The sequence below is a fragment of the Phoenix dactylifera genome, chromosome 9 (assembly GCF_009389715.1).
Source record: "Phoenix dactylifera cultivar Barhee BC4 chromosome 9, palm_55x_up_171113_PBpolish2nd_filt_p, whole genome shotgun sequence".
NCBI classification, from domain to species: Eukaryota; Viridiplantae; Streptophyta; class Magnoliopsida; order Arecales; family Arecaceae; genus Phoenix; species Phoenix dactylifera.
The window spans coordinates 7,795,266-7,939,444 of record NC_052400.1 but is presented as its reverse complement, the minus strand read 5'-3'; the positions used below and the strand labels follow the sequence as shown (position 1 = coordinate 7,939,444).

At 40.6% G+C, this 144,179-nt stretch overlaps 3 protein-coding genes, 2 long non-coding RNA genes and 1 other non-coding gene across 11 annotated transcripts; 4 read left to right on the top strand and 2 right to left on the bottom strand.

Moving 5' to 3' along the window:
• Positions 1–15,730: 15,730 nt before the first annotated feature.
• LOC113461068 lies at positions 15,731–24,664 on the bottom strand. Of its 2 annotated transcripts, XR_005513268.1 has the most exons (4): positions 24,449–24,664; positions 19,471–19,671; positions 18,672–18,888; positions 15,731–18,186 (listed from the first exon to the last, which is right to left on the bottom strand). It is a non-coding gene; the product is annotated as an uncharacterized LOC113461068 (long non-coding RNA). The 2 variants fall into 2 exon arrangements; XR_005513267.1 differs by having other exon boundaries at positions 18,672–19,671.
• On the top strand, positions 18,193–20,708 carry LOC120111860. The gene is made up of 2 exons (XR_005513269.1): positions 18,193–18,343; positions 19,988–20,708. It is a non-coding gene; the product is annotated as an uncharacterized LOC120111860 (long non-coding RNA).
• TRNAK-UUU lies at positions 24,612–24,684 on the top strand. The gene has a single exon. It is a non-coding gene; the product is annotated as a tRNA-Lys (tRNA).
• Positions 24,685–45,548: 20,864 nt separating this feature from the next.
• On the top strand, positions 45,549–54,174 carry LOC103724070 (E3 ubiquitin-protein ligase ORTHRUS 2-like). The gene is made up of 9 exons (XM_008815221.3): positions 45,549–46,122; positions 47,595–48,127; positions 48,391–48,516; positions 48,923–49,022; positions 49,166–49,227; positions 52,091–52,193; positions 52,718–52,856; positions 52,982–53,196; positions 53,340–54,174. Exons 1-9 carry the CDS (start codon positions 45,658–45,660, stop codon positions 53,865–53,867), a joined length of 2,271 nt encoding a protein of 756 aa, XP_008813443.2. The 5' UTR covers positions 45,549–45,657; the 3' UTR covers positions 53,868–54,174.
• Positions 54,175–80,835: 26,661 nt separating this feature from the next.
• On the top strand, positions 80,836–94,417 carry LOC103724069 (OVARIAN TUMOR DOMAIN-containing deubiquitinating enzyme 1-like). 3 transcript variants are annotated; one of them, XM_008815220.4, is made up of 9 exons: positions 80,836–81,264; positions 84,925–84,990; positions 85,112–85,195; positions 85,304–85,426; positions 92,214–92,266; positions 92,464–92,513; positions 92,595–92,695; positions 93,534–93,833; positions 93,965–94,417. In XM_008815220.4, exons 1-8 carry the CDS (start codon positions 81,067–81,069, stop codon positions 93,813–93,815), a joined length of 957 nt encoding a protein of 318 aa, XP_008813442.1. In that variant the 5' UTR covers positions 80,836–81,066; the 3' UTR covers positions 93,816–93,833; positions 93,965–94,417. The 3 variants fall into 3 exon arrangements, with proteins under 3 accessions (XP_008813442.1, XP_008813441.1, XP_017702359.1); XM_008815219.4 differs by having other exon boundaries at positions 80,837–81,264; positions 93,959–94,288; XM_017846870.3 differs by having other exon boundaries at positions 80,847–81,264; positions 85,127–85,195; positions 93,959–94,288.
• A 20,186-nt stretch (positions 94,418–114,603) lies between these two features.
• On the bottom strand, positions 114,604–130,393 carry LOC103723085 (protein MEI2-like 4). Of its 3 annotated transcripts, none has more exons than XM_008813894.3 (15): positions 129,865–130,393; positions 129,005–129,220; positions 128,517–128,562; positions 125,880–126,230; positions 125,198–125,631; positions 124,903–125,061; positions 120,834–120,950; positions 120,594–120,745; positions 118,384–118,478; positions 117,751–118,260; positions 116,502–117,159; positions 116,287–116,371; positions 116,117–116,185; positions 115,669–115,848; positions 114,604–115,348 (listed from the first exon to the last, which is right to left on the bottom strand). In XM_008813894.3, the coding sequence occupies exons 2-15, from the start codon at positions 129,101–129,103 to the stop codon at positions 115,187–115,189; spliced, it is 3,117 nt and encodes a 1,038-aa protein (XP_008812116.2). In that variant the 5' UTR covers positions 129,104–129,220; positions 129,865–130,393; the 3' UTR covers positions 114,604–115,186. The 3 variants fall into 3 exon arrangements, with proteins under 3 accessions (XP_008812116.2, XP_008812117.2, XP_026655762.2); XM_008813895.3 differs by having other exon boundaries at positions 120,597–120,745; XM_026799961.2 differs by having other exon boundaries at positions 120,834–120,863.
• Between the last annotated feature and the right edge of the window lie 13,786 nt (positions 130,394–144,179).

Genomic DNA, 144,179 nt, shown 5'->3' with positions numbered 1-144,179 from the left:
GAACCTTTTATATTGTGCATTAGATAGGAATGAGTTTAATTGCATATCTTCTTGCATGACTGCTAAAGGAATATGGAATATGCTTGAAGACAAATATGAATGCACTAACAAATCTGAAACATCATGTGTAGAAGGAGAGCAGTATCATATTGAAAATCCATGCTTGGTGGCACATGAGGTACATGCTGGAACTGAAAGCAATTTTACATTTGATGAACTCCACGATGCCTTTTCTGATTTGTATTTAGAATATAAGAAACTTGTTTGTAAGAACAAGAACTTGAAGAATGAAAATCAAATTCTAATAGATGAAAAACTGAAACTAACTAGTAAAACTGAAATCTTAATTAAAGAAAATCAAGAACTAAATCAGAAAAACCAACTTCTCACTGAAAGCCATGATAAACTTAAGAAAAATAATGAATTGCTTTCAGAAGATAACAAAAGATTAACTAAAGAAGTTGACAAATTAAAACCTGTTGTTGAAAGATTTACTTTGAGCTCTGAAAAGTTGAATCTAATGATAAATAATCAAAGAGCTGAATTTGATAATATTGGATTGGGATGTCAACCTTGGTACACCCAAAAATCTTTCAAGAATATGTTTGTTAAAACAGTTTCTAATCATTTTAAAATAGATTCTTATAATGCTGATAAACAGGAACAAAGGTTATGCAAAATCTCTTCTGTTCCTAAATCTGTACATTACAAATTTGATAAACCTAAAAGGCAAAAACAGAAAACTGAAGGATTATCTACCACTCATGTTAAATCCATGTTTGTTAAATTTAATAAGAAGATGCAGAAATACACTTCTTGTAGTCCAAAAATCTGCAAGCCTATGGACAAAATAGCTATTAAGAAAATATGGGTTCCAAAAGGAACAATAATAGCTAACCTGCAAGGACCCAAAAGAGCTTGGGTTCCTAAGTTGAAAATCTAAATATTTTCTGCAGGTGTGTCTAGCACTCAAGGCTCCAACAAAAGATGTTAAATTGGACATTGGGTGCTCTAGACATATATTAAAGAATAAAACTTAAATGTAATCAAGAAAAATAATTAAAATAGAAGAAATAACTTCAAATTTCTCCATCTTTCTATATTATACTTTACTTATTGTTGGATAAGTTGCTAGATGATTAATCAATTTAAGATTAACTCTATGAATTCTCTATATGCTTGATTGAGAGCTTTTATCCATGGCATTATTGTTTATTGATCATAGATATGAAAATGTGTACTTGGTATGCCTTTGAATATTGCACTATAAATACCAAGATTAAAGAAACCATCTTTGGCATATAATATCAACTCATGCGAGTATGGATTTAATTTCAAAAGACTTTGGCATTGGCTTACTTAGAGTATCTTCTGAAAGGTCAAAGTTTGCTATGCATGTTAACTAAGGAAACAAACAAGAATCAATTTCTAAATCTAAAGATGTTGTTTCTATCACTGAGTTTTCAAAAGCTTACATTGGATTTGTTCTTGGCAAATAAAACTGAAGTATTTTCTGTATTTGCTAAATCCTGTAAAAGTGTTTCAAATGAAAAAGGTTTCCAAACTGTGAAGAATCATGACACAGTGTTGAAAACCAAAATCCTGATAAAAGTTATACAGAAAATAATATTAAATCCAATGATTTCAGCACCAAGGACACCATAAGTAAAATAGAATTAATAGAATTCTTGAAGAAATGAAAAAGACAATTATGTATGATAGTCATCTATTTAAAAGACTATCATCACTGCTTGTCATACATATGACTTCTATTAAATCTATTTTTGATGAAAATTTTGATCTTCTGAAAAATGGAAAATGAACCATTGCATATCCTTTTCAGTCGTACATGTTATGCTTGATATGCTCTTATGAAAATAATGCCAAATCTGATAAAGATTCTAGTTGTAGAAGTATCAATTCATTTTGATTCTTTATGAGACTAGTGATTTATTATCAAGATACTAAAATTATATGGTTAATCTTTTACATATAACAATCTGAAAAACTTGTTAATAATTAGAACCAAATTGGATTTTTCAGATATGCTCTTAATAAAAAAAATTTTTGACTATTAAAAGACTAAATTAAGAAAAGATAAAATAGATCTTGATAAGATTCTTGCATAATTAGAAGTAAAAATCACCTTTATCATTTATTTGCTTTACGAGCGTTATTTTCTATCAAATGAATGTGTAGAACACACTCTTGTGTGGTTATTTCATTAAAAAGGAGATCTATGCAAAATAACCACCATACTTAAAAATACACATTACATATATGATAAAGCAATATGAGATTTGATACAAGCATCAAAAACTTAATACATAAAAGCTTAAGTAAATTTTTTGATAGAAAGCAATAGTGATAAATCTATGGATCAAAAAGAAGAATTTGTAATATTTTATTTGCTCAAAGAATGCATTGATGACATCAGTTTTGGTTCTACTAATGAAGAGTTATATGAAGATTTTACTTAGCTCATGTAAGGTGAGTTTGAAATATGTGTGATGAATGAATTAACATCTTCTCTCAAACTCCAAATTAAGACAAACAAGAAAGGGGATCTTCATTGACCAATGTTAGTCCACAAGAACACTCTTATAGAAGATTGGCATGAAGAAGGTACATCTAAGACCCCATCTTGTAGAATTTGAATAGGATGAGCAAAGTAGATCTATTGTTTAAAGTTGTATTGAAGATTGATAGAATAATTATTTCATCATACAGCTAATAGACCAGAATGTATGCTCATTATGTGCACTTGGGCAAGACTTCAATCTAACTTTAATGAATCTTATTTTATTGATAACAAATAAATCATAATCTGAATTTCTGATAGAAACAACTGTTTAAGATAAAATTTATTAAAACTTAGCTAAAATATCTTATTGATAATTATCTTAAACAAATAGAATCTAAACTAAATTATTTTTGAAAATAAGAAATTGAATTGACCTTGATAAATCTTCTATTGCCTCACATGCTTGTCCTTGAACTATCTTGGTTAATGAAACTATCTCTTTAGTTCAAGTGAAATGTGCTTGCTTATATTTAGGCAATCTCTTGAGTAAAGTGATTCAACATTTGATTATTGTCATATCTTATGATTGAGTCATCTAGTTTAAATAAAAATATGTTGGTTGAATGTTTTGTATCTTGAAGAAACTAATGACCTCCTTTCAAGAAAGAAAAGGAGTTTGTTAATAATGCAGGATCCTTGAGCAAGAAAATGAGAGATCTCAACTTGAAGGATATCTCCATGTAAGATACAATAAACATTCACATGCAAACAAGAGAGAGGACCTTCTTCAGCCAAAAGTTCATACATAAGAAATCTAGTAGGTATTTGACTGAAGAATGCAGAATGAAATGGTAATTCTAGATACTTCTCTCATAAATTAATTGAGCAAAGTCAATAACTTAAGTCTTATTACGACATGATTAAAGTCTTTAATTATTAATTTTTGATATCATGTCTATAATTGATTGAATTGTACTTTTAGAGAGTGTTTCATGGTTTGCCAAAACTAGAATATATCTTTGCATATGTCATAACCATGAAATACACAAGTATATGCTTAAAATTTTGATGTAAAATAACTTATGAGAAGTTATGAATCCATGAGCATAATGAAAATGTTGTTTGCATGATACACATATAAATGATACACAAGATAAATTCTTTATTCTGCTCTTTCGTGTAAATTACTTGAGAATAACAAAAAGAGAGAGAGATAAATAAAAGAAAATGGATATTATTCAAGAGAAGTAAAATCCAAGTAGAGGCAAATACCCCAATCTTAAGGAAAAGCAAAACAAGCATAATATATTCGGCACATTTGGAAGGGATAAAATTCGTAATTAATTACACTTAAACAGGAATAGTTTGAAGTGAACTTTATAAATTTTCTATATTGCTCATCATAGGGATGGTGCCAATGGGGAGGCTAGTGGTAGTACCCGGCACTATTTGACCCAACTATTCGGTGTAGGGCATATTAGGGACGGCACAAGAGGGAGGCTAGTGGTAGTACCTCGTGCCCCTTCCAACTCCACCGGATAGGGAGCAAATAGAGTATAGAGCATAAGAAAGTTATAAATGAAAGACAAAGTTAATGAAAGTAGAATTAAGTCAATTTTTTTTAATCACTTGAAAACACACTTTAAGGATAAAATCATTGCAAGATTATATTTAAATAGGGGGAGTTTATTTGAAAAATATTGATTTGGATCCTTGACATGCTTGTTCTTAATATTTTAATGCATGATTTAACACATGATTTATTTTGCATATGGTATGATGTCTTGATTTATTGGTTCTCAATGTTTTGTAATGCTTCATCCTTGGACAATTTGTTTGAATGTTTGAATTGCTACATAACATCTTTTGTTTGGTTCTATTGAAAAGAAATTTCAGATTTGTCGTTCACAATCATCTTTAAAATCTGAAAGTTAAATAAATTTGTAAAAAGGAGAAGAGAAAGATATCTCTATTTAGGCAGAATGAATTAATCTTGATCTATCCTTCAACTTGCCTAAATTTGGTATATAATGTTCAAATTCGTACCAAAACTCAACATTTAATACAAAGATTCTGAATATGCTCTTATATGTTTGAAATATGTATTTTCAATCGTAATGATTTAAGATGAGCTATAATGTGGAAGATACATATCTCAAATTATGATTTTAAAAGCCTCAATTGAAAATCCTATGTAATTCAGAATCTGATTTTGTATACAAGCTTAAACTCAATATGATTTCTAAATAAAATCTTAATGTAAGAAAAACAGAATTAATTCTGATGCCTTTGGTTGATTGCTCCGATACGCATCCGAAACATATCATTTCTTATCTTCAAAGTGTACTAATATTGGTCCAAATGATGTGTTTTTCGATGATCTTGATTGCAAACAAAAATTTCTAAATATATGATTTTATTTTGATATTAAAAAGATTTATTGTGTTTCATGAATACATTGGTGAAAAACTATGATTAAGAAATTGAGTTCTAAAAATATATATATTTCAATAATCATCTATATGTTTTTTCTCCCCTACATTATTAAACACTTCTATCAATAGAGTGAATGATCTTAAAGCTAGAAATATTTCAGCTCACTCAAATGATTCTAAAAGAAAGAAAATGTAAATGCGGTTGAAAGAAACTAAGCTTCAAATGAATCATTTTCTGATTAATATTTCTACACATTTTCTCTAAGATTATGAGAAAGCATAACTTGTTCGTAAAGGATTAGAAAGAGTAATTACTACAAATTTTGAAATAATACTAGATTACTCTACATTCTTGATATTACAGAATTTTAGTGTTATTCACGTTTATCACTAAAGTCTGAAATTCAACAATTAAGAATGATTAAAGAAGTACGCATCTTTTGAGGGGGAGCTTTAGATATTCAGTATCTTATCCTAAAGTTACTTCAATTTGATGTATACCTTAAATCTTATGGATTGATTTTTATGAACTTCCTTATATTGCAAGACATGCTTTAAATTACCTTGAGATGAGTTCTATAAAGGTTGTCTTATCTCAAACCTTGAGTCTTATGAAAATAAGCTGAAACTTATAGAAAATATATTTTTGAGATTGACAATTTTATTGAACATTATCTTAGGATTCTAAACTCTTAAATGGAATGATCAATTGAGGGGGAGAAAGAAAATTTCAGAAGGAGAGGTCTTATGGAACTTAATCACATAAATCTATAACTAAAGGAGAGAGAAAGAATACTAAATGAAAAGTGATTCTAATACTCTCCAATATGTATCATCTGAAATTTAAATCTGAAAATCTTTATGATACACCTTGAGGCGTGTTATTTGGTTAGTATATCTCATGCATCACTCTTGAACCAAATTGCAAATCTTAAGAGCCTCTAATTTAATGAAAAAGGAGGAGAACAATGTATTAAATTTTCTTGAGTATCTCTTAGAAAATCTATTTTGAACCTCACTAATGAGTTTTAATTGGCTTACTCTTTAGAACTTCTATTTTGTGCCAATTCATTATTTTATGTATCAAATTGTGCTTATTTTCTAAAGGAATAAAAGAAAGTCTTTAAAAGAGCTCTAAGATGTATCACAAATTGCATGATTTCATAATTTGGTATTTGTGCTCAAATGCACTTATTATTATAAAGAACCTTTGAAGTTATTAAGACTTAATGATCCAACATGATGATGTGTCTTTTACATATATAGGTTTTGACCTGTTACTCTGAAAATTAATTAAATTGCTCTCCTGTTGATAAAACACTTAATAGATTGGGCAAAAGATCTTAAATGAACAAGCTTTCATACTTATTATTGAAGAGATGTTAGACTTCCATTCGTGCTTTTCATTGAATATCATTTGTGGTACTTCTTGAATTAACCTAAGAGAGATTCCACCCACACTTGATTAGAAAACTATCTGTGGTATCAAATTAGAAAACTTCTTGAAATCACATTCAATGTGTTCTGCTCTGAAATTATCTTAATTGGCTCTGATCTGTGCTCACTAATCTGATTCCAATATTATTGCCTTGAGTTATATGATTCATATTCTTGCAATAATTCAACATTCAAATCAGAGTACAATAAGGAAAAGAAATATTTGTGCTTAATGTTTCCCTATTTTTTTTTGATGTTGTCAAAAAGGGGGAGAAATATTTAAGTATATGCTTATAATGCTTTTTGTATTGAGTACAAATCAGCTTAAATTGATTGTGTTAAGCTGATTGAATCTAAAGCAGTATCATGAAGTATGTTTCAAATATATATGTTTTCTACTTCATGCAACTTAGCTATGTATTACTTCTAGAAAACAATATCTTTTATATTGCATATACTCCAAGTTTTGTCATCATCAAAAAGGGGGAGATTGATGACCCAAAGATTGATTCATAGATTGATTTTGATGATCACAAAACCTTGAAGTATAGATACTAATGTTTATGTTGCAAGGAGAAAGATATTTATGTTGCAAGGAACATAGCAAGTTGGAAGAACACAAGAAGGCCTCTAAAAGCACTCAAGAAAAGTTGGAAGAAAGCTACAAGTTATTGGCCCAAGTCTCAAGTTCAAAAGATTCAAATTGGAGGAGCAAATTCAAGGAAAATTTAAAAGAATAGTCTTCGAGTCGACTCCTGAGGAATTCGAGTCGACTCCAATGCTTGGCGAGTCAACTCGAGAGTAGAACGAGTCGACTCCAGGGTGTAAAAGGCAGAAAAGTCAGAGAGGGATTTTCGACCCTGAGATTCGAGTCGACTCCTGAGGAATGCGAGTCGACTCCAATGGTTGTCGGGTCGACTCCAAAGAAAGCGAGAGTCGACTCTCAGTGGTACACAAGGGAAAACTCAGAGAAGCAGTTTTTGGACACTGAGATTCGAGTCGACTCCCACAAAGTCCGAGTCGACTCCAAAGACAGCGCAACCCCAAGACAGAAGATGGTATTTTCGTCTCTGAGAGGCGAGTCGACTCCAAGACAAGTCGAGTCGACTCCAAGGCAGCGCGGCTCCAAAATACAGAGGATCAGTTTTCCGACTCTGAGATTCGAGTCGACTCCCAGACAGCTCGAGTCGACTCCAAGGCAGCACTACACTAAGATGGCAGAAGACCAACTTTCGAAAACTGAGAGCCGAGTCGACTCCAAGGAAGTTCGAGTCGACTCCAAGACTGGACGAGCCAAAAGACAGAGGATCGGGAGTTCGGACTCTGGGATTCGAGTCGACTCCCAGGACAGTCGAGTCGACTCGAGTGGACAAAATTCAAATTTGGAACAGTTGCCGAGTCGACTCCGGAAAAGCTTGAGTCGACTCCCGCTACAGCCGAGTCGACTCCTGATCGCGCGAGTCGACTCCGATCCCAACGGTAATATTGTCAGGAGGTGCAGACTGGTTCCAACGGCTATATTTTTGTCTCTAACGGCTATATTCTTGTTTCCACTCCATCTAAAGCTATAAAAACAAGAAGAGAGCTAGGGGAGAACTCATGGAAGTGGGAGAGATCATCTAGGAAAGAGATCTCAAAGAGATTACAAAGGAAATCTCCCATAAGCACAAAAGGGCCATCCAAAACGAAATAGAGAGAAGAAGAGCATCCAAGTGAATCCGAAAGCTTCCTCTCCATCCGTGTGCTGCCTCGGGGATCCTCTACTTCATGCCAAATCAGAGGAGGATCAAGTAAAGAAGAAGCCGAGCTCCTCCATCTTCAAAACTCGTTTGAGGGCTTCTCTTTACTCTATTTGTTTATATTGTCATATCTGCTTGTTTAAGAAGCTTTGATTTGTTTTTATTCTTTGTTTTAATATCTTGTAACTTGATTCAATCAAGGGATTGAATCAAGGGGTTAAAGGTTTGTTGGTGAGCCAAAGGGAAAACCAACGGTGTAAGGTTTGTTGGTGAGCCAAAGGGAAAACCAACGGGATTAAGGTTTGTTGGTGAGCCAAAGGGAAAACCAACGGGGTTTAGGTTTGTTGGTGAGCCGAGGGTAAAACCAACGTGTAAGGATTTGATTGTGAGCCCGGGAAAACAATCGGAGTGGTTCTAGTCGGTGAGCCTGGGAAAACCGACCGAGTTCGTTGTGCGCTCGTAAAACAACAAGTTGGGTTGTGAGCTTGTAAAACAACCGGCTGTAATCGGTAGGATTATAGTGAAATTCCCAAGAGGTCTTGGGGAGTGGATGTAGGTGCTGGGGTGCACCGAACCACTATATGTCCTTTGTGTTTGTAATGCCTCTAGTTATTGTCTAACTAACACACTTACTTACTTAGATAAATTGCTTGCTTAATTCTTATCCGCACATCCTTTAGTTGCAAGCATATTTAATCAAGTCGAAGTCTATACATCAAACCCTTGCTAAGTTTAACTTTCACTGTGCATCTAGACAACTTAGCATAGTTAATCAAAAAGTTTTAGAAGTAGTTTAAAAGTTTTAAAAGACCCAATTCACCCCCCCTCTTGGGTTGTCACCTTGGGCAACACAGTCGAATCCAGGTGAAGAACACTGGACAGCTGTGAAGAATATTCTTAAGTACTTGAGAAGAACTAAAGATTTATTCTTGTTTTTTGGAGGATCATCAGAGTTAAAGGTAGAAGGGTACACAGATTCAGACTTCATGACTGATGTCGATGACAGAAAGTCAACATCTGGATACGTGTTCTTGTGCAATGGTGATACGGTAAATTGGAAGAGTTCTAAACAACCGATCATTGCTGATTCTACTATGGAAGCTGAATACATCGCCGCCTCTGAAGCTGCTAAGGAAGGCTTTTGGTTCAAGAAATTTATTGCAGAGTTGGACGTGATGACATCAGATGCCATAACACTCTACTGCGATAATAATGGCGCCATAGCTCTTGCTAAGGAGCCAAGGTCTCATCAGAAGTCTAAGCATATAGAGCGGCGCTTTCACCTCATACGCGACTATGTGGAGAAGAAATATGTAGAGGTGCAGAGAGTAGACTCCGCGGATAACGTGGCGGACCCGTTCACTAAGCAGCTGAGTCAGCAAAAGACTGAAGCCCACCTTGAGAAGATGGGCCTAAGATATATGACCAATTGGCTTTAGTGCAAGTGGGAGATTGTTAGATGTATGCCCTAGAAGCCAATCTGGCTGACACATTATTAATTCTAGGGACATAATTTTGTACTTGACTATTTATTATTGAATAAATAAAAGGCATCTTTTCATTCATATTGTTTATGTGTCTATGAATCGTCCAAGGAATTAATAAGATGATGATACATATTCTCAAGAGTTGAGAATTTGAGCCATGTATCATTGGTGATTAATTTCTAAATGCTCCTGATCAATGGATCATCACGAGGACGGTGATCGATCCGATCAGTGCACAGATCACTTTCCTTCTGGATGGACGAGACTTGAGTCCACAGTGTAGGGACACTGAAGTGATAGTGCAGGTGCTTGTTAGAGAACAAGGGTACTGAGCGTGACCAAGACAAGAAGTCACTTGGATGTCTATCCACTCGTCAGTGACTTGCTTGATGTTGCAGTAGTGTGACTGGTCCTTTGACCTGCGGTGCTTCGGCTACTCACAGTGAGGTTATTGTAGTTTGACTGCACACATACATGGTCTCTAGCCATATGGGTCCATGCAGTGTAGATTGGCTGCAGTAGGTTCACTGTAGGAGTAGGGTATGCACCTATAAGGAATCTATCGACCTTGATAGAAGAGGAGTGATCCTATGTGATTTGTTAGACTGAGTTCTAAGACCTTGGCCAGGGCAGTAATATAAAGTGGAAAAAGAGTTTTCCACTATCGAACTCAAGTCGAATAAATCTTGACATATGACAGACGATGGGGTTTGACGAGTTGTCCATGACCTCCGTCCTGTAGGGATCCACGATAGTAGGACTGTATCACATGTTAACTGCACCTAGAGGTTCATCATTTCATTCTGCTGGGTAGCCACTACATGCTGCTAGGTGTCACTGGTGGATGGTGGGACTCACAGGGATTATCTCGATGATCGATAAATCCTAATGAGTTGAGTTGGAATCGTTCCAACCCATTGAAAGGAGTTTTCAATGATATTGAGATAGAGATCACAATATATCTCACTACCAGTCAGAATAGAACCTATGGGGTCACACACACTAGAAGTATTGACCGATCCGATGGTTGAAATCGTGATTAAGAATCACAAGTAATCAATTTGATTGATAAAGAAGTTGAAGAAGGAACCAAGGGAATTAATTAATTGGACTTGAAACAAGAGTCCTACTTCGGGTAGGATTCCTAGAATCCTAATTGGATTAGGACTGGGAATCCTAGTTGAAGTAGGACTGGGATTCCTACTTGGAATAGGATTCCTACAATCCTAATGAGATTAGGAATTTTGAATTAAAATAGAATTCCTACTTGGAGTAGGATTCCTAGAAATCCTAATTAGATTAGGACTTCGGATTCAAATAGAGTCCTAATTGGATTAGGACTAAAATTAAACAAATCCTAATTGGATTAGGATTCCTTAAGTCTAAATTAATTAATAATCTAATGAATCAACATGACTCCTAATTGGATTAGGATTGAAGAGTTCAATTGAGTCATGGTTCATTCAAGTCCTAGTTGGATTAGGACTAGCATAGATTGAACCCAATTGGCTAATCCTAAATGGATTGGGATTAAACCATAAGAGAGGCACCCAATCCTCTTTGGAAGAGGATTAGGGCATCACAAGAAGGAGGGATTACGCCCCTCCTCCTCTCCTTGTGTGCGGCATGAAGAGAGGGGCCGGCGCCCCCCTTCTCTCTTTGGAAAGTTATATAGGGCTCCAACTTTGGAGGAGCCCTTGATGGCTATAAGAGGGACTATGAGGCCGGCACCCTAGGGCATTGAAACCTCTCTTCCTCCAAGCCGTGGCCCTCTCCTTTCCTTGGTGTTCTCAGCCGCAAGCAAGGGAAAAGCTCTCCAAGTGTTGGCGGCCTCCTTCCCTTCCCTTCCTTCATCCAACACAAGGAACAAGAGAAGGCTGCGTAGGGGATCATCTTCTTCTTTTTCTTCGTCCTTCTTCTTCCTCCTTCTAAGCACAATCAAGAGTTGATTGAGAGGGAGGACATCAGCCATCAAAGCTATCTCTGCAAGGGAGCTAGCACCCCGGTGAGATAGAAAGCTTGGATCGGATCCTGCTTCGTGTGGATACCCGTAGAGGCCAGACGTTTGAACGGCTTCAAGCGAACCCTCTTCCAAAACCACGAATTCAGATTTGCGGTGATCATCTACCCGCGCAAGGTGAAGATTTGATCTTCCTAATAGTTTTAAAAGTTTTAATTCTTACCTAATTACGAAAGGTCTCGAAACAACGTTCATGCGATGAACGTCGAACCCGTGCATGCCGATTCCGCTGCCATCTGAAAAATTTTTGAAATATCAGCGGCATGGGCGGGTTCCCAACACCAAGCATAACCTAAATTATACTCCACTCTTACTGACTAATCTAAACTACAGGGATTTGAACCTAATCTCAATACCACTTTATCCATCACACCTCGACCTGATAGCCCGAGCCGAGCACGATACAAACAGCCACACACTATGGTTAACCCTATAGGACAGACAAGACCTATCTTTTGATTGATACACATATCATTCCAAACTCAAGTAGTGGTAGAAATAAATATTCTACTATATTCATTCAAAAAAAAATAGCCCGCAATCACTAACAATAAGAACACATCAAATTATTCCAAGAGACGCTAATCAACTATTTTCGAAACTCTAAGCTTCTCACTACTTGGTCTCAAGCCATGTCTACTCTACTGCATCTTAAAAAAAATGGAAAAAATAGAATGAGATTTATGGCTCGATAAGTTATCAAAATATTTAATTAGATCAAGTATATTGTACAAGAAATATAAATTTTTAATTTGCATGATTTTTCATAATAAAAATATGCCAAGGAACATATCAAGTCTATCAACATAAATTTGAAGATATACAGTGCATTTGGATAAAATAAATTTTCAAATCAACTATTAATGGATCATGCTCTCTCAGTCCCTTAGTCTCTATAATCATGGCCATGATCGGCCCATAGCAAGCCCTGAAAAAGACAAGATCCTAACTACGATATGCCGTCCACCGGTCATGCACTATATATATCATACTTGATTCATGCCCAAATAAATTATATCATACTTGATCTAGTATTTTACAAGTCAATTTCATGTAGCATGCATGCAAAACTTAATTTAAACATAATAGAAATAGATTAATTTCGAAATAATATAAATCAGATCGTTTGTATGATTAAATATGCTAGGGGTAGAGGTAATTTATTATTTCCGCCCTAAAATCTCTTGAAATTCACCAATCAAGAAAATCATCCAAAAACCTAATGTAATCAAGTGTTTTATTAGACTTCTATAAAAGGCATAATATAAATTGAAACATCCTTTGGTAGGATCCAGTCTATGTCAAGACTATAGAATCCAGCCTAATGTTTAGGAGTCTCGACCACCCCTTGGATTTAACAATTAATTATAACTTAACACTAACACATGAATTTCATCAGGAGGTGGGGTTCGTGATTACCTGAATGCATTGGAACCAGTCTCGATCACGCCTCCTTGCTATCCGGATCTAGATTTCCACCTTATCAAATTAAAGTTTTTAGGTTAGATCTAATTTATCCAATAAGGAAAATTAGACTAACTAAAAGCAATTAGGCTCGGTCCGGGTCAACCAGCAGATATAGAAAGGAGAGAGTGACTTAGTCTGAGTTCAGTTAAGGGCCTGATCTATTTGGAATGGGTCAACCAACATACGAAAAAGAGAGATACCCGATATAAGGCCAGTTGGTCTTTTTAGCCTAATCCAGTTAGTTTAGGTCCAGTTAGGAGCATGGCCTATTCGGCCTGAATCGACCAACATAAGAAAAGAGACTTGACCTGAGTTTACTCGGAGCTTTTGGTTTGATCTGAAAAGGAGAGATAATAGCAAGGGACTATTTTTTTCTTCCTCTTTTTTTTTGAATTTTCAAATGACAGTCGGTTGGGCCTGCCAACTTTGATCCAAGATAGGCCCATTTTGGCCTAGTTCTCACATATACTGTAAGAAGAAATAAGTGTGACTCAACAATATAAGTCTATTCTATTCCACCATACGGTGGAAGAAGAGAAAGATATCTCTTCTAATTGATATATTTTACCCCTATCCACTCTCTAAATACATAAAAAAGTGAAAGGACAATTTCATTTTTGAAATAAAAATCAAATTATCATGAAATTCAATACATGTTAAACACACTTTATTCCTCGGACATCTTCCAATTAAACCCTAAAAGTTCTTACCCTATAGATTAAGTCATATCCATCCAACAGTAAATACAAATTTTTTATACCCTCAAAGAGATCAATCCCGCAACCGCCTCTGCCCCTCCCCTCTCTTCCTCTTCTTCTCACCCCTTGCCAACAGGCCACCCCCTCTCCATCATGGTGCTCTCATCTTACCTCTAATAGTTATCTTCACCTTCGTCCTTGGTCACTCCCTGACTACAACAGATTACATTTGGGTTGCTCTCAAAGGGATTGAGGATGAATGGAGAAAAAGAGAAATATAGCATTAGTGGATATTGAAGGTGAGGCTAAGACAAACAAGGAAAGGCCGCCAATTTTGGGTTTTTCGACAGAATCACTGCATCTTCCTGAAGGTGAACCTCTTCTCGGTTTGTTCCTTTGAAGCGCATGGTGCAAGGTCTAGTTTCCCATTGGCTATAGCAAAGCAAATCAAAGCTGTGTCAGTGCTGAATCAGTTTATTTTTTTTGACAGGACCCTAGCCTGAAGGCAATTTAACAGCACAACCTCTACCATCAAAGCAAAATCTGCAATGATTGATTCTGAATAAGGAGTGTGACAGAAGGGTTCCATCAAATATCCTGAAGGGATATCCTTTTCATCAACTAGTCTGTATGTTCAATTTCTAATAATGACTTGGGAAGAAAAGGTATATAATCTAAATCAAAGAATTAATTTCTCAAATTCACTTTAAACAATCATAATTGATGAAATAGAGATGCACCTTCCTTTCAGATAAACCACATATGCTAGTTGCAATTATTATCAGTCCTCCATATCAAGACCAATACAAATCCAGATTTGAAAAAATGGCAAAGCATAACAATGCTCCCTCCACGGGAGCTCAAGCTAAAAGAAAGAATAAGATAGAGATGGATAAACCAATTAACTATAAACAGGGACAAAAGTGAAGCCCTATGTATCCACACAATTATCTGATAAATTTAATGTATCCCAACAAAAACCAATTTGACAACCATAACATTGAGCTCTCTAATATATGTACCATGGCCTCCTAGCATAATGGAAACCGATGAGGCTTGTCAATCTACAATTTGCTTCTCAGGTATGAGGAGACTATTGATGACCAAAATGTATGGTTCCCTTCTGAACACAGCATGAAGTTAATAGAACATTGTACTGATAAATTTACTGCTTGAAAACCTAGAGCTGCAGTACACAAATGTCACACCATAATGACGACTCAAAACCATAAACCCACCAAGATGAACAGGTCCTATTCACGATCCAATGCCAGAAAAACTGGTCATTGGAATATCCAACTGAGAAAAGTGATACATATATTAGATTTGCGAACCATACCATCTCCACTTAAAACAGAGAATTCAGCTAATCAGCAACTTGTTCTCATCCAAGAAAATATACTGAGGCACCTCCAGGGAAAATGGAGCTGGGCTTTTGCAAATCCTACCAGAGACACCATAATATGACTAATTATACCGGCAAAACCAACCACCAAATCTCCATTGGGTAGAGGAATTCATCCCAGGGGGGTGCAGACCCCAACCACCACAAGCCAGTCAGGGTTCCTCTCTAGCTGAATCTTCCTGAGGATCACGAAGCAATGTCACATCCACACTGCCAACTTGACATCATCCTCAGTCCAGTGCCTTATGAACACTGGCCTTCCACACCACTTCACCGTAACTGCGTTCCCAGGCTCAGTGCTGGAGAGATCAACCTCCAGCGAAGCTAGAGCGAGGACGTCCTTACCAGCGGACATGTTCAACACAAACTCAAGGATTAGGAGACGAAGGTATGCTTCCTAGGCTTGAACATTGACCAATACTATTCCTCGACATAGAATTTAATATTAAACAAAAGAGTTATTTACCCATGGAAAGCATAAGGAGCATTTTAGAACATGAAGATAAGAAACTAACATAGGTAAACAAATGAACCCATTTGACTTAAAACGCCCTCCTGATGTTGCATTGTATTATCTGGATCTAGGGAAACAAACATTCGCAACATAGACATAGAAAGTTAATGATTTAAATGGCGTCGTGATTTGCAAATATTACCTGGATCTAGGAAAATATATCAAAAACTCTTATACAACACAACATTTGCAGAAAGCTTGTCCATCACGAGAATAGTGACCGATGCTGTAATACCAACATCTACAAGAGCTTCTTGAACCTCCATCTCTTTTCTGGAGTGTTCACATGCATGGTTGCATCCGCGGGCTAACTCAGAAGCCAGAATTTGCCACTATGGGTGCTGCACCTGCTTCAAAATCTCCCTGGAAACTTGTTCTCACACCAGCTTCCTTATTAAGAAGTTTTAAGAAACCTATGTTCCCACACCCTCACCTGAATCTGCTCCTGCACTTGCATTTGCTTCTAGTAACTAAGTTGCTATACACAAATAGCATGCCTGGCCCAGGATTATGCAAAATTTTGGAATACCTAATGCCACGATCTTTCTACCAATGCTGCAAGTGTCCTGGACAAGGGGGTAAACAAGATATGGAATACCTAGAAGAGGTTAATGTTATCTCTCATATATATATATAGAAAAGCAAGCAACAAAAGAGATTATTTATTAAGGTCGTCTGATATGAATGTTTCGCATCCAAACTTTCAAATTAGTTTAAGTGTTTTAAAAGACACTTGTGATAAGCAGGCGGTCAACGGACCATATTGTGCACGCAGTATGCTCGCTGCATATACAGGCATGCATGCAATTAATATCCTTTAACTATATAAAAACAAATGAAATATATTAACAATGATAAAAGTGACAGCACAGAAGTAATATTCTTTTTGAGTAAATAATATCAATATTAATAACAACAACGTATTAACAAATAGTGCTTATTGCCTAGCATTTAGTACTAACAGCAATAGTTATAACATAACTGAAACACACGTTGAACCTAACTATCAGCCTATACATGCTTCAGTGGCACAGGCCTGCATAAAAGTGGGCCACGTAGTAGGCCCTTAATGCTAAATGAGCCACAAGCAGTCGCACAGTATAAAGTGGGCCACATATACGGCTGCATAGAGCTAAGCAGACTGCTTTTTCAGCCCATATGCAGCACAATGCATAATATAATTGCATATAGGCAATGCAGTGTGGTCAAGGGAACACATCCACATGTGCAGCTTTATGCACCGCTTTTTAGAACACTATCAAGGGTTTTTGGAAGATCACATCCTGCAGAATTATTTTCATACCCATATTCTTAACCATTCTTTAAAAAGAAGAAAATTTCACTTCTAACATTGTTATAGTTGGTCAAACTCATTATAAGAGGAGTCCAACTCTAATGATTCTTAAAAGTTGCAATTAGAAAAAAAAAAGGAAAGAAAGTTGACAAGTATCCAAGAGTCACATATGTATTCGACAAAGATTCTAGGAGCTGGACATGATTGTCCAAGTAACACAGTACAAGGTTGTCCTAGAATCCCATATTTAGTAGTAGCAGACAGGATCCGTGGCTTCTTGGTTTGTAGCAGATCATCCATAACCTCCACAATTATCCAAACTACTGAATGCACAAGGATATAAAATATGATGCACCCCTATCGATGTGTTGTTGCACAGGATGCTCGGACCCATAGAGCTAATTCTATTGGCTACAACAAAATGTACTGGACAAGCTATGCCACATTCTACACTATAGAGGCACGAGTACTGAAAGCACAGACTAACCATAGATGGTAGGCACCATAAATTTGTCCCATCGCGCATTGAAAGCATTATTATTTCCCTACATACACATACAACAAGGGGGCATATCTATGTACTTGTGTTCCAAACATGCCAAATAAATAAAGGAACTTAATTTTATCCATAATCAAGCAAACGAAGTTCGATATCATTTAGATTATGATATGAAAAATATATAGTTCCTTTATTATTTGCTAATTTCATAGGTATAATATCAAGTATGCCTTTTTAACTACTTTATCTAAAAGACTGCGTGGCTTACCTAAGAATTATCCCTCCTTAAACATGAACCTACATTTTGTAAGAATATTGAGCTGGGAAATACATGTAACAATGCATAAACCGGTAGTATTGCTAAGTGCACATGTCAAGAGTGTGATACAAAGAGATGACTTGGACACAAGTGTCCCCTCCTTTCAATGAACAGATGGAAGACTTAATTGTTCAACCAATATCTAAAGTCTAAGCCACTTTGTTTAGTAAAAGAAAGTATATGGACTAAACGATGGAGGCAAGCAAAGAGAAAGAGCATCTGAATGCATCCTCCTCATTTTAGTCATTTTTCAGCATGATTTGGAGAACCATCCATTGAAGATTCCTCTCCCTTCTATTTCTAAAATCTACCTCACTCTTCAAATTATATTATAAGCCCATCAACAACCTGGATAAAAGAAATAGGATATGTAAATGTGATCAAAATAAGAAAAAGAAATGAATTGCCTTGCATGAAATGACCGTATCAGAAAGGAAACTTTGGGATTGCTTAATCACAGATAAAATAAATATGTAAAGCAACATAAGTTATGAAACCATCATAGGTAGGGCTGGAAGTGGGCCGGGCTGGGCCGGGCCAAACCCCTACCCAAACCCGGCCCGAAATTTTTTTCCGGGCTTCGGGCCGGGCCCGGGCCCGAAAAATCTTAAAGGAACCAGGCCCGAGCCCGGCCCGAGCCCGGCCCGAGCCCGTTTGGGCTAGCCCAAACGGGCCAGCCCGGCCCGTTTCTCATCACACCACCTCTGTATGCATTCCCTGTGAGCAAACTGGAACAGGGGAACACCAAATCAGCAATATTAGCAAATAAAGATCATTTTTTGATGAATAGATCTCAAATGAATTCATAGCAAACCAAAACCAGAGATTATTACCTTCAAAGTCCCAGAACAAGCACAGGGAGATTCCATGCTTGTGGAGCTCTCTTCCTCCTCTTCATGACAGATTCTACACAGACGTATGGATGAAAAAGAAGAAAGAATAATAGAAGGAGGAGAGCAAGAGGAAGCCATCCTCCCATCATCTATAAGCAATCTAATTTCTTCTCTTTCTCTGAGTTCCATCCTCTTCCACATGCTATACCTAAGACCTCTGAGAATGTTAGAATAAAAACAGACCTTTAATTCATTCCCTCAGAAAGGAAAAAAGGGGAATTTTTCTGTGCACTTGCTTCTAATGATCATAATTCTGGCTGCCATCATTTGTTAAGAATCAAATTCCGCAGAATGCCTTAAATATTGATGATGGACTTGTTTAACTTACATTTCTTCTGGTCAAGTATAACTGAACTCAAAAAACATTAGAATATTTAAAAATCCTCTTTCTCCAGGCATTCCTATCAACAATTGCCTCTAATGTTTTTTCAAGCTTTTCTATATCATCACTACTGCCGTACTTCAAGGATTTTTAGATCAAAACCATTCATTAGGCCTTTCAACTTGCAATAATCCTTGAAGTACGGTCGACGACGAGCTTGGACGGTCGAGTACGGTCGACGACGAGCTTGGACGGTCGACGACGCGTCCACGACGGCTGCCTCAGAACTAGGGTTTCACCGCTTCGCCGAGTTTGGATGGAGAAACCCTAGCTCCATGCCTCCGCCGCTCGTCCGCTCTAATCCTCTGCAAATCCCAACCAAAATGAAGAACGGAAGAAGATACTAAGTAATCGTACCTCAAAACCTAGCTTGGCCGATGATAGGGTGGTCGGAACTCCTCTTCACCACTCCGCCGAGCTCGGACGGACGGACGGTCGACGACGACGACGACCGGTCGACGACGACGACGATCGGAGAAACCCGAGCTCCACGCGGACCACGCCTCGTCACCTCCACCGCTCGTCCGCTCCGGCCTCCGCGGCTCCGCGCCTCCGCCTCTGCAAATGGTATGGGGTGAATCGGGTGAGGCTGATAGCCGATAGGGGCAACGGGGGTCGGGACTCGGTCACTTGGGGGCTTGGGGCAAATCACTTCATTCGGGCCTGCGAGTCGGGCTGGCAGCGCACTCGGGCTTGGACGGGCCCGGGCCGGGCCAATGAAATACCCGAGCCCGGCCCGAAATAGATATGGGCTTACTCATTTAGCCCGAGCCCGGCCCGAAATGCTTACTCATTCAGCCCGAGCCCGGCCCGCGGACGGCCCGGCCCGATGGGCTTCGGGCCGGCCCGAGCCCACTTCCAGCCCTAATCATAGGTGGTTTTTTACCTCTGTCATTCCTATAAAAGAAAGGGAAGCATGCAACCACAGATGAAGGATTCCTAGAAAAGTTAAGGATTAGAATCCTTTTTACATATCAAGTGGATTCAGTCTTATATATACATGAGAAAGGTAATTGAAAAGTCTCAGCAGTTTTCTGCTCCACATAAGCCGCCCTTTGTTTACCGAGGGCCTGGTAACTGGTGCACCAAAGGTGCATCCTTCCTTTTTTGATCAGTAAAACCTGTTTTTCATGTATAACTATAGATCGAAAAACCACTTGTACTTCACAAGGAGGGGGAACCATAACCCGAAGAATGGGACTGACATAGTTCTTGAACGGCAATACGCCAAAGAGAGAAAAGAAGAAAGGCACCAATGTAAAAGCAATCTAAAAAATATAAATATGGAGAACCTTGCAAAAAATTAACAGCAACAATATTAACAAACTCAGGCACCATAAGATTGAACCCCGGCAACTGCCAATAAGACTTAATCAACCTTTCACCATGTTCATCCAGTCATTCTACCAGCATCCTAGATAGAACAATAAAAGCTCTGAAAAGTGGGTCATAATAATCTTACTTGGCTCCTATGACCTTTGGTGTATCAAAAGCAGCAAAAACTCCAAAACCTGACAATTTGTATGCTCTTTTACATGAGTTCTGGTATTGGTTTTAGAAGCAAGTGTGCATCTAGAAATTGTATCCAATATACTCCCCCTCCCCCAAAAAAATAAAATAAATAAATAAATAAATAAATAATCTGAACAATAATCTGGATATCAAGAACCAGTAAATTAGGTGTGGATATGGGATACGTCCAGCATCATCTAAGTTTGCCTACAGACATAAGCCGCCCACTCAAACAATTTAAATTGACAGGATCATAACCACCCATCAGATGCTACCACTTCAAATCGAGAATTTAGGAGAAGTACTTCAGCAATGCTAAACTAAAACAACATAAAAGAACAACCTGGAGAAAAATCAGGGTTAGCATCCAAAACTTTTTCTTCAACCCTTAAGAAGGAGCCAACCTTAACATCTCAGTTTTATTCATCTGTTTTCATGTTAGTACCCAAAAACTTTTGCTTCCAAGGAGCCAGACACACAAACATGAGGCCTTCAACTCAAACAATTTAAATTGACGGGATCATAGCCATCCATCAGATGCTACCACCTCAAGTCGAGAATTTAGGAGAAATACTTCAACAATGCTAAACTAAAACAACTCAAAAGAACAACCTGAAGAAAAATCAGGGTTAGCATCCAAAACTTTTTCTTCACTCTTAAAGAGGAGCCAACCTTAACATCTCAGTTTATTCATCTGTTTTCATGTGGACCAAAAACGTTTGCTTACAAGGAGACAACCACACAAACATGAGGCCTTCACCCCCTAAATAGGCGCTGATCCTGAATTTTTAAGGTTTCTTGTCTATTTACCATATTCTACCAAATCTCCACTCCCCATACAATGTGGCATACACCACTCAAATCCAGTATCAATTATCCACTAGATGCTGCACTAGCATGGCAAGAGCAAGGTAGGAAATTAGGCCCTAAAAGAGAGACCTAACATTCACGATTCACTCCAATCTTCTCACTTTCAATGCCTCCACCTTTGCTCCTACGTTCAACACCAACTTCCTCTGGAGTAGCCTCATAGGCAATTGAATTACATGAAGAAAAAAATAACTACTAATTTTTCCCAACCTGAATTTTTAATCACAGATATTTACCCATTTAGATGTTGTAAAACAAATTCAAATTGAAGCACCAAGAGCAAAGAGATCTGCAGTGGTATTATTTGGATCTGATGTTCAGAATGAAGCACATTTCATTATAGGAATAAAAAGAAATAGAGTGAATTGAATAAGAAAAAGAAAAGATTAAAAATATGTTAAGCAAAAAGAAATAGAAGGATGAAGAATAAGAGGAAGGATGAAGAATTAGAGTAAGAAGGGAAGGAGGCTTGCAGGCCTTTCTTTGTTTCAAAAATAGTTTCTGCATCCCATTTTGAGTCCTAGAACAGCCAGACAAAAAAGCCTTCAATTTAACCAGCCATTCATGCTATCCCAACTAGGAGAAACTAATCAGAGTGTAAGCAACCTGCCAAATTCCTGATTAAAAGCCTTAGCCCAATGCTTTTCTTATTACAAGAATTCACTCTAAAAAGTAATAAAGCTGGCTATTCCTAATAAAAGGTCTAGCCAGTCACTTAATAGATCCCTAACTTGAATTCAAATTGGGCAATTAATAAGGAAACCAATACCAGAGCTAGTGGGCACCTAATAATGACTTGTACAGGAATCACTACATCTGATCTGTTAACTAACATGTTAAATAAAAGCCCCTACTTGTGGGGATCAATAGACCCCTAAAAGAATCCCAAATATCTGACCAAAAGCTAGAAGTTTTATTAATTAATGAATTAATATCCAGATAACCTGAAGCGAATAAAAGGCCAACCAAATCTCATTTAGCTGCACCATTCCTGTCACTTCATTGCACAATCCTGCATCCACAGCAAGCCTTGTTCTCCTCCCAGGAAAGTGCCTGCCCACCTCCTACATCCAATCGTCTCTTTGCCTCCATCACTTGCATTAGGGGTGTTGTATCCTGACTTCAATGGCATATAGGACTCATATCTCGTACTCGTAAATACTTCAGAGTATAGAGTTTAGGGTTGGTCCAGTTGTCAAAGCCTCTACAATTACTGGTAGACAACATCACAATCAAATTCATGGTGGACAATGACTAAGATGACAAGGAAAATGATAGTTTCATTGAAAAGACTCTTTATGTTTTAAAATTGTTCTTTACATAAGATTATGCTTGTGAAATATGAGTATCCATATAAACTTGGTCTTAAACTATCTATTAGAAAATCCAAAAGTTTTGTCAAAGTGATGCTTGAATGGACATCCAGTAATGAAAGTACTAAAATCTGGATGAAAGACAAAATTTATATTTCAATCGATCATTAAAGTGGAAACATAAAATACGATGGACATGATTGATTACATATTTCATAGAATTGTTGAAGAAGAAAAGACACTAATATCACTCATTACCATAACTACTTTTTCTTCATAAGTTGCACTGGAAAGAAACGAAGGCAATGCAAGATGACATGACAAAAATAATAAAAAATATGACAAAATTTTAAGAGAGAGTTGTAGATGCAAAATCCTTGCAGAAAGATTGCCATCCTCACTACTTAACATCCTTGATAAAACAACCAAATTATCGACTGCTCCCAAAGTAGTGTAGACAAAGGAGATAATACAAGACATTAACTTTATAAAAGCACTTTGCCCTTTCCAGACTGTTGTAGTAACCAATTTCAAGAGCTATAACATCTGTCAAAAATGCAACATGTTCTGCTAATCTATGTTACCCAAATTCTCCAGTTTAGCCTCAGTTTATCAGCTCCCAACGTATGATACATAAAGATGGGCACTAATGTGAAATTGGAAAAATCTGCCGCTCAGAGGCACAAATGCTCACACCACATGTACCCAGCTCCATGTAATATAGCTTTCAATGAAAGCCTTCTCAAATCCTTTATTGCCACATACATGCTATTGCATAGTTATACCATCCCATGCCATCCATTTATCCAATATAAGCAAAATATATTGGCAGCCAGATGACCTCTAATAACCCAGAGTCGGAGAAAACTCATTAACTTGATACATCTTATACGGACAATGTGTATCATGAAGAATAAGTATTATCGAGGCAGGAAATATGCTAACTAGGTATAAATCTAAACAGTCTGTTAGAATTATAAATAAGGAACATTAAAAGTCTGATATTAATGTATGGGTTCATTAACAGTCCAAAAACACCATCCATCACCAAAAATAAGGATTTATACCATAAAATTCAGCAAGAGTACCATAAGTCAAAGTCTTATTAACTAACAGTTATATTTTTTCCAGCTTGAAAAAGATGTCAAGCGTAGAGCATTACCTATGCTCCAGAGGAAAAGACCATCTCAAACACAATACTGTAAGGTGCTTAAAACGTATAAGGCAAAGATCTTTTCTCCACATAACTACTACTATTAACCACACAAACAACTCCCCGTATATGAAGATATTCTAAACAACATAAAATAACATTCCTAAACTAAGAAAAAAAAATCGCGTTGAACAAGCTAATTTGCATTAAATTGACAAGATTCTCCTTGTCTTCAGAAATTCCAGAATGGAAAAAAGGTTCGCATACCTTAAAAACAGCAAGAGTGACTCATTCAACGCTAGGATGAGATTAAATTGATGATTGAAATGCAAAATATTCAATAAACCACCTATCCTTAGACAAGAAGAGATGGAAGACAAAAGGCCATCTCCGAATATTTAAATAATACGAGAGAGATCACGAGTAGATTGGGCAAGCATATAAACTAAATCGATAGCAGATAAACATAAGCAAAAGCAATCCTAACCTCTGGTCATGCCGAAATAGCCCGATTCAAGGGTGAATCGAGCGGGAGAGATCGATTTGGAGTCGTCGGTGGAAGAGTCGCCAGCTCCATGGATGGGGTTCCTCCGGTTTTCCGGAACTGATATGTATCGAATTAGAAAATACGTTATCCACGGGGTACCGTTGCCGTCTTAGCTCAGCTGGTAGAGCGCATGGCTTTTAACCATGTGGTCGTGGGTTCGATTCCCACAGACGGCGCTATAGTGTTATTATAATTTATTTATTTATTTGCTTTTCACCCCCTTTTCTTTTTTCTTTTTTTTTTCATCTACGGTCTTAAAAGGATAACTTGCAAGAAAAACTTAAGGCGCGTTTGGTAACCCCAACAGGATCACCACGGTGATTTAAGATTTCTGATGATCTGAATACTGAAGTGATTTGATTCTTAGTAATCTAAGATCAATGTATTTGGTAGGCCATAGTTCAGTGATTAAAAATTCCTAGATATCCATGAGTAACTTGTTTGGTATGATACGGGGATCCAAAATTACTGACCACATAATACCACAAATACCCCTGATATATCTTAGATGGATTTTTTATATGTTTTTAATTCTCATGAATTAAAAATATAACTCAATATGCTAATTTCTATAATAGCTTTATAATTTTGTCACATATTCTACTTGTAGTAACCCTTATCATATATTTATTAATCATATAAAATATATTATAATAAAATATTAATATATTTATCAATATATTAATTATTAATATATTTTATAAAAATATATGTATTACTCCTATAAATTATTAATCTTATAAAAATATGTTATTTGTCACTATAGAATTAATATTTTTATTTATACTTATAATAGATTTTTTTAATACTAATAATTATTTTGATTAGAAAAATAAGGTAAATAGGAGTAATATGGTAATATATTAAATATTTTCATTATATAAATATAAAATATAACAATATATTTACACTATAATTTAAAATTATCCTTCAATAATAATAGCATAATAATATGATTAGTAATATATTATAATATAATGTATATCATTAATATAATATATAATATCAACATAATATTATATATATAATATTGATATAATATATTGATGGTATATTGATATATCAATTTTTTTACTAACTTGAGAGGTATTTTTGTCTTTAATTTTCAACCCAGGATCACTGCCCTAGGGTGATCTTGGATTTCCGACCTCAAGGACGGATATCCTATCCCCAAGTTGGGGGATGATTTGAGGAGTGGAGGTGATTTGAGATCACCGCCACATAGGATCATCGTGGTGCAACCAAATGCGGTGATCTCATTACCTTCACCCACATCATCCTTGATCCTGGGGCGATCGCTCCATACCAAACGCCCCCTTAGATTTCAAGAGTTTAGGATAAATGGATGAGATCGATGTAGTAGTGTTGGAGGAATCATACGAGATTCTCCATAACAAAGCATGATACCATTTTAAAGCATGTTTGATTGCCTGAAAGCGGGTGCTAAAGTCGCTTCAATTTTTTTTTAATTTTGATAATTTAAAAATTCTAGTCAATATAAATGAATATTTCATTTCAAAAAATTTACTATTTATTTTATATTAATAGTATGTGAGACAACATATTATTGATATTACTCTAGATAATCTATGATATATATGGACTTACAACTATATAATATAAACTCTTGAGGTGTTGCTCCAACCATAGAAGTGATTTCATCATCTTTTTTCTTTCATTTATTTTCTTATTTTTCTCTTTTGACAAGTTCATATGGGATCATAGAAAAATAAGGATGGGCCAAGTGAAATTACCCTTTCTTTTCTTCTCCATAATTTTATCAAAAAAGGTTAAAAAATTATATATGATTGAATAAAAATTATAATAACATATCTTAAATTCTCTCTACTCAAATTCAATTTCTGAATTCAAATTATTGTTATAATCTTCTTCTTATTTTTCTCCTACTTTCTCTCTATTCAAATTTTCAAATTTAAAATTTGAATTGTTGTTGTAATCTTCTACTTATTTTTCTCCTATAATCACTTTTATACATGCTATATATATTCAATACATACTTAAAGAAATCCCAACCAATCAATTGGGATTTTAGCTATCATATTGTGTCACTTTTAGCTATATATTTTAGCTATCCTAGAGCCCATTGTCTTCCTTGTGCAAACGCAACCTTTCTTCTTATTTCAGGGATTCACATCCTAATAATATTAGCAATATCACATTCTTCACCCGAACTCCGATCCTCTCCTACTACATCCCTTGTCATCTCCAATAACTCAAATCTAATCTCAATCAAGCTTGATGGCAGCAACTATCTCCTTTGCAAGCCTCTCTTTGAATCAATTTTATGGAGACACAAGCTTATATCTTTCATTAACGGCTTCTTTTCACTACCTTCTCTAATGCATCCAACCTATACTTCATGGTATGAATATGATCAGATGCTTTGTTCTTGGATCAATGGTACACTATCAGAATCAACCCTTCCTTATATAGTTAGAGTCACCTCAATTAAGCAAGCTTGGGATGCGTTCTCTCATTTTTTTGCCTCTCTTGCTACTCTTCATATCATGATTATGAAACAGCAGCTACATCACATTAAAAAGGGATTATCCTCTATGCAACATTATCTCTAGCAATTCAAAGTTCTTACCGACAAGCTAACTACATGTGGATCACCAATAAGTGATGATGATTTGATCATCTGCATTGTGGATGGACTTCCTCCATCTTATCGCTCATTCTCTTCTTCAATTCAGGTTTGTGCTCATACATGTCCTCTTTCTCTTAAAAAATTCTATATTTTATTAATCTATGAGAAAATTAGTCTGGCAGAAGATGCCTCCATGCAATCTACTACCACATTTATTGCCTCAAAACCTGCCAAAATATTCAATCCAAGCTGTGGTTCTACTCATCATGGAAATAATCAGCATCATAACAATGGCCAACGTCCCAATCATCCTTCAAGTGATGGCATCCTTCCGTTTCTTACCAAGCCTTTTTATTTCTTTCCCCCACATGGTCGCTCTTCACATTCTACTTGTCCAACGTATCAAATCAGTTATAAGGTTGGACATATTGCTATCGATTGCTATCATCGCATGGACTATGCATATCAAGGCCATCATGCTTTAGAAAAACTTGCAACTTTGGTAATCGCTTTCTCACTCACTAATAATAATACTTAGTATTCTGACACTGGTGCTACTTACCATATCACTGCCGACCTTAACAAGTTATCTATCTCATCAAAATATAGTGGTTCTGACAGTGTCCAAGTTGGCAACGAATAAGATTTTTCTATCTCTCATGTTGGTTCATCTTTCATCACTAGCTATTAAACTCAATCTCTCAATATTTTTCATTATCCTAAAGCCTCCGTAAATCTCTTATTTGTAAACTATTTCTATCATGATAATAACTATTATTTTTTATTTGATGAATCTGGCTTTGTTGTCAAGGAAAAAGATCCGGCAACAATGTTTGTTCCGTGGGATAATTGAGAATGGACTTTATCCTTTCTGTTACGGGGGAACTAAGCCGCCATGCTCCACGTGACCGGCACGCGCGCCCATGAAGACTACGGCTGTCCTTTGATCCAGCAATCCGACCCCGAGTCGGACATCTTCGGCTCCACAGCCCGACCTCGAGTCGGCTGCCCTTCGATCCAGCAGTCCGGCCCCGAGTCGGACATCTTCGGCTTCGCAGCCCGACCCTGAGTCGGCTGCCCCTTAATCTAGCAATCCGACCCCAAGTCGGATATCCTCAGCAACGCAGCCCGACCCCGAGTCGGCTGCCCCTTAATCTAGCAATCCGACCCCAAGTCGGATATCCTCAGCAACGCAGCCCGACCCCGAGTCAGCTGCCCCCTGATCCAGCACTCCGACCCCGAGTCGGAGATCTCTTGATAACGACAGGCTGCTTCCCAGAGGCACGCCGAGGCCTCCTGCTCCACTACTCCCTGCAACGGCTGTATCCGATGCTGTTCCACGATCTCCTGTATCAGCCGTACAAAGCGGAACTCCACTACGCCCTGTCATGGCCGTACCCAGCGCTGCTCCACGACGCCCTGTAACGGCCATGTCAGTGGCCACTCCATCGCGCCCCACGATGACAAACCCCCCTGAGAGACCCCCCAGCCAGGTATATATGCGGCTGGGGGGAGAAGGGGGGGTAAGCAATATCTTCCAGAGCACTCTCTTGCTTGCTATTATCATCTCTCTTCCTCCTCCAATCTCCTCTGACTTGATCGTCGGAGGGCCCCCACTACCCCAGTGGTGGTGCGAGGCTTGCTTGCAGGTTTCCCGGTGGAAGGTGGAGCACAATCAACATCGACCAAGGCAGCTCAGACGGAATCCCGTTCACACCGCTGTGCCAATCGTTCTCGGTTTAGACCACCAGCAACAGTTGGCGCTAGAGGAAGGGCCCGAATCTTAGAGCGATCGTAATGGCACGGCGAGGTGGTCGTGGAGCTTCCAATGCCTCCGGTCGCGGGGCCTCTCGCGCCTCCGGCCGGGAGGCCGCTGCGTCTCCAACACATTCTCAGCAACACTCTACCGTTCCACCCCCGATTCAGATGGTCGAAGCCGCTCAGTTCGACCAGTTAGCCCAGCAGGTCCGCACCCTCGCGGAGGCGGTGCAGAACCTGCAGGGTGTGATGTCTCGGGCGCCGCAGCGGGCCCAGGAGCCGCTGCTCCCTGAGCGCTCACCTGTCCTCCTTAACCCGCGCTCCTTCCTCTCCCATGGGGAGGAGCGCCGGCGCGAGGAAGATTCTCGAGCACGGTCCATTCTGCCGGGACCGTCCCATCGAAGCTGCGCGGGGTACAAGAGGCGGGCCCGGGCGCATTCCCAGACCCCCCAGTCCTCAAGGAACCCGCGCTCCAGTCGGTCCCCCTCTCGGTGCTCCTTGTCTCCCATCCATTGGTCGCGCTCCCTGGACCGGCGGGTGGACGATCTCCACCGACAACTCCAGGTCCTGAAGGGCCACTCTAAAGATCCCTTCGCCGACTTGGAGATCTCCTCCCAACCGGCGCTCGCCTCGAGGATCCTGCGGACCCCGAATCCGTCGGGGTTTAAAATGCCGGCGATCGAGCCCTATGACGGGGCGGCGGACCCGCGGGATCACGTCGAGAGTTTCAGGACCCTTATGCTCCTCCACGGAGCATCAGGTCCTCTCCTCTGCAAGGCTTTCCCGGCGACCCTCCGTGGCCCGGCAAGGGCGTGGTTCGCCGGCCTGGAGGCTAACTCGATCCAATCCTTTGATCAGTTTACCCGCCTCTTCATCACCCATTTCGCCGTCAGTAGCCGGCGGCGACTGGTCTCCGACTCCCTCTTTGATGTCCGGCAAAACGAGGGAGAAAGCTTGCGGGATTATCTTATCCGCTTCAACAAGGCTACGTTGGAAGTCCGGAACCTGAGCCAGGAGGTGGCTCTTTCAGCCCTGAAGCGTGGCTTCCGAAAGGGCAGACTCACCTTCTCCCTGGACAAACGCCTGCCGCGGAGCTTCCCGGAGCTGTTGTCCCAGGCGAACCAGTATGCGGACGCCGAGGAGGCGGCCACCCACCGGAGCAAGGAGGCCGCCGAGATCCCTCCAAAGCTCGGGAAGAAAAGGCGAAAAGAGGCACGCCAGGGGAGGAGCCCGACGCCTCAACGTCGGCGCAGAAGCCCGTCGCCGGCGAGGAACCACGGCGCCCTACGCCCTCGTTCTCCGCCCCGACGTTTCAACCGGTACACTCCTCTCCTGACTCCCCGGGCCCAGATCCTCATGGAAATCAAGGGGCGAGAGGACCTCCCGGTCCCGAGACAGATGAAGAAGATCCCTGGGAGGAGGCCCTCTCGGGCGTACTGTGAGTACCACCGGGACCACGGCCACGACACCGAAGATTGCTTCCAGCTTCGGGACGAGATCGAGGCTCTCATCCGCCGAGGGCGTCTCGGTCGATACGTGAACGACCGACGTCCCCCCGCAGACTCGCGTCCGGCCGACCCGGCCCCTCCGGAGCCTCGGGAGCAGAATCGACCCGTCGCGGGCGTGATCCATACTATCACTGGGGGCTGCCCCCGGCCCGAGAGGAACGCGGGGGGCTCGACTGAAGCATCAAGGGCAGCCGTCGCAAAGAGGCAGAGGGTCGGTAATGTAATCACTTTTTGTGATGAAGATGTAAAGGGGGTTCAGACCCCCCATGATGATGCCATGGTGATCTCCCTCACTATGGCGAACTATGATGTAAGGCGTGTTCTTGTGGATAGTGGAAGCTCAGCTGATATTTTGTTTTACGAGGCCTTCCAAAAGATGAGCTTGTCCCGACAAGTGTTGCACAAAACATCCACCCCCCTCATAGGATTTACTGGAGACGCTATCTCGGCCGAAGGTGTCATTGAGCTGCCTGTGACTGCGGGCGTTGCACCCACAGAAGCCACGGTGCGGCTCGGGTTCTTGGTCGTCCGTGTTCCCTCGGCCTACAACGCTATCCTCGGACGACCCGGACTGAACGCCCTTCGCGCGGTAGTCTCTACATACCATTTGCTAATGCGGTTCCCCACGGCGGCCGGGATTGGAGAGGTCCGAGGTGACCAACCGACCGCACGGCAATGTTTCCTAGCAACTCTCAAAGGGAAGAAGCCCGTGGAGGCCCTAAGCGTCGAGTCTCTTGACGCCAGAGACGAGGTGGCTTTGCGGCACGGGGAGCCGGCCGAGGGTGTGATCGAAGTTCCCCTTGAAGAGGGTCGCCCGGACCGTACGGTCCGGGTCGGTGCCAACCTCGACTCGGAAGCTCGGCTCAGGTTAGTGGAATTCCTCCGAGCCAATGCTGATGTATTTGCCTGGTCGGCGGCCGATGTACCTGGGATCGACCCGGAGGTCATTTCTCACGCCCTCAACGTCGACCCGACCCACCGACCAGTAAAGCAGAAGAAGAGACACTGTGCCCCGGATCGGATCCGAGTGGTCGACCAGGAGGTAGACAAGCTCTTGGAGGCAGGATTCATAAGGGAGGTCAGCTACCCCGAATGGCTGGCAAATGTCGTACTTGTCCGGAAGGCGAGCGGAAAGTGGAGGATGTGCGTCGACTACACCGACCTGAACAAGGCATGCCCCAAGGATAGCTTTCCGCTTCCGCGGATAGACCAACTGGTCGACGCGACTTCCGGATATCAGCTGCTGTCTTTCATGGACGCCTTCTCCGGCTACAACCAGGTAATGATGGCTCCACAGGACGAGGAGAAAACTGCCTTTATAACAGACCGGGGGCTGTACTGTTACAAGGTAATGCCCTTTGGTCTGAAGAATGCTGGCGCCACTTACCAGCGCCTCGTCAATAAAATCTTCAAGGAGCAGATTGGCCGGAACATGGAGGTGTACGTGGACGATATGCTGGTGAAGAGTCGCCATGCAGACCAGCACATTGCGGATCTGGAGGAGACTTTCGCCACCTTGCGGAAGTTTCGCGTGAAGCTGAACCCAGCGAAGTGCGCCTTTGGTGCTTCGGCCGGGAGGTTCCTCGGTTTCATTGTCAACCAGCGGGGGATCGAGGCCAACCCGGACAAAATCAAGGCCATCCAAGATATGTCCCCTCCGACCAAAGTGAAGGAGGTTCAGGAGCTCGCTGGAAGGGTCGCCGCGCTCGGACGATTTGTGGCAAAATCGGCCGAACGCTGCCAACCGTTCTTCAAGGTGTTGAAGCGCCCGAAAGACTTCCTTTGGACGGCCGAATGTCAAGTGGCATTCGACCAACTCAAGGAGTACTTGGCGTCTCCTCCCCTGCTGTCCAAGCCGCAAGAGGGGGAGATGCTCTACCTCTATCTGGCGGTCTCCCCAACCGCAGTCAGCGCAGTACTGGTTCGGGAAGAGGCAAAGCTCCAGAAGCCTGTGTACTACATCAGCCGGGTCCTACGGAATGCCGAGACGCGGTATACGAAGGCGGAAAAGATCGCCTTCGCGCTGCTCACCGCGGCCAGGAGGCTTCGCCCCTATTTCCAGGCTCATCTTGTCACCCTCTTGACCGATCAACCACTGCGGCAGATCCTCAGCAATCCTGAGAATGCGGGACGGCTGGTGAAGTGGGCAGTAGAACTTGGTGAGTTCGACATCCGCTACCAGCCCCGACCCGCCATCAAGGCCCAGGTGCTCGCGGACTTCCTCGCTGAGTGCACTGTGCAGGAGGCGGAACCTAGGCCGCCGGAAACACCCAGCCTCGACCTCCCAATCTGGACGCTTCACATTGATGGGTCGTCGAACCCCGAAGGTGGAGGGGCCGGGCTGGTCCTTACCAGTTCCGATGGAGTGATAGCCGAGTATGTCTTGAGGTTCGGATTTCCAGTGACCAACAACGAGGCGGAATACGAGGCCCTAGTCACAGGACTCAAACTCACCAAGGAGCTCGGCATCCGGCGTTTGAAGGTCTTCACCGACTCCCAGCTGGTGGTCGGGCAGGTCCAAGGGGAGTTCGAGGCTCGGAGCCCGACCATGCAGAGCTATGTCTGGAAGGTGCAAGCACTCATTCCCGACCTCGGCAGTGTTGACATTCAGCAGGTCCCAAGAAGCGAAAATGCCAGGGCCGACAGGCTGTCCCGCTTGGTGGGCGCAGACGCGCACAACTTATCGAGGGCGATCTACCTGGAGACCCTGGATGCCCCGAGCATCGGCGAGGCCGGAGCGGTGATGGCGATTGATCCGGAGCCATCTTGGATGGACCCGCTCGTCGCCTACCTCGCCGAAGGGATCCTCCCAGAGGACGAAGATCAAGCTCGGCGACTCGTCATGAAGTCCGCCCACTACGTACTCTATGAAGGGAGGCTGTATCGGACCTCGTTCACCGCCCCCCTCTTAAGGTGCCTCCGCCCCTCGGAAGCGGCCTACGCCCTCAGCGAAGTCCACGAAGGCATCTGCGGATCGCACCAGGGGGCTAGGTCCTTGGCGCATAAGATCATGAGGCAAGGCTATTATTGGCCTACCTTGTTGGAGGACTCAAAGGATCATGTACGGAAATGCGACGCCTGCCAGCGCCACGCCAACGTCCAGAGAGTCCCTTCTGTCCCCTTGGCACCAATCACTGCACCCTGGCCCTTCGCCCAGTGGGGAATGGATATCCTCGGACCATTCTCCGTCGCTTCAGCTCAGCGGAAATTTTTGATTGTTGCAATCGACTACTTCACCAAGTGGGTGGAGGCAGAGCCGCTGGCCACTATCACGGAGGTGCAAGTCCGGAAGTTCGTGAAGAAGAACATCATTGTCCGATTTGGGGTACCTCGGGTCCTCATCTCGGATAATGGGCGACAGTTCGACAACAAGCATTTCCGTGACTTCTGCGAGGAGTTCGGGATCGAGCATCGGTTCACATCTGTGTCGCATCCCCAAACCAACGGCGAGGCCGAGGTCACAAATCGGACAATCCTCCAAGGAATCAAAGCGCGAATCGGTCGGACGGGGCAAGCTTGGGTCGAAGAACTCGAGAATGTCCTTTGGGCGTATCGGACCACGCATCGGACCCCTACCGGGGAGACGCCTTTCAGCCTAACCTATGGCACGGAAGCCGTTGTCCCCGTGGAGCTCGGACTCCCCTCACCTCGGGTGGCCGCGCACCGACCCGAGGCCAATTCGGAACAACTCCGAGGGAACCTGGATCTCTTGGAAGAAGCGAGGGAAATGGCGCAGGTTCGGATGGCGATGTATCAGCGGAGGGTGGCCCGATATTACAACTCCAAGGTCCGACCGAAGCTTTTCAGAATCGGAGATCTGGTGCTAAGGCGAGCTAAAGCATCTCGACCTGCGGAAGGTGGGAAACTAGCGCCAAATTGGGAAGGCCCATATAAGATTCGCTGGGTAAACCGACCTGGCTCCTACCAGTTGGAGGCCCTAGATGGTCGAGAAATTCTAAGGAGCTGGAATTTCACTAACCTGCGGATGTATTACCAGTAGAACGACAATGCCAGAAAGACAGTTCAAAAATGTATAACACTTTGCATTTCAATAATTTCTGGTTACAACGGCGTGCTCGTGTGATTACAAGGAATTTCCAGAGGAGAATTAGGGTGTAAAGAAAGTAAAGAAGAGGTGGAGACTCCGAGGAGCTGAAGATCTGGGATCTCGAAACCTCCATCTGAAGCGGTTGCAATCCCGTCGGAAGTGGGTGCTTCCAACCGGAGGCGCCATCGGCGTCTCACGAAAGAGACGAAGAGCCGGCGCGGATGAAGAAGAAGTGGACGAAGGAGAAGTCCACACTGCCTCCAACCGAAGGCGCCATCCACGCCCCACGAAGAGGATGAGGAGCCGCCGCCGACGAAGCTCCCGCTGCCTCCAGAGGAACGCCACCTCCAAGGGATATTCCGGTCCTCCCCAGTGTTAGGGGAGAGAAGGAGTACAAGGGGGAAGAGCATATGGAGGCGCGGTCCCGGATCAGGCGTCTGGTGCAGAGCTCAATCGGGAGGCTGAACTTCAAGGAGGGGAGATGTGATCCCGGATGAAACGCCTAGAGCGGAGTTCCGCCGGGGAGACCCTCCTTGCTGATCCCAGATGAAACGGCTAGTTGGCTGAAGTCGCGAGGGGCGCGCCTCCCGTTCCTTCGGCAGGAGTCTCTCAGCCATGCGCCAGAGAGAAGGTCCACGATCCATGGCAACTTGAACAGCTCCGGCTTGGCAAACTCCATCGCACCTGCACCTGTATTTATAGCCAAACTGCAGCCCCCCGGTCGTTCCGATGCGGGTGGCTCCCATAAATGCGGACGCATTGAATCCGGAGCCGTTCTGGCTCTCGAGGCGCATCTTCCCGCGATTTCCTAAGCGTCATTCTCCTTAATCGCATTCTTTGTGCAGGACACTCCGGGTGGCACGTACCCCTGGGTCCACATATCTCCGCTCGCGCCCAGGCCGCATCCACCTCGAAGAACGCGCGCATCGCGGCCGCTTAACTGACACTCCTCGCAAGCAGCAACTGGCGATCCGATTTCCCAGGTAACGCATCAATTAGCGTTTAATGCCCTTCTGGTGTTCTCCAAGCAACGCTTGGAGAAGAGGAGAAACACGATCGCAGCTGGCCACGGAGAAACCCCGTCGGGCTGCAAGCGACAGGCGCATGGCCAACGAGCGGAATTTCCCGAGGCACGGCCCTCGGATGCCAGGCTAACCCGATGATCATCCCGGGAGCAGACTAGCCTGAAGCCCCGACCGGTCGCCTTGGCTTGCGCCAGCCTTGGCCGACCAACGAGCGGAATCTCCCGAGGCTCGGCCCTCGGATGCCAGGCTAACCCGATGATCATCCCGGGAGCAGACTAGCCTGAAGCCCCGACCGGTCGCCTTGGCTTGCGCCAGCCTTGGCCGACCAACGAGCGGAATCTCCCGAGGCCCGGCCCTCGGATGCCAGGCTAACCCGATGATCATCCCGGGAGCAGACTAGCCTGAAGCCCCGACCGGTCGCCTTGGCTTGCGCCAGCCTTGGCCGACCAACGAGCGGAATCTCCCGAGGCCCGGCCCTCGGATGCCAGGCTAACCCGATGATCATCCCGGGAGCAGACTAGCCTGAAGCCCCGACCGGTCGCCTTGGCTTGCGCCAGCCTTGGCCGATCAACGAGCGGAATCTCCCGAGGCCCGGCCCTCGGATGCCAGGCTAACCCGATGATCATCCCGGGAGCAGACTAGCCTGAAGCCCCGACCGGTCGCCTTGGCTTGCGCCAGCCTTGGCCGACCAACGAGCGGAATCTCCCGAGGCCCGGCCCTCGGATGCCAGGCTAACCCGATGATCATCCCGGGAGCAGACTAGCCTGAAGCCCCGACCGGTCGCCTTGGCTTGCGCCAGCCTTGGCCGACCAACGAGCGGAATCTCCCGAGGCCCGGCCCTCGGATGCCAGGCTAACCCGATGACCATCTCGGGACCAGACTAGCCTGAAGCCCCGACCGGTCGCCTCGGCTTGCGCCAGCCTTGACCGACCAACGAGCGGAATTTCCTGAGGCCTAACCCTCGGATGCCTGGCTTAGCGCCGGAAGAATTTCCTGAGGCCTAACCCTCGGATGCCTGGCTTAGTGCCGGAAGAATTTCCTGAGGCCTAACCCTCGAATGCCTGGCTTAGCGCCGGAAGAATTTCCTGAGGCCTAACCCTCGGATTCCTGGCCTAGTGCCGGAAGAATTTCCTGAGGCCTAACCCTCGGACGCCTGGCTTAGTGCCGGAAGAATTTCCTGAGGCCTAACCCTCGGATGCCTGGCTTAGTGCCGGAAGAATTTTCTGAGGCCTAACCCTCGGATGCCTGGCTTAGCGCCGGAAGAATTTCCTGAGGCCTAACCCTCGGATGCCTGGCCTAGTGCCGGAAGAATTTCCTGAGGCCTAACCCTCGGATGCCTGGCTTAGTGCCGGAAGAATTTCCTGAGGCCTAACCCTCGGATGCCTGGCTTAGCGTCGGAAGAATTTCCTGAGGCCTAACCCTCGGATGCCTGGCCTAGTGCCGGAAGAATTTCTTGAGGCCTAACCCTCGGACGCCTGGCTTAGTGCCGGAAGAATTTCCTGAGGCCTAACCCTCGGATGCCTGGCTTAGTGCCGGAAGAATTTCCTGAGGCCTAACCCTCGGATGCCTGGCCTAGTGCCGGAAGAATTTCCTGAGGCCTAACCCTCGGATGCCTGGCCTAGTGCCGGAAGAATTTTCTGAGGCCTAACCCTCGGATGCCTGGCTTAGCGCCGGAAGAATTTCCTGAGGCCTAACCCTCGGACGCCTGGCTTAGTGCCGGAAGAATTTTCTGAGGCCTAACCCTCGGATGCCTGGCTTAGGGCCGGAAGAACTTCGAGAGTCAGGAGTCGGCAAGACGCTGCCAAGAGTTAAAAAGAAAGAAAAAAAGAGGAGGACGAAAGCGAGATGAAGAAACATTCGACTTGTATTAATTTTCATTGTTTCAGGGCCAAGGCCCATACAATTTGGCAAAACGCCGACATACAAAAAAAAGAGGACAACGAAAGGTACAAGAGGTCAGCTTGGAGGAACCCCCGGGTCGGGAGCGTCAGGCTCGTCCGCAGGGGGTAGGGAGGCGGTAGGAGAGTCAGCAGGCGATGGCGCCGGAGAGGAGTCGAGAAGGGAAATCCCACTCAGGTCAACTTCGGGGTACTTAGCCGACACCCTTGCCAGGCCCTCCTCGAAGCCTAAGATGAAGGATTCGGACCCCGCGTCCGACGCGTCACGGACGAACTCGTCAGATTGACGATAGGCCCGTACCGCCTCCGACATATCACGGGTGAACTCGGCGGACTGACGATAAGCCTGTACCGCCTGGCGCCCGATCTCCGCTCTCTTCTCGGCCAGCGCCGCCTCTGCTCGCTCCGTAATCTGAGCCTTAGCCTCCAAGACCTTCGCCACAATCCGGTCTTCAGCCTCGGAGGAGACCCTCAGCAGATTAGCCTGAGCCTCCTTATGCTTCGCCTCGGCAGCAGTGCGAGCGGCCTCAGCTTCCTCCAGGCGCGAACGGAGCTCTTGGTCGTTCGCGCGAGACCTCTCCAAGGCTGACTCCAATTCGCCCAGTTTGGCTTCAAGAGACCGGGTTCGGTTGCGGGCGCTGTCGGCAGACCGCTGAGCCTTCTCCCACCTCTCTCGATAGTCCGCGACCTTCCGGGACTGCTTTTCAGCTCGTTCCTCCGCCTTCTTAACCCTACTTTCGAGGCCCGAGGCGACTTTGAGTTCCTCCCGAGCTTCCAACAGTTGCTTCTCGAGGGCGGCGAAGCCGAGTGCCCGCTCTTCGGCCTCCCGGAGCCTCGCCTCGAGGTCCCCGGTCGTCCTGCCCGCCACAGCCTGGCCTCCCTCTTCCACTGCTTTCAGTCGGTCCTCGGCCTTCGCCAGAAGCCCCGCCTGTTCCTTGTAGCACTCCTCTAGACGGATCATGTACTGGGCGAGCTAAGAGATAGGAAAAGTGAGGGCGTCAGGCGGAGAACAACAGAGCTAATAAATGGTGAAAAGCGGCCAGAAGAACACTCACCGACATGAGACAGACACAGCTGGCAGCCCTGACGTCAGAGACCCCCAACTCCCGGACCCGCCGACGGTCCTTCTCCAGCAGCACTGTTTCGATGAGGTTTCGGGCGCCATCGGTAGTGAAGGCCGACCCCGATTTCTCCCCGGAACCGGATGGTGGTTCTGCAGCCTTACCCTTATCCATCGCCTGGGGAAGAGTCCTGCTGACTGTGCTCGGGGCGGGGGTCACTCCAGGAATTGATAGGGCCTCGCTCGGCCGAGGCCTCGGCGCGTCCCTCCTCGAATCATCAGGAGCCGGCTGAGTCGAAGGCCGGGCCGGGGACCGATCACGTCCGACCCGTCCGTCTCGAGCGGGCTCGGATGATACCTCCGGAATAGCGGCAGTCTCACCACCGGAGGGCTGATACAGCGTCAGCTGCCGGTCCGTGCCCACGGCGTCTCCCTGATCGGTGGGCCCGGACTCGTCGGTCGGCGTCGGAGGCACCTCCTTGCGGGACTTCTTCGCCAGCGGGGCCCCGCTCGGAGGAGCTCGTTTCCTCCTCCGGACCGCTTCCAGTAGGGACGACCTACCAACAGCCGGTCCCTTGTCCGACCGCATGACGTCGTCAATCTCTGCAACAAGAACGAGATGGTCGAGGGCTGAGAAACCGAAGGAAAGAACGAGACGAAAGAGGAGAAAAGAGTCAAAAAAGAAATGGTGGCGGGCTCACGGTCGGTGGGGACCGAGCTCAGACCGACATTCACCAAGGTATCCTCGGAAATAAGGCGGGCCACCGGGGGGAGCTGGCCCTCGGCAACCAACCCCTTCAAGGCGGCCAAGCCATCGGATTCCTCCCTCGACAGTCTCGATAGGCCGATCGGGGACTTCATCGGCGTCTCCCAGGTCGCCCTGATTTCCCAAGAGGGATCTACATCGATGAAGAAGAAACGCTCCTTCCAGCCGTGAATGGAGGAAGGAGCCTCTTTGACGAGGCCGCACCCTCGCCGCGCCGCAAAGCACCACCACCCTTTATCCTGGGGGTGGCCACTCAGGCTGTAGAACTCCCAAAAAACATTCAGAGTGGCGGGAATCTCGTGCATGCGGCAGAGAACCTGGAAGACCGTCAGGGCACGCCACGAGTTCGGCACCAGCTGCGTCGGCGCAACTCTTAAACCCCGGAGTACCTGCACGACTAAGTCCGAAGGGGGAAAGCGGAACCCGGCCTGGAGAATGCCCTCATTGATGGCGATCTTCCCTGGAGGAGGATGGGACATCCTCTCCTCAGGCCCCGGGAGCGTAACGTTGCAGGCCTCAGGAAGGTGGTACCGAGCCACGAGTTTGTCTAAGTCTTCGGCGACCAGCTCCGACTTAATGTGGTCTGCCCTCACTTCGCCCATTCCTAATGGCCAATAAACCTACGGTCAGGACGGGGACAAGAAGGGGGGAAAGACCGGGACAACTGGGGTACACTAGTACAAAAGGAGAAAGTATGGAGAGCCCTAAGTAGAAAAATGGGGTAACTCACCGGAAGAGAAGGAAGAACGGCCCCGAGAGCGTCAAAGGAGAAGCAAGCGAACAGTCCGACGGCAACAACGGCAGCGCAAAGGGGAAACTCGAAAATGTCTGTAAAGAGGAAGACGGACGGGGGAGGGCCCCCGGTTAAATAGGCGGAAAGGCGGGTGATGCCTCGATGACGCCAGAGGACGCCTGGCCGCCGAAGGGTCGCTCGCGCCCCAAAGGCGAATCGACACCATTAAGGAAGGATATCCGCCGAAATCCTCAGACTGCCAGATCAGCAACAACCGCCATACGCCATAAAGAAGGCGGGGAGCTCGAAGCGCGCGCGCCTCTCCGAGGGATGGCGGCAATCTCGAAGCATCACTCCCTTCACCCGTTCCCCTTCTGGTTCCAGGCTCGGAAGTGGGGGGCTACTGTTACGGGGGAACTAAGCCGCCATGCTCCACGTGACCGGCACGCGCGCCCATGAAGACTACGGCTGTCCTTTGATCCAGCAATCCAACCCCGAGTCGGACATCTTCGGCTCCACAGCCCGACCTCGAGTCGGCTGCCCTTCGATCCAGCAGTCCGGCCCCGAGTCGGACATCTTCGGCTTCGCAGCCCGACCCTGAGTCGGCTGCCCCTTAATCTAGCAATCCGACCCCAAGTCGGATATCCTCAGCAACGCAGCCCGACCCCGAGTCGGCTGCCCCTTAATCTAGCAATCCGACCCCAAGTCGGATATCCTCAGCAACGCAGCCCGACCCCGAGTCAGCTGCCCCCTGATCCAGCACTCCGACCCCGAGTCGGAGATCTCTTGATAACGACAGGCTGCTTCCCAGAGGCACGCCGAGGCCTCCTGCTCCACTACTCCCTGCAACGGCTGTATCCGATGCTGTTCCACGATCTCCTGTATCAGCCGTACAAAGCGGAACTCCACTACGCCCTGTCATGGCCGTACCCAGCGCTGCTCCACGACGCCCTGTAACGGCCATGTCAGTGGCCACTCCATCGCGCCCCACGATGACAAACCCCCCTGAGAGACCTCCCAGCCAGGTATATATGCGGCTGGGGGGAGAAGGGGGGGTAAGCAATATCTTCCAGAGCACTCTCTTGCTTGCTATTATCATCTCTCCTCCTCCTCCAATCTCCTCTGACTTGATCGTCGGAGGGCCCCCACTACCCCAGTGGTGGTGCGAGGCTTGCTTGCAGGTTTCCCGGTGGAAGGTGGAGCACAATCAACATCGACCAAGGCAGCTCAGACGGAATCCCGTTCACACCGCTGTGCCAATCGTTCTCGGTTTGGACCACCAGCAACACTTTCTATTTCCTAACAAAAGATCCACATATTACTAACCAGCAACCCATGTGAGCTGTCGCATCTCCATGGGTCTCTGGCATCATCATCTCAGCCATCCATCTCATGATAACTAATCCTCTATTTTGTCCTCTCTTTCAGTTTCAAATAAACCAAGGCAAATTGTATGTTCATCTTGCTAATTAGGAAAAAGTAGAAAATTACTAGATTCTCAGTGTCCTCTAAAAATAAAAAATTATGATGACTGGGGACCTTCCCCTACTCTTTCATGCTCAAACTTTTTTTATTATGTGTTATTTGTTGACAATTTTTCACATTATTCATGGTTGTCTCCTATTTGTTACAAATCTAATTTCTTTGATATTTTTGTCTCTTTTAAAGCACAAGTTGGAAATTTATTTGATAACAAAGTCAAAATTTTACGATCCGATGGAGGTGGTGAATTCAAAATCAACACTCTTAAGCATTTTTTGTCTTCACATGGCATAATGCACCAATTTTTTGCCCCCATACTCCGGAACATAATGGTGTCGTCGAAAAAAAAATCATAGCATTGTTGAAACCAAACTCACACTTCTTGATCGTGCATCTCTTCCTCCAAAATTCTGGTTAGAAGCATATTCTATTGCAGTATATTTAATAAATCAAATGGTTATTTCTCATCTCACAATTTCATCATATGAGAAAATTTTTCAAAAATCTCCTATCTATTTTCATTTACAAGCTTTTGGTTGTTTATGTTTTTCTTGGCTTCGACCATACAAGTCTAATAAACTAGAATTTCAATCCACTAAATATTGTTTCTTAGGATATAGCATTGTTCACAAAGGGTATAGTTGCCTTGATTTAGTGAAAGAAAAAATTATACATATCACATCATGTCACCTTTAATGAATATGTCTTCCCTTTTTCAACTATATCACCACCTCAATCGGCTTCTCACAACTCCACTTATACTCTTGACTCCTTTCTATGTGGTTACCTCAAGTCTCCACTCCTATCGATACTATTTGGACTACTAATAATTATACATTCTCAGATCACTCTACAAATACAGCATGTCAATCTCAGGAACCTTTCATGATAACAACATCCAATTACAATTACAGTATTTCAATTAAATCTACCCACCATCTCAATACAAGACCACCTCCTACCTTCCCTCCCCCATATCTTCTCTACCATCACCACCACCACCCCATCACCAACCTCTCCGTCCATACCAACCAACCCACCACAATACATCCATCACATGACCATCCGATTTTAATCAAGTATCTCCAAGTGCAAAATACTATACCATACTCGTCAACCTCTCCCAAGAGTTTTTGGACCTAGGATAGGTAGAGGAGATCCTCTCTATCGTGTGTGGAGGATAAGTAGAGAAAGAAGATTTGTGGTAATTTGATGACAAGTAGAAAGAATGCAATAGGTTCGAGCTCAATCAAACTGGGACAGGAAATAGCATATCATCATACGATTTCTACATACTAGAGGCAATGGGAAATGAGAGAGAGGGGAGCTTGGGAGAGGAGTGTATTTTGGTAAGAAACGAAGAAAGAAGGGACAGAGGGAAAAATAATGTCCTTTTAAGGTTTGTTTGGTTGGGGGTCATTTAGTATGAAAAAATAAATTTCATGTCAGATTACTATGTTTGGTACAAAAGAAAATGAAAAATAGTAAAATAAATAGTACATCCCATGCTTATTTTATTTTGAGAGAAAGTAAAATAAATACTACCGAAAGAATGGCATTTTTACTTATGTGAGATTACTGAGTGGAGATAATCTAAAATTATTATTTCTTGATGCAAATACTTTCATTTTTTTTTGTTGAAACCCACCAATGCCTCCTCTTAATTCCACAACAATCATAACTCAAAATATTATTATTTGAACTATTTATTCAAGAGTATTGTTGAAAATTTGATAATATTCTTATAAAGATTACCTCCAACAAAATATGGTTATCTTTTTTGGTGCTATTTTTCAGAGTAATTTTTTTGCCAAGCAAACATGGTAAAATTTATTTTTCCCCAATTATTTTTTTAGATAAATAATTTTAATGTATTGTCATATTATCTCATAATTCCATATATTCCAGCCAATTGAACCCTTAAGTAACTTCACAGACCAGATTGAATCCTTTTAAGGTCAAGGGGTTCAATGAAACCGATCTAAAGTTGAGAGGATGTTTTAGTAATTTTCTAAAAAAATCTAGCCCAACTGCTAATATAAATTCAATCTAAGCTCATGTTACAATTATCATATAAGAAAAATTATATTTATTTCACTTTCTCCTATATTAATTGATACTAATCCATACATTGAACCATATTAAATCATTTATTTGTATTGAGACTAGAAAACCGGCACAATAAATTCCTATCGTAACTCGAGAATGGGCAGGAGTTGTATCTTTCACGTAAAAGAAGGATTCACCTTCCTTCGCATAAATCCACCGTTGCATTACACAATGGTCGCTTCAAGATCTATTCAGATGGATAAATAAATGCATTTAGAGTGATTTGAGATATGTGCAAGGTGCGATCCAATAATAGCAATAGTATATTAACCCCAACTTGTTCAGTACCTTTTGGATCTTTAAAGATCGGGGAAGGAAAAAAAATCACAATCGAAGGGCACTTTGGTAATCTAAGTTTCCATTTTCCATATAGCCCTATCCATTAGAAAATATGACACCAGACCACTTTATAAGGAACCGAACCTTTAGCATTCCTCTTTTATAGGGGTGCATATTGGTCAGGTCGGACTAGATCATGAGTGATCCAATCCAACCCGATTTTCTCTTCAGATTCTTTTAGATCCAGACCAACCTAATAGAAGATCGGGTCGGATTGAATCTATAGCTACAATTTTTAATCTAATAGGTTATTCAAATCAGGCCGAGTTTATATATAATCCGTACCCAATCCAAAAAAATTGGATCTAATTTGGATCTAGATCGGATTATATTATAATTTATAATAAACAAATATAATTCACTACTTTAAAATACATTTTTTTATCTAAAATTTGTTTATCAAAATAAATAAATTTAAATATATTTTAAAACATATATCAATTAGTTACAAACATCCAAGTAGGCGTCCCAAGTGGCATAAGTCATTATCCTTGGTGAATTCTGTGACGCCCCTCTCCCCCACAAACGACACACTCTACCCTATGTGCTCCTCTGGCCCTAAACGCCCCTCTCGCAGACCCGGACTCCTCACTCCCTATCTGTACTTTTTATATCTCTAGCTGTTCATCGTGCGATCAGATTTGTCCCAAAGCCAACATCCCAACGCAAGACAAGACAAAACCTTTCCTCGATCTCCTTAATGATCCTTTTTCACAGGTTTGGAAATCTGTAGATTTCAAGGCGACCAGTATCTCGTGTACCTTATGCGTGCGCGCGAGGGGGTAAATGCGGAGATCGGCGTCCTGTCTGATTTGCTCGACGGGGTTGCCATCTAATCCAGGCATACTGAGGTGGTACTGAAATGACGTACTCACATGTAGAAAGAATTGCTACGCTGATGGAGCTCCCCCACGAGTTGGAGAGGATATGAGTGTATTGTCTACCGTATCAGACATTATCTGGTGAAAGAGGGGCTCAGTGGGGGTTGCTACGTTTGTGGGGTTAATTCTCCTCTTCTCTCCTATTGTCTAGCAAAAAAAAAAGAAAAAAGAAAAAAAAAGAAAAAAAAGGATGTTGCACCTCTCCATAGTTGGGAGGATCAACTGCCTTGAAATATTTAAATAATGATGTGCAGTAAAGTGGCTATTTAGATTAAGTATATATTTAGAGGGCCAACGAAGCTACAGATTGATAGCTACTTTTGTAGCTTGCCACTTCAAAAACATTATGTAGGTCGAAGAGGAGGAGTTGTTTAAAATACTCCATGATTTATTATTTTTTAATTTTATTGAGTGCATCAATGCTCGTAATGTATAAAACATCTAAAAGAAAAACTTAAAGAGTCTCAAAATGAATAATTCTCGGTGGATTGGGGCCTGCGAGCCAAAAATGAATAATCCGAGATTCGATAGGATTGGGTCGTTGGATAAATAATTCAAAATTAATTTAAAAAATAATAAGTTGAGTTTGATCGGATCGAGTCGAGATTCAATAAAATTATATCCGAATCGAAAAATGAAACAAATGTAATTTTTTGAGATCTCAACCCAGCGCACCATCCTTTTAAAAAAATCGGATCGCGTTTAAACGGGTCGGGTTGGGTCACGGGTCAACCCGACCCAGCCTTACCCATAGGGGAAAATTCAAAACCTCGTCCTATTTTTCCGAAAACCCGCCTCTTTCTTCCTTCGTCCCCTCTTCTAAATCCCGCCCTCCTCTCCTCCCCCAAACCCCCCGTCAAAACCCTAACCCCCGAGATCTCATCACCTCTCCCTCTCTCGCTTCCTCGCTTCCTCTCCGTCGCCTTCTCCGATGGCCCCGTCCTGCGATCTCCCCTGCGACGGCGACGGCGTCTGCATGGTCTGCAAGGCGGCTCCGCCGGAGGCGGAGGTGGTGGTCTGCCGGACCTGCGCCACCCCGTGGCACGCCTCCTGCCTTTCCCGCCCGCCGGAGACCCTCGCTGCCGTGGCCGATTGGGAGTGCCCCGACTGCTCGCCATCGGCCGCCGCCTCGACATGCCCCCCCGTCTCTGCAGCCCTGTCCGGCGCCTCTGGCGACCTGATCGCCTCCATCCGAGCGATCGAGGCCGATACGTCGCTGACCGAGAAGGAGAAGGCGCGGCGGCGGCAAGCGCTGGTGAGCGGCGGCGTGGCTCTGGCCGTCGACGAGGAGAAGGGGAGGAAGAGGAAAGGTGAAAGCGAGGACCACGTGCTCGATCTCTTCGATGAGAAGTTCAAATGCGCCTTCTGCATGCAGTTGCCGGAGCGGCCAGTCACCGTGAGTACTGATTTTCTCCCCCCATCCTCTTTTTACTTAAATCTGTTGACTGATATTGTTCAAAAAGCTGTGATCGGAGACTGATGGATACCCTTGTCTCGATTTGCAAAGATCTTTAGATATCATTAAAAAAAAACTTTTTTTGTTTTATTTATTTTCTTGACGTGACACTTGCTCTTTTGCTCCTTGGGCTGCTCACTTGACGGGAAAATAGCTTCAATCATATTTTATTGTTTAATCTGTAATGTATATCTGGAATATTTAGATGTAAAATATTTAGATTCTCATTCTCTTTGAGGTCTTATGTTTGCATCACGTTCTTCATATCTATGTCTTTTATATGTAAATATGCAGATAAGTATGATTATCTGAGCTATAATCAAGTCCAAAATGAATTTCCTTGGTCTGATCTGTCGGTACTTTTTCTACAAGAAACTCCCAATAGAAAAGTTAAATCAAGCTGCCTTGATATCTGAGGGTTCCTAGTATTCTGTTCTTAGGCAACGCGACGCATACTTTTTCCTTGTCATTAGGAAAGATTGTTGTTACTATTCGTTTCTTAGGGGAAGTTTCAGGGAGATGCACACATTTTCCTTATCATTAGGAAAGATTGAACTCTTATCAAGGAGAGTTAGTGGAAAAAGTTGGGCAAAATTAGGAGGCAAAAGGGGCACGACTCGATGTCTTGCGATCACATCGTTACCATCATTTCCAAGTAGTTTTTCCCTAATACTGAGCTTGTCAATGCTCAAAGTTACTTGTTATATCAAAGTAGTGGTCACACCTGAGCTATGGTTGAACCATGCTAAACCACACACGTTCAAGCTTTTTCTGGGCTTGTTATCAAGCTGAGCATGGAGTACTCATAGTTACAACTGCAATGCCCAGGCCTTGGCTTGTTTATGAACCTCGAATGGTGCCTTAGTTTGTTTTTCCTCCTAACTAAATGAACTAAAATGAGCCCATAATCAAGTCAAGGCCGAGCTCTTCATGGTCAGGTTGATTCATTTCCAAAACCTACATTTTCCTGTCAAAGTGACATTGGCTAAAATCTAAATTGGCAAGGCATGGTTCATATTAACATGTATTCAGGAACTGCCAAGGCGATGCCAATTCTCAAAAGTCTATGTTGAGTTCCTTGCTAAGTCAACTCTTGGCATGAGTGGGGCCCATGAAAGCTAGAATATTAGTTGGCTAGTTAAGAAACATGGGCATGGACATGAGATATACGCATGCTGGTACAAGAAATACAAAAGATAGGATATGGATCTGATGTGAGTAGGAAAATAATTAAATATCTTATAATTGGTAGGCGTTATAATAGTTTAGTTTCTAACAATTTTGCAGTTCCGGATTTCTCCATATTCTTTTTGTATAATTTTAGATATTTTTCAGTTTGTTTTTAATTTTTCCTATATTTTTTGTACATTTGAATTTTGATGCATTATTAGCATCCTATTTTGCTGCTGCAGACACCCTGTGGTCACAACTTCTGCCTAAAATGTTTCCAGAAATGGGTTGGGCAAGGTAAACGTAAATGTGCAAAGTGTCGTGATCATATCCCAGCCAGTATGGCATCCCAGCCAAGAATTAATTCAGCTCTTGTTGTTGCTATTCGTATGGCAAAGACAACAAAATCAGCATCAATGGGTAATGCAGCACATGTATATCATTTTGTGCGCAATGAGCACAGACCTGAGAAAGCATTCACTACTGAACGGGCCAAAAGGGCTGGAAAGGCCAACGCTTGCAGTGGTCAAATCTTTGTTACAGTCCCTCCTGATCATTTTGGTCCAATCCTTGTTGAGCACGATCCTAAAAGGAGCAAGGGTGTGCTGGTAGGTGAGTTATGGGAGGACCGCATGGAATGCAGACAATGGGGTGCCCACTTACCTCATGTTGCAGGAATTGCTGGGCAGTCTGAACATGGTGCACAGTCAGTTGCACTGTCAGGAGGGTATGAAGATGACGAAGATCATGGAGATTGGTTCCTGTACACTGGAAGGTATCTTAATTTGAGTTTGCTGCTATGATTGAACTTGATTGCTTTCTTTGCTAACAATATAAGAAGAGTCTTGTAGTTGAGTTGTTCTGAGCTGCATTTCTCACCTTTATCTTCAGGAAAGGAAAAAAAAAGAGAAGATCCTCATTTATTTTGTTTATTGTTTCACTAACTGCTGTTTTTATATAATCAGTTTTGTTTTATTCTTTGGTGCTTTTTTGATTCTCCATTGAGAAATATGAATGTGATTGATCTTGTCATGGCAGTGGAGGAAGGGACTTGAGTGGAAATAAGAGAACAAATAAGGACCAGTCTTTTGACCAGAAATTTGAGAAGCTGAACAAAGCATTACGAGTTAGTTGCCTAAATGGTTATCCTGTTCGAGTGGTGAGGTAGGTAGCTTGATTCTTTTAAAAGCAAAATCCTGTTACAGCAGTTCCAGATTATTTTCTGCCTCAAGTGGCAACAGGTGTACCACATTAGTGCCTACATCGTGGTATCATTCTCTCGTTTTTATGTTCATGATATGTTCTTTCATGGTTAAGACAAAGTTTGATGGTTAAAATTATGATATGTTCTTTGATGCAATATATTTTATGTCACGCTTTGAAAGGTGTTCCTACTACCAGCAAGGATGAGCACTTTAGATCTATCATCACCTAATGGCTTTGTTAAGAAGCTTTAGTGTTCCCTGCAATTTAATTTTGGAGTATAAAGTTATTAACAAAATAAGTTCCAACGTCTCTGTTTTACCAAACATCTCTTACTAGAAGTCTGACATTTTTATATAATAAGCAGATCCCATAAGGAGAAACGTTCTTCGTATGCACCTGAAAATGGTGTAAGATATGACGGAATTTACAGAGTTGAGAAATGTTGGCGTAAAGTTGGTGTTCAGGTATTTTTGTTTGTCTAATGACTGACATTATCTCATGATTCCCCACTTCCTGCTGCCTGCCCTTCCCTTTCTCTTTTTTTGCTTGTCTGTAACTACTTGGAAAGAGATGATATACTTATTATAATGATTTGGTACCTTTTCAGGGTTTTAAGGTTTGCAGATACCTTTTTGTGCGATGCGATAATGAACCAGCACCATGGACAAGGTTTACTTCAACTCCTTTGTCTTGCGCAGTGATTATTTTTTTGCATTCCCTTCGCACTTTTTTTGTTGCACTTACTGCTATAGATAACAAGGAGCAATTATGCATTTTTGTTACAAATATTAAGGAGCTGGTTGTTGAGTCTAAGTGATGATTGCTACTTGAGAATAAAAAGAGTTAGAAGTTTGTGGTCCAAATGTAGAGTACGTTATCTTCAAATTATTCTCTTTATAGGTGTTTTTACATAGGCAGGTTATATGGTGGCAGCTTGCCCGAATCTACATTTTTGTTAAGCTTAAAAAGAGTACATAGATTACATCTTTCTCCGAGAATAGCTGGGATTAGATGACCCAAATGCCTTCCAGTGATAATCATTGATAGCTCTTTGGAAATAAAAATTGTGAGGACTTATGCAAGCATATATTTAGCCCTATATCGGCCATGTACTGGGTAGATTTTGGATACAAGGCTAAGAAATCTAAATAATACCTCCGACTAATCTTTTTGGGTGAGGTTCTAGGTTGACAAATGGTATTAGAGCGAATCCAGTTCATGGCCTGTGTAGACTAAGGGACACTATAGCACAAGCCCATTGGGGTTGATCGTGGACCGATTATGCTTCTTGTGATTAGATTTGAACCATAGTATGGCGTACCATCCGGTACGATACCGCTACTGGTATTGGGCGTACTGTACCGATTTGGTATTCGTATGGATACTGGTACCGATGGCATACCGACACTCGGTATGCCAGGCGTACTGCATACTGCGTACTGCGCACCGTACCGTACTGACACTATGATAGTGTGGCACCGATACAGGGTCCGGTACCGTTATGACGAACCTTGATTTGAACGGATTCGGACTTTTAGCTTAGTGAGAATACTAGGGCTTAAAGGGGGGAGTATGTGACGACTTAAGTGGGCGTGTGTTAAGTCCCAGATCAGCTATGCATTGAGTTGATCTTGTGTACTTATACAAGACTAAGAAACCTAAATAATACTTTTAGGCTAGACTTTTTGGGTGAGGTCCCGAGTTATGAAAAATCAAAATTGTTGATAAGATCTGCAATGACAAACTAGGCGAGAAACGTAAAATCATGTATTTTTAATGTATTTTTCTCAAGCATTAGATGGACACAAAATGGACAATTTTAATAGTACCAGTACTAGTATCGAGCGTACTGTACCGGTCTGGTACGGGTACTGGTGGCATACCGACATTCGGTACGTTAGGCGTACCGCGTACCATACCGACACTATGATAGTGTGGCACCGGTATAATTTCCGGTAGCAGTATGATGAACCTTGATTTAAACAGATTTGGATTTGGACTTTTAGCCTAGTGAGAACACTAAGGCTTAAAGGGGGGAGTATGTGACGACTTGAGCGGGCGTGTGTTAAGTTCTACATCGGCTATGCATTGAGTCGATCTTGTGTACTTATACAGAACTAAGGAACCTAAAAAATACTTTCAGGCCAGATTTTTTGGGTGAGGTCCTGAGTTATAAAAAAAAATCAACATCGTTGATATGATCTGCAATGGCAAACTAGGCGAGAAACGTAAAATCATGTATTTTTGATTTTTTTTCTCAAGCATCAGATGGACACAAAATGGACAATTTTAATCGTATTATACCATGTTTTCATATAAGTTATAATCTAGAAGCATCCAAATCAGCTGAATTTTGTTCATTATGTTTTAGTCAAGACCAATGGTCTGGATTTTTGAATCATATAATCTCCAATAAGCTTTTGCTCACTGTCTATAATGCTATTATCTTTTTTGTGCAAATGATTTGTAGGTATGGGACCTCCAAAAGAAACGATCTTTACTTTCTAAGCATTTTAGACATTGCAGATCATGATCAACGGTCTTTATTTCTATTTGAGAGGTCTATCATTAATGTTCAATGGGAAGGAGGATAAATGCTCTCAAAAGCATTCGAGTTTTACTGCCTCTGGACACAAAAGACACATGTAAATTTATGTGTACACACACACATATAGATATTGTGTATTTCTATATTAGGGGTTTCTCATTTATTTTCATTGGCAAGCATTTGTGGACAAGTGCTGTCAAAAGCATTCTAGCTTTATTCCCTCTTTAGACGCAAAAACATGCATGTACATAAACGCATCACAAATTTATATGTAATAGGTATTCGTAGATATATCCTATGCACGCGTCCGCACGTGCATGCATCTATAAGAAAATTGCCATCTATTACAAAGTTGCACCTGGAGTGTCACAGAATTACATCATATGACTAAAAATCTGGGGATTCTTTTCTTGTCTGGTTTATTGTTTAAGTCTGAGCGTGCATGTGCACATTCATCTATTAAAAATTGCACCTTGGATTGTCATAGAATTACAACATAATACTAAAATCAGCAGATACTTTTATTATCTGGTTTATTGCTTAATTGGAGTACTAAAGAATACGAGGAACCACTGACGTAAGAAAACCTAATAATATGCTGACATTGAGGTTGACGTTGGTGGAACTAGGAGAGCTGAATCAAAAAATTAGTATGCTTAAGGAAATTTAGGACACTAATAGATAATAGAGTGAGGAGTATCCTTTTAGGCAGTATTAACATCTAAAGTCTTCGTTAGAGATTGCTCTATTTGGTAGCATGTCTTGGGCACAAGTGAACCAAGGGTTGGACAAGAGAAGGGAGATTCCAAATAACATTAGGGAGGAGAGAGCAATATAGATTATATTAAGGCAAGATGTGTTCTAAAAAGACTTTGCGTTATAAACAAATAATGTTTATGGTACGAATCATGTTGGCTTTATTATGTTTATTGGCTATGCGGAGCTAGTTTCTAACTCGTTTTTTCGGTATGGCATTGGATGCAGTGACGAACATGGTGATCGCCCTAGACCTTTGCCTGTAATTCAAGAACTGAAGCATGCAACTGATATTACAGCGAGGAAGCAAAGCCCAGCATGGGATTATGATGTGGGAATGTGCTCCTTTCCTCTCCCTCTCCCTCTCTCTCTCTCTCTCCTCCCCTCCCCCCCCCCCCCCCCCCCCCCCCCAAAAAAAAACCCCACCACCCACCTTTTGCTGCAAGATTTATGAATTTTTTCAAGCAAATGCAAGAATCTCCACCGACTCTGGCAAACCTAGAAATTTATTTTAACAGTTTTTTTAGTTAATGTAAAAAGAGAAGTCCAGCTATATTCTTTTATGCCTTCTTGGACCTTCTTGGATTGCTATTCATTGCAGGATCTTTCTCCATATTGAGTTTTCTACCTGTAGCGATGATATGTGACTCAGCAACATCAATATGACTTCTTAAACAGTTTTATAATGGAATAAATATTTTGCTATTCTGAAGTATTGCTGCTTATCTGACAGGTCATAATCAATGTGTTTGTTGCTCCGCATGTTAATGATTCATTTCTGTTTAGATAAGATTTTCATTAATATTACAGTAGCTTTCTTAAGATCTCATTCTGAGCTTTTGTGCCGTTACACAGGAAGAGCATGGCTGGAGATGGACCAAGCCCCCACCACAAAGCAAAAAGTGTGCAACTTCTGGAAAATTAGAAAAAAAGAGAGGAAGCAAAGCAAAGAAGCATGGTCAGAGCATTTCTATGAGGGAGAAACTGTTAAAAGGTCCTTCTATGGACCATACATGTTCAAAAATTCAAATGAGCTTTTCCCCCTCATGCAAATTATTGTTGATGTCTCTTTTCTTTGATTTAGTAATCCTCCTCAGAGATTGCCTATTGTTTTTGCAGAATTCTGCTGCCTGATTTGTGGGAAAGTGATGATTCTTCCACTCACAACGCCCTGTGCTCATAACTTTTGTAAGCGGTGCTTGTTAGGGTCATATCCTGACCAGTCATTTGTGCGGGAGAGAACATGTCGGGGTCGAACCCTTCGTGCACAGAAAATAGTCAAGAAGTGCCCTTGTTGTTCAAATGATATATCCAACTTTTTACAGAATCCACAGGTAACGGATTCTAGTAAAATTCTACTCAAATGAAGCTTTACATGGGAAACAGTTTAGATTACAGAAGCCAAATGAAAATTGAGAAAAGAGTAAGAAATCTCAGTTCTTTTTCTAAGCGACAACCTTTTTATTGTTTGTCCCAGGTTAATAGAGAGCTTATGGATCTGATAGAATCACTCCAACAAAAGACAGCAGATGAGAATGTGGAGTCTAGTGAGGAAGGAAGTGCTGTTGTAGAGAAGTCTGAAGAAGGAAACAATTATGGGAATAAGAAGTTGAGTAATTATGGAAGAGACTCTGTGGATGACAAGGTGAGGGAGGAACAAATTGATGGTTTAGAGGGCAAGAGACCTACCGAGCAGCAATCTGATGAACTGGCGATGAATCAGCTAGAGTCAATAGATGGAGACTCTGAGGTTAATGCTGTGAATTCTGAGGAAGAAGAGGGCGGCCCAGGCTGCACATGCAGAACTGCCAATCAGTCCTTGCGAAAGCGGAAGAAAACTGTTGCTCAGAAAAGAGCTGGTAAGAAGGCCAAAAAGGGTAAGGTTAGTAATGCTGTGGAAGCACAAGGTTCGAATGGGGAAGATTCTACAAAAACCATGATTGACCATTTCAACGTTGTAAACAATGTGGTGAGAAGGTCTCCAAGATTGAGCAAGAGGTTGTAGTTTTCCCTCTTCCAGCGAGCTGAAGAGGACTATTAGGAAGAAGTGGAATATGTTGTGTTTTCTAGTTGAGTTGATGCGTTTCAGGTGCCTCTGTTTTAAAATGTTGTGTTTTCTAGTCGAGTAAATGCGTTTCACGTGCCTCTGTTTTGAACTTCCCTTTTGGTTCTTTATGAACACGGGAGTTGAAAGTCTTCCATTAGTGGTACTGTTTGATGCATTCACTTGTTTCCATTTTGAACATACCTGATGAAAGTGGTTCTGACAAATCTTATAGTTTATGATAATATGTAGCCCGTTTTTTGCCAAATTGCTCAGAATCTGGTGGTTCATCTTGTATTGAATCAAAAGTGCATCCTATTGGAATGGTTCAACTAGGTTGGGTCAGTTTGGTTATGGAAGTCTTCAACTCTTGGTTTACTGCAACAAAACTCCTCTCCAGCCTCATTTCAGTTTTGAGCTCTCCCTCCTACACCTGTGATGGTTCGAGCTTTCTTCCTGTTTGCTCGCAATGGTTCGGGATGCTGCTTTCTTGCTGCTTGTAACTATTATAGGGTTGTGATGATGTTCGAGAGCATGCCATCCTCCTGCCGCTTGCTCCTTCTCCCTCCTCTCTTTCTCCTCTCCTCTCTCTTTCCCCTTCCCTCTCCATTTTGGTACACTTGAGAATGACACGGTAGAGATGTTTATTTTGCCGAACTAATTTCTGGCCGGTATATGCCCTCTAGTACCGTTTCAGCAAACTTTTGTAGCCCTTTGCAAAGCCTTGAGTCAGTCCTTTTTCAGCATCCTTTTTAACCATACAAGTGTTAACCTATGGTGCTTAGGAAATACGATGTTGTACAAATTTTTGCTGTATGCTTTTAGTTGAAGGTTATTTGCATCAATGTGTTTCAAAATTATATTTTTAAGTTAGGGTTTCATGCACGACTCCTTTCCAAATTCCATTAACTTACAAGCTCGTTGGCGGCATGCGTATTCTAGGTTCTGATATGTTTTCCAATGCTGAACCTCTAGCGGATTGGAACTGGGGTGAGAATTCTTATGTCATGTCTTTTCCTTTCTGATTTCTGAGCGGAAGCCTCAATTAAATTAGTCACGTTCTGAAGGAACAACAAAGAGCAGTAAGATGCTTGATTAGAGGTTCTGTTAATTTCTGTTTTCATCTTTTTCCTGGTGGTCTGGGAATTATAGGAGCTAATATGATCGGATTACACTTGCTAGAATTTGCTTGTTACTGGTCAAAATATTGCTACATCATAATTTATGACATGGGAACTTGGAAGATTCTCATGCATGAATTGGCGCCGTAAAGGGTTTGAGCTAATCAACTATCTAGTGCTCTCATTTGGATCATATTTTCTGATTAGAATAATCTTTTCCTATTTATAGTAGTTTTATTTCTATCTTTATGATTTCGACTTATTTGACTTGTCATAACAATGTCAGTCTTATTACTTATAATATGGTTTCATGCATTTACAGAATACAACACAGTTTTGGAGTCTTTACCAGTATGATTGTTAAGAATCAAAGCTACCTTGGTTGATAGACTGTTCAATCTCCATTTCAGCATGGCTCAGGAATTTATATGCAAGTCACCCTAACTGGGCGGTATTTTAGCTGAGCTAATGTATTACCCTGTGGGCCAAAGGCAACCTGGAGGCTAGAGAGGATCAAAGTGACCCACGGTGAGTCATGGAAGACACTCGATAGAGTAAATAAATAGGGTTTTTAGAGTTTAGACCAAATCCAGGAGCAATGATGTGCAGCTAAATTGCTGGAACGATGCATGAGGAGTTTGACAAGGCCATATAAATTTTGATAAAAATGACAGACGTTAAGGAGGGTAAGTAGCTAGGTAGTGTGATGATATGAACCTTCTCATGAAGATAACCATGAAGAAAGGTATATTTTGACGCACAAACATGCAACGTAAAATTGGACAGATTTAATCTCCAGAGAGAGGATTTTTTATTTTTTTTAACGAGAAAGGGGACTCTTAGAAATAGATATCATCTATTCTGAAAAAAGGCTTCCAAATTTTAAGTCTTCCCATGTTAAATTTCCTCCCACTTGCTCCTTATATAGTGCTAAACATTATTGGAATTTGAGGAGGCTTCAATTTTTGAAGAGTCTTAACCTACGCTTCCTCCCTTATGTAGTGGGAAAAAATATCATATGGTAAATATTATCAAGATCAATTTTTGAAGAGTCTTAACCTACGCTTCCTCCCTTATGTAGTGGGAAAAAATATCATACGGTAAATATTATCAAGATATGTGATTTGTTACCCGGCTTTACATATATCGCTTCCTTTCTTGAATATTTATGTTGGTTTTTGTTTCAGTCTCATGTAAGACAATTGAATGTACTCTTCGGTTGATCATGTTCAGAATTTCCATTATATATAGAAATAGATTAAACTAGAGTGACATCCATGAACAATAGCGACACAAATGAGAGTTCAAACTACAGCCATGTAAGTGACCAAGGCAAAGGTCTCAGAACGGGTTTTGACCTTATAAGCCCACCTGTAGGTCATAGGAACCATGCTAGAAGGAAGAGCTATGAAATCCCAAGTGCCAGTATGCTCAAGATTTGGTACCACCTTGGACATCATAATCTAGTACTTAGGAAGCCTCTATAGCCTCCTGAAAAGTATTGGGCTCCAGATGTGTATGAATAGTAGCGAGGAAGTCCCGGAACATTGGTGAAAAATATTGAGCAGTGTCATCGGCGAGTTTTTTTTATAAGGACTATGTTAGACTTTGGGCATTGGACCCAAATTGGGATGCCCTTGATAGGCTACCCCAGTCAAATCCCAATGTTATTTCATAGTTACTATTTTGAGGAAGGATAGAGTCCAACATTACTTCTATAATTGGGGATTATAAAATTTTACTCCAACTCATTTGCTTGAGGCGATTAGGATTGTTCTCTGTCTTTCCATTGTGGTCATTCAAGGGTCGACTCACTTATTTCTAGGGTTGACTCTTGTTTGACTAGAGTCGACTCATGTACTTTATAGGTCGACTTGCCAATATGATGAATTTTTCAACTCTCTCTCTTTTTTCTATGGTCATTTAGGAGTCGATTCATCTGTCTCTAAGGACGACTCATCTTTCTCTGGGGTTGACTCTTGTTAGGCCGGAGTTGGTTTGTGTATTTCATGTGTTGACTCGCCAATATGATGAATTCCACAGCTTTCTATTTGTTTTCTAAGACTGTTCTGGGGTCGACTCATAATCTGCTAGAGTCGGCCCATGAAAACATATTAGCCAATGATAGTATGCGAGGGTCGACTCGTTACAAATGTAGGATCGACTCTTAAGATAGCTTAGAACAAATTTTTCTGTATTTACATGTGAGCTTCCAAAGATTATTTCATGGCCTTTTTGGAGTTATGTTTCTTGATGTAGAGGATATTTGTAAACGAGTTTGGATATTTGTAAACAAGAAATAATAGACCTTCATTTGTCTTGTCATTCTATCTAGTGATAAAACAAAAAATGACAAACTGTTTCATAGGATTTCTAATTGTCCAGTGGAATCCTTCATCGCTTCGTCCATGAGCGGTCCGTAGAGCGCTTTTATCCCGACGTGGGTGCTTATGGGACTTTTGCTTCGCCAACTGCAGGATTGAGATTTAAGATAAATGATCTTAATTTCAAAGTTACTGAAGGCTTTCTTCTTGACTTTTTGAAATCAATCAATCAAACTCAAGGCGATAGATTAGTCATATTTTTACTTAATTATTTTGCATTATCAAAATCAACCCTTTAGAGTCAATAGAAAGGTACTTCAACAGATTTTTTCAAATCATTAATTGGCCTTTGGCGAGGTTGTTTTCTATCGCCTTATCTTTTTATTATTTATGTTGATGTTCTTTCCAGATTACTTAGGGCGACTACATCAAGTAGCACACTAGGAGCTCACATGATTTTCCACTTATTTTTTCCTGATGATTGCCTTTGTTAGCCAAGGCATCGGTTGCAAATTCAATGGTCATAAAGTAGATTATGAAAAATTATTGTAATGCTTTGGGACAAAACATAAATCATCATAAGTCTCCTTCAGCCCAAAGATTAAACCCCATTTCAAAAATGCGATCAAGGAAGCTCTAGGAGTAGAGGATGAAATCAACACCTAAGAGGAGGGGTGAATTAGGTGTCTATAAAAAATAATGGCAAATTAAAATAAATACTAAACAATCACAATAATAGTAAATCTCAGTAATCAAACAAACCAAATAAAATATATAAACACAAGTAAAGAGAGATAGAAATAGAGAGATTAAACAAATATTATAATGTGGTTTGGCCAAATCCTTGCCTACATCCATCTTCTCCCAAGGATAGTCCCGCTTTGAGGTTCCACTAGTTGTAAAACTCCTTACAACATCTAAGTTGGAGACCACCAACTTGCAACAGCACTACAACTTGAAAACCACTAAGTTGCACTCCCCAATCTAGTACTCTACTAGATTGAATACAAAGCCCAGAAGCTTGCTATCTCATAAGCTTGTTCTCACAATTTGTACTTTAATTCTCATAAATCTAATGCACAAATAAGCTCACTATACAATTATCTTACAATAGTAAAATAAGAGCACAATAGAAGCAATATGAGAGCACTATGAGAAGAGATAAGAACTCGGTAGAGAGAGGGATGCTTTGGCCGAGTAGTGTGTTTTGAGACTACACCAAAGATCTCTATTTATAGGCTTGAGAGGGCAAAAGACGTTGGAAGGCATTTAAGGCTTGATTCCTATCAATCTTCAATCATAAGGCATGATTGGCTTGATTTCTTCAATCAACATATGCTCCAATTGATCTTGTTTTTCATAAGTTGACATAATTTGAATTTTGCACATATTTGAGTGTGGTTGACATGCTTCAGTATGTAGCTTGGATGTCCCCTTCTTATGGCAAGATGACGAGGATGACACATGGTATCATCTAGACCATTCAAGCTTAATTTGGTTGATTTGCTTGTGTTATTCATGCTCTTGATGAAATGGACGAAATTTTTTTCTCTTCAATCAGCCAATACACTTTTCCAAAAAAATTTTACACTCTATTTAGAGAGATTTGACAAATAAAATCAAAATCACTTAAATTTTGCACACAAGGCAAAATCAGGTGTAACTAGTGGACCATTTGGGATATTAATCCCAAATTATCTTTAGGTGGGGTTGTAAATGAGAGAACACATACACACTTGACAAATAAATGTTAGTTAACATAATTTATAATAATATGATGTCATAAAAATAAGATATGACAGAATAATTTCAAAGTTTACAAAAATCAGATCTCAAACTAGTAGTGTGTAGAGATCTTATTTTTTATATTTGATTTTCATTCAAACCCTATCAGTATTAGTACTGTTGGAAGCTTATTTTGAGAGCTTTGCAGTGATATAAAGTTTGTAATTTTCTGAAATCATTTGGTCAGTCAGTTGTCTAAAATACAGAGAGCATATCTTTAAGAAACTTACCAAAAATAGAATTACACATGTGTTTCATATGTGCTCAAGTATATGCATGATTTGTTGCCATATTTCATGTTGGATGAAAATTATTAGAGACAATTCTAATTTAATCATAATCATTGATCTTTTGATTAATTTCTTGACTCTAAGAGTATACATTAAATCAATCAAATACAAGTCATAGCATATTGGAGCATACTTTATCTTAATGGGCTGACCAAATCTCATTAGTGGACAGGTTGAGTAATACTATAGATTAGTCCAAAATTATAAGATCATTAAGCCCAAGCAACTTAAATAATTTTTCATAAGACCGAGCTAAACATATTACACACATAATATGCAATATTTGAACTAGATAATTTTGTGATCATTAAAATATTATAACACATTTGCATAATCTTATTTTTCTTAACAGAGAAACAGGAGGAAGCATGGAGATACTTGGGTGTTCCATTAATAGGGAAAAGACTGCAAAGGTTAGAGTGTCTAGAAATAGAGCAGAATATCCTGAGAAGATTAAATGGATGGAAATCAAAATCTCTCTCTATGATGGTAAAGTTTGTTCTTTCTTCTATCCTTGTTTATATGATGATGCCAAACCCTATTGTGCCTAAAACATCCTTATTGAAGATGGAGCAAACCTTCAAGAAATTTGTCTGGGGTACTTGGGGAGATGAAAAGAGAATTCATTTGTTGCCCTGGGATAAAGTTTGTCAGCCTATTCAGGAAGGTAGACTGGGTCTTCGATCCTTGTTAATGCACTAGGAGACGATTTGTGCCGAGCATGCGGCTAAGTTCATTCCAAAACTTGATAATATTTGATGTTGTTTAATGAAAGCTAAGTATGGGATGCAGATGATTTCTTTCAGTTTTTGCCTGCTTGGAATAGTTCTACTTTTTGGAAAGAGATTTGTGCTTTTATTCCATTGATGTGCACAAATATCCAGTGGACCATTGGGGTTGCACGAACTGTAGGGGTAGTGAATAATGCTTGGATGTCTCACAACCCCATTGCTTATTGGCCACCCATAGTGAATGTGGAGATTGTGTAGAAGTTGAAGGTATGTGTCCTCCTAATCCTAGGCAAAAAAAGATAGAACTCTGATTTAATAAATGAACTATTTGGAGAGTTATTGGTACAAAAAATACTATCTATTTCTATACCTTATCATGACACACTAGCTATATTATTGTGGGCTTAACGTGTAAATGTAAAGTGAAATGTGGGGATCTCTACAAATTATTAAAAAAACCACTAGTAGATAGAAGGATTACGGCTTGGGTTTGAAAGTGTGAAGTCCACCCAAGAGTTTCATTGTTTCTTTGGAAGATTGTTTAGAATTGTGTTCCTTGCTGCAAAATACACAGTCGATTTGGGTGGAATATTCCTAAGATTGTGACTATTGCCCCAAATGCAATGGAGATATTATATCATGTTCTTTTCCAATGCCCGAAGGCCAGAGATGTATGGTCATTGTTAGGTACTATTTATGATTTTGTTATGGATCCATCTCCAATTGATGTTGTCATTGCTTATCTTATTGATAATAGAAATAGTGCTAATGGTAGATTGCTATGTATTTGTTTAGCCTATTTTGCCTGTAATATTTGGATTGTTAGAAATTACCGCATATTTGAATATATTGCTTTGTCCCCAGGATTTGTATTAGAGAAAGCCCATATGCAAGCTATAGAGATCACTAATTTCACACTATTGGAGATTTCTTGATAGTTAGGGACACTTGGGACTCCTCTTTAGTTGTTGATGCTTCTTAGATGGTTTATATTTCTGGAAGCCCTCAGCCTCAAACGTTTTCAAGATAAACTTAGATGGCAATCTGATTGATAATGATACCAAAAGTGGTGCAAGGTTTGCATTTAGAGGACCACATTCTGAGTTAATGCCTGCCTATGGCACCCAATTATTTGATATATCTATTCCAGGGGTAAAACTTAGAGAAGCTTGGAAAGGTCTAAGATATGCGAGGCTTATCCTAGGGGTCTCCCACGTTGGCTGGGAAGGGGACTTGGCCATAGTGATAGGTTGGATTTCGAGACATAATTTGCTGATGAAGTATCATCCTCTGCTTATGGGCATATGGACTTTATCTAGGGTGTGTTTCTTTTTTTTTTTTTCATGCTTTGCATGTCTATCAGGAAGTGAACAAAGTAGTGGACTAGGTGGGATCCTGTGTAGCAGATCACTATGGTGGTTTATGGTTGGACTGAGCTATGGCACCTAACCCATTTTGAGATATTTTGTTTTCTATCATGGTTGGTTGTACTCACACTAGAAGGACTTGAGTCATCTACCTAATAAAAAAATTAGAAGATTCATTATCAAGTTCCACACTTTATGTATTTAATTACAAAATCATGCATATGACGATCAAAATTCCAGCACATTTTAGTGACAATATAGGCCAATAATACTGAGTAGATAGAATGATCAACTAAAAATATTTTGCAATTTCTTGGCTATTCCACCTTTCTCATTCTTGATCTTCTTTTACTGTTACCACTTTTCTGCATAAGTGTTTTAACAAAACACATGTTAGATAGGCTATTAACTTGAATCAGCTAGAGAAGCTAGAATGCTATGTAAGTTGTACCTAACCTAAAGTGGAACTATATCTAATTTAGTTGCTCATCTTAACATAGACTATGCCAACTTTTCCAACATCCTGGCTCATACCTTTCTTTATAAACCATAGGCCTAAGTCAACTATATCTCTATGAGGTTACGAAGAAGAACTCTAGGCTTATGGATTGTTAAAACTAGCACCAAGTCCATCATAAGGCTTGGCAGTTCAAGCCTCATAAGCTCTAGGAACCTAGATTAGTGGATATGAAACTACTTATGAGTCTATAGCAATTAAAATATCAAATATAGAAGCTTTGTTATCCAACTTATGATGCTAGCCATATTTGAGCACAAGTCTGCGTTGGTCTTGGACAAGAAAATCACACTAGCCTTGATTGAAAGGGCTCTACCTCAATTGAACAATCCTTAGGATTGCATTGTTAACAACCTTTGAACCTTAAGGTTATAAGGAGACTACTCCAAAGGCAAGGTGAAGCTTCAAAACTACCCATGCCTTCAATTGCTTTCAAATCAAATAGCAAAGTTTACATTATATAGATAAAAAATAAGGAGACAATAAAATTTGCCAATATTAGGTTGAGAATAGCTTTTTGAATTTCTTTTATTAGTTTTCTTAGCAGTAATCAAATTCTAGTAGGCTATATGTGTAAACTAATATAATGCTTTTGCAACCATCAAATATTGTCATCCTTTATCATTTTTATTAGAAGAGTTAAGAGAGGTCATCTATTGAGGTCGTATTGGTGCTCTATGTGCGTTATGGATTCTAAATGAATTCTTTTGGATCATATGATGACAAGTTGGTGAATATAGGAAGTTGTGAATAATTATCTAAGAACTTTGATGGATTCTAAACAATGGCAAAAAACCTTGAATTAAGAGATGTAATTAGTTATCATAATTCTATCTTCTAGTAATGAATTTTCAAGCAGCATGTTTATTTCAATTTGAGAAAATAAGATAATTATTTTTTTTCCTTCCGAGCAATATAAGATTATCATATTCTTAAATTCAATTGTTATGTCAAAATTGATTGAGGACTTTATAATTTTTCTTGATGCCTAAGCATTGTGGCTGGAACACCTATTTATCACATGTTTGCACACAAACAACATCATGCATCAGTGAACCCAAAGTCTATTGAAATCTTATTTTTATTACTCCTCTCACATTCTTGCTCACACTCGTGCTTCTGTATTTACTTGCTCCAATCTCATTTTGAGCAACCTTACCTGATGGTTGTCCCAGTAAATGCCACATATCTTAACCAAAATTATTAGTTACATTCAAGTGTTATCATAGTTAGACTGAAATATAGATGATAATATTTAATTTTCAATTTAAGAATAGAATCTTCTATGCACATTATCAAACAATCACACATAATTTAACAAGCAAAGGGGAATGAACCCATATGACTGTTGCACTAGGAAGTGAAGAAGTGTTTAATATTTATGACCAATAGCAACAATATAATATGTTGTGTTAATTGTACCATGCTTATTAGGTCTCGATATAAAGTGAACCTGACAAGTTGTTCCACATGTCCTGAGACCTTCTTCATTTTTCTTTCACTTGTCGTATGAACAAAATTCATTATTTTCCTAAATAACAAGGACATTTATGGTTAAAACTAGGGGCGCTTATGACAAATAATGGCCTAGAAACCTATATGGAGAAGTGAACGAGGCAAAACCAGAAACCAGTTGAAGGCCATCACCCTTCTCCTTCTCCCTGATGATCAAAGAGTAGAAATAGGTGAGTATCAATAGACTTTTTCTAGCGATCTCTACCTAGATATCATCCTGGTTCTTTCTATATTTCTTCCTCTTCCATAGATCATGAGGATTCGAAAGCATGCTGTCAAGATCTTGGGCTCTGCACGGGATACTTATTTGTTTTTGCCACCAACAAATGCATCTCCGACCTCCACTACAAATTTCTTACCACAACCAAATATCTGTAAGTTTAATTGCTCGCCGTGGGATGTGATGCCCATCCCTCCTGATCTAGCTTCCAGTAATCACCAATTTCAGGTCAGATAATACGTTTCCTCCTTCCTCTTCTTTTACCTTTTCTTTCCTTTTTATTTGTTCGTATTTTTTTTTCTTCAAAAGTTTTTGATGATAGGCTTCATTTTCTTATTTTCGATTTAGGAAGTTCAAGGTTGCATTTTATTCTTGGCTTCTTTTCTTTCAATGCTAGGGTTTTTCTTTTAGATTGAAAGAAAGAAGCCTAAACAAATTCATGTATGAATATACCAAACTATGTTGAATATTAGGATGTAATCTAATTTTGGATATCATTATGAATCTAATGAGAGTGATTAAGATTCATGCCCATGGATGTAAGAGAAGCAAGCATACCTATATCTACTTTCTTAGTTGATCCCTAATTTCCTATGTATATGCTAGTCTAAATAAGAGGAATTAATATATCCACTTTCACCCTTATATGGTTCTCTCCTCTCCATCTTTGTCTTTTGGCTTTATTGAAACTCGAATCATTTCTCTGCTTTTGTAGGAGGATCGCAAAGAGAATGAGAGTGTTGAGCAAAATAGTCCCCAAAATGGAGAGAAACCAAAGCCTATTCTTGTAAGGTAACCTTTCAAATCATCTCTTTAATTTTGAGTTCTGAATATTATTTTTGTTCACTCTAGCCCTTTATTTTTTTAAGACTTCTATTTGTTCATTTGACAACTTAAATAACCTCATCAATAAGAAAATACTAAATATATTTGTAATAACATCATAGTAATCATTATTGGCAGCAATGTTCCCAAAGAAGAATTGGACATGAAGAAGATAAAAGAGGAGATTAGAGACAAGGAAAGAGAAAATCATATGGAGACTTCACAACTGAATGAAACTAAGAAGAAAAGAAAGAAATTGAAAGAGATGGAGAAGAGGATTGTTGCTACTGCAAATACTATTAAGACCTATAAGAAGGATGATGAAGAGAATTGGTTGTACAAGCAAGAAGCTCAAGACTCACAATCTCAATCATGCCAAGCTCTCAGTGCTCATGGGAGGAAGAGAAGGACGATCGATATGGTCAAGACTGATTTTGTATTTGATGGATCATTGGCATTTATTCATTCTTATGGGAAGAGAAGAAGAGGTGATGAAGGTTGTAGTGGAAGTTGTGTAGTACAAAATGATGACGGTAAGCATTTAAAAATGAACGATGCTTTTAATGATAGAAAGCATATCCATAACAATAATGGAGAAGGCACTAGTGTTGCTAATGAATTTTATGATAGGGTCAAAGTGGAGCAAAGTGAAGGTGAGCCAAGGAGAAGGAGAAGGGTAAAAATATAAGGAAGAGAGGAAGGAAGACCATGAAAGCTCATTCTCTTAAGTTTCTCCTCTAATAACTATTTTTCTCAGTGCTTAAAGATATATAATTTTTATATTATCTTTTTATAAACTTGTTATTGTAAGTGAGGACCAGTCTTATGTGAATTGGCCAACATGATTTAGACATTCTAAGATAAGCAAAAAATTTTTGCATCACATTCTAATAGCTAGTGATTAATATGAAAAGTTGTGGTACAAATTTTGCACAAAAATTTGAACTGTACCAAAATTCTTATATTGATGGTACTTGATAAATTGCATGTTTCTCATTTCTAAGGCCTCTTGAGGAGTTGGTATATAGCAAGAAATTATTTTAATTTTCTAAAGTTTATTGGTTATTATGTAAATATTCTTGTATATTAACAATGTGGTATTGCAGCAATTTATTTTTCCACTCATCTTGCTACTTATAGTAAGTATGCATCATATGGGGCTTAGAAGGCTGTTTCAACTTTCACAACTGCAAAATATTGTTCAGAATGAAAAACACTTTTATTGGCTATAAATGAAAAGGGTAAGATTTGAAATCTACTAATATATTATGTTATGATTTAATGCATTTGGATTTGATGGTGAGTCAAACAAGATAGAGATACATGTGAATAGTTTGAAAGCATGATCTTGTTAGGAAATTGCAGTAATATGTTCACAAAATTTGAATGCCAACTTGATACTAATTAAATGAATGCAGATATTTCTTGAATGAGTTTTATATCTAAACTATTTTCTACTTTTGTGTATTATTATGTAATGATAGATATAACATGCAAGTTTATTGTGTATTCTTTTAATCAATAAGCCATATTTTAATGTTTGAGTTGAACCTACCTACTTTGGAAAGTGGTTGCTCTTAATCTATGAGAACTACCTCCACTTTATCTTATTAATACCTAACATAATCTTATCTTATTAAGTACTGAAAATAATTCAAGTTACAAGAGTCAACTAACCTAACAATTCCCTTGCATTCTAGGATATTGAAAGTTCATGATATCTCTCTAATGCCTGATCAGTCTTTGAAGCTTCACTTAGCAAGAGGAGTAGTTGAGGCAGCCACCTAACTCAGAATACAAGGAACTAAGGGAGCAATTTTAGTGCTAAGGTCTCATTGATGGTGGAGACTATGAAGGGGGCAAGGAACATATGAAGAATGATTGCATTTTGATAACAAATTCAAGTCCACGGGGCCCAAAAAAATTGCTTCTTTGCTGACCTATGCAGCTAGAGAAATTCTCTTTCCACATTTGATGATCCCTATCATTCTTCTATATCTGTCATAGCCCAAAACCACCAAGAATGTATAACTTTAGCCATGGAGTAGGGAGGGAATGCCGCTTAAGATTAAAGAGTGCATAAGGGTTTGAGACAACGTCTCGAGCAAGACTACCTTGGATTTGAACATGATTGACCCATCATAGCATGTTACATCAAGCCAAGCTTGCTAAAATATTGTATGTATTAGAACAAGACTAGGCTTCAAGAATTTATGTATATGAGGCTACTCTAACTAAGTAGTGAAGATACCCTTATAAGGAATATATCTTGAAACCTGGGCGTGTCCATGGATAGGCTATGGTTGGTTCTCATTTTGTATTTTTGAGCTAGAAAATTAGGGCAAGCTTATTCAAAACTTCCATATGCTTTGTGCAAAGCCTAGACTATTGGCCTTTTGCTTAAATAAGTATTTAGTCAATGGACTTTCCTACCCAAAAAAATATGTACAAGACTATGATCTCTACTACCAACACACTTTATCTTTCGAAAAATTCTCTTGATTGTAAACATACTTCATTATCATTGCCTCTTAGCCTTTTGAATGAACAACGAACTCCCATTCCTTTCTCTTGTTTTTATTTCCTTGTCTATGAGAACTTTCTAACTCCTATCATCAACTACTTGTTCAAACTTTATAGGTTCACAATCAGCAAGAAGACAAGAATTAGCTTGTTAGTTACTTAAAAGGTTTCACATTTGTTTCCTTGTCTTTTGTAGATACTCCAAAGAGAATAACGCCCAAAACCTAGTACGAGCATATGATTAACATGACATTAGGTATGATACGGATTGTTTTAATAGTATGATAATAAGTTTTACTATGATCTAATCATGAAAACTAGTGAATTTAAATCAACCTATATTTTAAGTCATATCCATGATACATAAAGTAGATTTTGTGCCCTATTATGTATTTTATAGTTCAATGCTTCTTGGCTGAGTGATCATGTTCCATAATCTAATACTACTTGATTTTAGTGGATCTTCCTCTTACTAATACCCTTTTTTTTATTTTATTAGCCCTATGTTCATTAGTATCTACTTATCCTAGCCTTAGTTGATCAGTTGCTCTCTTAATTGAACCTAATTACATCCAATAGCATTAGTGACCTAATTTTCTCGAGTTTGAATCCCAATTCACCCATTTCTATCATCTCATTTCATTTTGAACCTAATTTACCAATACTTCCACTCATTCCATCTCCAGTTAGCAACTATAAACTCTATTACACGTACTAATTGCACCAAACAAACTTGAACAGGCTAACCGAGTTCACCCCATCTAGCATGCATATTCTTTGACCCAATTAAATTATTTCCAAATTATCCATCAAATATAACTTCCCACTAACCCAATTAATGATTTGTAGGTCTAATTGTAGTTTTTCATGCCTAATTTGATCGATTTCCATATGTTCAAGTTGATAAGACCCGACATAGTTCACTTATGAGGAAAAATTTAACTATTTTTAAGATCTAGTCAAATGCGCTCAGATTGGGCTCAAATTTGAAGGGTAGTCTCCTCTGGTTTTAGTTAAATTTTAATTTTTTTGAATATTTCTAGCCTACGAACTAAAATTGTCCTAAGAATATCTAAAATTCTAAATATCATCACAAATAAAAGATAATATGAATATCAAATACAACTGATCATTTGGAGCTCTAACTTACTTTTTCTCTCAAAGGGAGAATCATATTGAGCTATAACATCTAAAAAAGAGCATTTTAACCATCAAACCAGGCGCTTGTTCTATAGTTCTCTCTTTAAACTAATATGTGAATGCTGCCTAGTACCATCTCAACTCTTCTCGAGATTAAAATATTCAAACTCTATGAATAATTTGTTCCCACTCTTATCTGTAAAAAAGTTCCCATGGAAAGAGAATTGGCACACTTCTACGCTCTTAATCCCTCTTTCCTATTTTAGCATTCTTGATTAGGGATGGAAATGGGGAAGGTATGAGTTGGGTATGCAATAGCCCAAACTCGCCTACCAATTAGGAGCCACATACCCATACTCCCCCATACCCACCTTGCGAGGGTGGGTAGAGTTAGACATGATGGGTTGGGATGGGTCGGGGTTGGTAAAGCTGCAAAAATCTCTTTTACAAATCAAATAATTAAAAAAAAAATGTAAAAGTAAATCTTAGTACTTTACATAACATGAAGTAAAATAAAAGTCAAAGATGGAGAACACAACAAACAATATTTTCAATAATAATAGAAAACAATAAACAGAAATATTGTTCTTTAGAAAGTTAAATAACTCTCGAATTAGGAAAGGCAATCAACTAAAACAGATGAACAACTAAACATGTATCTTGTAGCTTTTCACATGATTAATCTTTCTCATGATTTATCACAATACTTTCTTCTCCATTATCATTACAATCATCATAAAAATCAAGGCTTATATATCATCTAATCAGGCTCAGAGTGAGCCTTGCCATTATCTACACCCACCCTAGATCCATTGTGGGTCCTAGAATGAAGTCTCATCTCCATAGCCGACTCTAAACTGGTCATATAAAACCTACTAATTAGGATTTGGTTGGGTCGGATACCTAATGGGGTGAAGTAAATTACTATCTCTATTCTTGATCCATCTTCTTGATCTCCTCCAAACCGTTAGTTTTCTTAGCTTTAGCTCTTTTCTCGCTTTTCTTCCATTACTATTTCTAATTCTCTTACATCTAGATCCCCATAACACAAGGAGCCACCCCATCTCTTAAGGTGTCTCCGTGAAGGAGGAAGCATGCCAGATTATACCATCTACCACCAAAGAAGCTTTTCTCACTTTCGTTCTTTTAATTTCTTGATTTATTCTTATTGTTACAATCATTAGTCCATAATTTGTCTAAATTCAATGAAGATTCTTTCTCCTTCAAAATAAATTTGTTTGTGTCTCTCCTTTCTTTCTTATTTTAGCTTAATTTTTGCATACTTGTTGGATAGCTAATAAATCCATGCTTTCTCTTTATTTTTAAGGCATCCAAGCAAGTAAATAGGGTCCAAGACCCTTTGATCCTTAGAAATCTCCAACAACACTAAAGCCCTAGGTTCTGATATTCTTGAGTGTGCTGAGGACTAGAATTTGGATTTCTACACCTACGGCCAACATGCGCCTACTCAATAGGTGCATGGAGGGTATGCCCTAGGCCATTCTCCATATAGAGCAATACATCTAGAAGGATCACAAAACTCAATATAAACCACTTTGGCCACTATAAAAAGGATTGGACAAGGACTAAGAGTGAGATCCACCATATTGGGAAGTTGAATCACACACCAAATTACGACGGCCATAGCTTGCCTATATAATGTCCAACTGAGATGCTCTTTTATTTTGAAATCAGATAACTTTTCACGCTCAATGACATAAATCCATCTCTTAAGGATGTGGCGCACCAAATGACCAAGGCCAACTTCTCTCGTATAAGTCTTTAACATAGACTGGTGAGCAAAAATTTTCTTTCTGAGAAAGACTTTGACCGAGCATATATTTCAATCTAGGAAGAACTACTTGGAGTACCTAAAGACAAAATTGATGTCAAAGTCATAATATATCTTTTATAGAATTTTACCTTTTTTATAATTATTTTCACTAATTTTTTTTTTTTTGGGAAAGCTATGTCCTCTTTAAACTAGCATATGTATTCGGATCGAATTTGTGCAGGGGTGGACCTCACTAATATAAGAAAATACTATTATCTTTGATTTGTAATTCATTAATAAAGGAACAAGGGACCTAGACCTACATTCACAAATTTTATATTTTTCTAAATTTACTTATGGGATTTGATTTTGCTAAGAGTATTTTAGCCCTAAAAAATAGAAGAATATCACATGATAGGCACATGACATAATTTCTGCAGACCAAGCTAATGGAGATGGATGGAGAATAACATTGGATAAACCAAGTTACTTGAGGAACTGAATTAAAAATTCTAGAGGGTGCTTGATTAGAACTCGAGCTAAATCAGCTCTGAAAATGTAATTTTTCAAAAAAGCACGTGTGTGCGAGAGAGAGGTGGGGTGGCTAGATTTCTTCCAAGAATATTTGATTCTAAATACCTCATAGTAGAAATTCATGAAGGTCCTCTCATAATAAATATCATCATTGTTTATCATGATCTAAGATGTCAATTACACTTAGAAACTAAAATTTATTTATTTTGGAAATCTCTTGCTTATGCGTCTAGCCAGCAAAATTAATGATTGCAATATAACTAGTGTGAGAAAATATAGCATAAGCTATTTAATTTGCAACTCATATTCTTATCTTGACTAAAAATAAGGTATATGCAAATTTTATTTAAGCAAATTTAGATGTTTTTAAGTTGCAGATCAGATAAAAACATGATATCACACCATTGAAATTACTAATTTTGTTTTCAATTGATGAATGAGTAGAAGACATCCAAAATCATGAATTTTGATTTTTTATCATTTTACATGTCATATATTATGATCAAGGGTGTCGATTTTTATTTTGAAAGTTTCTTCATTGATTTTCTCAACGAAGTGTTTGGAGCCAAAGAAACTCAAAATTGCCCCAGCCTAAAGCTAAAATACTTCTAATAGTATTTAGCCCCATGTGTTTCATAGTCAAAATGATAAAAATTTCTTAAAATAAAAATCAATATTTTGATTATGATCTATGGCATTTAAGTTAGAAGCTTAAAATCATTCACTTTTCGGATGTTTTGCCCATGCATCAAAAGAAAACAAAATTAACCATTTCTAGCATGTTTTAGTTTGATCTATCATTTAGAAACATTATAATTATATTAATTTATATACAGAGAGAGAGAGAGAGCACTAGACTTAACTATATTCAAGTTGATCCTCACTTAGATCCAGTCAAGTGTACATTGGATGATAAGATTCCACATAGATGATCCCATCTTAGATATGATCTACTATCTCCAAACTGTGGGCACACCAAAAATCATGCGATTTAGAAACTTTTAGTGTATACACAAGTGGTCAAAAAATTAGACAATCTTAATAACATAAAACCATATATACTTTTTGACCAATTAATGCATAGAGTAAGGATATCCAAATTACATGATTTTAGGTATATAAGCAGCTTGAAGGTAGTAGATCATATCTAATAGCTTAGATCATCAATATCAAAATTTCATCGTCCAATCTAGATTTGATCTGATTTGAGTAGAGAGCAACTCGAGTGTTGTCTAGTCTAGCTTTCTCTCTCTCTTTCTATATATATAATGGATGTGTTGGCCCGGAGTGGCAAACCCAAGAGGAGGGGTGAATTGGGTTTTATAAAATTTTGTAGAAATAAAATCAAATTTTTTCAAATGAAATAAACTAGATGTAACAAGTATAACAAGTAATAATCACAAATATACAACTAAGTATAAAAAATAAGTGAAGAAAAGAAAAGTGTTACGCGACAATTTATAGTGGTTCAGTCTTCTTGTGAGCCTACATCCACTCTCCAGAACTTCTTTTTGAGATTTAATCCACTATGCTTATCCAAAGCTTTACAAAATGCTTATCTTCTGGATGCAAGTAACATTTATACTTGGTGATATCCGAGCTAATCCTTGGTTGATCTACTCTCTCAAACACTCTCTTATTTATCTAGAGTACGATCCTTCCAAGCAATCATCTCTATCACTCAAGCTAACAAGAGTTCAAAAATTCTCTTACAATACTTAATGAAAATAACAAGAATAAAAGTATTATACTCAATTTTTTAACAAATAAGGCTTTTTTTTTGTAAGCACAATCCTCTCTTGATTTCTCTTCGATCCTTCTTCCTGCAATATGAGGTATGAACCTCCTTTTATAGGCTTGAGAAGCCATTTTCCCGTTCAGATTTGGTTTTCTGCTTTGCAGCACATTTTTGACAAATCAAAATACTAAATTTGACTTAGTAGCTAGAGACAAAGTTGTGGACCTTTAGTTGAAAAATTATAGCTAAAAGAGTAAACATATGTCAGCCTAAATTACAGCTATGGATAGATAGATTGCAGACCTTATTACTTATAGCTAACGTTCAAAATTAAAAATATATTGAGTATAAAAATTTTAGATAATTAAGTCTTATTTCCAGATCAAAATGAATTATATTAATATTATATTTCAATAAAAAGTTATGCTAAAAATACTAACACACATTCAGAATTTCAGCATCTGCCTTCAAAGAAATCTCAATTCGTAATTTTCATTCGTTTGCTATAATCATAACAATGAACTAAATTCATTTGTATGTTATCATTAAAATCAAATAGTAAACTGTTGAAACCATGGGGTTAATAGGATGGAAAGAGGGAGCAAGAAGATGGGATTTATGGGTTGAAGCAGGATGGGTTGGAGAAAATGAAAACTAGACAAATGGCCGATGCTACAGAATTTTTTCTTTTTTGTTTTTGATTCTCTTAAGGATATGTGTTAGGCTCACCAAATCTTTTCTCACCACTATTGGGATTATAAAATTAAAAAATTCAATAAATTTGGAATAAGTAGCAAACATTTTGTTTCTAATTTCCTTTTATGGCCCTCACAAGACAATTGTGAGGTATGATTCTAAATTTTTCAAATATATGTATGCATGTATATACTATGTATATAATATAAAAGAAAATACTAACAAGATCCTTTTTTATCTAATATAATTTAATTATTTACTATTAGGCTTAATTACTAAGTTTGTCCTCGAGGTTTGGCCTAAAACTCATTTGAGTCTCAATGTTTCATAAGTTGTAATGTCACCCTTGACATTATAAAAATGATTCAATTGAGCCATTACCATCAATTCAATGTTGGTAAATCAAATGGATCTACACAAGGGGCATGTACTTTATGATGTAGCAAGAAGATATCAACGACATGACCAAGACATGGCAGATAGAGACAATATGGAGGGAAAAAGATGCCACTTCAACAGCTTGTTGGGTGGAAACTGAAGTGTTGCCCAGCTATGCAGCCCAAGAGGGGGTGAATTAGACTTTTCAAAAACTTTAATGTAGTGGAATAAAGCTTAATGAGTGTGATATGCAATTAATGATGAATAATAATAAAACATGCAGGAGTTCAAAGCACACAAATTAAACACCACAAATACAGTAGATTTATAGTGGTTCGGTGCCAACCCTGCACCTATGTCTACTCCTCAAGATATTTTTTTTGAAAATTTCTACTATATCCCTCCAAAATTATAGTCTAATTGTTTTGACCAGATTCACAATCAACCTAATTGATTTTTTTTGAAAATTAGCCAAAACTACCACCGAACCTATCTTTAGGCTCAGTACAATCCAATTCAAGGTTTGGATGGACCTTTTCTTAAGTTTCATTCCTTGAAACTTATTACAACAGAGTATAAGAAAAATACAAAATAATAAAATTACAGCTCATTAAGTTAAGTACACAAAATATATGGAGCCCTGAATCAGTTGGTTGGCCCTGATTGAACTTGAATGCTCTTCACCAACTCTCTTAATAATGGTAGATGTGATCTTTCAGCTCTTAATGGATGCATTTGAATGTTCTTTTTTTTTATAAAATCCTTTTTTTATTTTACAAAAGGCTTTATTTTTCTTTAATTCTCGATCACTTCTCTCTTGTCTTTCTTTTGGCATTCCCATGCATTTATACCATTAAGAAATGGTTGGAAGATATTTCTAGCCATTAAACAAGCCAAAAGAGCCATTACGAAATAAAAACGGCCTTTCTGATTTATAGAAAACTAGCCGTTACTATTGTCAGGCACAGACGGGTTGAATCATCTTTTTTAATGGTCAACTCATGATATTCAGGAGTCGACTCGTGATCTTTAGGTATCGATCGAAATAACTGTTGTTTTTGCTATGCTCTAATTTTCACCTATGGCCATTATGGGGTCAACATATTTATTGATATGGGTCAACATATTATCTTCATAGGTCTACTTGCCAATAAGCTGAATTTTGGTACTCTCTATCTTTTGTCTATGGACATTCAGAGGTCGATTCGTTCGCTTCCGGGGTCGACTCTTGTCTAACTAGAGTCGACTTGTAATCTTCATGAGTCAACTCACCAATATACTTAATTTTATGGCTCTTTGTCTTTTGCCTATACCATTTAGGGATCGACTCGTTTGCTTCTGGGGTTGACTCTTATCTAACTTGAGTCAGCTATGGGTTGATTTGCCAATATGCTAATCTTATGATTCTCTATCTTTTGTATGAGACTACTCTGGGGTTGACTCCTTTGCTTTTAGGCTCAACTCGTGAAGGTATATCGGTCTATATCAATGTGCTAGGGTTGACTCGTTGTATTGCAAGGGTCGACTCTTAAGATAGACTCAGTTGAAATTTGCCATCATTACATGTGAGCATTCAAGAGTCAACTTAAGATATTTTTGGAGTCAAATCTCTTTGTGTAGAGCTTTAGATAATTAAGTCTTCAAGTTCTTCAGCCCCACAATGACGGCCTTCAACTTGGTCCCCAGCTCATCCATTCTCTTCTTCATCTTGTCCCACTCCTGCTCCACCTCCTAGTCCTGCTACCAAAGTTAGCAGTATCGTTTGTGGACAAGCACCGTATGAGTAGCACTTTCAAAGAAGAAAAATTGTCGACAATGCTTAGTAGAAGATCCACAAAACACAAAAAAAATGCTCACCTCAATAGCAGCTCAGTAAGCCACATCAAAAAGGGTCCCGCATTCCCATCCTCGAGCTTTTACCAATCGGCAAGGAACATAATTCTCCCTACCAGCTCTCGAGCCACCTTTGGCTCCATCAGATTTGAGGCAGAGGACTTCACGGCTTATTCAGGGTGGTAGACCTCCTCCTCGGAGGTAATGTGCGGGCAGACATCAGTGCCTCAAAAGAAGCAGACCAAGGAGTCGGCAGAATCTCCTCATCATGTTTCACTCAAGGGGCTCTAGATGGAGCCCGACTAGCTCGGGGAGTCAGGGTGCGGCTAACCAAGAAGACAGTAGAATCTCCACGTCATAGTCCACTTGAGGAGCTCCAGAAGGAGCCCGACTAGCTCGGGGGCTGGGGTAGTTGCAGCTGCACCTTGACCCAAGCAAGAGGGTGGGGCCTCACGCAGCCTCTTGGGGAGCGATGACAAGATGCCCTCCGGTGTCATTTTACACTTGGTGATAGATGCCTTCCTCGCCAATAATTCGTCAACTATGTCTATGGAGACAAAAGTGAAGTCAAAAAAAGTTATATCAATCCAAAGAAGCAGTCCTTCCAGCCATGAATTCAAGAAGAACCACCATGATCAACTGAAACCCCTTCCAAGCCAAGATGCATCACCAACCTCACTCGGTAGGATGTTCCTTGAGAATGTAGCATACACGGAGTAGCTCGATAGGAGGTTGTATACTGTTCAAAGACAAAAGAGATAAAAAGCCAATGATGATCCGCTATGCGTTGGAAACCAACTAGAAGGGCACTAACCGAAAACTACTGAGAAGAAGGATAACAGAAGGAGGAAGAGGGAACCTCAACCTAACCTTCAAAGTCTCCTCATAAAGGCTAATCTGGGCAGGATAATAGGCATTAGCCCTCTCCTCACCCCCAGGCAATCTAAAATAGAAGCAGGGCAGGACAAAATAGCCTTTTTGGGACCAATCCAAATCATCCTGGTCCAGAACACACTCCTCAGCACCAGGACTGAAAGTCTCTTGTCCAGCACTGCTAGAGCCACCAAAATGTTGGGACAAAGTTGTTCGGATCGACTAGCTAGTGGGATGCGCACTCTAGGAAGAAGCAGCCATGACAATAAAAAGAAGAAGAAGAGGAAGAAAAATGAGAAGAAGCCAAACTACGACAATTCATCATAATAGGATAACTGATGGAATGATGTTGGAGAAAGTATGAGAAAAAAGAGGGCAAAATGTCAAAGCTTCCACCAGACAAAGAGCTCCAAGATATAGAAAGGCGATTGCAAAGTGGGAGGAATCTCTGTCCCTTATATAGAGCCTCAGATTGCGCCAGTCTCATTGTCCATCTGCTCATCCATCTATCAACCGCCACATGCAAGCTCAGCATTAGGGGGTTATGAGTTCCAACAGATTGAACCTTTTTTCAACTGTGAGAATGAATGATGGTAGCGGCAAAAATTCTGCTCGTATATACAACGTTACGAAGATGGAACCGACTTTGCGGAAATTGTGCCTATTATTAAATGCAATTTTTATGAGCACCCAAGGTTAATTTGATAGCTTGAATTCAACTCGGGTGGCTCATCCAACAAATATTTTAACTACTTCTTTCACCTGAGCCGAGCAAGCATAGCTCGGGCACGGAAGTAGATGGAAGACGATATGGCTCAGATTTGCCATCCCCCAAAATTCAATCTGGCAGCTTAGCCCACCAAATCAAACAACGATATGTGTCTAGCAAAATCAAAGGCCAATCAAATCTCTGAATAATTAGTCGGTTATAGCTTAACACAATCTCAGTCCACCCAAAAAGGAATATCATAACCGAACAGCAAATAAGAAAAGTGCTCAATCATAGCATACCTAAAAAGAAATATCCTCACTGACTCGATCAGCAAATATGGAAAGAGCTCAACACTCATTCACGAATCTCGTGATTCTAATCACGCAGATTCGCATCCTCTTCTCTATAAATACAAGGCACGGAGACCTCCAGATATGATGGAGGAAACTTTCATCACTATGTTCTAAAACTTAAGGGTGCAAATGGGTCGGGTCGGGTCAGGTCCTGAGTGTCCCCGACCCAATCCGATTTTTTGTTCGGGTCCTAATTTTGGATCCAGACCTGACCCGGTTGAAGATAGAATCAGGTCGGGTCACGTTCGGATCGGGTCCGAGTCGGGTCGGGTTTGGGTCCGAATCGGATCCACTTTCTTTATGGTTTTGGAAAAGAATTTAAGCAAATCTAATTTGATCGTATCATAATTATGAGGTGCTGGGTGACGCATGACTTGAAAGACTTGCAATTGACCTTCAGTCAGAACAGATGACCGATGACTTAGGCCCTGTTTGGGAGAGCTTTTGGAGGGCCAAAAAGCACTTTCTGGCCCTCCAAAAGTACTTTTTAGATAAAAAATGATGTTTAGTAAAATTTCCGAAAAGCTGTTTCAGCTTTTGTGGAAAGCTGAAAATAGCTTTTGGGGGAAGCTCCAATTTGGAGCTTTCCGAAAATGCTGTTTTCGGCTTTGTCGAAAAGTGTATTTTTGACAAAAATGCCCATATTAAAATATAATAATTACATAGTTTGTTCCTTTATAAACCTAAAAATCTGCTGAAGCCAAGAACTCTAGCTGTCAAACTTCCTTCCGCAAGAAAAATTGTTAGAAAGATAAATGGTCATTCGGAGGATGAAAAATTAATTTACACTAATAATTAAAATATTTTATACCTTTATTATTGTATTATACTATAAATATTATTATATTACATTACATCATAATACAATAATATGTTATTTTAAATAATTTAATATTATGTTATATTATGGAAAATTAATTTGTACTAATAATTATAGTATTGTATACCTTTATTATTGTATTATACTATAAATATAATATTATAATATGTTATATCATAATACATTAATATGTTATTTTAAATAATTTAATATTATGTTATATTATGGGAAATTAATTTATACTAATAATTATAATATTTTATACCTTTATTATTGTATTATACTATAAATATTATATTATATTACATTACATCATAATATATTAATCTGTTATTTTAAATAATTTAATATCATGTTATATTATGGAAAATTAATTTATACTAATAATTATAATATTTTATACCTTTATTATTGCATTATACTATATATATAATATATATTACATTATATCATAATACATTAATATGTTATGTTAAATAATTTAATATTATGTTATATTATCAAAAATCAATTTACTCTAATAATTATATTACTAATATGCTATATTATAATAATATTATTTTATATTATAATAATATTATACTATATCGTATATTTATGTATTAATATATGTTATGTTTTATTATGTTCTGTTGTATAATACTATGCAATGTCCTTTATGGTAATTTTGTCATACAAAAGTACTTTCTCAGTTTATTTATCAAACATATGTTAAAGTACCACAGCACTTTACAAATGTAGTTACCAAACAGCAAACAGCTTTTTATAATAGCTCTACTTCAGACAGCTCTACTTCTAACAGTTCTACTTCCAACAGCTCTACTGCCCACAGCTTTTCCAAACAGAGCCTTACTAACTAAGTTGGTCTACAAGCCAAATTTCATATCACACAATTTTTTTATCTATATGACTGATTGGACGGAACTTGGTGTCTCCCAGCTCCCCTCTCACGAGGACAAAAAAAATCCCAGACCTTCTTCCAAATCCAATTCCATTACAGAAAACTGGCACATGACCCATATTCAGTTCAGTGTTCCCTCACTTTCTCCCATCAAAAGTTAAAATAAACAAAAACCAAAAAATAGAAGGAAAAAAAAAGTCAGCTACCGAGACACTAGATGTATCAACAGTGTAATAGATCGAGAGAGAATCCTAACGGGCCGAGGTTCCTTTGGATTCTGTGAACCTATGCTTGTTGCTATCCTTTCACGCTTAAACCCACTCCTTAGGGCTTTTCCTTATTTCTCTCTCTCTCTCTCTGTCTCTCTTTGAGTTCATTCAGGTTCGGTCAGGTCTGTTCAATAAATCCAGATCCGACCCAAAAAATGATTCGGATCCAATTTTAGAACCCGATCCGGACCCGCGGGTCTTAAAATTCGGGTCGGATCGGGTCGGGTCACAGGTCAACCCAACCCATTTGTAGCCTTACCAAAACTTCTATCTCTCTTTTATCTTTCTTATTAACTCTCGAAACTTTACCTTACTTAAGCATCGGAGGATCTCCAGCCGGACATGTTCCAGCAATCTCTTGATCATTTTTTGTGGTTGTAGGATAGCTCCAGCGTTGTGCTATGCTTCCCCAACTCCACTAAGTAGAGCAACTCACCTATCAGTCTGTCCACCTATTAGGTCAGATTTTGAGTAGCAACATTACTATATAAAATTGAATGGCCTATAGCGTTGGATTCTAATTGCATGTATTATTTATCATTTTTATTATTGATTTTGAATGTTCTATTTTATAAGAAAGTGGATATTAATAAGCAGTTAAGCACCTATCCAAATGGACCAAAACAAAATTATTTGTTATATATTTTTATATTATCAAATTGGGTACATTGATAGGAACGAATTTTGAATTACTCATTCCTGACAAATTAATTAGTCATCCAGAATTGGATCCATCCTAAAAATAGATTTTTCTTTTACTTATAATATCACATACTGCGATGTAAAAATAGTGTTTTTATAAAAAAAAAGACATAAAGTTATAGGAGGGGCTGCTAGATGAAAGGACTCCAATGATTCATCAAAACCTCCTACCTCTGGCGAAGTTGATCGATTTTATTAAAACATTTTTTTATTTAGCTCTTAATTAGTTTATAAAATTTTCATACTTCTCTCTTCATAAATTATTTTTTTTAACTTTTGATAAATACATTTCTTACAACACATTATTTAGTTCAATAATAGTCGATTGTAATATAAATAACAATCATTATTTCATTTGCATATTTTTTTTATATTTTTTTCAATGTTCAATTTTCTGCATCAATTTTTTTAAAATTTGTATAACTTAAGAGATAATATTTTTTTAAATAAATGATGATCAAAAAAGTACTACCATTATTTTATATAATTATTAATTATTTAATAATAATACCATTATAAGAGTTATAATAATAATAAAATTTAAATACCAAACTAATTAAATACTGTATTTTGAATTAAATAAAGGTTGTTGTATTCATTATACTATTTAATGGCGGTTTTGGTGGAGATATATTATCACAAAGTAAAAATTTTTAGTAATACAAGAAGGACAGAAGTGCATATTGAGAAAAAATAGCATCGTTTATTGTTTTATTTGTTTCGATATTGGATGCAATATTTCATCTTTTTATCTTAGTTGTCAGGTTAAAAAAATTATTCATTATATACCCTCACTAAATTTATTAATTGATTTAATCAAGCAACATCTTGGTTGTATATTTATTAATTGAACCGATATGGCATTAGATTTTTTAATCCTGGTCGAGCACGGTCCGTGTAAGCTGATATTTGGAAGTCAAATCAGGTCCGGTGGAACAGAGAGTACGGCATTGGCCTTCACGGGTCTTGAAGCACGTAACGTTAACTCGGATCTGACACCTTTTCGTAGTGACCCCTTGTTGATTTCCCTCGGTAATCCCACTCTTCCTCGCTAAACACTCTCCTTCCTCCCCTCCAACCTTGCCCTTCTCCCCTTTCTCGTTGGTCTCCGAGACGTGCGGGCGAGCTGGCGATCGAGGCGGAGACGAGCGCGAGGAAGCGGAAGGCAGCCGACGGAGAAGGAGAAGAAGGCGGAGCTGCGGCGGCGGCGGCGGTTGTGATGGAGAAGCCTCTCTCCGAGAAGGAACCCGCTGTAGGGAAGTCCTTCGGTTCTTGCTCCAACCCTAACCCTAACCCTGGCTCCGTCGCTGCCATGGATGATTTCGACTGGGCCTGCTTCAGGGACGACGACATCATGCAGCAGCACTACGCCATCCGAGCCGAGGAGGCCGCCAAGGTGCCCTTCGTCGGAGATAAGGCAAGCGACCTCTTCCCTCTTCCAACCCCCATGATGCAATTTTCTGGTTCTCTCCTATATTTTTCGTTAATCTTTGTGTTCTTGGTCGGCATTGCTATCTAATTCCAGTCCCAGTAATTTAGTTCCAATCTCAAGATCGGTGCTATAACTGAGATTTTTCCCAATTTTGGTATTCCAAAGTGTCGTCAGGTGGATCTTGATGGAGATTGCTGCTTGCCTTTTTCCTTAAAATAGGCGTAGAAAAGTCAGATAACACTTTCTTGATCCGGTTCTCTAGTTTTACTGTCGTAATTTTGTTTAATTCTTGTCTTAGTTATCTGGTTATGTTCAACAGCGTGATGTGATGGCCAGGATTTCTGAAATATTATGGTACAAGTGTTAATAACTGGATTTTGAATTAGATTGTTGTTCGCATTTTCATGAAACAGGCGTAGAAAAGTCAAATGATAAGAGGAACAGCAAGAAAAGTGCAACTTTTGGTCTTTCTGTGTCTTTTACCATTTACATGGATTGTAGTGTTGCCGCACTTTAATCTTAACATGGTTGTATTGTTTAGTAATCTACTTACATTTCTGAGAATGACACTTACATGGTTGCCGCACTTATTGCTTATTTTTCTTTCATTGATATATGATGTAGAGAAATCAAATAAAAACAAAGAAGGAAGAGGGGGAAACGTTACCTACCCTCTCTAGTATAGTCTTCAAGATCCAATTTTCTACTCTTTTCTATGTTTCTTGAATCTTAATTTGTTCTATAACTCTGCTGTGTTTGTTCTGTTTGGTTGTCGTCTTAGGAATGTAATTGCATTCATGAAAATGGCATTGTGTCTGAGATTTCCTCCCAGTTTTGATATGCCCATAACAACTATCGACTGGACCTTGAACAAGATTGTTGCTTGCTTTTCTTGCCTATTTAGGCCGTCGAAGTCAAAATGAAAAGAAAGAAGTAATAGCCCACGAAAATTGAGTTGTCTAAACACTAATTTCTACGATTTACTCCCAGTTTTGATATGCCCATAACAACTATCAACTGGACCTTGAACAAGATTTTTGCTTGCTTTTCTTGCCTATTTAGGCTGTAGAAGTCAAAATGAAAAGAAAGAAGTAACAGCCCACAAAAATTGAGTTGTCTGAACACTAATTTCTACGATTCAGTTAGTTCTTTACTTCTTTCGAATCTTTTTCTCTAAATTTCTGTGTCATCAATTAGGTTTTGTAGCTTAACTGCCATTAGGTTTAACTTTTCAGTAAAGATATTATGGATGATAAATCCCAATTTCAGTATAGCCTGAGATAGTTGTGTTCCTTTTTGTGAAATGGGCTAGAGAAATCAACTGCTTCTTCGTCTTCTTGCCAAGTAGCATGTACAGACTATAATCATGGCACTCTTAAATGAATCAATGAACCTTCAAAGACTATGGTTACAGGCACACATGGATTGGCTTCAAATCTGGTCCTTAAAGCCTCTCTTAACTCATCATGAAATTAAGCTAGGAAATAGCAAACCTCTTTCTATTGAATCCCATAATATCACATGATGTAATATATCTTCTAGATATTTTGATTCACAGAGGCAAGGTCCGCCGTACCGGTACCGGTCGGCGTACCGGTGGCCGGCCGGACCGGTACGGTACCGGTCCGGTCCGGTACGTACCGGCCGGTATGCGGTGGTTTCAAAAACCACAGCGCGAGGCGCTGTGGTTCTTAAAAAAAAAAAAATCGTACCGGTGTGAACCGGCCGGTTCGCACCAGTACGAGGCCGGTACGGGCTCCGAACCGGCCGGTACGCACCCGTACCGGCCAGTTCGGCTAAAAAATCGGGAAACACCGATTTTTTAGTGGTTCTGGTACCGGTCTAGGACCGGACCGGTTTCGGCATTCCATGCACAGAGGTTTGAGAGAGATCAAAAGAGTTTTGGGTCATCAATTCTATCAGGTTTTGTACTCCCACTGCACTTGTTGAATTAAATTCTCTTTGTTTCTCGAGATTCTATTTCATGCAATGTTATCAGAACCAGTGCTGTTTCATTTATTCCAGAAAATGACACTGTGCCCTTAAATTCATATAGTTTGGCATGTCCAAAACAATTCTTATTCACATATTAAATAAAATTTCATATTTGTGCTGTATTCTTTTCATTTGATCATATTTCTGTATCATTTTGTCGAATTGTTTGTTGTTTGACTGATTGTGAGTGATTCTTCCATTGTATGCAACTACTTCACCTTGACTAGGATTTTCAAATAAAAACTTCTAGATTCTAGGTGGGGTATCAAGTACTAATTGGCAACTATTTTTTTTAAAGATTTATTGGATTTCATGGTAGCCACATATCTTCAATTTGATTGTTTTTTTTTTGCCTCTAGCAATTATTTATATCTTTGATATCACATTGCATTTGTTTTTGAAATATCTAATTACTCAGATTATAAAATATTTTTTTAATATATTTATTATGAGTAGCATGATTTTTCATAATTTCTTTCATCACCAGAAGGCAATAGATAAAGAATTCCACGGGTCAAAGATGCTAAACTGCAACAAGTGGGTTGTAATTCTGTACTTTTTCTGACTGAAACATGGAAATACAGAAAAAAATAAATAGGAAAAGAATAAATGGAAAGAAAAGGCAATCTTAGTTACAGAATTGGCCAAAGACAGACCCAAGTGTGTTACGTGTTACAATCCTGTGTTGACCTTGCTATGTAATAACTTTTCACTCTTGATTCTTGGTTAAGATTGACATTCTTTGATAGCTAGTGTATGCTAAGGAAGAAGGATGAATTGTAACTCCTAGAAAATATCCATTATATTGTAGGTAGGGGTTTGAAAATATAATTTTGGTAGGTTATAGTCAACTCTCGGATAATTTTTTCATCTTTGCTAAAATCTTTGATTCAGGTGGCATGTAAACATGCTTGGCATAACCTTTTTATTGCTGTAGTTTATGTGCAAACAATTTAAAGTGGCCGTTTGAAGGTTTAATTCAATCTTTCAGATAGCATAAAGTTGCTTTTAGGATTTTTCCAATAAACTAATGCACTTTTAGTCATGCAAGTAGTTTCACTAGTTCTAGTTGTGTTGTCAATCATATCAGGATAAGTCTTACCAATGACCCTTTCTGCAAGCTGGTCAAGAGGAAAACTGCACTAGTTTCATCATGACTAATTTAATTACTTGTCAGTTTATGTTTCTTTCATGTATATCCTGAATGAAAACAGTACCCTCTTTCTACACCTTTACGATATAACACCTACCATATCACCTCTCACATTCCTTTATGACTGTTCATGGCCGGATAAAGCTGCCTCTAGTTAGATGATATGAAGCTTTTTGTTTCTGATTATAGTTGTAATTGCTGTATGACTCTAAATTTTGAATACAGATTACTAGTGCAGGCTTCAGTAAATATTAGCAGATTTTATGATGTTATTCATCTTTCTTAGGTAAGTTCTATGGTTAATACATCATTATGGAGAATGTTTGATGGCCATATCAGTTGCTGATGTTTAAAGCCGAATTTGCTGTAAAGAGACTATAACTTTGATTTACAGATCATATGTAACTTTCTATATCTATGTATATATTGATTTTTTTTTTCTTACATAACAAAAATCATGTACGATTACCATTTTTTTCAATGTGTTGATAATGCAGGAGCCACTCTCTTCTTTAGCAGCTGAATTTCAGTCAGGCAACCCCATCCTTCAAGAGAAAATCAAGGTTCACGCAAGTGACGCAAATGAGTGCTGCTACTTTATTTCTCATCCTTCTTGATAGTATTTAAACATTATCTTCTGGATTGGATTTTATTTATGTTATAAGTATTTTATTTAACATGCAGCTGCTTGGTGAACAGTATGGTGCATTGAGGCGAACAAGGGGTGATGGAAACTGTTTTTACCGAAGCTTTATGTTCTCCTACCTGGTAATATAATAATATATGATTCAAAGTTCTCTGCATGTTTCAACAGTTATCTGTTAAAGTTGCTCTGGTTACAAGTCAGTAAGAGATATTTGTGAATAATGAAATTAGGAGCATATTTTGGAGTCGCAAGACAAAGCTGAGGTTGATCGTATTCTTGGGAATATTGAACAATGCAAGAAGACACTTCAGGGTCTTGGATATGTTGAGTTTACCTTTGAGGACTTCTTTTCAGTAAGTTCATCTTTCAAATTTTTCTCTTTGCATCTAATTCTTTTCCAGATATCTTTCGTGTTTTTGTTGATTATGGTTTTTAATTCTGAAAAAATGTTTTACTATCTGATAAAGGTAATGTTGATCCTCCTCAAATTCTGATATACCATAGATCATAAGCTGGAAAACAAATATATGTTCATCATACAAGGCCTCTCTATGTTAGAAACTGGTCGTACTATTCTCTGATCTGTACTTCATTTTGGCCCAGATGTGGCAAGTTAATGTCTTCTAGATCAATGTGAGCAGTTGTTTTGTATTACCATTGTTTTCCTTTATAAGGTCTGAATCCCATTGCACACCCAACAGTGAAATCTGAAGTTTTAGATAGCAAATGAGTGTTTTGCTGAAGACAGCAGGTGCAGGGATGAAAATAAGTGATATCCTCTTTTTCCTTAAAAACGAACTTTGTAAAACCAGCAAATGTCACAATCAACCAAACAGTTTTTCCTTTGACATGGGAGGTAGCCTTTATATGGCATTCCTCCTTGATTGGTTTATAATGTTTCCATTGCTATTCTCAAAGATATCATATGGTTTATAAGTCAACCATTGGAAAAGTCACCATGACTACCACTTTGGTAGGTGATTTAACCTTCCAAAGACCTGCGTGAGTACTCGGCACTTCTAGCATAGAACTACATAGGTGACCTGGTGCATCATAAATGAGCAAAATAAGTGATATATTTTGTGTCACCAAATTGTGGATGCTGTCGATCAAATATTTCTCTGTCAAATCCTATACAAATATTAGCCATTTGGCTGTTATAACAAGGTTTAGTTTTTGTTAATTTTGTGTATATATGATCATTTGGGTAGTCCTTGTTCCTCTTTTGTTGCCTTCCATTTTTTTTTCTGGAATAATTTTAGTCACGTCTAAAAAAATGGCTTCTGGAATTAGTCAGAAAAAAATTGGTCTCTTTGTGTGCATACGTGGTGTTTTCTCCACCTCATAACATTCCAATTGTACATTAAAAGTACTGCTACAGATCTCCTTAAAACCTAGGAATATAGCCAATTCAGACTCCAGGCATATCCCATCTAATTAACATATGAAGTGCTTGGGTCTCTCTTGTCCAACCCCACTTTGTCCTCTTTCTCTTCCTCCAGATCTGCTTCCTTGCACCCCATCATTCCTATTATGTGCAAATAGTGACTCCTATTCCCAACAAATAGTGATGCTTGTGACAAAAGCCATTCTCTCAGACCTCCATTTCAGGTCATGCTTGGCATGGCCCTAGCCTTTGTATATATTTTTTTGGTCCAAGCTGATCTTAAGCTTTTGTAGACCCATCTGCTGGGCCCAACTTGGGGAGGCGAGCTTAAGCCTATTCCTAATTTAGCCTAGTGATGCTAATCTTTGGGGTACATGAAAATGTATATACCATCCTAATATGCACTTGTCACACACACCAAGATTCTTCTTGACACTCCATTGCTTAATGTTCAGTTATACCTAAGTTCCCCTTCAATGATCTAGGTATGACAAGTATACTTTTGCATTATATTATCTTCGTACTTTTTACCTCCTAGGAAAGAATATTGTGAACTTAGAGACACAACGAGACATTAGTTAACTTGTCATCTCAAAATCAACCCTTGTTAGGTAATATTTAAGATATGCAACTCTTTGAAATCTTTAGGTCTATCTTGCAATGATATAGTATAAAAGCAGTGACCATTTGTCCTTTCACGGGTGCTCAGATTTGGAAGAAACTATCTATTTTTGAGTTGAACCATCAGTTATGGGAGCTTTAACCTTACTTGAAAGCACATTATTCCATGACTTCCTTTTCAGCTAGCAAGGGTAGCTATTTTTGACCTGACTAGATTGAACTTGGGCTGGATTTAGGTCTTGCAGATTTTAATATAATTCAAGCTTAAGTTGGGTTGCCTAACTAGACTTGTACATGTTTTGATTTTGGGACAGTTGCATGACCCATTTTTTGTAATTATACTTAAACATTTGTTTAAAACAAACCCCTCACCATCAAAGCAAACCATTATAACTTTTTAATTGCTCGTGTATACATAGTAGAAATTTGTCATGTAGGAGAACACACTAAAGTATGGCGTAACCATTTAAGATTTTGGAAATACGTCTGTTTTTTCTTCTTCCCTCAAGAAACCCTACCTAGAACAACAATAAGTTCTCTTTCTACCTTATTCACCCCATTTCTTGTTATCATCTCTACCTCCCTGTTCTTTCTTTTACAAGTTTTCTTGTTAGCTTGAATTATTCCATTGTTATGTCCTTTGTTTGCTCTTGTTTTAATTCATAAGGACCAGGGTAGCCTTATCCTGCCAAACAGCTTGTAAGAAACAGGCAAAATTAAGGAGTAGTTATGACGGTCAAACTTGCTGATGACAGGCATTACTATTCCAAGGGAGAGCGTCATAACCTATTCCCGGCAAAAAGGCATTATTTATCCCTGATTCCTTTGTCTTTATGGATACCCTTTGCCAAAAGTTATTCCAGATGTTGCAACAAAATAAAATAGGAATAATTGGTGGTGTAACTATTCTAGTAGGTATAACTTCTCCAATTTTTCTTATTCTTTAACCAAATGTGGCCTAGATGATTAATGCAAGGAATGGAATGGAGTTCTCGGCCTAGATGATTAACTTCAAGGAGTGGAAATGTGTTGGGCTAAATCAGGTTCAGGCTGAGTCAATTAAAATTAGTAAAGTTTGTAAGCTGATCTGCACCTGACCCACACCAGGACATGACTACTTGAATCATACTTTTTCACAAGTCAACTCCTAGGACCTGACCATATTCAATAGGCCTGTAGCTTATTTTGCATGACTCATGCAAACCTAACTCATCCTTATCAATACTGAGCTGACTTGTCCAATTAACAGGTGTTCATTGATCATTAACCGAAGGTTTTAGTTGATCATCAAAAAAGTGTCCATGCATGTTAATTTTACATGGTAATAGTCAATCAACTGTATAGACTACCGTTCTAGCCATTTCTATGCAATATTTTTCTTACACATTTAATATCATCTAATAAACAAATTTCTGTGGTTGGCTCCATGAATTCACTTTTTACATGTGTGAGGCTCTTTCAATAATAGATATTGACGTGGTTGTAGGAGCACATTGCATTTATGAGTAGTCTATCCAAGCAGGTGAAATATCATTATAGGATCATCCTATACATTTATTACTTGGCCGGTTGTCAATGTAGGCCGCGAGGAGCATCCATCTACTTTAAATCATCTAGTCACATTTCTCCTATTAAGTGTTTTGAGATTCTTGTTTCCAGAGTTCGTCGCAAGGAAAGTTTCTTGATTTTACAGGTAGTGCATTGATAATATTAATAAATTGTCACACTCGTAAATATCAAAGGCAAGGAATGGAATTAAAGACCATGGAAACAAGGGGCAAGCACTTTCTCCATGTCTCTTTTCTGCCTGTCTTCTTTGCAAATATGAACTTAAATGTCTGATAGCACAAAATCACTCCTTTTTTTACTATTACTATCTTTAAAAAGGAATTAATGGGTTTTGATAAATGACATATACCATATACTTGTTTTGACAAAGGATCTTAAATTAAATCGCCAGAGGAAAACAATGCAATTATTTTTTAAATTGCCCCAGCTTTTAACTTTGACATCAAACTACCAATTCCAGCTTTGAGTCCCAGTAGATTAATTTTGATAACAAATTTCCAGTCATGCTTAATAATTCAAAATAAATTCAACATCAACAATTCTACGTATTTCTTCCAAAGCCTTCTATTATTTAGTAGTGGAGGTGGAGGAGTGCTACATTTTAGTAGTGAGGGAGGTCCCGTGGAGGCCTGTGAAGTCAAGACCATAAGAGATACAGTCTGGTATGGTTCAGTATTGATGTCTATCGGAACTCAGTATCTCATCAACTTTTCTAGTCTGATTTGTCTGTGGAGTTAATCCAATGTTGGCTTCTGGCAACTCACCAACAAAAATATTTAGTAGACAAGGAACTAGTCTTCAAATAAAGACTCATTGTTAATCCAAATGCTAACTTAAAGCGCCACTCTTTCTATTCAAGAAGTTTTAACTGAGTACGTGGCATTGCTGTTTTCCGAATGGCAATTCTCAAAAATCAGCCAACCCCGAATTGTTAGGAAAAGGCTGAATGGTTATGGTAATTGTCAAAAATCACTTTTTATTTATAAAAAAGTGTTGTTTATGTATGTGTTGTTTGGTAATCATATATTTTAGGATTACTTTTTATGGAAAAGCTTACCATACTCAAAAGATAAGGAGCAAGATCACAAAAGCAGAAGCCAGAAGCTAGTTTTTCTAGCTTCTCCCAAAGGGCACCGTTTCACTTCTTCGTGATATTACCAAATACTTTTTCTTTTAGAAAGTATTTTTCCTTTATTTTTTATTTGTTTAAAATTTAGGACTCATGAAAAGGACTTTTTTAAGCGACATCAAACATGCCCTAACCTAATTAAGTGGAAATTCTAATGTGACTCAAGTCTGTCAGAAAATATAGAAAGAATTATGTCTGATAACAAGCCCCTTATTGCACCTAATTGATTGGAGAAAAAATCCTTGGTGTTGGGGCTGTCAAACAAGTGAGTTCTTTCTGAGTAGCTCGTTGTCAGCTCAAAATTAGCTCCATTGGGCACACTTGACTAGCAAATAAGCCTACCTTAAGCTAAGATCCTGAGCTTGAAATATAGATAATCTGAGAACAAGCTCTGCCTCGCTTATATTTAGCTCAATTAAGCTTGATAACAATGTACAACTATATATAACTTTATAAGTATATTACATAATATATATTATGTAATATGAATATAATAAGGAAAAAACATGCTTCCTGATTTCATTGCTACACTAGCTTGTCCTAGACCCTTTTCTTAGCTTCCTTCTCTCATCTTGTTTTCAACTTCATTCAAGCCTAATCGAGCCAGCTTGAGTGCAAATGATCCCAGATTGAGCTCAACCAAGCCAGCTCCTGGCAAGCTTGGTGAAGCTCAAGCCAGCCACCACATTGATGTTCAAGCTGGCTTGAGCTGGCCTGAGCTCAGCTTATATACACCGCTAGTTGGAGTAACCGGCATCTAGCTGAGTTTTCTCTTTTCCTCTTATGAGTTTGGAGGCCTAATTAAGGCATCGGCCACCTCATTTATTCCTTTTATAATTCCTTCTTGGACTCCTCAAACATGATTGGTGATTTAGTAGCCTCTGTTTACTTGCATAAGATCCACCAATTGTAGGTCTCCCTTGCTGTGACAAGATCTGATGCCTGATATTTTTGGTCTATTTTGTGGAACCCCTCTTTCTTTTGAGCCCAGCAGAATCCACTCTTTGATCCTTGTTTCTTGGATGGTTTCCATGAGATCTCTAATTATTTTCAGTATCTACTCTTTTGTAGTAATCAATGGTTCCATCCATGAGACAAGTCTTTGAGGCAACTTTAATCGCTTGCAGGATTTATAGGTGTTCCACATAACCGTTTTATTTGTTTCCAAAGAGATATCCAAACATATCATCATCCTTAAATATTTGTAGAACATTAGGTTAGGGTATTTCTGACTTTAAATTGTAGTAAGCATGATATCTCTTCAAAAATTGTGTTCTTCATACCATGTTTATTGTATAATTTTCTCAGTATATTCTCAAAATTCATCACCAGCATTGATAGACAACAAAAGAATAGAAAAGCTAAGAAGGAAAAAATGAAGAGGGAGGCATCACTTTCAAGGTTGATAAAAGGATCGATCTATAGACAGCACCCCCCCCCTTCTTTATTTAGATTGGTGCTCTGAACAGTTCCCACTAATCTATTACTATAGAAAAAGGGATACTTATTGTCTAGTCCAGCCATTCATCTTCACCACCAAATATTTGCCAAGATTTAGTAAAGTGACATGGAATATCAATAAATGGTACTTGAAAGGGATTGAGCATACAAAGATAATTAACTCTCAGACTGAAGATAATGCCCCATGTTTATCAAATCATTATAGTGATCTTAATGCCTAAGTAGTTTCCTTCATTCTATAATTTAAAAACATGAAGAAAACAATTGAACAACATTATAGTTCCTATGTTTATAATGCTTATTTAGCATATATCACTTATTTTTTACTCAATTTATTATCTCATTATCATCCATTGTGGTTAGTCAGCTTTAAGATTATAACACTTGGTGCTTGCAATTGTGAACAAACGATAGATGGGAGCCCCCAAAAACACTAACTAATTTGCACCAGTTTTAGCATCTTCAAGATTAAGTTTCTTAATATCTCCAAGATTTACAAGTGAGCTCCATTTTTGTGGGCTAATCGAGCGGCATTGGTAATCTCAGAGAATATATTTTCTAGTTAAAATGGAAATGCATGCAAAATTTGTTATAAGTCAATTGTCCTTATTAGATAATTTAACTATAAATTACTGAATCTCTTTTGAGCGTGTATCGAAACGAACAAGATTGAGAATTAAAATGATCCATGCACCTCTGTCATCAGGAAGTCACACTGTTCCAAGTTGCTCTGGTGCTAAAACTTCTTCTAGATAGTTCATTTCTTTTGGAATTACCAAATGTTTTCTTGGTTCCTTGCAACCAACTTAACCATCTGCTTTTTTTTTTTTTTAAGAATCTCACATGAACGTAAGAACTTGTAAATTCTGTCTTGATTTTTTGAACACTGCTCTTCCCCACTCCATGTGTGTGTGCGTACATCTGCATGGATGTATGTATTTCTTTATAACTGATCGTTCCACGTGTGAGTCAGGTATTCATTGAGCAGCTGGAAAGTGTTGTGCAAGGAAATCAAACTTCAATAAGGTAGATGGCCTTCACTGATTATCCTCATTTGTTTGTTGTACCTTTTGTTAATATATCAAGAGTTCTGATCATATCTTAAACTTAAGAAAGGTTGGGGGGGGGGGGAGTTATTGTGTGGATGCAAAACTCATTCCCTGCTATAATTCCAGCAAATGCTTTGCTTATCCAGAGAAATATGTGCTTATTTTTATTTTCAGCCATGAAGAGCTCTTGCAAAGGAGCCGTGATCAGACGATTTCGGATTATGGTGGGAAACATCATTCGCATCATTAAATTGCTCTTCTTATGCCACCATTGCTTTTGTCTTCTAACTTAAATTGCTGGTCAGTTGTAATGTTCTTCAGATTCGTCACTTCTGGTGAGATACGCAAACGAGCCGAGTTTTTTGAACCATTCATTGCAGGCTTAACAAATTCAACTGTCGATCAGGTTCGTCAGGATTCCCAGTCTAGTTTTAGGCTGTCCATCCATTAATCTTATCTTTGCTAAAGTATATTTTCTTGTTGGTGATTATTGTCTTTGACTAAAGATAACCTGAAAGTTCATGGCAAGTTATTTGAATCCATACTTGCATATAATCATAAAGTTAGGAGACCTCGCCATGGGAGGAGGCTACTTAATTTCGAACGGGTACATGGCAGTCTCATTGCTTCTTAGGGAAAATGCATCATTTGAACATTCTTTGGGGGGCAATCAAAGTGTGCATGGGTTGATTCTCAATGCTAGTATGCCAGATATTCTTGAGGTTGATCGGTCCCCTCCCAGGATGACAGAACCCAGATTTATTACCTTAACAGTTGTTCACTTGGAACAGCAGTTATCTGGTCTCAGTTATTTCCCCTCATGTTCAGGCATATGGTCGTGAATAAACAAATCTTGCCTTGATCCTATGTTGTGTCATGGAAGTGGAGAAATCAAAGAGTTATCACCGACGGGCCTGCCTTTTGGCCCTCAACCTGATGGACATTGCAAAATGAGAAGTTTTAAGGTGGGGAAGGGTTTGTTGTCTAGACATAGAAATTATGCAGTCATTCAGATGGTATTTAGACTTGAATCCACCAAATTCAATGTCTTGAAGTAGTGCTTGGCAGGGGCATCTTACACTCAATTTGGTCTCTAGCTTACAACCAATTAGTATCTTTTCTCTACTTGCTATGCTGGAAGACATTTGATAGAAAACCATGTCCACTGATAGCTAAAATTGAGCAAGTAAAATTTCTTCCTTCATGGTGTACTAATATGGCTCACTCTGTTGTGTGAGTTGCAGTTCTGCAAGGCTTCAGTGGAGCCAATGGGAGAGGAAAGCGACCATGTGCACATCACTGCCCTATCTGATGCATTAGGGGTACCAATACGTGTGATGTACCTTGATAGGAGCTCGTGTGACTCGGGCACTCTGAGCATAAACCATCATGATTTTGTTCCTGGTTCCAATTCACCTCATGAAGGCGCTGCCCAGAGTAGTGAAGCCAACACGGGTCATCCAGTGACTCCTTTTGTGACCCTGCTATACCGGCCTGGCCATTATGACATTCTCTACCCAAAGTGACGTGCTGCCTAATGCTTGGTATGTTTTATATTTGCATGTTTCCAGCATGTCTGCATCTCTCTCTCTCTCACTCTCACACACACACAAAGATTCAGCATGCCTGCATTTGTTAATGCTTATACCTACAATCATCACATTCTCAGTTGCAGGCTGCCGAAGGTCAAATGGAGAGAGGTCATGGATATTCTGGGGCAGTGCCATGAAGTTTAGGGCCTTTTGTTTTGGAAGGGGCATTTGGTCCAATTCTGAACGGTTCTTATTTTGTTTTTCACGATCCCAATCCCCTCACAGGTGATACATTTTGTCAACAAAACACAATCTTTTTTTTCTGAGAATGTCAAAAAAAACACCACTATCAGATGCAATTGGAGATTCTTTGAAGCGAGTGTTCAATGATGATTGATACCTGGCATACATGGTTGGGCAAAAATGTGTCCTCTTCTACTTGTGTTGAACTGTAGAATTGCCAATCATTTTCTAGGGTATATTGCGATGGTTTTTTGCTCAGGTGATACATTTTGTCAACAAAACACAATCTTTTTTTTTTCTGAGAATGTCAAAAAAAAAACACCACTATCAGATGCAATTGGAGATTCTTTGAAGCGAGTGTTCAATGATGACTGATACCTGGCATACATTGTTGGGCAAAAATGTGTCCCTCTTCTACTTGTGTTGAACTGTAGAATTGCCAATCATTTTCTAGGTGGTATACTGCGATGGCTTTTTGCTCTTTTATTCTTGTTTGTCTCGTAGAAGCCCAAGGCTAATATATTACCCCTTAAGCCACGCTTACATTGCTGACCAATTACTAGCGCTGGAGTAGCATACACCGTCAACGACCATGCAGTATTTATTTCTTTGTTTGCTTGTTTGTCATGTTTCTTTATTCATCCCTATGCCGCTAAATTCTGTCCACAAGAGTTTATGCCGTTCGGTTCTACTTGCATTTGCAATTACTGCCATTACTCGCTCTCTTAGTTTTTTTTTTTCTTTTTTTTTTTTAGGTGCAACAGTGGCTTTCACCGTGTAAATGCGGCCAACAAAATCAGAAATCTGAATTGATCCGAGATTAAAATGTAAAGGAGATCATTTGGGCTTATAAGTGAGAATCTATATTTCTCCTGACAGCCAGCAGTATGCAACAGTTTCGTGGCAGAGGGATCTACGCGGTTCCTACCGCCGATTACTTTCGCATCTCGTCTTAAATGATTCATCATTTATTCTCCGCTGCTTGACGAGTGCTGTTAATTACTGGAATGGGTTATTGGACAATGAAGATTGTATGAAAATACAAACAGGCGAACCAATGGTGCCCAGATTTATTTTATTTTTTTTTTTGCCACGCCACTATCCAACCAACTTTGGTGGATGTTTAGCTGAGAATAATCAGAATATAATTGCAATGAAGGACATGCTGATGGTTCAATATTTTGAGAAGGCACATAGATCTTGGTAAGATAATAATGCTTACAAGACTGAACTGGATGCATGAATCTGCCGTGCTTGCGACATCTCTTAGTAAATCGGTCAAATATAGGAGTTGGTGTAACTGGGGGAGGTAGTGGGGGGGTTCAGTTCGGATCATATCCAGGTCAAGTCGGAATTCAGAAACATCTATTAGAGAACTTTTCTTTGTTTTTAATAATTATTAGAGAATAGGATGTCTTATGCCCTTAATTTGTTTTAATTATTTATTTTGTTAATATTGTATAAGACCATAACATTCTATAATGGGTTTAGATTTGATTTTTGGTGTTCATTTTTACAAATTTCAATGTCTGAGCCTGTTACGAGAAAATTTCAGGTTTTTTGGGTTTGTGGTCCAGAGTTTAGGGCTGAAAGACCGACCCTGATCCTAGTTTTTCCACATTGAGTTGCTCAATCCACTTTAATCGATCCAAAATCTATACTTATCAATGAGATGCCGGTTTATTTTGATAAACCTATCACATGCAGTCTTAAAGCATATTGATTACCCAAGAGAGTGGTAAACTTCTAACCCGTAGTTAGTGGCAAATATCACATAGTGGATCACTTAAGAGAGAGTTGTGTACTTCTAACCTGCAGCTAGTGGCAAATATCACACAATGGAAAATTGTGAGATTTTGATTATTTTTCAGTTGGTCACCTTTTACTTCCCAGCATTTGCAAATTTCAATTGTTTTGCAATTCAGTAATTCTTACAAATAAATTTGACTGATAGCAACAAAGTCATAATCTGACAACCATAACTTTCTTCTACATTTCCACAATTGTAAAAAATGAATTATGATCTTGATTTAAAAAAATGCTGTCATGACAATATATTGCAACCAGACTATCCAGTCATTGCCATCAGACATGGTGCTGGCATGGCGCATTGGTATCCATTAGTGCCACAAGGCCATATGAATTGCACCAGTCTAGCTTTGCCATATCAGGTAAGCAACTACAATCCAATTGGAGAGAAGGAAGTAATTCTCTCGATCAAGTTTAGGAAAAAATAGAAAGATTAGCGAAAGTAGGATGTCGGTCCACTTTTCTTTCTTTTAATGAATAATAAACTTAGATACATAGCCTCTATGTATACTAGTAAGGTCCGCTCTTGCACAATCGGCGCCGGATTCCTCTTCTAATTGAAAAAGAAATATTTTTTTTCCGAAATAGACATAACTAGTGAAAATAATCATGAAAAGACTAAAATCCTATAGAAGGTAGATCTCGACTTTTACATTAACTTTACCTTTAAATACTCCATCTAAATCTTTCCGAATTGAGAGATATGTAAAATCACAATTGTTGCTGGAATTTGGACTTGGGGGCGACCACTGGGTCGGGAAGGAGGAGCTCCGGGAAGGCTTGGCGAACGGCGGTGATCCGGTGATGTGCGGCGTCCTCCGGGAGACCTGCAAGAAGCCGGTGGCCGGATTTTTCTGGCGCCGGCCCTCCGATGCTTAAGTCAGAGAGATGGCCCAAAGATATGCAGGAGCGGAGCTCGAGTCAGAGAGTCGGGAAAAAATTCTCCTTCCCCCTTCAGAAATTTCCTATTTATAAGGGAACGGGTTTACCTGTGATGAGACAGGGCGAAGGCACTGTCGTATGGTTGGACGTACAGTAGGAGTTAATACTCGATCGTGTAAATCAATGCTGTCTTTGTAGGAGATCAGGCCGAAGTCTTTGAATTACTACGGAACCATGCTGTCGTTTATGGCCAAACAGGCTTGCCGTGTAGAGCTAAACATTCGAAGACAACAGGAGCCATGCGCCTTAATTGTTGAGTGAGCCACATGAGCCACATGCATTGATTGTTGAGTGAACTAGGCGTTTGGAGAGGCCATACGCTTTAATTGTTGCGTAAGCTAAATGTCTGAGGAGGCCATACGATTGTTGGCAAGGACAGGGCACGATTCATGGGAGAACACGATAATGGCGGTCTACCGCTCGGATGTTTTCCAGTCGGAGGAGCCGCTCGGGCACTTTCAAGCCCTTAAGTCGGGATCCATTCGGCCGCCCCTTGCTCGGAGGGGTGCCCGGTTGCCTCCCGCTCGGAGGGGGCGCTCGGTCGCCTCCTAGTCGGGGAGAGGCTTGGTTGCTTCCTGCTCGGAGGGACGCTCGGTCGCCTCCTGCTCGGGGAGATGCTTGGTTGCCTCCTACTCGGGGAGATGCTTGGTTGCCTCCTACTCGGGGGGACGCTTGGTTGCCTCCTGCTCGAACAACTTTTTCCCCCCAACTACCCCCGACTTTCGAGCTCGAGCTGCTCGCAGGCACGAGCGCGGGAAGTAGTTTAAAGTGGATTAGGGGGGAATTTTGAATTATCACGCGCTTCGAGACATTTTAATGGGAGTAGGTGGACGGCGTCCCTTCTTTTCCGAAGTGTCTCATCATTAGTACCTCCCATTTTCCCAAGCGTTCCTGCGCCGTGAGCTCATGATGGGGCTACACGATCCGACGAGGCGTCTCCTTTTCCGAAGCATCGGCCCGAATTGAATGCTGCGCCTTAATTTCCTGGGTTGACACATGCCATGATCTGGACAAGGAGGAGCGCTCTGCCGAGCGGATCTGAGTCGTTGGAGGGGTCTATATATAAACCCCTCCTTGGCCGTCTTTGATTTCTCTCCCATTGTCTTCATCTTCTTCCCATCTCCTTCCCAGTCCGAAGCGGCCGATCTTTCCCTACCTCCGACGAACTCCCATAGGTGTCCCTCTTTTTATTGCTCGGAACCCTTCTTTTCTCCCCTCTTCTTCTTTCTTTTTTCCTAATGGGTCTTGGTCCGACCGAAATCGGGTCCATGATGAGTGAGTTAGAGGTTGAGATGGCCTAGGAGTGATTTTTTCCTCGGCGAGGGTTCCATTTGGAACCCGCTGGGTTGGGGGATCGGGTAACGAATCCCCCGGTAGGTTAGATCGGAGTGTACTTGGAGGCACTCTGGGCCGGCCTACGGTTTCCCCTCCATGGGTTCGTGAACGAGTTGCTCGGAGAGTACCAACTCGTCCCGGCGCAACTTGCTCCGAACGCATGGAGGACAATTATCGGGTTCTTGTCCCTGTGCATGGCATATGGGATCCCGACTTCCGTGAACGTCTTCCAGCGGCTCTTCATGTTGAAGTCCAATCCGGGAGATGGGGAGTGGCTCTATATCGCCCTTCGGGCGGGTCGGCCGCTCTTCCAGGGCGCTCCATCGTCCATTCATGATTGGAAGAAAAAGTTTTTCTTTTTGGGTTCCGAGCGGACGTGGGGGTTCGACCCTAGGTGGAGGCAGAGCCGACTCAGAACCGCCAACAAACTCCCCAGGCTTTCTGCACACGAGCAGGGGATCCTTAACGCCGTTCGCGGCCTCGGGGATGGTATTCTTCTGAGCGGCCTCGTGAGCGAGGACGCTCTAGTCAATGTCGGTCTAAGCTCGGCGCGTCCTCAGGGTAAGGGTAGTAAAGAAAGGTTTTCTTTTTCTTTTTCTTCGTAATATTTTGCGAACTTATCTTGCTCGTCCTTGTAGATATTGCGAAGATGGTGACCAAGAGCGAAGCTTTGTACGCTCGGTTCCGCAAGAGGGCTGCCAAGCTCGGAGGAGAACCGCTCAAGCCGAAGAAGAAGGCAAAGGTCTCGGCTGACGGGACCGCCGAGAAGAGCGCTCTCCGAATTGGGTCCTCCGAAGCTGCTCGGAGGGGAGGCTTGAGCTCCAAGCCCAGGAGCTCGGCTGGAGCCACTATGGCGCTTGCATGCCCGGCGCCCATCTCGCAGGTCCCCGTTCGGTCGCCTGTCCGACCCGAGCGCCCGACATCCGAGCCGGGCAGCAGCCGAGGGGCTGTGAGGCCGCCCTCGCCGAAGGCGACAGGGCCCAGCCTCTTCGACCCACCGGAGGATGAGGGCCAACAAGAAAGGCGGCCCTACGTTCCGGAATGGGCGGTGTTAGAGGGCGACTCAGCCCTCGAGAATGTTGAGACGGTACGGCAAATCTTCCGCGTCGCGCTCCTTCTAGCCGATAGGGCAAAAATTCAGGCCATGAGCCTGAATAATTTTTTGGAGTCAACTCGCCTCTCTGCTATTCGGGTAAGCTTATTTTTATTTGTTTTTTATTTTAGCTTTTACGCTCTTAGCTTTCATGCTCTAATTTTGGCCCAACTTTTCCTTTGCCTTACAGCACCTCTACGAGATCGATACTTTGATATCGCTCGGCGCAGACTACAAGGACCGAGCTCGTCGGTATTCACGAGCCCAAGAGGAGGCCGAGAAAAAGCTCGTGGAGGTGGAGCTCCAAAAGAAGGAGCTTCTGCTCCGGGTGGGGACCGGCGAGGACGAGATCAAGCTCCTATCCATAGTGCTTGAGGAGGAGAAGGCCGCCCATGCTCTGACCAGGTCAGAGCTGCGGTCCACTGGGGCTCGCCTGGCGGAGGCGCAATCTCTGCTCGCCATCCGCGAACAGCTCGAAGCTCGGAAAAAAGAGGCCCAAGAACGGGCTCAGGATGTCGTCCAGCTCTTCCGAGAATCGGAAGAGTTTCAAGAGCTGCTCGAGGAGGAAGCCGTGAACGGCCTTATCCAAGGGTTCAACGACTTCCGCAATCAACTGCGCCAGCTCTGCCCCGATTTCGATCCCAATCTACTTCAGCCCGAAGCTGGAGTCGAAGGCCTCCGAAACGGCCGGAGAGGCAGCTCCGGAGGCTGCCCCGGAAGAAGCTGCTCGGGGAACCGCTCCCGAGGGTGTCGCGGCTATCCCCGAGGTCGCGCCCGAGAGCACCGAAGGCGGCGAGGTTGGGGCCACTGCCGAAGGAGATCCGACGGTTGAAGCCATCGAGGTCATCGAAGTCGAACCCAGAGAGATCTCGGCTGAAGATGCCACGGCACCCGCCTCTTAAGGCTTTTTATACTTTCTCTTTCCTTTTTTGTAACAAGAGGTCGGCCCTTGTCTATTGCACGGCCGAACCTTAATTTTGTACTTGGCCTCCGGGCTTTTGAATGGAAATATTCCTTTTCAACTTCGTTCAGTTATTTTATAGTTCACTTTTTAGCTAACGTTTCTCCAAGGCTCTGCTGCTCGGGTTCCCGAGCTGCTAAGGCACTTTAGATCGAAAAAATGTCCGAGCTTGCCAAGCTCCTAAGCTTGAGCCGCAGATTCGCGGTTATAGAGCTCGGGGCCCCAACTGCGGGGCGCCGTGCTCTAATCGTCTTATAAGGTAACTAGCTTCTGGCTCAAATCATTGAACCCCCCGAGCTCGGGATTAAATTTCACCGAGCTGCCGGAAAACCAAACTAGGGTTCGTGCGTGCGGGTTCGACGAGATTTCAGCTCGTAATCGGCTCGGCGGAGGACCCCGATATTGGCCGGAATTTTCATTTACATATCCAACATAAAAATGAATGGAATGTGCGTATCGAATAGACAGGCGCCGATCAGAACGTACCTTCTCGGAGTTATATGCCCCGCGCCGCGAATTGTTCTTAGGGGTACCTCAGTTTGTCGTAGAGGACGACCTCAAGCTTAATCCGAAGCATGGGGTCGTAACCCTTTGAGCTCATGCATGAAGCTGCCGCAGGCCTCAAGGCGCCCAGACCTCGATCGAGGTATCTGATATCAGGACCAAGCTTCGATAGTCGATGGAGATCGAGCCGAGCTCGATGGTTGATGGAGATCGAGCCGAGCTCGATGGATGATGGAGATCGAGCCGAGCTCGATAGTTGGTGGAGATCGATAGCTGCATCTCGAACTTTTGGTTGATCACGAACATTTATTTCTGGAGGGACCGCGAGGGTACTATCCCATCATTCCGAGGTCGAAGGGTCTGGGTACGCACTGTCGACACTCAGGGCATCCCGACCTTAGTCGAGGAGGCGCATACGGAGGGCCGCGAAGGTACTACCCCGTTGTTGGTGCTGAGCGCCACAGGGGGCTGCGAAGGTACTACCCCATCTTTCCGAAGTGTCGAGGGGTCTGGGCACGCACTGTCGATACTCGGGGCATCCCGACCTTAGTCGAGGTAAGGTTGAGCCGAGCTCGATAGCTGACGGAGGTCGAGCCGAGCTCGATAGCTGCATCTCGGACTTTTGGCCGAGGCGTCCAGCGTCGTTCGGCATTAATTATAGCATCCTAGCAGGATCGCATATCAGGTTGTCTAAAAATCACGAAACTTCCTATTAGGAGGAACGCGATCATAAATGAAGAATAGCAAAAGTTACTATGAAGAAGATAAAACTTATGCTCAGAACAGAGAACCCCTTGGGGTCCTATTGATGATACACCTGGAGGTTTTCGGAGCTCCAACTTCGTGGAATGGGGGTCCCTTCGAGGGATTCCAGCTTGTACGCTCCAGGTCGTTGGACGTGCGCGACCCGATAGGGTCCTTCCCAATTCGGGGCCAACTTTCCTTGCTCGGTCGGCTGGAAGGCTTCAGCTCTTCTAAGGACGAGATCTCCCACTTTGAAGGATTTAAGTTTGACCCTGGCGTTGTAGTATTGCGCCACCTTTTGCTGGTATCTCGCCATGCGGATCCGGGCGGCTTCCCTCGTCTCCTCGATGAGGTCTAGGTTGTTCCTGAGCTGCGTAGCACTGGAGTCGGCATCATAATATTCTACTCTCGGAGAAGGGAGTTTGATTTCCAACGGGATGACGGCTTCTGTTTCGTACGTTAAGTTGAAGGGAGTCTCGCCGGTGGGTACATGGAATGTGGTCCGATAAGCCCACAGGACATTGTATAGGTCTTCGACCCACTGCCCTTTGGACTGATCGAGCCTGGTTTTGAGTCCCTGCAAAATAGTACAATTCGTTACCTCGGTTTCTCCATTTGCCTGAGGATGTGCGACCGAGGTGAAACGGTGGTCGATGCTGAGCTCCAAGCAGAACTCTCTAAAACGAGCATTGTCGAACTGGCGGCCGTTATCTGATATGAGGATGTGGGGGAGCCCGAATCTACAGATTATGAACTTCCAAACGAAGTCCCGCATCTTTTGCTCGGTGATCCGGGCCACTGGCTCGGCCTCAACCCACTTCGTGAAGTAATCAATGGAGACGATCGGAAATTTTCTCTGCCCAGTCGCCAAAGGGAACGGTCCCAGGATATCAATTTTCCATTGAGCGAATGGCCAGGGGGAACTAATTGAGGTCAAGGGGGCTGAGGGTCGGCGCTGGATGTTGGCATTCCTCTGGCACCGGTCGCATCTCCGAACAAAATCCAGCGCATCCTTCTGGAGTGTTGGCCAATAGTATCCCTGGCGCAAAATTTTGTATGCCAGTACTCGGCTTCCCAAATGGTTTCCGCAGATTCCTTCGTGGACTTCACGCATTGCGTAATCCACCTCCGACGGGCGGAGACACCTGAGGAGGGGAGAGGTAAAAGATCTTCTGTAGAGTTTGCCTTCATACAGTATGTATCTCGAGGCTAGGCGCTTGACTCGACGAGCCTCACGCTCATCGTTGGGGAGGACTTCATTTTGTAGGTAGCTAACGAGCTCATCCATCCAGCTTGGCTCAACGTCGATACAAAGAGCTGGTTCGGGCTCCTCTATGCTGGGGATCTGGAGGTACTCCAGTGTCGCCGCTTTTGGGAGCTCGCTCATGCGGGAGGACGCCAATTTTGATAATTGGTCGGCTCTGAGATTCTCCGACCTGGCAATATATCGGATGTGGAAGGAACCTAGAGTCGAAGTGAGGTATCGCACCTTCTGGAGATATTTTTGCATTGTCGGCTCCCTTGCTTCGAAGTCCCCCAAAATTTAGCTTACAACCAATTGGGAGTCGCTGAAGGCCTTCAAGTTCTCGACCTTCAGCTCTCTAGCTAGCTTAAGCCCGGCTATGAGCGCTTCGTATTCCGCCACATTGTTAGAGGCAGAAAACTCGAGGCGTAAAGCCTGCTCGGCAACCACTCCATCTGGACTGGTGAAGATGAGGCCCGCTCCGCTACCCCCCGAGTTCGACGAACCATCGACGTGCAGAGTCCACGTCGACCTCGGAGTCTCCTTCGCTGGCGCGGGTTCGAGCTCGGCCTCGTCTGGCATAGTGCACTCGACTATAAAATCGGCGAGTGCCTGCGCCTTGATCGTCGGTCTGGGTTGGTACTCGAGGTTGAACTCTCCGAGCTCGATGGCGCACTTTGTAATTCGACCAGCACGATCTGATCGCTGCAGGATCTGCTTTATTAGCTGGTCGGTCAACACGGCCACCGTGTGAGCTTGAAAATAAGGCCGGAGCCTTCGAGCTGAGACGACCAGGGCGAAGACGGTCTTTTTCAGTTTGGAGTATCGAGTCTCAGCATCCCTCAAAACCTGGCTGGTGTAATATACCGGCTTTTGAAGCTTGCTCTTCTCTCGAACCAGGACCGAGCTAACTACTACGGGAGAAACGGCTAAGTATAGGTAGAGGAGCTCGCCCTGCTGAGGCTTCGTAAGTAGGGAGGAGAAGCGAAAAGGCACTTGAGCTCTTCGAAGGCTTGCTGGCATTCTGCCGACCACAAAAAGTTCTTTGGCTTCTTGAGAGCCGCAAAGAATGGAAGGCAGCGCTCGGCCGATCGGAAGACGAATCTCCCGAGAGCTGCAACTCGGCCTGTAAGCCGTTGCACTTTTTTGACTGTCCTCGGGGGCGTCATCTCTTGGAGCGCTCGAATCTTCTCAGGATTGGCCTCGATTTCCCGCTGTGTAATTACAAAGCCAAGAAACTTGCCCGAGGTGACTCCGAACGCACATTTGGCAGGATTGAGCTTCATTCGGTACCTTCGGAGTGTAGAGAATGCCTCGTTGAGGTCGGCCACGTGATCTTGCGCCATTCGGCTTTTCACCAACATGTCATCAACATAGACCTCCATGTTTCGGCCTATTTGGTCTTTAAAAATTTGGTTGACCAGCCGCTGATAAGTCGCTTAAGCATTCTTTAGGCCGAAAGGCATTACTCTGTAGCAGTAGATGCCCCCGTCGGTGATGAAGGCTGTCTTCTCTTCATCCTCCGGCACCATCCGGATCTGGTTGTACCCTGAGAATACATCCATGAAAAATAGTAGTTCGTGCCTCGAGGTGGAATCCACAAGCTGGTCGATGCTAGGGAGTGGGAAGCTATCTTTTGGGCAGACCTTATTCAAGTCGGTGTAGTCTACACACATGCGCCATTTTTCGCTAGCCTTTCTAACAAGGACCACATTGGAGAGCCACTCCGGATAAGATATCTTCCAGATGAAACGGGCCTCGAGGAGCTTGTCGACTTCCTCAGCCGCTGCTCGTTGTCGCTCTGGAGCGGCACTTCGCTTCTTCTGTCACACAGGCTTACAGGTTGGCTTCACTTGGAGTCGGAAGACCGCGACCTCCGGATCTATCCCCGGCATATCGGCGGACGACCAGGCGAAGACGTCCATGTTGTTCCGCAGGAAGCTGACAAGGCGATCTCTCTCGCGAGCATCAAGGCCGGAGCCGACCTGCACGGTTAGCTCGGAAAAATTTTCTCGTAAAGGGATTTGGATGAGCAGCTCACCAGGCTCTATCCGCTTCTTCTGAGGGCCGACCCGTGCCTCTAAAGTTTCGGCCGAGAGCTTGTCATCTGATGTCGGAACCGATACTTTGGCCGGTTGCTTCGCCTCGTGGGTCGCCATGTAGCATCGCCTTGCTACCGCTTGGTCTCCACGGACTTCGCCGACTCCTTAGCTGGTGGGGAACCGCATAAGCAGGTGGCAGGTTGAGACCATGGCTCGAAGAGCGTTGAGCCCTGGTCGTCCAAGGATGGCGTTATAGGCCGAGGGCAAACGCACTACGAGGAAATCCATCCTCATGGTACTTTCTCGGGGAGCGAGCCCGACCTTGACTAGAAGATCGATCTCGCCCTCCACCGAAACTGAGTCCCCAGTAAATCCGACCAGTGGGGCGTTCATCCTCCGTAATTGCTTCTCTATCATCCCCATTCTAAAATAGGCGTCAAAGTATAAAATATTCGCCGAGCTTCCATTATCAACCAGGACACGTTTTACATCAAACTTGTTTACAACCATAGAGATGACCACAGCATCGTCATGGGAGGTTTCAACTCTCTCCAAGTCCTCATCCGAGATCGAGATAGTTTTGGAGGCGCGCAAGCGCTTCAGGGTGGTTCCTTCCTCTGCAGCTCCTCCGACCGAGGTTCCGCCTCGGATGGTGTTAATGGTGCCGGCGATGGGTCTGTTGGCATTGGGATCTTCGGGCTGTGCGGTATTCTCCGCTGGCCTTTTCTCTTCACGCCGGTTCCGTACGAACCGGTCGAGCACTCCTCGGCGGATGAGTGCCTCGATTTCGTCTCGAAGCTGGAAGCAGTCTTCCGTATCATGGCCGTGGTCCCGGTGGAAGCGGCAGTACTTCCGGGGATTGCGCTAGGCCCCGGGATCCCGCCTCAGGGGCGGAGGCCGGAAATAGTCCCGGCCCTCGATCTCCATGAGAGTCTCAGTCCGAGGAGCAGTAAGGAAAGTATAATTTTTGTACCTTCCGTTGGGTATGCGGGACCGCGGTGGAGATCTCAGCCGAGGCGGGGACCTTGGTCGAAGCGGTCCCTGCAACTGGGGTGGACTCTTCAGACGGGGTGGGTTCTTGGCGTGGAGACGGGCTTCTGGGATGGCCGCGCTCCTTACGATGCCTTTTCTGCTTTTTGGAGGTCTGCTCGGCCCCGCTCCGTCTAGAAGCAACGGCTTCCTCGGCTTTCGCATACTTCCGCACCCGAACCAGCATCTCAGTAAGGTCAGCAGGAAAATTCTTCTCGATAGAGAAGAGAAATCTATAAGACCGGGCCCCAGTCTTCAGTGCTGATATGGTAATTGACTGGTCAAGCTCCCGGACCTCCCATGTGTTGGGGTATGTGGAGACCATTGGTGATGAAGAGAATTGAAGGAGAATCAATTCTGCATAGTTCTGTCTAGCGGACTGTCAGAGTCAACTCGAGCTACAGTCGAGTCGACTTGGAAACAGTCGAGTCGACTAGAGGCCCGTCGAGTCGACCCGGAAGGAGAAAAGCCAGAAGACTAAGAAAAATCATGTTTCTGTCTGGACTGTAAGAGTCGACCCGAAGGTTGGTCGAGTCGACTCGAAGCATCGTCGAGTCGACTCGAAGCATCGTTGAGTCGACTCGAGCTACAGTCGAGTCGACCCGAGATCGTGCCAGTTATACTAGGATTTGTCCAGACGTGCCCGAGTCGACTCGAACTACAGTCGAGTCGACTCGAGCTCACGGAAAATCATACAGACGAGTTTTCTTTAGTATTTTTGGTGGCATTTCGATGGCTATGATCATCTGAAGGTCTTGAGACTATATATAGGACTCATGAGAGCCCTAGGGGATGTGATTCCAGTATATTTTGAGAGAGACTCTTGTTTGTTTTGTGAGGCTAGGGTTCTAGAGAAGAAGAGGATTGGGATCCTACTTCTTGTGCAAAGGGAATTCTGTGTGAATCTCTTGTAGAGCGATTGCTTGTGATCGTTCGAGTGTGTGCTATCTCTGTAATCAGTTCATCCTAATTGAGATTTGGAGCGGTGGAGGACGTAGGCTACTTGTAGCCAAACCTCGTTACATCTTTGTGTTTGCTTTGCTATTTTCTTCCTTCTTCTTTCTTTGGTTTGATAATCCGCTGCGGTGCTCAAGTGTTTTACCCTATTGATACCAGGGGTAATCTTTTGCCCTTTGTAGCGGAGCGAAGAGGTGATCCTTGAGTCCGGTGTCGAGGAAGCGAGAGAGTGCTTATCCGTTTATTCTCTCTTTGCTTGTCCGACGTTGGTGGTGGTGCCGGTGTGAGTGGGTTCCGGCATTGGCGCTGCCAACAAGTGGTATCAGAGCTATTGGTATTCTGCGATGGCGGATGAAGGGAAGTTGCGAATTGAGAAGTTCAATGGCACGAACTTCGGGTTTTGGAAGATGCAAATAGAGGATTACCTTTACCAGAAGGATCTCTATTTACCTCTTGGAGGTAGAGCGAAGAAACCAGAGAAGATGCCCGATGAAGACTGGGAGGTCCTCGATCGGAAGACGCTCGGCACCATTAGATTGTCACTTGCATCCCAAGTGGCATTCAACATCAAAAACGAGAAGACGACGATGGAGTTAATGGCAACATTGTCGTGAATGTATGAGAAACCATCAACATCAAACAAGGTATTTCTCATGAAGAGGTTGTTTAATCTTCGTATGAAAAATGGCGGCAGCATAGCAGAATACCTCAACGAGTTCAATGGACTCACGGCCCAGTTGGAGTCAGTGGAGATTAGTTTTGACGATGAGATTCGGGCATTGCTAATCCTCTCCTGATTGCCTGATAGCTGGGAGGGCCTAGTGATGGCGATGAGCAACTCTTCGACGACGGAAAAGTTGATCTTTGATGACGTTGTGGGAGTGCTTCTGAGTGAAGAAGCAAGAAGAAAATCTTCTGGAGCTATGGAGTCGTCTGGAAGTGCACTAAACACCTCTGACCGGGGAAGACAAAAGAAGGACGGTCGATTTCGAAGCGACTCGAAGTCAAGATCCAGCAGGTCTCGAGCACCTCAGAACAAGGGAGCGAAGTGCTAGAACTGCGGAAAGACGGGGCACTTTAGGAGGGACTGCAAATCTCCTAAAGGGAAGCAAGACGACCACACCGAAGGAGTCAGTAAGGATCTGGCAAATCTTGCTGAAGACGGTGACATGGATGCCCTCGTTCTATCTTTATCTACCTGTGACGAGTCTTGGGTGATAGACTTGGGCGCGTCTTTCCATGCTACATCCCAATGAAAGCTTCTTGGAGGATATGAGAAGGGAGACTTCAGCAAAGTCTACCTAGGGGATGGAGAGCCTTGCACCATACAAGGAAGGGGAAGCGCGGAAGTGAAGTTGATTTCTGGATCTTCACTTGAGCTTGAGGACGTACGGCACGTGCCTCAACTGCAGAGGAATCTGATTTCTGTTGGACAGTTGACGAGCCAGGGGTACAAGACTACTTTCACAGCTGATCAGTGGAAGATATCCAGGGGTTCGTTGACGGTGGCTAGTGGCAAGAAGGTTGGGACACTTTATGTCGCCAACGGCACGGAGAACTCTATTGGAGTTGCTGCAGCAGATGTGGACGCCAAGTTATGGCATTGCAGACTTGGGCACATGAGTTATCAAGGACTGGAGGTGATGCACCAGTTGGGAAAGCTGCAGGGTCTCAGGAGTGTTGAGATGGACTTCTGTGAGGATTGTGTTCTCAGAAAGCAGAAGCGTGTTTCATTCAACAAAGAAGGTAAACCTCGGAAACAAGAAAAGCTAGATCTCGTGCACACGGACGTGTGGGGGCCTGCACCGATTTCTTCCATTGGTGGATCTCATTACTTTGTTATTTTTATTGATGATGCTACCAGGAAGCTTTGGGTGTTCTTCTTGAAGCACAAGTCAGAGGTATTTGGGGTCTTCAGGAGATGGCAGGCGATGGTAGAACTCGAGACAGGAAGGAGGTTGAAATGCCTGAGATCGGACAACGGTGGTGAGTATTGTAGCAGGGAGTTTGAGGACCACTGTGCAGAGGCTGGGATCGTCAGGCAGAGGACAGTTTCAGGGACACCACAACAAAATGGAGTTGCTGAAAGGATGAACAGAACAATTAATGAGCGTGCCAGGAGTATGAGGATACATGCTAGATTGCCACAGCAGTTTTGGGCGGAAGCAGTTAACACTGCTGCCTACTTGATCAACAGAGGGCCATCAAAGAAACTTGAATTTGGAATTCCTGAGGAAGCATGGACACTGAAGAAGATTGATTTGGCGCACTTACGAGTATTCGGTTGTACCAGTTATGTCCATGTTGATTCCAGTCAAAGAAGCAAACTAGACGCCAAATCAAAGAAGTACATTTTCGTTGGATACGGAGGTCAACAGTTTGGGTATCAGTTTTGGGATCCCGAACACAGAAAGATCATTCGTAGTAATGATGTGGTATTTAATGAGAAAATGCAGCAGAGCACTGAATCAGAAACAAAACCTGTTGAGCCGTGTTTTGTGGATCCTGAAGAGGAGTCTACAAATTCTGGTCAGAAGACTCAGTCAGAGCAAGAACTTGAAGCATTGGCACCCTCTCCACAACTAAGAAGGTCCACTCGTAGTACTCATGGGAAGCCTCCTCAAAGGTATGATGGGACTCTTAGTTATTTGCTGCTCACAGATAATGGCGAACCTGAATGCTTCACGGAAGCATTGGAGGTTGATTCTAGGGAGGAGTGGGAGTTGGCCATGGATGATGAGATGGAGTCATTGGAGCAGAATCAAACATGGAATTTGGTAAATCTGCCCAAGGGGAAGAAAGCACTGTCAAACAAATGGGTTTACAGGCTGAAGGAAGAGCAGGATGGGAAGAAGCGGTACAAGGCCAGGCTAGTTGTAAAAGGATTTCAACAGAGAGCAGGTATCGACTTCACGGAGATCTTTTCTCCTGTAGTCAAGATGAGTTCTATTCGGGCGGTGCTGAGCATGGTGGCAGTAGAGGATCTTCACTTAGAGCAGCTTGATGTGAAGACGGCTTTTCTCCACGGAGATCTCGATGAGGAGATATATATATGCAACAGCCGGAAGGATACATTGCAGCTGGCACGGATGACTTGGTTTGCAAATTGAAGAAAAGCCTCTATGGTTTGAAACAGGCGCCTAGGCAATGGTATCTCAAGTTTGATAGTTACATGCTTGAGATAGGATACAGGAGATGTCAGGAGGATCACTGTTGCTACTTCCGGGACTTCGGCACATCTTACATTATCTTGCTATTGTATGTTGATGACATGTTAGTTGCAAGAGCTAGCATGCATGAGATTGCAAAATTGAAGCTGAAGCTATCAAGAAAATTTGCAATGAAGGATATAGGAGCAGCGAAACAGATCCTTGGGATGCGGATCAGCAGAGATAGGTCTAAACATATCCTCAGACTATTTCAGGCGGAGTACATCAGCCGAGTACTCAGGAGATTCTGCATGGAGGGTGCCAAACCTGTTGGCACACCGTTGGGTGCCCACTTAAAGCTTTCAAAAGGGCAAAGTCCGAAGACGCGGGTGGAGGAGCTCAATATGTCAAAAATCCCGTATGCATCGGTGGTGGGAAGCTTGATGTACGCTATGGTGTGTACGAGACCAGACATTGCTCAAGCAGTGGGAGTTGTGAGTCGCTTTATGAGCTGCCCAGGCTTGGAGCATTGGCGCGCGGTCAAATGGATACTGAGGTATCTGAGAGGCACGGAGCACATGTCATTGTGCTATGGAGGTTCTGAGATCCGGTTACAGGGCTTTATGGACTCAGACATGGCAGGGGACTTGGACGGCAGGAGGAGCACGACAGGGTACTTGTTCACTTTGGGCAGTGGAGCCGTCAGTTGGATTTTCAAGTTGCAACCAGTTGTTGCATTGTCGACTACGGAGGCGGAGTATGTGGCAGCCACAGAGGCGTGTAAGGAACTAATATGGCTTCAGGGCTTGATGAAGGAACTTGGGAAGGAGCAGAAGGATTGCATGTTATATTCAGATAGTCAAAGTGCAATTCATCTGGCGAAGAATTCAGCTTTCCATTCGAGGACGAAGCATATTGACATACGGTACCACTTCGTGAGGTCATTGCTCGAGCAGGGACTCATCAAGTTGGAGAAGATTCATACAAGTCAGAATCCTGCAGATATGTTGACGAAGATCGTCACGGTGGAGAAGCTGAGGAGTTGTTCAGCTTCTGTTGGTCTTCATGCTTGAAGACGTTGAGGAGGCATCGTACCTATCTCACTAGGATGATTCAGTTTCAGTGGGAGCACAGAGGAGAGCCAAACAACAAGAGGATATACCCAAGGTCTTCAAGTGGGAGATTGTTGGGGTATGTGGAGACCATTGGTGATGAAGAGAATTGAAGGAGAATCAATTCTGCATAGTTCTGTCTGGCGGACTGTCAGAGTCGACTTGAGCTACAGTCGAGTCGACTCGAGGCCCGTCGAGTCGATCCGGAAGGAGAAAAGCCAGAAGACTGAGAAAAACCATGTTTCTGTCTGGACTGTAAGAGTCGACCCGAAGATTGGTCGAGTCGACTCGAAGCATCGTCGAGTCAACTCGAGCTACAGTCGAGTCGACCCGAGATCGTGCCAGTTATACTAGGATTTGTCCAGACATGCCCGAATCGACTCGAACTACAGTCGAGTCGAGTCGAGCTCGCGGGAAATCATACGGACGAGTTTTCTTTGGTGTTTTTGGTGGCGTTTCGACGGCTATGATCATCTGAAGGTCTTGAGACTATATATAGGACTCATGAGAGCCCTAGGGGATGTGATTCCAGTATATTTTGAGAGAGATTCTTGTTTGTTTTGTGAGGCTAGGGTTCTAGAGAAGAAGAGGATTGGGATCCTACTTCTTGTGCAAAGAAAATTCTGTGTGAATCTCTTGTAGAGCGATCGCTTGTGATCGTTCGGGTGTGTGCTATCTCTGTAATCAGTTCATCCTAATTGAGATTTGGAGCGGTGGAGGACGTAGGCTACTTGTAGCCGAACCTCGTTACATCTTTGTGTTTGCTTTGCTATTTTATTCCTTCTTCTTCCTTTGGTTTGATAATCCGCTGCAGTGCTCAAGTGTTTTACCCTATTGATACCAGGGGTAATCTTTTGCCCTTCATAGCGGAGCGAATAGGTGATCCTTGAGTCTGGTGTCGAGGGAGCGAGAGAGTGCTTATCCGTTTATTCTCTCTTTGCTTGTCCGACGTTGATGGTGGTGCTGGTGTGAGTGGGTTCCGGCATTGGCGCTGCCAACACCATGTTGCAGCGGTGAAGCAGTCCAGATATTCCCTGAGGGATTCTCCCTCCTTTTGTTTTATGTTAAGGAGGGAGTCTGAGGTCCGCCGCTGGGGTCGACTAGCAGCGAAATTGATGGCGAATTGCCTGTCGAGCTGCTCGAAAAAAGAGACGGTAATAGGCTTCAGCCCGGTAAACCAAAGCCGAGCTGCTCCCCGGAGTGTTGCTGGAAAGGCTTTGCAAAACATGGCCTCCGAGGCTCTCTGCAGGGCCATTAAGGCCCGATAGCTTTCGAGGTGGTCGAGGAGGTCGGTCTTGCCGTTGTAAGGCTCCACCTGGGGCATCTTAAACCTCGGCGGGACCGGCTCATCCTCGATTTGTTGGGAGAAGGGGGATCTCGTGGTAAACTCGAAGTCGCCATCGCGTCCCATCCTCCTGCCGTGGAGCGCCTCGATCTGGCGCTCCAGCTTCTCGACCTTCTTGTCGAGCTCGTCGCTCTGGGGAATCGCCGCGGTGGTCCGCTCCGGCGCAGGTTGCCCTGGGACTGACTCGGCTTCTGACGGTTGCGGCCAGTCACCAGGACCCCTCACTGGGGGTTCTCTCCAGGGGGATGCCTGGGCGTGGAGATCTTGGCCTTGGAGGGGCGGTCCACTTACAGGGGGCGCCGGCTGAACCGGGGCCTGAGGGAACGGCGCTGTCGGGACGCCCCTCGATTGCAGGCCTTGGACAACAGCGGCCAAGGCCTGAACCTGCTGCACCAGGGCATCAAACTGTTCCGGCCGAACTTGGGGAGTCGAATCGGCCGGAGGGGGTGAGTTCTGGACAGAGTGTCCAGGGCTAGGCAGAGGACGTCGGGAGGCATTAGAAGCTCCCTTGCTTCTCAGCTTCATGGTCGCGACTCGGGCCCTTCCTCTAGCGCCAATTGTTGCTGGAATTTGGACCCGGGGGCGACCACTGGGTCGGGAAGGAGGAGCTCCGGGAAGGCTTGGCGAACGGCGGTGATCCGGCGATGTGCGGCGTCCTCCGGAAGACCTGCAAGAAGCCGGTGGCCGGGTTTTTTCGGCGCCGGCCCTCCGATGCTTAAGTCAGAGAGATGGCCCAAAGATATGCAGGAGCGGAGCTCGAGTCAGAGAGTCGGAAAAAAATTCCCCTTCCCCCTTCAGGAATTTCCTATTTATAGGGGGAACGGGTTTACCTGTGATGAGACAGGGCGAAGGTACTGCCGTATGGTTGGACATACAGTGGGAGTTAATGTTCGATCGTGTAAATCAATGCTGTCTTCGTAGGAGATCAGGCCGAAGTCTTTGAATTACTACGGAACCATGCTGTCGTTTATGGCCAAACAGGCTTGCCGTGTGGAGCTAAACATTCGTAGACAACAGAAGCCATGCGCCTTAATTGTTGAGTGAGCCACATGAGCCACATGCATTGATTGTTGAGTGAACTAGGCATTTGGAGAGGCCATACGCTTTAATTGTTGCGTAAGCTGAATGTCTGAGGAGGCCATATGATTGTTGGCAAGAACAGGGCACGATTCGTGGGAGAACACGATAATGGCGGTCTACCGCTCGGATGTTTTCCAGTCGGAGGAGCCGCTCGGGCACTTTCAAGCCCTTAAGTCGGGATCCATTCGGCCGCCCCTTGCTCGGAGGGATGCCCGGTCGCCTCCCGCTCGGAGGGGGCGCTCGGTCGCCTCCTACTCGGAGGGACGCTCGGTCGCCTCCTGCTCGGGGAGATGCTTGGTTGCCTCCTGCTCGGGGGGACGCTTGGTTGCCTCCTGCTCGGACAACTTTTTCCCTCCAACAACAATCTTTCCTGAAAATAAAAGTTTTGCTTTGACCAGCCAATTTCAGAACCCTAAAGATGAAAAGCTCTGATTGCTTGGTCCAGCACACCCTTTAGAGGTGGTGCGACGTTATAGAGCTCAAAATGTTGCCTGATAAAATGAATAAATAAATAAATCATTTCAATTGAATATCATATACAGCCAAATGGCCTCTAAAAGTTTAAAACATAATTTGGCTTCTCTAAGTAGTAGATCTCACTCTTGAATCCTATCCAGTCATTTCTATAGTAGCCAAAATAATCCACATCGAGACTGGTAATCCCCCTAAATCAATATAAGCAAGTAATGTTGTGGTAAAGCATAAAGTTACTCTGAGGTATCTTTGTAGTATGGGAAATTTAAGCAACAGAGCTAGCAGAGACTTCGCCCAGCGTGCTGTTAAGGAGACCTAAAAACATTCCTTTTCAAGAAAGAAAGCAACAGAGCAAGTGCATACCAGTGTTCTTAACTACATTCATCTTACATAGAATATAGTTTAATAAAAGGAAAGCGATATAATCACCATCTAATAAATAAATAAGTGAATAAAGGATATCTCAATAATCACCATCTAATAAATAAATAAGTGAATGAAGGACATCTCAATACTCAAGGATCGGTATATAACACAATATGCTCTTACATCTCTTCCATAGGCAGCTACAAGCTGTTTCTCGATGGACAGTGGTTGAATGGGTTTTAACCATTGACCCAGGTTCTAATCTGTATGCCACATTATTAACATACATTTTTTTCTTTTTTTCTCAAAACAAAGTATTCTTCGATAGGACGGAGCTGAAACCAGAAGAGACAATGACTATCAAGATTATCAAACTTTACTCCATATTGTCAAATTAAGAAACAACAGAAAGTACAATAACAGAGAGGCTCCAAAATTTGATGCAACAAAGATACCACATAAGAGGCACAACAAGGCCTATTACACACTGAATAGAGCTCTCTCTCAATCATGTCTCTCTTCACAGCACCAAAAAAGACAACGGGACCCATAGCGGGCCTCAGACTAAACAAAAAATTACAATAAGTGAACAGGGAAGAAAATGGGAAGAGAAGACCTTCTCAAAACTGCATAAAAAAATTTCATCATCCATGTTTGGAAGATCCTATACATCTATGCTTTCCTCTTACAGCCAGCCAAAATTTCAAAACTCTTACTCATGCCTGTTACCCCCATCATCCTCGTATTATAGTATGTATAGTTTCCAAGAAAAAATGAGAGCACCCAGCTCACTCTCTTGGTAATGCTGCAAAGGGCACCCAAGCGAATCTGCTGTCCAATACCCATACTATGTCATATTTCTATAAAGACCGGGTAAAAGAAAGGTGAAGCACATGAGATCATGTTGTAAGTTTTGATCTGATGTTGGTCTCCAGGTTCAGTCCGATTCCTTGGTGCAAGCTGAGGAAGAGTCTGATGCATCAGAAGATTCCTCTCCATTTGAAGAGGTTGATGGACTTGCCAGATGGTTCTCTCCACTGCCAACAGTTTTAGATCTTCCAGTCCTGGATCGGATATTGACACCCATAGGAAAAGGCTCCTGCATGGGAAGATCAAATAAGCACCAAAATATAATGAGTCAGATTAACTAGGCAAAACTACTTTTTTGCATGACTTGAATCCACTGCAAAACTTATGCAGCATGGCCAATGGTGCAGTTTGGGAACCAACAGCAAGATTAGGTAGAGAAACAGGTGCTTTATGAAGGGAGCAATAAGCATTGATAGCTTAAATGGTGCAGCATGAAAACTTTCTCCAGCAGAACTTACAAATTTATAACATCCACCACAAAATGAATCAACAGCGCAAAATTTTTGAAAAATGAAACATGAGTTGATGATATTGTATGATAGCTCATACCTGCTCCCCTGCATTTGGACCATCTGAATGGAAAAGGATAGGACGGCATCGCTTGTCCTCATTCATTAAACTTGAATTCTGGAAATGAGCAATAAGAGCTGCCCTCCCTTGAATTCGAGCATATGCAAGAGAAGCCACCTTTTCACTGTTGAACTTCTCCCATTTTTTACCATTAAAAGTCTGCAAATGATTTAGTTGTTTCTTTAGCATGTTATTAGGGGTGCAAAGCCAGATGACAAGAGAAGTTTTACATTAGTCTACATACTTGCAAAATGCATAAAACAATGACATGCACATAGAACAAACGCAGAACAACCTTATCCTATAACTGATCTATTTCAAGATTAGAAGTTCCTACATTTGATTTCCTGGAAAACTTTGCATAGAACCGGTAACAAAGCAACCAAGTTTATTCTACTATCTACTAGTAAGGGTGCATTTAACAAACCTGAAAGAATGGAATGATATGCTGGGCACTAGTCATATTGATAAAAGCATAGCCCACATTGCATTTGTTCTGGAAAGGAAAATAAAGATCTCAATATATGAATAAGGAAAAGGGAATACTACACTCAATGCAAGCATGTCTAAAGCTTCTATCTGATAGGAAAGTATAACCTTGAAATCAATAGGCAAATAGATGAAATCATAAGTTCCTCGATGATGTTCATCAATAGTGGCCAAGAGCATTTTAGAGGTATATCTGAAAATTGAGGAGCATTTTAGAGCAAAAATGGGCAACCAGAGAACAAACAGATAGTCACATAATCCATGGAAGCTAAAGAAGGAAGTAAAAAATTATAATACAAGATGTCATAACACCATTCACTTACTTATTGGGAATATTTTTGATCATAAGCGTTGTTCGGGAATCTTCCCCATGCATAATGAGATCAATATCAAGTTCAAATTGTTTTTTATTATCAGTTTGACTGGAACCTGCATCACTTCTTCGGCTCCTGATTCGGTCATTAGGAGCATCATATGAAAGTGGCAGACGAAGCATGGTATTCCTCAGGTGGAACATGCGGCTCCTTTGCTCAGGTGATGGCATCACATGTGCAGAAGAAATAGAAGGATCCATACAGTTACCACTAGTGTGTGGGAATATGTTATGAGAAGCGAGTTCAAGTGGATGCAGGGCAGAGCCAGCAGCCAACCCCAAGCTTCCAAGAGAGGCAGGGTGCAATGCACACGCCTCCAAGTAGTCTCCTCTGAATGTTTGTCGTCTGTCCCAAAGTGATGGATTCATGGCAGGCGCTGAACCTACATGGTGGTGTAATGGTAGAGGTGCATTCAGCATGCGTGGTGGTGCTCTTGGAAGTCCATTCATTTTTTGTGGTGAGGGCAGAGCAGGAAAATTGTTCAAATATGATGGAGTATCTGGCCAGAATATTGGGCCAAGGGGGCGATGATTGTATTGGTTAGAATCGTTCCATAAAAATTGATGTCCATGAAGAGCAAAACTTCTGTCTCCTGAAATACCGAGATCTGCAAGACAAAGATATATGTTTAAAAAGCAATAAAAAGAAAAAGGGAAATAATTTGAAAGCAGGAAGCATAAACTGGAAGCTGGAGAGAAAGAAAAAGAAACAAAAAAGAAAGATTTTTTTCTGTATTCAGGTACAGCTGAACTAAAAGACTTTGGGGACCCATAACCTGGAAACAAATGCACAGTCAAAAGAAGCATCAGTAGATATGGCAAGATGGGTCGTATTATCCTAAGCTAGTATGGAAGGATGCATTCTTTGCTGAACAGAAGCTGCATTCAGCATGAAAAGAATGATAGACATTGTTGACTCATTCCATATCAGCTTAAGTTTTGGAAATTGGTTGCTAGTTAACATGACATTAGAGCTCAGGTTGCTAGAGGTCATGAGTTCAAATACCCTCCAACGTCATCATTTTGAAACTTTTCAATTGTTATTTTGACTCATTGCAGTTGTTGTCCTTATTTTTTTTTTGGGTTTAGGCTACATGGTAAGAAGGGAGAGGGGGGGGTTAAAGAGTTATTCACCATCAACTTAAGCTTTGGTCTCAAGTGGTTACTTAAACAACATCCATATCATGCATTACACTTACCACCACCTATATGTCCAAAAGAATGGCTATTGAAGCCACCTAAGCCACTTCTTTGGATGCTCCTGCCATCAATGACATCAGCAGGTCTGGAGTTGATATTAAGAGTCATGGTTGATGTGGCACTCGAGGAACTGTAAGGTATGCTGCTTATTTTTCCATTATGGTGCTCCGGAAGTGAATGAAGATGAAAGTTTGCCATGATTTGAGAACTAAAGTTCATCTGTCCTAGTGAATGGCAGCGCTCATGACCAGATTGAGTACATTGACTGCTTTGAGAACCAATGTTCATCTGTCCCAGAGAATGTCTGCGCTCATGACCAGATTGATTACTGTGACTGCTTGCCGAGGCAATCCCGACTGGAGAGGATAAACTATGGGGCACAATAGAAGAAATTCTAGGAAATGTGGAACCCGCAGATGGATGGATTGGTGCTCTGACTGAAGAATTTAGGTCCTGGGTGGACCCATTATCCAGACCAATGGATGCAGTCGCCACCAGTGGAATTGTTCCTGAAGAAACAGAAGTGCAGATAAGAAATGTGGAAACCCATAGCATGACATCAAAAATGAATATGCTACAAATAACAGAACAACCAGATCATCAATAAACAGTTACTGGGAAATCATTATTACCATAGGAGTTTGATGGTGAATTACTAGGATGGATTCCCTGTTTGGATCTGCAGGACTCTTCCTGTTCCAACTCCAAAGATGGCTGTTGCATTAAGCTGCCGAAATAAGAAATGTCCAATCAGCTAGACAATACAAAGAAGGGAAAAGTCACCTAGAAAATGGCTTCAATGTGGGAGGGAAAATGATCATTTTTCAATAGGTATGACTAGGGAAGGATGAACTCTAGTCAGCAGCTTTCTACAAGACCAATTGACAAGTTCAGCAACGTATATAGACATTAAAAGCTAGGCCATGAATGTTAAAATAATTGCATGCAACAATTTCGGTAGAATCAAAATTAGGCTGTAAACATCAACAAACGAACAATACACAAATATTGAGATAACAATGCTTGGATCCTATGTGAAACTTTGCTGAAAGCAAAATACATGTAAGCGAAAACCAGAGGATAGTTTACATTGATGCAAGCAGCTTATGATACAACATAAAAGTATACTTTTTCATTTCTTCAGATGGAGGAATGTGGTATTAGGACTCCTGTTCTAGTATGATCATCTCAATCAAATGCAAGAACAACTGGAAGTGAAATCTCCTCATTAGGATCCAATCATATCATTATTAAACTGTTGACATTTAACGAATAGGATCCTCAAAACACACAAGATATTAGCATTCACTTGACCATTTTCAGGATTCGTGCAATAAGCAAAATACAAAATATAACTTATCTGACGATTCATTAGATTTTTGTATAAATTCAGGAACATTATATATGTTTTTAGTTTTCCGCTAAGAAATCATCTAGAAATAATCTTTAACAAGATCATTATGTGTTCTATGAATTCTAGAACAAATTTCGGGTACTCAAGTTAACAATTTTAAACAATTGTAACCATGGATGTGAGGTAAGTTGCTGAACCAGATAAAATGCAAAATCTGCAGGGTACCAAAACAAAATATAAACCAAATATATAATTAATATGCTGACATTTATATACATACATAAATATGTACATAAATCCATGAGTGCATATATTCATGCATGGATGGATGGATGCATCCATGCATACATCCGTATATACAGGCCAAATTTCCTGCACTTCAATTAACAATTTCAAACATTTTGCAGTCATGGAAGTGAGGTGGGTTGCTGAGCCAGATATAATGCAAAATCTGCAGGTACCAAAACAAAAATTAAAAAAAAAAAAAACAACGTAGTTGATATACATAGATGTAGCAGTGGAAGGATCAGTGCATACATGCATGCATGCACGGATGGATGCATGGGTGCATGTGTGCATACATAGTACATACATACATATGGATGTAGATATAGCAGTGGATTCAAATGAGGCATAAGAAAGATGGGAGTGACAGAAAAAGATGATTAATAATTAATGATAAAAGCCTAAGTCTCTATCAGATTCTAATTTTCAATGTTTCTATCCAAATATATTTTAGATAGTGCTATCACATATTACTTAATTAAGACAGTTTGTAGTAAAAATAAACAAATGATTGATTGTTAAAAAATCTACAAATTATCTAGGAAAAAATGACTTTAAATATGTCATGTTATGTTACCTTGTATGCACAAGTTCCTACCATCCATTTGATATTTTTCAAATTTTGATGATTTTTTCTTAATTTTTGCTGCAAATCAAAAAAGTGCATGTGCTCTGTCTACTATCAAATCCCACCCACATAACCATAACTAGCACAAATTCACAAATATCAGATGGAAAATTAGTAAGGAACACCTATGTAATTAAGAGCACAGTGCAAAAAGGGAAACATTCTAAGGAGATAAATAACTCATGTAAATGTACATGGGAACAGCTAACAAAGCTTTATGGAAGTATGCCTAGAGTAAATCATCAAAAACTGGAAAAAATGTAAGTACCATAAACTTATGATACCCATATCACTGTCTGATCTATGACAAGCACCTAGACGCAACACCTTAAGTGGATATTTAATTCGGCCCATTAATATTTGCTCATTCACGACGCCAAGTATTGACAACAAATAGTATGGACTTATCAATGTTGTGAAGAGCATATTTTTTTCTGAAAAACAGGGGCATATGCCATCCAGTAAATCACTAAATTGGACAGTTGGGCGGATGATAAAGTTCATATTTAGTACTACCACAGAAGCATGTCTACAGAAGTATGAGAAAAACATAAGTGAACTTGGCTGGATAATACCACCACTGTGCAGCTCCTGTACTTCTAGATTCAAGCTTCATTTTCTTTCCTACAATGCTACTCCCATTTAAGGCATGAAAAGCAGCTTCTGCAGCTCGAACATCATAAAAATCTATAAATTTCTTTTGGAGGTTCTGAGGCATTTCACAAATCTGCAGACCAAAAATATGAATTAGCAAAACTGATGCCAGGCATTTATCTAAAGAAAGTGCAAAAGCAGAACATTAGAAATCATCTAACCTCCTTGATGTCCCCATATACACCAAATATCTGGCAGAGATCATCATTAGAAACAGAGGAATCAAGATTAAATAGAATGAGTGTACCTTCGTTAGTATCTTTCACCAAAGGGTTGTCCTAATAACAATTTCACAGTTAAAACATCAGAAACCACACAGCATGCCTGTACAGATGAATGAAAAACTAAAAGAACAACTTTATGAAATGAATAAAATGTCAGTATAAAAGGATTAATAACATGCAGATTTGAAAACATTCAACAAGATCCATAAATAAGGTTATCCAGGAAAAAGACCATGCTAGAAGAAACTGTTTTCTTCTTACTATCAATATAAATAAAAATATTTTGTTATAACAAAGACTGTATTTGTAAAAAAAGAGAATATGGTGAGACAAAGCTAAAGAAACAACTAATGCTGGAAGCAACATATTGAAATTGCATGTGCCAATGAAAGGGCGTAACATTACAAAAGATTAATTTCTGGGAATGTGCATGATGATTAGCTAGGTAGGTGAGACGGAAAAAAGAAATATTAGAAACAACATATAAACACTGCATACAGCAGGTATAAGGCATAACAGTACAAAATGTTTAATGTCTATGAATGTCCAAGTTGATTAGCTTGCTGGTCAGCTAGAAAATGACCCCCGACATATTTTGCTGCAAGAACCTAATAAAAGCAGTCAGTTAATATACACAAAACAATTTGAAGCACTGAAATCATCATGTTGTAAGCCTGCCAAATGCCCAATAAAAAATAACAGGCGAACAAACATGCCAAGCCAAAGTCATGTGGCAAGACGAAGGTCTTGGAGGGGAGGTAGATAAGCACTTCCAAATTCAGCAGACAACTAGACCAAGAAAAACTATAAATTAGAGCTGTAGGGGGTCCTAAACAATGCAAACTTGAGTTTAATGAGGATTATCGTGGAAGTTTATGGTAGGGGACTATGGGAGGTGTATGATTGCTGATGCAAATTATGGATTTTGAGGGGGGGGGGGTTCAAAAAATAATGCCTCAACTGGGTCTGAATTAGGTTTTACTGAGGTTTACCTAGAGAAAGATTGCCATAGTCATGCAGACTGAAGTTTAGGGCTTAACTACCGAGGTCAAAATTAAGATGGGCGAGCATAGTTACAGAATTCGGCGAGTTAAAAAAAAATCATGATTTATTTGTGTACTGAGACTTGGCCAAACAATTTTGCATACAATTTGGTGGTTCACAAATGGGTCGTGAACCGTTAGCGAAATCCACAATTTCACAAATAAATCGCAAGATTCATATTATTCCACTCACAAACATGTGCATGCAGCAGGGCCCAATGAAGCAAGGAAAGGGAAAGAGTTTAGGCCCAATAGGGATGAAGGAAGAATAGAAAACAATAAGAACCAACAAATTCCCACATAAGAGATATGATAGGTTACCATAAATATTGAAATATTATTAAGAGTGGGCCCAATTACCCAGTCCCCACTTCCATAAATTCTTAAAGCTCTTCATGCCTGCCTTTTTTTTCCTAAAACTCCCTCTCTTTTTTAATTTAGAAAATGCTTAAAATTTACCTTTTCTTTGTTGGGAATGAACATGATAGTTTTTTCCTTAAAACGCTTTTTTGATTAGTCTGAATATAATTACTTATTTTTTCTTGCAAGAGATAATCTATCATGAAATTATGTAAAGTCAAATATATTTAAACATCTTTTTTATATGAATATTTGTAATCATATTTTTTATTTATTGTTATTACTTATTTAATTTTCCAAACTTCTTCCCATTTTTTTCCAAATTTGCCTAGAGTTTTTCCAAATTTTCAGCTTTGCCAAATTATTCCTGAATATCAAACTAGTGACTATGCTGGAGAGTAGTAATAGGATCAGAGCTTCAGGATCTAAGATTTTCTCATGATTTCAAACATTTGTGTGAAGAAATGAGATGCCAAAATTGAAAATCTGAAAGAAGTACAATAGATAGTGTTGGTTTAGCCATCAGCATCAAACAGAATCGGAACCTAGGAGTCAAAAGGAGATTACCCTCAAGTCTCAAGTGTGGTGTCGACACCAACCAAAAAAAAAAGTCACAAGCATCTATCTTTATTGAAACTAACGACACCGAAAGTCCTACATTTGCTATGGCTTGCATGAAAATAAAAAAGGAAGGAGTAAAGTGGGGGACATTAGCAAACAAATGGATGCCCTCAAAACATCTATTAAAAACAATGCCTCGATATCTCAAAATATGTGGAGGCTGTGTACACTTTATTCTCCCTAGACCGCGCAATGGCGGGAGCCTCATGCACTAGGATGCCCTTTATGTATCAACATATAATTGTAAATCCAAATTGCTGTTAAGAGATCGGGCTTCCAAAGTTTTCCAAAATACCTTATATTTCCTAATGACTTGGTCACAATTTTCAGTTTCCAATACTAACAATTTAAAAGCTGTCGTTTATTCTTTACTTGAATAAGATTAACCACTAAGGCTGCGTTTTGTTGTAGGATAAACTAGAATAAGTGGGGAAGTAACTTAGTTTTTTCAATAATACTCCATCCATCCTGCTAAAGTACCACTAATTTTACATTGGAAACGAAGAGTTGGTGTGGAGTCACTTTCGGGATTTCTAGAAAATTTTTACCCATTTATCTCTCCAAATTGGAAACATCATAAGTGATAGGATAAACTTATTCCTCACAATTCCTCAACTAGCTACCCTACTTTATTCCTTGCTTCTTCAAACACATAGGGCCTAACATTGTAGCAGAAAAGGAATGAGCTCAATGCGTGGTGGAAAATGATTGTCATAAAGAGATGTGGGAAATGTTATGGGTATTTTTGAAAAATATATATGACAACAGAAAACTCTTGTATTGCCCCATGAGAAGGCACCTACTCCTGAACCAATCTCCTTACAGAAAAAGTTAGTCATAAGCCTCTACCTTAATAGTGATTAATCCCAAGACAAAGACACAACCTCAAAAAAAAATTCAGCAAAACCTTAAGCCTGCAAATTTTCATTCTTTCTTCCATGTCAAGGAATCCATTTTCAAAGGTCTCAACAAAGGTTGGATACCTATATTCTAATGATCCAACATCCTCCACAACCCCTTCCTTGTGCCTCTCCTCGTAGCAAAGCTACTTCTAAAGGCCAAGTTCATGCCCACTGCCTTTCCAGAAAAACTTCCACCTTTTGCTTTAAACTATTTCTCCCAACTTTCTAGATGGAGCCCTTCTTTCACATCCTCTTTCCTCTACAAAAAACTTTTCTCCGAAAATAAAAGCATGTAGCTAAAGAAAAATCAAGACAATATAGATGTGAGTTATCCAAAATCTCTATATCCAAAAAAGATTTTACTATGCACCCATCATTAATTAAAACTCCATGAATCCTAGTCATACATCATGAAACTTCTTCAAGTCAGAGGAAGCTAATGTTGTTGGCCAGGAACTTAGCCCGACTAATCACTTGCTCACCTTGCAACCACAAACATATAAGTGGCTCGCGTAACTCCCCTTGGCTTCATGAGAAAGGTAAACACTTATCCCTATTAAACAAATGGAACACTCCATGTCTCTCTTACTATTTATTGTTAATAATTATCTATCTTTCAAACATTCAGAAAGAAAGAAACATGGGTTCTTACAAGTTATACATGTGAAAGATGTCAAAACAAGAAAACTAGAGGAGAGAAGCTGAAATGAAGGTTGAAAAGATCAAAGATATCTTTTAGGTGGCTTCAGCCTCCTTTTACTTCAAAAAAAAGAAGAAGAAGAAAATATCAAAGACATCTTAATCACAAGTTCAATGACCACTTCAAGGTGGTAAATTGTTCACAAAAGTCAAATCACATATATGAGTAAAATATATACCTCAGCATGGTCATCTGAACTAACATTACTTGCAATCAACAAAAAATAAAGAAAAAGAAAAAAAGGGGTCAGATATAGATAACCAGAAGCACAAAAAAATGACCACCATTCTAATAGGAACTATAAAGATATAGATGACAGGTGAAACTACCAGTGAATAACAATGCACATAAGAACAGTCAAGGATGCAAAAGTAGGATACCTTTGGAACAGTGAAGTGTATGTCCAGCTTGCAATGTCTGAATGGCCTGTTTTGAAGGGCTCTCTTTGCTTTTTGTGCTGCCCTTATGTCATAGTAAGATACCATTACAAAGCCAAGATATTTACAGCCTGTATAAAGCATGTGTATATCCCCAAATTGCTGTATATGCAGCACAAATTGTCAGAATAGAGAAAGACATACCAATAGCGAATTTCACGGGTTAAAAGCCAATCAGGTGATGGTTTGTACCAGAAAACAAGTAGGAAAAAGATAAAGCAAAAGAAAACAAAAATACCTCAAAAAGAACCCTCAATTCTGTATCATCAACAATGCTATTGAAGTTCCTTACAATTAGTATTCTGGAAGGATGTTCACCAAATGGTTGTTCATTAGCAAATAGCCTGCTCGGTTCCCACAGCTGACCATCAGAGGCTCCTTCACCAACAGAATTGGAAGCTTTTTTATAACTGAACCTATCATCTGCTTCTAGTTCCATCCCTCCTCCACTACAGAATAGATCATCTTCCGTGTCATCTCCACTCCTGGGTTGAGCAATATACTCAAGATCATCAATAACTCCAGATAGCAAGTCGTCATCATCAGGAAGGAGATTTCCAATAGTTTGAGATTCGATTCCTTCCGAAGATTCAAAAGGCTCATCTTTTCCAATGTTGGAGTTACTTTTGTCCACATGTTGACTGACACAAACATCGTCTGTTGATAATCGTGCTGCACCATCAATATGCAAAGGAATATTAAGTTTGGATATGTATCTGATGAAACCTGCAAAATTAAAGAATAGTTTTGCAGAACTAAAGTATAAACGACTACAGACTGATGTCTTTTAAATATGAACCATAAAGCAGATTTTATGTAGGAGACGCCTCCCAGAGGTTAGATTAAAATTTAGTTTGGTTTCTTGCTCTGTAGTCTGCATATGCAAGATTCAGCAATTACGTAAAAGGCAGAAAACCCACATTTTTTATCACATAATTCCAATAAAGAGGATGAGAAGAGACTATTCTCAAGATGGACCCCATTCAAATCAACTTTGTTCCCTTCCATAAACAGGGATGCAGGTTTAGCAGATAGACTCAATTGGGACTCATCCCTGTCAGCAGTGCTACAAGAGGACATGGATAGACTGGCAGTCCTCTCAGTCCCCATCAAATGATGCTCAAGACTGATCTTAGTTTTTTCGTCTTCGAAGAAATAAGGATGTGTAAGTTCTAAGCATTCCAAGGAGTCTCCTCCCACTGAACATAGCTTTTCTAGCAGAAATGAAGAATTTATCTTGCTTCCTGACATTAAACACAATCCCTCTGATACTGCACAGAGTAAACAAGAAAATCTCAATTAGTTCATCGGCCGAAATAACAGAAGTTTAAAAAAAAAAAAAAAAAGAAGATCTATCTCGACCCGAACAGAAAAAAAGAATTAATAAAAGAGCCAAGCAACAATAAACACAAGCAATCTGAAGTGTACACAATGCTGAGGACCTGTATTCAGGCAATTCAGGATTAAGAGATGAAAGATAAAGATTGTGGCTAGTCAGAATTGACTGTTAAAACATATAAAAATGTCCAACCAAATGATACAGTTGATTAAGAGATTGTCTAGACAATAGATGCAGGGACACTTGTCTTTCACTCTCCTTAATGCTTCCCCAGAAACCCATCTGAGAAACTGGAATAGCTTTAGTTCCTGATACACATGATAGACACTTTGTGCAGGACGTTTCAAATAAAAAACGACATGTTTAAGTAATATCAATTTAGTTATTAAGTTTACAACACATATGGTTGAATTTACTAAATTCATGATACCATAACAATATATAATATCTAATAGCTGAGATGGGTTGGATGGAACCAAATAGAAGCCACCTATTTGGCACTGCTTTTATTTCTTTTTTATTTTTAAAAAACAAAATCAAAAAAGAAAAAAATATGTTTGAAGCTATTATTTCTTATTTTCTACTTTTAAAAATTATTTTCATTACTTCTAAAAATATGAAAGTAAGAAATTTATTCTTCACTATATTCAAAAGAAAGAAACTCATGTCTTTTACTACCACCATAGAAACCACCTCCATCATTGCTACCATCACTACCACCACTACCGCCTTTATCTCCGCCACAACCATCGCCACCACTGTCTGCATCTCCACCACCGCCACTATCATTGTTTTGCTGCTGTCATCCACCACCAACATCACCATCATTGTCATCTTCGTCTCCACCACTGACACTGCCTCCGACACCACCGCTACCACAATCATTGCAGCTACTGCAGCCACCACCATATACCAGCTATCGCCACCACCATGACAGCCTCCACTATCTCCACCACTATTACCACCACTTCAAGTCCTCAACCACCATTATCATGTTCATATTTTTAAAATAATTGACTATATCGAACATATTTATATTAATAAAATTTAGAAATAAAATAGAAACAAAATTTATATTTTCTATTTCTGAAAATAAGAAAAATGAAAGTGATGCCAAACAAAATTAATCTGCTATTGTCTTGTGCACTAACTTTTAGCTTACTACTTTTGTTGTTCCCTTCAAATTAATCTTAGTGGGCTGCATACAAAAATGCTCCTCTCTTTCCTCAAATGGTTCACATTTCCATACCACAGGCTTTATTCCTCGATGATCATTGCCTACTTCTGCTTTTTGCACTGATGTGCAATTCTAAGAATGCACAGACATATGGAAGTTCTCAGATACAAGTAAATTTGTTCAGTGTGCTAGGATAAAGATTGTGAACAGCATATTGTCCAACCTGACATCCATACAGCACCCTATTATTTCAGATAATGGTAAAAGTGCCAATAAAGGTTTCTGAAAATGGACAAAATTAAAAAGGTATGATGATGTTCAGTTTTTTTTTTTTTTTTTTTTGATAAAAAGAAAGTCGATTACAGGCTATCCAGAGCATTGCACCATGATATATTTTGCTATGGGGCGTTTGGATGCATGGCTAGAGATTCAAGGAAGCACACCATCTGATTATAAAACATAAACGGCCTCAGCACCTAATTATCTCTGGTAATGGTAGATCACCTGAAAAGAGATTTAACTTTTTAATACTGCCAATGTATTTTTTCTAAGACCACAAACTCAGGTAATAAAATTTTAAAAAAAATGTCTATTAAAATAGGTGAATTGTTCTCTGAACATGCGTATTCCAAGTCTCTTTTTTTTTCCTGCATAGTTGCATTAAAATTCTTCTGTATCTATGTTCTAACATAATTCAGATAATATAAATAATTTATGCTGCTCACTGGCCTACCTGTTCAAACTTTAACAAAACCCAATACAAAGGAATATCTATGTCCTATATCTACTCCCATACTGAGAACTAAAGCATGAAGCTAACAAGCTAAGGGACCCCACTGGAGATAAAATGTGTTCAAAATGGTCCTGCAAATGCATTCTAAGGGGACAACAACTAAAAATAGCCTTTGGATCAGAACTAAGATGAATAACTGGGCATGCAAGAAAGGCTTAATTTTGCTTAAAGAGTATCATCATCTTCTGCATGTTATAAATTGATGAAGAATAATAAATTTACCCCACTACAGGTAAAGCTACACTCACCACGATGATCAGGCACGGACTCTTTCTTCCAAAATCCAACTTGCCTCTGCTAGCAAGATATGGAGGAGGATATGTTAAAATTGTAAATATGATGCCAAAAGTAAAACAGAGATGCAATGGTTGAAGGCCAAAGAAGCAAAATTAATATTAAAGGGAGAAGAAAAGAGAAATGCCAAATAGGCACCTCATGCCATAGATGAACTGAATTCACAAACAACAAGAAAGTAAAAGCAGAAAGCATTTGAAAGATATATTGAAAAGAAATTACTGCTAAAATTATATGATTTGATTTGGGTGTGTTTGTTTTTTGGTCCAACAAACTAATTATCAGTGAATGAAAATGGAGTTCTTACTTGTGATCATCAGGAATTAAACTATAAACAAATTTCTATCAACAAATCACTTGCAGTGTTATCCAGATTCTGCAAGAGACTTCTCAACTGCTCCTACAAATAGCAAGAAAAAATATAGATGAGTACGGAGCATACCTGTGCAGGAAGGCGAAATTCATCCGAAAAGAAAGACAGGGGCCCTGACGGCAAGCATATGGAGGACAGGCTCCTCTGATCCATGACTTCAGACGGCATCCTGGGAACTCCCAAACTATGAAACCAAGCAACCTCAAAATTTCCCACCCAAGCCTTCCTCGGATGACCCTCTTCCTTCCGTAACTAATACAGGAAGTTTGCCTATAGAAGAGCTACCTATTATTGCCACAAATAATTACCAGTTAAGACAGATTCCAGTACAAATAAATAACAAACAAAAACAAATTAAATTTTTCAAATTCTAGTTTTCTTTTTCCTTGAAATAAATAATCAGAGCGGGAAAAAAAAAGGTTAGCTCAAAAAATTAGCTCAGAAATAATATGATTTCAGAACAGAAATTCAAATTGTTCCTTTTTTCATCGAAAAAAAGGTCCACATTCTAGAAACAAAGGTGGAGAAGACTAATTTGGGCGGAATCTTAAGCATTACAACCAAAATTCAACCCCAAATTGCCGCACAGACAACAGTTTCTTCTACTTTCCACAAAAATTATGAAAATTCAGCTCAGAAAATCAACAAAGAAAGACTTAAGCAAAGAATTGTCTTTTTGTTCAATAAAAGCACCAAATTCAAAAAGCGGTCATCCCGAAACACAGGATAGGTCGAAAAAGACAACACTGTGTGAAATTTTAAGCACTAAAACCATATTTCAACGTAAATCGCCACATAGACCTCAAATTCTCCAGCTTTTTTCCCATTTCCCACTAAAATTGCGAAATAATCACGAAGAATTACCAGAATTCCACCAGAAAATCATCAAAGAGAAGAGGAAAAAGGGAGCTCGAGAGCCCAACCCTCACCAGATAGCTGGTCTCTCCTCTCGAGCTCTTGGAAACCTCGAATCGACGGAATAGAAAGCGAGAGGGTGAGAGAGTGGCGGCATTTAAAGCAAGCGATCACGAGGAATGGATTACGGCATAAGGCAAGGCGGAGAAGGAGAGGGCGAGAGCGAGAGCGAGGAGAGAATTCGGCGAAGGCACGGCCTCGGAATCCGTGCCGTGCGAGAGCTTCCAAAGCTTCGATACCGTTTTCCCCTTCATCACAAGCAAGCAACCAACCAAGACCTCCCAACCTTCCCTCCACCCCTTCTCCCGCCTTCCCACTTGCCAATTTTATATTTCGGCCCCTCCCTTATCTTAAATTATTCCACAAGGGCTTTTCTGTGATTTTTTTTCTTTTTATTTTCTTTTCCGGCGAGAGCGAGCGAGAGGTTGAGGGAGGTCTCGCCCGCTCGGCCGGGAGAGAGAGAAAGAGAGGGAGAAGAGATGAAGAAGGGAGGAATGGACCTTAATATTGGAGAGAGAGAGGGAGTAAGAGGGAAAGGTGGGGGCGAAAATTTGGCGGGGAGGGTGAGAGGCGGACCGGCCCCCGCTCCAACGGCTTAGCTCGTTGAAGGCGGCACGGTGTGAATAGACGGCGTTACGTGTACCGTTAGGAATGGTGAGGAGATGGATGGCTTCCAATGCGGATGATGATGTAACGGACGTTATCTAAATTTGGCTTGGGGCAGTGGCTGTTGGCTGCATGAAGCAGAATGCAGTTTGAACATAGATTACGGCCGCATATTTTTATCCCAAAAAAGAAAGGAGATTATGGTGGCCTTTTATTGTTGAGAACATGTCAAGATAGAATGGATGGCTGTAATCTTCTAAAAGCATACATCAGTGACTGTATTCTCCTTCTCGACAACTTTAATTTTTTGGATAAAATTAAGCTAATTGGCTTGTAATTTTTATAGAGTGCCCAGGGATGGCAATGTGGTCCACGATGATGATTCAAGGGACATCAAAAGAGCTCCACCAAAAAAAAAAAGAACATAAAAAGAGGATTAGAATTATCCGTCTAAAGAATATTTAAGGCTTTGAAGGTTGATCACGATATGACATACGAATGCCATATCGGCAGTTTGGCACGAGAAAAATAATAGCATAACCTAACAAAATCTTATTATTATTATTATTATTATTATTATTATATATATAGCATATGCATATATACATGCAAATATATATTTATGAGCACTTGAATGATGAAGTTGTTTAACCACTATTTCTAATTAGAGTTGCACTTGCGATGCATATTCAAGCAAGGATTTTTTATTATCTTTTAGCATATGGGACTTGAGCTTTCAAAAATATATGTTTTATTTCATGAGAGGGTGCCTAGGAAAGAGAGCGGTAGCAGAGTTTTTTCTGGCCGAGAATCATAAAAATAATTAAAAATAATATTAATTTTTTATTTTATTTTTTCAAATAATGGGTTTTAATGCCGGCAAAGCCTTTTGTACTTTATATGTAGCAGACATATATAGTGGATATTATATTAGCTCCTTTAGTTATGCTACTGAGTTCTAAACCAAGCATTTTCGTCTCCTTCTATGTATATCTTTTATTTTTGATTAATACAATTTACAACTCAACTTTTCTCGGCAAAAAAAAAAAAAGGAAGAATGCACTTGGTAAAAGCAAGACTATATTTATCAATTTACATGGAATAGATAAAATCTTAAATCAAAAGGGTGATTGCAATAAACCATGTTTCCTTCATGTCTATCCCTTGTGCCAAGTCTACTTCCATTATAAGTGTTGCTATTCTGATGAAAGGAAATAACATTTGATTATAAATATCTAATTATATAATAAAATTCTATATTCAAACTCCATATCTTTTTAAACTATGAATTATCTATTATAATTAGTAATATTTATAATGTCCTTCTGGTTGCTGGGTATAGAAAATATAATCATAGTTGTTGTAATACAAAAGAAATATCATTACGTGCTAATTCATACAAGCGAGAAAGAAAGTTACCAATCAAAAAAATAGCACTTAGTTATTTCAACTCATCTCCAACAAGAAATCTATTGTACATTTTATTGTCGTTATTCTGTCATTTTGGTTTTTACTAATATAAACCATTATAAACTCATTGTCTATGTTTAGAAAGCAACTAATAGTACAACAACATGAAAATTAAATATTATTTCAATGATAATGATATGTAATGATTTTGAGGAGTTCATTGTTGGGTGCCACTTTCTTTATCCGGATCTTGATTAGCATTGTGGCCGTCAAAGATAGGTCATGGGAGACATCTTGACTCTTAAGTTAACATATTTAGATTTTCTAGGTGACCTTATCATTTGAACTAGCTTAATCTTCGGTCAATGAAATTAATTATGCTAATAATTTTACATTTATGTTCATCCTTATTTATTTTAAAGAAACTAGTGTTTAGCGCATGTAGCACAAGAAAAAGATGGTTAGCCTTGTGTTTTAATTTTATTTAAATTTAAAATAAGAAAGAGATTAAACTATAGTTTCATCATGATAAGAGAATGTTTGGATGCAGGATAGAAGAAGCTCTGATGCCAAAATGATGTAGGATATAACAAGCTTTGGTACCAAACTAATATAGGACAGAACAAGCTTTGATACTAAACTGATGCATGACAAATGAAAAAGAAAAAAAAAGAAGAGGAGGAAAGAGAAGAGAAGAGGAGACGAAGAAGGATGGAGAAGAAGAGGAAAGAGAAGAGAAAAAGAAGGAGGAGGCAGAGAGAGAGAGAGACATGGCAACTCATTAGTTTATATTTTCAAATTTCAATAACGCAGACCATATTCTCAATTAATACAGTGGGTTTATATAAACAACTCAAAATTCTAATAAAAGTCCACATAAAAATAAAATACTAGATTCCTCATAAAATTCTATATCTTAGAATCCACATAAAAATAAAATTTTCTAATTCTTAAATAAAATAATTTTTATAATTTATATAGTTGTGCCTAAAAAAAATGCGCTTAGATTTCTTATTAGACGATCCTCTATCACCTTTTCAGCTGCAGTTTTATTTGAATTAGTAGATAAGAATGGGAAGGATGAGAGGTCTTACCAAATAAAATGGGCCATGCATATGTGAAATTGATTACATGCACTCTGTCTTTAGTAGTGCACCAATATCTCCCTTCCTCTCTTATAGCGCAGGCATAAGATAGTTTTCTTATATTAAATAAGATAATTTATTACAAAATAACCTTTTTCTCTTCTATAAATATGATATATTAATCAATATGACTAAATCCAGGTGGGAAGAAACATATTTTTGGGTATTTGGAGATTTTTACATTGATGATGTTGATGGCCAAAGCATGATACTATTTGCTTTTATGAATACCACAGTTAAAGCCTGATGTTTAAAGTAACAAGGTTCTAAATAAGAGACTTCCTATTAAATGGATTTAGCTTTGACCCTTGCGAATAAGAATTTGAGTTTAACAACCAAACCTATGTGAGATACATGATTCTTCTAAACTTTAGATTCTATTATTATTTTATTTTGCATATTAATCATATGGTGTCTCAACATTATCTCTAGGAATGAAAATTTCTTTTATTAAAGAATATTGTTTTTTGACCAACTTAATTACGGGTTTACTAATTAATTTAAGAGCATAGTTGTTCAGGATTCAGACACATCTCCGTGTTTTTGTTTTAGTTCCATTTTTTCTAGAAATTCACTTACATCAATTGATGATATTTCTCTCATTTTGTGGTGATTTGCAACCCCAAAATATGCATTGTCTAGGAAAAAAAATTTCTTGTAATTCAGTAGATTTTTATGAAAAAATCACTTATACATATAATAAAGAACTATGTTTAATTAAAAAACAACTCTCATAAATACTTTGCACCTCAAAATCCATCGACTATGGGGGTTTACAACATCAGTAAATAGCCCTCATGTTAAGTTTGTATAAAGTGTATTTTTGGTTGTTGGGAATTGTACCCTAAGAATCAATCGTCAGCATGTTAATGATTGATTTCGTAAATGAATTGACAAATTAATAAAGTATTATTTTGGCATTATTCATCATTTTTTTGTACATCTTTAAATGAACTCTTGTAGTATGATGAAGTCCTTAGGATTCTTTTATAATAAAGGAGGATTTATCTGTGAGTCCTTAAACCAATTTACGACCAAATGATATGCTGTTAATAGGACAACATCATTATCAAGTTTAGGTCGTTGTGTGACATATACGTTGGTTGTCCTCTTAACCAAGGAGTGTGGAGACAGTAATATATCACACTGGTGAAGTGTAGGAATACATTTTACTGAACGTGACCAATTCTGGAATGCTCTGCTGTCAAGAAATGTTCCAAATGGATATGGATATATGTGTCCCTCAGACCTGAGATCACCATGATGATTAGTAAGCAACTCACTGTACTTTGGTACCGGATAAACTGAATTTCTAATTCAAGGACGGAAGGTCACTGGGTGCAGTCAAGTACTTGCGAAGTCGCTGTGTGAGTCAAGATGGAATTGACCCCTCCTGGTGACAGGAGATAATGCCCTTGTGTTCAATTTAGCAAAATCTTGACCAGGGTAATCCTTGTGAGGAGTCACAAGATTTGTAAAAATTGAATCACAGAGTGGATGTACTATTACAGAGTTGACAGAACTCTGATGTCATCCTGGCATTAGGAGTCATAGGGATGAATTATACGGTAACCATAGTCCAGGGTTCCAGAATATTGCTTCGCAATAATTCGGCCTATCCGGACGTCGGGTACCATTGCTAGATGGTCATATCGATTAGTACAGAAAATCGTTCCCGTGCTACCGGCTTAGGTTCGAACCTATAGGGTCACACGCATAGAAATTTTCTAGGTTGATCATAAAGGCTGATGAACGATTAAGAATCATCCAGGGATAATTTGGTCAATTCAATTGACAAATTATCCTAAGTAAAATGTTGCTATAAAATAATTAGTGAATTATTGGAGGATTAATAAGAAATTAGATTGTTAATTGACTTAATTTGATTGAGTAATAGAGCTTGGGTTGAGCCAAATTGAATTAGATTTAATTTGGGCTACATTAGGGTTTGACCTAATTAGATTGGGTTTAAACCAAGAAGATTGGGCTTGACCTAATTAATAGGACTTGACCCAATTGGATTGGGCATGATCCAAGGTTCTCATCTGATGAAGATTCTGAATTCAAATATTTGAAATTTGAATTCGAGATCAATTCCTGAAAATTAGGAACCCAGTTTTGGAAATCATATGACACATGTCACCCTCACATCAAAACATAGGTTTGGGGGTGTGATAAGTGCTGATTAATCTATAATTTAATATTCTTTTCCAGCACTTATCAATGTTCTTAAACGAATAACTACTTATTTCACCATAAAATTAAACAATCTTTGAAATAAATTTAAAATATGGTAAGAAGTAAATAATTCACATGTCCCCGCCTTCCGAGCGTACCAGCCGGCACGTCTCAGTTCAATAACAGTGGGTTTGAGCGCAATGCCGAGTTGCCATGCATGCACCCAACTTCAGCCATCTGGATTGAGATCAAGCACTGACCACTGTCCGTGGCTCCCCCAGGCAATCCAACGATTCAGAAATTTTCATCTCCGCATCACGTTTCCAAATAGGGAAGACCTTTGTTTGAAATCCACAGATGACCATTTTCACGTCCAAATAGAGCAAGAAATAATCCTTTCTTCTCCTTCCCAGCGCTGAAACAGGGGAGACCTTTTTCCAGCCGTTGATTTCGAATCCTTTCCATCCGTCCTCGTTTCAAAGCAACAGGAGCTCGTGCAGCTAGCGACCGAGTAGAAGACCAAATCCTCTTCATCTGAATCGATTCCCAGCTCCAAGCCGTGATCGGCTCCCACCAGCCTTCCATTCCTCTTCTCCCGCGATGCATCCAGCCGGGCGTCTTCTGCATCCAAGCATCTGCAGCATCGTCTTCATCCCCAGGTATTCCGCTATCAGCCGGTGCAGCCAGTGACCACTCCTCCGCGATCCCAGCCGTCTGCATTCAACAAGTTGTTCCAGCCGCAGCCAACATTTTTGGATTCCTTCCATGCTCCAAGCTTCACGCGTCCATTCCATGCTGTGTCGCATCCCCCTCTTCCGGATTAGTCTGCTTCCCAGCAGCCGGTAAACCAGCTCCTTCCGGATCGGCATCCGTCTCTAGCTCCGTCCTCGTCTTCTCCGAGATCTAGACATTCTGCATCAGCCTCCCAGCGATCCCGCGGCGCCCCTCATCCAGAGCCACCTCCTTCCATTTCTAGCCATCAAGGAACACAAGATCCAGCCATTCTCCCATGGATTGACGCCCTTCATCCTCTTCGTCCGCGATATGCCTCCAGCATCACGCCCCGGAATCAGCAGCCCGTGATCCATTCTCCCTTCTCGAATGAGCACCTCGGACGATCCTCTCCACGCGATCCATCGTTGGCTTCAAGGTGGACTCTATATAAGGAGGAGGGTGGCCATCGGCTGAAGAGGAGGAAGAGAGGGAGAGTTCTGTTTCGGTGAAGGGAAGAAAGAAAGAAAACGAAAAAAACAAAGGATGCTCTGTTTGGAAGAGAAAGGGGAATAAAAAAATAAAAAAAAATAGAGAGAGGCTGGGAGCGAATCAAATAGTGAAAAGGGGGGAGGACTTGAGGCGGATGTCATGGAGCATCTCAGCAAACCGACTAAAGTTGCCGAGCATCATGAGTGGCTGAACCTTGGTTTAGAGGTTTGATGAAGCCGTGGATGAGTATTTATGTTGTAATTTTTTGATTCTTAGCGTTGTAAGACAGTTGCATATTTAAAGAAATTATGATCTTGAAATGTCCATTTTAATTTGTGTAAGATGTTTCTCTTGTAGAAAGCCTTTGCATGAGTTAATCTAGTTTATCGAAATCGAATCCAATACCTGTGGTTTGGAGGAGATTGTTATGCAACTACCATATTTATCTTTGAGAAATTAATCATCAGATGAATCATGCTAAATAGGACTGACCATGCTTATCCTTCGAGAAGATGGTTTGTACCAGGCTTAGATGACTTATACTGTGGGTTAGATTTCAACTTTTTGGATGATTGCCCTAACTTGTAGTTAAGAGAAATCAGATCATACACGCATCTAAGTCATTGAAAGCATCACACTTACGAATCCATCGGTAGATTCTAACCCTAAACATCTCTTTCTATAAAATATTCTTACTGTTGCATTCATCTTACTTTTTAGTCCTCATTAATCGATAACTTAAAATTCTTTTTTTTACTTTAGCTTAAGCCTTTGAACTAATTATTTAATTAAGAAAAATAACTTGTCTCCAATCCCTGTGGACCGACACTCGTAATCACTATCCTACAGGATACGTGCTATTGCGTGGTTTATTTTTGAAATTGAAAGAACCGATCAGTAAATTTTTAGCAATGGGCTTTTCGTGACCATCTAAAGATGAAATATTGTTGGTCACTAAAAATGTCTAGCGACGAAAGTAAAAAGTTTTGTAACCAAATTTTTTGTTGCTAAAAACCTGAATTTTTTTATTAAAACTATAGTAATTACAACTATCATTTTAAGTTTTATCGATAAAAATTATTTTCTAATTTAATAATTTTAATATTAATTTAATATTATTAACATTTTATTTATGGGTAAGCTAACATTTTAAAATGCCACTCTCTTAAAGTGGCATAAAAACAAAGAAGACTAAATTAGACATTTACCCTGTTCATAAAGTAAAGACAGGCCAATATCAAATTCACAATTTTGATAGGTTAAACGAGGTGGTTGGCTTTCTATATACCGAGAACAGAGTTGAAACAAAATTGAAAAAAAGTCATTTCAAGAAAAGAGTACTTCGAATGATTTTTTTCCTGTATAATTTATACTTATTTATATACATTATATAGTAAGGCTAGTTTTATAAAAGCCATATTACCACTTTGGTAGGTTGCACATGTGTGAGTTATAATTTTAATTTTAACCAACTCAATGATGATTTTTGAAACTTTATTTAAACAAGCTCAGATTGGGTTCAAAATTGATTTGTGGCTCTCACATTACCAAGACATCCTATTAAATTTGTATTTTTTTTCATCCCTAAATTCATTAACAAAAAATTACAATTAAAATACCTAAACATTTCCCAAAAATCTTTAATAATAGAAAAAAGAATGAGAATATCAAATAGATAGATCTGACATTTTTTAGCTCTAACTTTTCTTCCAAAATTTAAAAGGAGAGATGCATTTCTAGCCATGAGGTCTAAGTGAGAGCATTCCATCCATTGAACTAAGCCTTGATCCATGGCTCTTCTCTTAAGCCAAGCCTAGGATGCCACTTGGCATTGGGGTAGCAATGCTTAAGTGTTTGACCTATTTATCTTATTTCAACTTAGTGTAGATCGGGTTAGTATCTATCTTGTATTTGTAAACCGTTCAATAATTAGATTGGGTTCCGATAGATTTTTTTAATCTATCTTGTATTTGACCTGACTCATGTCTGGTTCAACTCGACTCGATTGCCACCCCTATTTGCATCGTCTCGACCTTATTTCAATTAAAAAAAAATCAAATTCATAATCAATGTTTATCCTTTTAGAAGTAAATAACCCCTTGAAAGTAAGAATTGGAGATCAAAATCCTCCCAACTTGAAAAGCAGCCCTAATTTGAGATCCAAGAAGGCCAAAAGCGAGGAAGAGACTTTTTTTCACCCTCTCTTTTATTTTGATCCATACGATGATGTTGCTACCTTTCTAGTTTCAATGAGATCAATAAAAAAAATTTCTGCTTCTTGATGATATATTGGCTTGCCCTCGTCTTCTATACTTAATTCTTGTATGTCTGCCTATTAGCTTATAAATCATTATTTTTTCTTTGTTTCTTGGGCATTTAGATGGGGGAATAGAGTACATGACCTCTTGATCTTACCCTCTAAAAAGCCTTCTGATTATTATCAAAGCCTTGATGCACAAAATCTTAGGGAGTATGAGGGACTGGAACCCCATCCACCATGGTGGGTGCACCCTAAGCCCTTCTATATAGGAAGGTGGAAGCCTAGCTTTTTTTTTTTTTGGTACAAAAAAGCCTAGCTTTTGTGTTTAAGGCTAGTGAAGGTGCCTCACTCTTTAAGCTTTTTTTTATAGTACCTTTAAGCCTTATCTAGTTAGGTTTCAAAATCTACCTTATCCCCTCTTTTATTTTTTATTTTGTAGCTTCTCCTTGCCTTAGACAGCCAACAGTGACTTCTTAACCATAGAAGGACCGTTGCAATAGCATTGCTCTAGAGGTGTTCACAGCAGTCTAACAACTCCATGGAAATCTAATTTGAAACAGGAGTCTAACAACTCCGTCGGCAGGGCTTGCTATTTCGTTGTGTTGCTTTACTTCTTAGTTGCTTACTTCTTTTTCTTTGTTTGTGCTTCTTCTCCCTTTTATATCTAAGATTTTATCTTGCTTGTGTAGCTTAGATCCTTGCTTTCCCACATGTTATGTTCTTTTATTTTGTAGAACCATGTTGTAGTTGCTTGCATGCCTAGATCTAAAGTTTGTGATGCATGAATGATTAGATCTAGCTTGCTTTTTGGTGGATATACAACCTTTTCATTTAGACCTAGAATGTGGTATTGTGGATCTTAGTTACAAAGGGTACTATTGTCAGAGGAAGCATAGCATACAAACATGTTATAGGCACAATATTGCTAAAAAGAATCCTATCACTTTTAATTGAAAATATTGTCGCTAAGATCCGGCCCGACCCAAGTGCCGAACTGAAGAGGTTGCTGGAGAGATCGGTCGGTTGCTGTCCCGACCAGGTTGTTGCACATCTCCAAAGCAAAAAGGATAGGAAAGGATATGCTCGGATGGTGGCTCCAATGCAACGCCCCAACATGAAAAACCATAGACAAAGAAAGTCCATTTATTGAAGAGCATATGGCGGGGGATTTTTCGATATTTAAGTCAGACTCAACTCTTAGAAAACAACGAAGGTGTTATGAGAGCGGTAAAGTAGCGGCATAAAAAAAAAATGCAAAAGCACTTAGAGAGCTTAGGATTTACCTAGAGGGTCCCCCTAGGAGTGGTTTATATAGGTGAGGGTTGGCACTTATCACAGAGAAAATAAGGCATACACATCACCCATTTTAAATTAATAATTCGTGCGTCTCTCGAAGATCATGCTCGGGCATTTCACCTGTGCATCTTGCTTGGGAAGATCGCTTGTTCATTATGCAGTCATATGGAAAGTGTTCGCAGACTTGGCTGAGTTGTTGTTAGTTAGAGGGATAGTTTGAAATTTAAAAGACTCTTTGCATGCCTCTAGGTCAGCCATGTGGCAAGTTTTTATTGATCAAGTTGTGACTTCGTGTCGAGTTTCTATTGGTCGGTCTACCATGTCGGCTTGGTTGGTTCCAAGGCGTAACAAAAACCATAGAAATCCATCCATCCAGACACACTTTCCTAATTCCCATCCATTATGTATATTCGCATAATTTTTGGAGCTAAATTATCACCACCTTTTCCCACTCCCCCAATTTTCCAATCACCATCACTTTCTTTTTCAAGGAGTATCACATAATTTACATAATAGCTAAATTATGGCCATTAATCTTTTTTGAGGAGTATTACATGATTTACGTAACAACTGAACTATGTGACACTAAATTGTTTCCAGTCACCATCAATCTCGTATCACATAATTCTTAGATAAGGATACTGCTATTTTCTCTACCTCCTCCTATTGCCGCCCAAAACCTGACTTGATAAATAGATGGGCTGATAAGCAATGCTGCTATGCTCCAATGGGCTGGAGAAATATTTCATCGTGCCGGGTCTCATATGCAATTAGAGAAAACAATTAAGGGTCACCAGAATATGTTTAGTTGGAGACTTTTTGATACTTAAGTCAGCCAGAGTTTTGAGAGGAAATAAAAGGGATGAAAAGGAGATTGAAGAATAAGAGAGTGGCATCCAGAGTTTATTATACTTGGGGGTGCTGTGCCTGGTATTGTAGAATAGAGGGTGTTGATCTACATAGTTAGAATTGCAAGGATTGCGAACGAGCAGCTAAACTTTTTTCTTATCTATTGATCGGAGCAATTAATATATTTCTTTTTAAGTACTTTTTTTACTACCAATTTGATTTAGTAGGTTACCATATTTTTTTTTTTTTGGGACCGGCTGAAATCGTGCCAAGCTATAATCGATTACGAGACGTCAGGGAGATGTTAGAGATGATAAACCCGAGAAGCTATATCGTATACCTCCCCTAATGGAAAGCCACCCCCGCAGTGGCCCATAGCGTAAATAAGTCCAAATTCAGTGGAGCATTTATATAGAGCTACCAACGCGTCCCTTCCCGGTTCTATATACACCCCCCTATTGCTAAGGACACCCCCCAAAAACCAAAAAAAAATACCCAAACTAACCTTTAGTGTAATTACCATATTGCCCTTGAAATTTTCTCAGTACACCCCCCCTTCCTCCTCCTCTGTTTCGTTTTGAAAAGAAAAAAAAAAAACACCCCTCAAACCCCCCTTAAACCCCTCGATCCATTTACATCGTTTAGGCGATCTTTGAAGGAGATTTAAGCCCCATTCGAAGCATGGACAAGCAACTAGTGATTTGGGACGAAGAATCGGCCGCAAAGGTACGTGTTCCACCTTGTTTCGAAATTTTTTTTTTTCACGGTTCGTGCTCCGTTCGGCACTGGATCGCCGAACAAAAGGCTTCTGTTCGGCTGAACAGTGCCGAACAGAAGCCTTCTGTTCGGCTGCACAGTGCCGAACAGAAGGCTTCTGTCCGGCACTGTGCAGCCGAACAGAAGCCTTCTGTTCGGCACTGTGCAGCCGAACAGAAGGCTTCTGGTGCCAAATCGCGTGCCGTGCTGAATTTTGTGCCGAACAGATCCTCTGATTCATTAATTCTTGGTGATAAATTATTTTATATGTAGGGCTATGCTACAACCGAATCGAGTATAATTGGATCAGAATTTGTACTGGATTACACAAGCGAATTTACAACTTACGAGGTATTATAATGTATTGTGCAATTTTGTATTAGTTTAGCGAGCTATTTTTACAACTGTGTACTTACATAAATTGTTTAATGTATAGATCTTCAAGAGTAGAGAGGACTTGTGTAATTGGTGTCGTGAAGCTGGGAGGCGAAATGGTTTTGTTATTGTAATCAAATCATCCGATGCAGGTACCATTTCTAAGAAACCCAGAATTACGTTAGGTTGTGAGAGGGGTGGGACGTACCGAACCAAAAAAGAAAAGCGAATAAAGACTGCCTGTGGGACAAAGAAGTGTGGATGCCCTTTTGCATTAAGAGGAAAGAAATTGGATACTGCGGATGATTGGATATTACTGGTCGTATGTGGAGTGCACAATCATCCCGCTGCAGAGAATCTGGAGGGGCACTCATATGCAGGGAGATTATCTGAGCAGGAGACGGAATTGTTAGTGGATATGTCGAAGAGTTTGGTTCGTCCAAAGGACATATTATCCACATTGAAGGAAAGAGATGCCCTCAATGTTACGACTATCAAGACTATCTACAATGTACGTCAACGGTTTAAGGTTGTAGAGAAAGCCGGGAGGTCTGAAATGCAACATCTATTAGGTAAATTATAAGAGGCTAAATATATTGAGTGGCATAGGAATTGTACTAATACGGATGTTGTGCATGACTTATTTTGGGCACACCCTGGCAGCATTGATTTGTTCCGTGCATTTCCCCGTGTGTTGATAATGGATTGCACGTACAAGACGAATAGGTATCGTCTTCCGCTCTTAGAGATTGTGGGGGTGACATCTACTGACATGACATTTTCAATTGCTTTTGTATACTTAAATTCTGAGCGGGAAGAAAGCTATACTTGGGCATTAGAGAGATTGCACAGTGTCATAGCTGATGATGTTTTGCCTGAGTTGATTGTTACAGATAGAGACTTGGCTTTGATGAATGCAATTCATAGAGTATTTCCTACTGCTAGACATTTATTATGTAGATGGCATATTAGTAGGAATGTTTTGGCCAAGTGCAAAAAAATTTTCGAATTAAAGGAGAAATGGGATAAATTTATTATGAGTTGGAATGTACTAGTGCTGTCCTCCACGGAAGACGAGTATAATGATCGCTGGAGTGCACTGCAGAGAGAGTTCGGTACCTATCCAGATGCACTACAGTATGTGTCAGATACTTGGCTGAGCAAATACAAGGAAAGATTTGTTGCGGCGTGGACGGATACATGCAGGCACTACGGAAATGTAATGCTATAACACAATAAATGTATAATTACTACTACTTTATAAAACATCAATAAACAAAATATAATGCTATAACAAATAAACAATACCTGTTGCCTCCAGATGGAAGCTGCTATATGCGTCCTGAAACTGATCAGGACGGACTCATCCTCTGGACCTCCTGGACATGGTCCAACGGACTCATCGTCTTCGCCCCTAGCGGGCATATCATCATGCTCTGACTCATGAGAGGGCGATGGCATATGAGCAGGCTCGGGAGAAGCAATCCTAGCACGACGTCTCCTAGCTGACGCCGTAGGTCTAACTCTGGAGGGACCGGGATCCATGTCTGAAAATATAGAAATTCAATGTTAGGCTATATCAAAGAAAATAATTCAATTGCATACATAAATGATAAATGATAAAACAAGCCAAAAAAGAAACAAGTTACTTCTTGGAATCTACATGATTGGGTTTTGTGATAAATAATTCAATGTTACTTCAATTGCATACATAAATGATAATTCAAAAGTATACGACTCGTAAACTCAAGACATAACTCAATAATAGACTTTACCTAAAACTATGCCGCAGTTCTTAGTTTTTGTTTTTAGTTTTTGTTCGTTAACTAATGTTGTGGTTTTATTATTTGATAGAGCATTTGATATGAGATAATCATTCCAAGATCAAGAATGACATCGATGAAGGTAACAAGATCATCATATTTGGATGCACCATGTTAATGCTATATGATAATGATTCTAAATTATCCCTACTTCTCAAATTACTATCTAATCTAGTAATGAAAAACTTGTCCTTGATGTTGGGTATCCAATTCACCCTAAGGACGTGATCTAGGCTAAAATTTGGGAATAAAAATAATCCTTAGTCTAGCAACAGAAAAAAAAAAAAAATTTGGATTCGGCCCCATGGGGACCAAGATACATTGGGTCGGCCCCATGGGGCCGAACCAATATATTTTGGTCGGCCCCATGGGGCCGACCCAATTGCAGCGGGTCGGCCCCATGGGGCCGAACCGAAGGCACTGGTTCA

Bases quoted from the DNA above. Each gene is read 5' to 3' on its own strand.
- LOC103724070 (XM_008815221.3), top strand. From the start codon at position 45,658: ATGGCCCCGTCCTGCGATCTCCCCTGCGACGGCGACGGCGTCTGCATG. The intron at 49,023-49,165 runs GTATTTTTGTTT...GTACCTTTTCAG, and splicing joins GGCGTAAAGTTGGTGTTCAG to GGTTTTAAGGTTTGCAGATA. The intron at 53,197-53,339 runs GTAACGGATTCT...TGTTTGTCCCAG, and splicing joins ACTTTTTACAGAATCCACAG to GTTAATAGAGAGCTTATGGA.
- LOC103724069 (XM_008815220.4), top strand. From the start codon at position 81,067: ATGGAGAAGCCTCTCTCCGAGAAGGAACCCGCTGTAGGGAAGTCCTTC. The intron at 85,427-92,213 runs GTAAGTTCATCT...CGTGTGAGTCAG, and splicing joins CCTTTGAGGACTTCTTTTCA to GTATTCATTGAGCAGCTGGA. The intron at 92,514-92,594 runs GTGGGAAACATC...ATTGCTGGTCAG, and splicing joins TCAGACGATTTCGGATTATG to TTGTAATGTTCTTCAGATTC.
- LOC103723085 (XM_008813894.3), bottom strand. From the start codon at position 129,103: ATGCCGTCTGAAGTCATGGATCAGAGGAGCCTGTCCTCCATATGCTTG. The intron at 118,479-120,593 runs GTATTATCCAGC...TTATTTCGGCAG, and splicing joins ACAGGAGCTGCACAGTGGTG to CTTAATGCAACAGCCATCTT. The intron at 118,261-118,383 runs GTAATAATGATT...CTGTTTCTTCAG, and splicing joins TTCACCATCAAACTCCTATG to GAACAATTCCACTGGTGGCG.